The sequence below is a fragment of the Mytilus californianus genome, unplaced genomic scaffold (assembly GCF_021869535.1).
Source record: "Mytilus californianus isolate M0D057914Y unplaced genomic scaffold, xbMytCali1.0.p SCAF_3, whole genome shotgun sequence".
Taxonomy (NCBI): domain Eukaryota; kingdom Metazoa; phylum Mollusca; class Bivalvia; order Mytilida; family Mytilidae; genus Mytilus; species Mytilus californianus.
Window position 1 is genome coordinate 33,714,739 of NW_026262679.1, and position 144,179 is coordinate 33,858,917.

At 32.3% G+C, this 144,179-nt stretch overlaps 2 protein-coding genes and 2 long non-coding RNA genes across 6 annotated transcripts; all 4 read left to right on the forward strand.

Annotated features, from left to right (window-relative positions):
- The first annotated feature begins 3,781 nt into the window (after positions 1-3,781).
- LOC127734425 (uncharacterized) lies at positions 3,782-77,847 on the forward strand. 2 transcript variants are annotated; one of them, XM_052244271.1, is made up of 22 exons: positions 3,782-3,808; positions 7,698-7,947; positions 11,786-11,927; positions 17,144-17,322; positions 18,424-18,550; positions 19,422-19,581; positions 23,467-23,630; positions 29,867-29,993; positions 31,294-31,521; positions 33,817-33,964; positions 35,649-35,712; positions 36,947-37,023; positions 38,114-38,294; positions 40,103-40,534; positions 43,498-43,614; positions 48,421-48,544; positions 55,428-55,536; positions 58,094-58,220; positions 64,185-64,276; positions 65,697-66,102; positions 73,621-73,706; positions 74,720-77,847. In XM_052244271.1, the coding sequence occupies exons 2-22, from the start codon at positions 7,840-7,842 to the stop codon at positions 75,848-75,850; spliced, it is 4,329 nt and encodes a 1,442-aa protein (XP_052100231.1). In that variant the 5' UTR covers positions 3,782-3,808; positions 7,698-7,839; the 3' UTR covers positions 75,851-77,847. The 2 variants fall into 2 exon arrangements, with proteins under 2 accessions (XP_052100231.1, XP_052100230.1); XM_052244270.1 differs by lacking the exon at positions 3,782-3,808 and having other exon boundaries at positions 7,224-7,947.
- LOC127734426 (uncharacterized) lies at positions 54,270-55,085 on the forward strand. 2 transcript variants are annotated; one of them, XR_007997596.1, is made up of 2 exons: positions 54,270-54,299; positions 54,634-55,085. It is a non-coding gene; the product is annotated as an uncharacterized LOC127734426 (long non-coding RNA). The 2 variants fall into 2 exon arrangements; XR_007997595.1 differs by lacking the exon at positions 54,270-54,299 and adding an exon at positions 54,372-54,465.
- Positions 77,848-95,707: 17,860 nt separating the features above from the next.
- On the forward strand, positions 95,708-102,295 carry LOC127734427 (uncharacterized). Its single transcript, XR_007997597.1, has 3 exons — positions 95,708-96,150; positions 98,214-98,267; positions 102,230-102,295. It is a non-coding gene; the product is annotated as an uncharacterized LOC127734427 (long non-coding RNA).
- Positions 102,296-109,231: 6,936 nt separating this feature from the next.
- On the forward strand, positions 109,232-126,078 carry LOC127734428 (baculoviral IAP repeat-containing protein 3-like). The gene is made up of 8 exons (XM_052244273.1): positions 109,232-109,293; positions 111,089-111,587; positions 116,589-116,897; positions 121,553-121,595; positions 122,285-122,395; positions 122,980-123,069; positions 123,653-123,844; positions 124,826-126,078. The coding sequence occupies exons 2-8, from the start codon at positions 111,120-111,122 to the stop codon at positions 125,032-125,034; spliced, it is 1,422 nt and encodes a 473-aa protein (XP_052100233.1). The 5' UTR covers positions 109,232-109,293; positions 111,089-111,119; the 3' UTR covers positions 125,035-126,078.
- Positions 126,079-144,179: the final 18,101 nt, after the last annotated feature.

Genomic DNA, 144,179 nt, shown 5'->3' on the forward strand with positions numbered 1-144,179 from the left:
TCTAAGACTAAAATATCAATCAATACACATCCAACATCCAATGGATTTAGTGTAAAGACGTCATTAACAGTCAAATATCACTCTGATTTTTCTCTAGAAATTTTTTTCGCTCAAATTTCTGTGTTTTCAACCATATAGGGTTAGGGTTAGGGTTAGGGTTAGGGTTAGCCACCGCATGCGATCCAAAATTTACTGTATACGTGAAGTTGTAAACATGTTTTCCGTTTGATTGGGTAAAAAATATCTGCAATTGTTTTCAAATATAATGTTGCATATTCTCAACAATTGTACGTTTTTTGGTGCAGTTGTTCCTTACTCCCGCAACGAGCGATGCTCTTAATTTGTTTACGGCTTCGATGTTGATTGCATGCAATGGTCTAACATTCAGGGACATTCGGGGAAATGTTAACATTCTCAGCATGTCGCCGGGTTTAGTACAAAATAAGATAATTCATATCGCATAAATGGTGCATGTCATCGTCCTGATATTCATGTGATATTTGCCACTGAACGTTTAGCATATACCCATCTATTTGAAGCTGTTGATATTTTGATTTATATATATCAAAGTATTTTTTTAAAACTACTAATACCATGAGAAACATTGAGATAATTATACATTATTTTTCTAGTGGTTTCAGAGAAACAAATATTTATGGGCGACTGCAACGAAAACTTATATGGTGAGGGTTTTGTCAATTGTTAAAGGCCGTACGGTGACCTATTGAATTACTTGTACATCCACGCCATTCGAACTCTGATAGATAGTTTTTACAATCATACCAATATCATAAATACAGCTTATATGAATATCAGAAATATTTCAGGTGACCAAATGCAAATTATAACAGTACATTTAAAATAAGATCGAAGGCATACCTGCAAGTTATAAATACTTAAAAGGATTGTCAATGATTTGTTTACTACTGTAACCGCTAACTGGGGCCATAGCATTTGTATCTGATCGACACATAACATTGTGATATTATCTCAGTGATGTAGGACATTCGTCATTTCCTATTCATACAAATAAATAAAAAAAAAAAACACCAATACGACCAACATTATTATAAATCCATTGGATGTTAGATGTGTACGGATTGATAATTTAGTCTTAGATGCATGATTTTTTTTATTAGTTGTTAGTGGCTTTGAACTAGCTGTCAGTAACTGCGAGTACTTTCAGATCTGTACTCAGTGTCTTTTTGGTGTTTGGATGTACAAGTACCCGGCCACGTCCACTTGTGTTTGTAGTATTTGCATATTTTTATCCATCTGATGAGTTAAGCCTCTTTCAACTGATTTTTATAGTTCGTTCTTAGTTGTACTGTTACACCACTGTCCCAGGTTAGGGGAGGGTTGGGATCCCGCTAACATGTTTAACCCCGCCACATTCTGTATGTATGTGCCTGTTCCAAGTCAGGAGGTTGTCGTTTGTTTATGTGTTACATATTTGTTATTCGTTCATTTTTTGTACATAAATTAGGCCGTTAGTTTTCTCGTTTGAATTGTTTTACATTGTCATTTCGAGGCCTTTTATAGCTGACTGTGCGGTATGGGCTTTGCTCATTGTTGAAGGCCGTACGGTGACCTATAGTTGTTAATTTCTGTGTCATTTGGTCTCTTGTGGAGAGTTGTCTCATTGGCAATCATACCACATCTTCTTTTTTATATTATGGATTGGAATAGTTTAAAATAAATGTTTGAAAAATCGAATGCAAATATAGGCATGGATCTATTTGATATACATTTGCAATGCCGTAACGGAACATATTACATTTGAAATGATCAGACTCACCTCTGCATGCTTTTCTCTATACTCTCATTTAAATATAAAACCTTTTGTACATAATTTTAAACCACCGTAAAGGAGCACTAGCTAGATGAGCACGCATGTATTCAACACGTGGTTCACTCATTAAAAAGAATGCACTGGTTACGATTACCCGCAAAAAGTAACAATAAGAAATAATTATTGTTACTTCCGAGACTTATTGCCGAAATGTATTTCTGGACAGAGACCCGGCCGACTTCATATACGGAAATTGCAGCTAACAATAATATCATTTTTAATTGTAACCTGCAGTTATTGTTATCCGCAAAATATATTCAGACAGGCACAGATCTAAAGAGTGTTTGGTTTGCGAGCAATATGTGAAATGAATTTAAACAATTAAATTATGATGTAAAAACACTTTTACATTGGTTAAACTTCCAGATGCATTGACCTATATGCCGTTCACTTTTGCCAAACGGAGTCGACCGATTGTTCAATGACTTCATTTACGCAGATTGATCTCGGATTAACCGGTGTAACTCATTCATTAAAAAAACCTGAGATTGGTGTATCAAGAATGGAACTGCTTATTGTCCGGTATAGACGTGCATATACCGTGCGAGTGGTACCACCTGAAGTGTGTTGGCCTCAAAATTTTACCTAAGGCTAAATACTGGATATGCAGGAAGTGCCACCAAAATAAATAGCTTAAAGAATTGTAAATATGTATAAATGTGCTTTCAATGTATCATACTTTGATCCATATTTTTTTTATTCAGTCATATCAATTTGTTCAGATATCACAAACTAGTCAAAACATTTACCAAATTTTATCATCGGTACAAGGACATCATTCGTAAATATAAATCAACATGCAGACATCTTATACGTTCACGTATTTCACATCCAATATTGTATGGTAATGTTCTTTACAAAGCACAAAAATGTCGGCATTCACCTCAAAAGCTAACCAAACCGTTAAACAGACTTATTCGGAAAGGATATAGTTACGATACTGTTGTCAAGTCATTAAGGATTGCATATTTTGGTATTAATATTGATTCACTCATAGGGTCTTTGCATCGGAAATACACACATTTATTCTAAAACCAGTTGTTGGCATGATACGGGTTATGTTCTTCTCATATATTTTATGATGGTATGATACTAAAACCCTAACGGGAGGGATTGTACTTGATTTTCATATCATCAGTGATGAAGACATAATCTTTCAATCAGTTTAATTGAGGTTTGGAGCTGGCATGTCAGTAACTGCTAGTAGTCCTTTGTTCATTTATATATTATTGTCATTTTGCTTAGTTTCTTTTGTTGCCTATTCTGACATCGGACTCGGACTTCTTTTAAACTGAGTTTTACTGTGCGTATTGCTATGTGTTTCTTTAATCTACATTGGCTAGAGGTATCGGGGGAGGGTTGAGATCTCACAAACATGTTTAACCCCGCCGCATTTTTGCGCCTGTCCCAAGTCAGGAGCCTCTGGCCTTTGTTAGTCTTGTATATATGTTTTTTTAATTTTAGTTCATTTATATGTTTTGGAGTTAAGTGTGACGTCCATTTTCACTGAACTAGTACACAATTTTATTTAGGGGCGGCAGCTGAGGACCACCTCCGGGCGCGGGATTTTCTCGCTGTGTTGAAGACCCATTGGTGGCCTTCGGCTGTTGTCTGCTCTTTGGTCGGGTTGTTGTCTCTTTGACATATTCCCCATTTCCATTCTCTATTTTATGTAAAACAATTACACTATATACGGGACAATGACAAGAAGACAGTATACAAAGTATCCCGATGCTACACACGTACAGAAAAGACATAATTTGTTTGTAAATGTAAAATTTTACAGGTAACAATCATGATAAAAATAACTACAGGTAACAATCATGATAAAAATAACTACAGGTAACAATAAAAAATAAAATTATTGTAACCTGCAATTTCCGTACGATATCGGGTTCCTGTCCGGAGACACATTTCGGCAATTTAATAGTCCAGGAAGTAAATTATTTCTTATAGGTAAGCTGGTCCTCGACTGACTACTACATTTTGTTCATAGACTATGAACAAAGACATTATTCTTATTCAGATAAGTTAGTACATTATTATGTCTCCGATTTAAATTATTTATGTATAATATCAGAGACATATAATGCATATTGTATTATATGTCTCTGATAATATGTACCCGCTATAAATTTTGAATAACTAAATTTTATTTATTGATGTAAACACAAATAAACCTTATACGGACTTATTAGTTTATTCTTATACTAATCTGTACCGAATCGTCGATGCATTGTTAAATGTTCATTATTTATACCATTTGTCACCGTGGTGTTCCTAGCAAATGGAGGAATATACAGGACTACATACAGAACGTTTCCGGTTTGTATCGAATATTAGTATTTTATGATCAGCCGCATCAACCAGAGAGAACTGATCAGAACTGAACTCGAAGTTATAAAATCACATGTAAATTACCTCTATCCTTTAGTTTTACTACTTCACCTTCAAGCAAAATCATTTCGTTCAAAAAAGATACATGGAAAAGAATTGAAAGTGTTTTCTAATGCTTTTTTGACTGATATATGGGTGAAAAAAGAATCGGTAGGATGGAGAAATTTCCCGCCAAAATTATTGGTCCAGCGGTGTTCAGGTTTGTCTGTCCTCGGGAGTAAATTTTGCGAGATAAATGTGGCCAAATTTGTTAATTCCTTCTGATGAAAACATTAATTTTGTTATCAGAACCCTATATATATTGAGGTAACATTGAAATGCAGCAATTTGCTTGAAGACAAAGTCAAAGGTTCTGAAAGTGAAACTGAAATCCTTGTACAAATTTACGAACATCACCATCCTGGGATTCTAAATTTCGCGGATTTGGGATTCTCTGGGATTTACATCGTACGTAATGAATTCCCAAATTTTTAAATCCATGGCATTTAACTTTTAAGATAAAATTGTTCAAATTATCACAAAGATATTTTATACCCATATCTAATATTCGACCTTTTCAACAACTCTCGACACCGACTAATGACACCTACAGTTATAATACAGGTAAAATTAAGGGGTTGTCTCAAAATTAAAAATCATTCATGAATTGTATTGCGTTTACACCTGCAATTTGTTGATTTTACACTAAAGACTAAAGAACATATTTCCAACAAATATGAATTACAAATGTATAAGGATCTCTTGTGTATAACATTCTAATTACATGTATTTAAACGACATTTTACTTTAGATTTTTTAATGTTCAAGTAAATAATTACTGCAATCATGTCACATCGTAATCTGCCTTTTTTCCTCTTAAATTTTAGGATTATGTGAGAATTTATAGATAAACGAGTCAGTCAACGCAGATTGTTCCACATGCCAATAACGATTACTTCGTTTTTGTAATGCTAACAGTGCATTCATTAAGACCCAGTACCCGGTACTTTTACCCACCTACGGAAGCGTCTGGTACCGGCAGAAAAAATAAAAATAAAAAAAAAAATGTGTAAAATTCTTTTGAAGATCGTTCAAATCTAATTTCTTTCTTTCCTTGATAATCTCCGTTCTACGCCGTTCATGTGTATGTTTATAGGTGTCTTCGTCGAGGTCCGCGTTAAAGTATAGATCTATCTTCTGCCAATTTAGGCACACCTCCAAAGTAGGAGAAGTGATAATTATAAACCATGTGTCTGAATCTGTATCGTAAGAGCGTTTTAAAATGCGACGATTTAGCAGTATATTTTCAAGCAGCAAATTGTTGATGAATTTAAACAACAACAGCAATATTATGTCTAATAAAAGGAAAGCAGCTTGTATCACAGATTATTTTATGAATAAAAGGTTTAATAAAGGTGAACATTCTATGAAATTCAGAAAATCGTTAATCGTATCAAATCAGTGATTTCCCGTTGGACGTTGTCACTGATCTCTGTTTCTCGATATGTGTTCTATGTTGTGATTGAAATTTTTAGTGTAAGACTTCGTGAAACAATTAATATCTGACGAGATTTAAGACTTCTAAAATAAAAAAAAAAGACAGCTCTGAAGAAGTGAAAAAAACATTTTTACTTACTATAGTCAAGAATCCTATGATTAATTTGCCAACACACCCCCCCCCCCCCCCCCCCTTTTTCACAATCACACAAACAATTGACACAGTTATGATTATAACAAAGCAATAAAAAAAAGTTACAACAAGTTTTATTATCATTTTTTTTTAATAAATTATAATATACTATGTAACTTATGAAATTTCATTCACAAAATTGAACCCCAAATGCAAAACATTTAATAAAAGTATAAAAACAAACAAAACATTTTAACAACATTTCACATGAAACCCCTGCATTATAGGTCATACCATGGAAGTATTATATTGACAATATAATACTTCCATGGTCATACATATTTTATAACTGATTACAAAATAATTATAAGCAATGTATTTTCAGATGATTACTCTAGAAAAAAAACAATTCAATGTTAACTTACCCAAAATTGAAGCAAATATTACAGACTTTACCCTATTTTTTTAAGTAAAAAATTATTGCTGAAATCCCTAAAATCCAGGAGCTTTCGGGGGGCTTTCCCCAGACCCCTCGCCATTTGGGTTTGGTTCCCCCTATAATCTCAAAGGCACCTCAAGTCTAAAAAAATAATGAAACCCCTGGGTACACCAAAAAATGTCATGTTGAATAGTTGTCTCATTGGCAATCAAAATAATCATATGCGATCAATAATATTTTTTTAAATTTTACTTTTGAGACGACCCCTCATATCTCATCTGTCGTAGTCGTTCTCTACTGTAGGTGTAGACAATAGTTGAAAAGGTCTAATAATAGACAATATTTATTAGCACAAACACATTTACATTAAACGGTTTAGGCATGATTATAAAGTATAGACATAAACAGACAATTGTACTGGTACGGTACCAGTTACCATGGTTACCATCAGAAATTCACAATTTTTGAACACATTATTTTCCGTTTGGACATTTTTTTGTAACATACATGTATAAGAATTTTGAAAAAAATAAAAGTCTAGTATGAAAATAGTCTTGAATTATGCAATTTTACTGAAAGGAAACTTAAGTGTTTGCTTAAATTTTTCCCAATTGATTTGATTGTAGTCCCAAAACTGGTCGCCGTACAAGATACTGGGAAACTCTAGAATATAATATCAAGGATTTGTATAGTAAGACTTTGTCTGACTGAATTATTTAGGAAATTCAGAAAAAAAAATGAGGTTAATGTAGTAGTAAGATATGATGAGTCCTTTGGAATGGTAAACATTTTCTGTTTTTCAAATTGAATTTTCAATAAAAATTGGACCTTTTAAGAATAAAGTAGGACCTTTCTGTATTTTTGGTCAAAGGTCCTTAAAAAATGATGTCATGCCCCCGCAAGCACATCTTCCCATAACACTTCCCATAACGTGTTAAAAAAGTGAAAACTCAGCTTTTTTTTATGGTCTTAATCTGATCTGATCAATCAAAACGAAGTTTCTAAAAATTATATGAAAGTTATTGTGTGCAGTTAAAAGCAGTATGCCATATTTACGAAAAGTCTCTGTTATTGCTAAAAATGCCAGGTGACGGTAACTAGTCATCAACCAGTACAGTAAAAAAAAAAAGAGGGTGACAGTGGCTTTCAAATGAGAATTAATATAAATTTATATGAAAATAAATGACTACAAATATTAGAGTAAGCTTAAACATGTCCATTGATTGTGTTTGAGTAAGCATGAACATTTAAGATTGGTACCGTAGGGAGACTGGGAACATAACCACATTTTTTGGCCTTGTCATACATCATGTACATGTGTAAGTTTAAATTTAAGGTTGTAAAGATTAATGTAAGTTTAAGAGTAATATTTTAAAGCCTTTATCTTTGCCTCATTTCAGCGAAGAAAAACATCATGTAAATATAATGTAAGAAATCAGCAGTTGATGGTTCCAGTTGCCTCAATAGTTCTTAAGATTTGGTGTTCAGATATTTAAACTTAATGGATACATACAAGGCTGGTTTGATGGTATCTCAAGAATAATGGTATCTTCCTTATACAGCTTGGCGATACATAAAGTGGGGCAGTATGTTGGATGTGCCTCCTTAGAAACTGTCAACCCACCGTTTGATGAACAGACACTTAAGCTGGTAGATATAAATAATTTTTTTTTAGTTTATTTCAAATGTAATCAAATTCATAGTTTTTATACTGTAAATGCGAGATTCTCAAGAAGGAATAATTTATTTGCTTTATTTAAATTGCCATGAAAAGCTTCCCTATGAGAACATGTACAATATCTGCTTTAAAGAATAAGAAAAAAATCAGCAACTAGTAAGGATGATATGACAGTGCAAAAATCATCACTTTATATTAAGATGCAAAATGATATACTCGATTGGTCGTACTTTAAATTACATGGATTAAGTGGGCAGTCACTTCCTATGTGACTATACTTTATAAAATTATACCCATGCTCAGAAGCTGAGTAAATACTGTTAACCAACTTATTTTCAGGAATTTTTTGTTTCAAGTTTGCTTTTTACCTCATTCAAGCCAACTTCATGGTGATTACTTCTTTTCGGTAAATGGACAGAAAGTCACAGGACAGAAAGTCACAAATTTGATAGGACTAAAAGTTACAAATAATTTGTTTAAAATTGTTTGAATTTATAAGAAAAAAATTTCTTGAAATAAATTTTTTTTTATTCATGTTTATTACATATTTTCATTTAACAGTTAAGGAAGTTGTTCATAAGCCTTGATGAATGAAGATTTATCAAGTTTTGAACATGCAAAATATATATTTCATGACACCATAAAGCCATTTAAGTACCAAGCCACTTTGACAAACTGTTTTCTTAACAATTATATTATCATTATTGAATTTTTATAATAAATAATGTTTACAAAGTTGCTATACATAATAATTCAAAAAAATACAATACATGTTCCAGGGGGGGGGGGGGTGGTGGTTGTAGCGTTAGCTAACTTCTTAAAAGCTTTATATTTTAGAAGCTAGAAGACCTGGATGCTTCATACTTTGTATATAGATGCCTTATGTTAATAAGTTTCCGTCTGTCATATGTCCATTGCCCATTGCCCTTGACCTCATTTTCATTGTTCAGTGACTACTTGAAAAAAAAGTCAACATTTTTTGTAATGTTAATTCCTTTCTTATTAGGAGTAATAGGATAACTATATTTAGTATGTGCGTACCTTGCAAGGTCCTCATGCCCGTCAGACAATTTTCATTTGACCTCGACCTCATTTCATGGATCAGTGAACAAGGTTAAGTTTTCGTGGTCAAGTCCATAGATCAGATACTATAAGCAGTAGGTCTACTATATTTGGTATATGGAATGATTGTAAGGTGTACATGTCCAACTGGTAGGTGTCATCTGACCTTGACCTCATTTTCATGGTTTAGTGGTCAAAGTTAAGTTTTTGAGTTTTGGTCTTTTTTTCTAATACTATATGCAATAGGTCAACTATAAATGGTGTATGAAAATATTTTATGATGTACATGTCAGTCTCACAGGTTTTATTTGACCTTGACCTCATTTTCATGGTTCATTTCTCAGTGTTAAGTTTTTGTGTTTTGGTCTGTTTTTCTTCAACTATAAGCAATAGATCAACTATATTTGATGTATGGAAGGATTTTAAGGTGTATATGTCTGTCTGGCAGGTATCATCTGACCTTGACATCATTTTCATGGTTCATTGGTCAATGTTAAGTTTTCATGGTTAAGTTTGTTTCTTAGATACTATAAGCAATAGGTCAACTATATTTAATGCCTAAATTGATTGTAAGGTGTACATGTCTGTCTGGCATGGTTCATCTGACCTTGACCTCATTTTCATGGTTCATTGGTCAATGTTAAGTTTTCTTGTTTAAGACTATTTCTTAGAAACAATAAGCAATAGGTCAACTATGTTTGGTTTATTGAATGATTGTAAGGTGTACATGTATTTCTCGTTTGGTTTATCTGACCTTGACCTAATTTTCTTGGATCATGTTAAGTTTATGTGTTACTTGTAGTAAAGCTTTGTGTTTAGGACTATCAACATAAAATCAATGGTTAGTAAAGAAGGCGAGACATTTCAGCGTGTGCACTCTTGTCTTTATCTATTTATATAAGGTAAGACACAAGTGAAACAAATTAGCGATGATTTATATTTGTTTCAGACCATATGAGTATTTGGACCATACTCATGGGTATTTAAACGTGCATTAGGTATCACCCTCCGAGGTGCCATAAATTAACAGTTTCTATAAATGTGACTAATTTAATCAAGAGGTAATCATTGTGAAATTTATATTTTATTAAAAGAATTTTACTTGGTCATTATCAAGTTTTTCTTGCGAAACACTATACATAGACTTCGACTTTGGAATATAACTTCAAGAAATATCTAAATGAACTGTTAAACAAGAAGTCAACGGTTAGACACAGACACTTGGGGCATTGCATCTTTTTTGTGTGTGTGTTTTAATTTGTTTTTAGTCAATTTAAATTTCTTAGATATTTGATAATAATAATGATAATGTTTATTCAGGTAATGGCAATATATACAAATACATAATAAGTTTTAGAAACTTAGTTAAATACAACCTTAAAATATATATAGCAATGCTTGTGACTTTTAAATTATTTTTAGTTATTTTATGTGTGCAGGCTTTTGTTCACACGTTTTTACAATCACAGTAGATTATACTTGCTGTCCCTATATTTGTATATGCGTATGGTCCAAATACTCATATGATCCAGAACATGTTCATGTTATTATGCCCCCGCCGTAGCGGAGGGGGCATTAAGTTTTACCCTTGTCTGTCTGTACATCCGTTCGTGTGTACACCTGTACGTCAGTACGTCCCGAAATTGGTTTCTGTTCTCTAACTTTAGTTTGCCTTATTCAAATGTTATGAAACTTATACATAATGCTTATTACCACAAAACACAGATCAATAGATATAAGAAGATGTGGTATGAGTGCCAATGAGACAACTCTCCATACAAGTCAAAATTTATAAAAGTAAACCATTATAGGTCACAGTATGGTCTTCAACACGGAGCCTTGGCTCACACTGAACAGTAAGCTATAAAGGGCCCCAAAAATTACTAGTGTAAAACCATTCAAACTGGAAAACCAAATTTGAATTAGGGTGGTGTCACTTTTACCTTTCTAGAGTTATGCCCCTTTACAAATGGAAAAATTGCTGAATTTATCGTTTCCGTTCTCTAACTTAAGTTTGCCTTAACCAAATGTAATGAATCTCATACACAATGCTTATTACCACAAAACACAGGTCAGTTTGAATTTTACTGGCGTCGCTTTTACCCTTCTAGAGTTGTGCCCCTTTACAAATGGAAAAAAAATCAGAATTTTTCGTTTCCGTTCTCTAGCTTAAGTTTGCCTTAACCAAATATTATGAAACTTATACACAATGCTTATTACCACAAAACTCAGATCAAGTACCAATTTGGGTAGCGTCACTTTTACCGTTCTTAAATTATGCAAGCTGGGGCATCATCATGGGACACATTTCCCATTTATTTTTTTAATTGCAAAAGCCACTGAGAAATAATTTGCTTACTAAAATAAGTTAGTTTTCAGTGTTACTAAATAATAGTTTTCAGTGTTACGAAATAATCCATGCTGCTTTGGAGTTTTTTTTACATATTACTTAGCTCATGGATAGTTGGGTATAATATTGAGATCTGGTGGACAGTAGTAAATAAAAAAAAGAAAAATTGTTAAAGAACAAACAACTAAAAATCCAAAGGAATGAAATACAAAATCAATCCAGATACACAATATGACCATGTTTGAAAACATTGATGTACAACAAAGCATTGAGAAAAAAAAGCATAATCTGGACAAGGGTCTGCAAGGGGTCAGTAGGAAAAAACTTATATGGATTCTAAAATTATTGGATTAAATGTCTTCGATTGTTTCAGTGATTGTTGATTTTCTTATTTAAAGTTAGCGAGTGAAGCATTTCCCAAAGATGAGGAACATGTAAAGTTACTTACCGAACTTGTCAGTAGCAAAAACTGTAATTCAGAATGGGAAAAAGGTGAATCCTTTTTTCAGAAAGGACATGTACAAAACATCAGACAAGTAGGTAAGTAATGTAGAAATACTGATTTTTATATTTTATAATCTTTTTAGCTCGCTCAGTTTGGGGTTCTATTGCTAATACCTTGGCTTATTTTAACCATACTTTTACTGAAATATCAAGTCATTTATAAGCAGATTAAAAATGTACAGAAGACCTGAATACCAAGCAATATTGATGCAATAAGATAAACAAAATGGAAAAGTAAAACACATAACTATCATGTCAAACCCATTGTCAGGTAAACAATTTCAATCTGTTAGGTCTGATGAAAGTTTTGTTTTTAAATCCGAAACGAACAGTGCCAAAGTTGACATGTGAATAATTCGATACACTCTGGTTTCTACCTCTACAAAGTGAAGATGTAAAAACCCGAATGGATCGAACTTATTTGATTAAACTGATGGCCCAACATGTCCAATGCTAATTAACAAGTGATAATAGTTTGATAGAACAATCAACAGGTGATCGAATATTAGTTACTCGATACAGCTTCTGTTTATGGCACATGCCAAGGATGATTAAAGGTAAATACCGGCATTAATAGAAAAGTGGAATGTTGTCAAAGCATCTTCATCGATCGGAAGGTTTTGATGCGGAAAAAACATTTAATGAACTTTCAACTCAGCAATGAAATACTATTTCACACTCCAATGCAGACATTAAAGGACCTTCAGCATGATAGAGAAGCAGACGTCGTAGGAAGGTGTCACAGAAAAAAAAATTAAAATAGCCTTTCAAGACGTCATAATTATTTGGATTACCTCCTCAGTGTTTAGATTATCAACCCCACAAACTGTTACAAGAATCAGGATTACTTTGGCAGGTTGGGGAGGATCCTCATAAATGGGTTAAGCCATTTTCAACTGATTTTGATAGTTTGTTCTTATGTTGTGCTGTAACGTCATTGTCCCAGGTTAGGGGAGGGTTGAGCGCTCACAAACACATTAAACCCCGCCACATTCTTTATGTGCCTGTCCCTAGTCAGGAGCCTGTAGTTCAGTGGTTATCATTGGTTCATGTCGGTCATACTTGTTTTTCGTAAATTGATTTCTTTTAAATCAGACCGTTAGTTATCTCAATTGAATTGTTTCATATTTTTCATGTCAGGGCCTTTTATAGCCGACTATACAGTATTGGTTTTTATACGACCGCAAAAAGTGCGGTCGTATATTGGTTTCACGTTGTTGTCCGCAACGTCCGAAGACATTTGGTTTCCGGACAATAACTATAGTATTAGTAAATAGAAATCTATGAAATTTAAACACAAGGTTTATAACCACAAAAGGAAGGGTGGGATAGATTTTGGGGGTTATGGTCCCAACAGTATAGGAATTAGGGGCCAAAAAGGGGCCCAAATAAGCATTTTTCTAGTTTCCAGACAATAACTTGAGGAACATTGTATGGATCTCTCTGAAATTATACCACAAGTTTCCATACCTCAAAGGGATGGTTAGGATTGGCTTTGGGGTGTTATTGCTCAAACCGTTTAGGAATTAGGGGCAAAAAAGTGAGAAAAACATGGGTGTCCTGGTGAATGGACAATTACTTAAGTACAATGTTGTGTTTGAATTACCTCCCTTACACTGCTTTTGAATTATGTATAAAGAAATGTTGCATTGTCTTGAGGTGATTAGCTGTCAATTTATTTTTAGAAGTTACTATTTTAATAATTTTAAAAATGCTGATTAAGGTATATTTATTTTAGCCATGATTATGTATGTCATTTTCTATTTTAAGACTTTTATGATGTATTTAAATGGGTTATTATGGTTGCAAACTCCATTGGAAATTTGAATTGAGATTATGACCATATCTTGAGGGAAAGAATTTTTTTTGGAAAAAAGGGGAAGGTTAAAAAAAAATGGGGGGGGGGGGGGGGGGGGGGGGGGGGGGTAAAAAAAATTGGTGGTGGGGGTGGGGACAATTTTTTCTCCTCAAGATTTCAGAAATCAAAATGAAAATTTCTACGAATATTTTTTTTTGAAAAAAAAGGAGGGGGGGGGGGGGTAAACAAATTTTTTGGGGGGAGGTCAATTCGCAACAGCATACTGTTTTGCAGAAAAGAAAAAAAAAAGGGGGGGCAAATTTTTTTTGGGGGGGGGGGGTCAATTTGCAACAGCAGCATAGTGTATTGCACTAAAGCAAAAAATTGAATATAAATTCAAATCATATAACCAATTCTTAAGTTCTTTGACTACAGTTATTCTGTGTGAGAAAACTATTACGTGTCAAATATTGAATTATAATCCAAATTCAGACCTGTATCAAGCGCAAATATTGCCACAACTGTTCAGTGTTGGACCTTTGCGGTCGTATCCAGCTGCGCTCGGCGAAGCAATTTATTCTTTTGGTTGAAGGCCGTACGGTTGCCTATAATTACTTACATCCACTCCATTTGAACTTTTGTGGATAGTTGTCTCATTGGCAATCATACCACATCTCCTTATTTTTATGTTACATACATGTAACAAAAATATGGTAGTATCAGGCTTGCTCAGAGTTGGACATAGACAATCACAAACAATAATTGGTGACCTAGCATGGTCATTTCTCTGAGTCATACTTAGAATTATTTACTTTTTTGTTCAGAAGAAATTTTTGAAGAATAACGATTTTCTGGGAAAGAGTGGACACTTAGAGATGCATGAATATAATTCAATGTTTTTGAGATAAATTCACACCAAGCCATCATGATGAACTGGAATGCTGTTTTTTTTTTAAACTCGAGATGTGAATAACCACAAATGGTGAAAATCAAAATTGACCCTAAATATTCAATGGCACTTTATTGAATATAAACAAAAAGTCAATCCTAAGGTGCTCTGTAGACGGTAAAATTTTGAATAAAAAGATATTTGTGAATAATTCTTATATGATTTGCATATTAGGGAATACGTTGATATGATTGGCCGAGAGGACTTCCGGTAGTTCTTGACGTTGTTTATTTTTCGATAGACGACGTTGACTGCACTTTTTTTTGTAACCAATGTAAACAAGATGGCGACGATAATAACACAATCCGGCTCGACGTTTAAAATATTTATTTTCACCTCGCGTTAATCGTTAAATTAAATAATAAACACAAAACATTCATTTGAATGATATTATGATTTTTTGTAGTTTATTTTTTATCAGATAGCAAATTTCATGGTGTACATACTTTTGATTTAACAAATAAATATACTCATGCGCCAGACTGATTCAATGACATAATTATACAATTTACGTGTGAAAGAGGTTATGAGTGTGGAAAAATAAATTAGTTGTCTCCAATTTAAAGAATTATAAGGATTAAACGCCTTTTTAAAGGAATTTATTGGTGTATAAACTGGACCAAGTCGCTCACAAACATATCATAAAAGTCCTTCGGACTTTTATTTGTTTGTGAGTGAATTGGTCGAGTTTATACACCAATAGATTCCTTTAAAAAGGCATTTAATCCTATAATAAATATACTCATACAATAATATGTTCTTTTGAAATGCAATGTAGAATTATCATTTCAATACCAAAAGAATTGAAAAATGTCTAAATATCTGATGTTTTTAGCCTTTCCTGAAAAGTAATATGTTTGATTATAATCAGTCTGAGCTATAAAATCATAAATCCTGTAGGTAACTGCCTTTTCAATGCATTCACGCTTTGATTCAGCATCCAATCAAATCATGTAAAGAATGTGTAAACTATGAAATATTCATGAATAGTCATGAAAATTCTATGTTCTAACCAGTTTTTCAATTTTATTCAATAACCTTATTGTTAACATTTCTAGACTTAGGCTGTGTTCTCACAAAACGTTTACAATAAATTGCATGCTCTCATCTGTGTACCAATCTTAATAATCTGGGTGTACATGATAATTGTTTACACGTGATAACTAGATTGTATGGTTGGTGTTTGCTTAACGTTAAGTGGCGAGTAAATGTGAAGTTATTTAAATCTATTATCTTACACAGAAATAGTTGAAATAATTATTCTTTATCGGGAATTGAAGGAGTTGGGCACCAACCAAATATTTCTTAAAAAATTGTTTGTTTTCATTGAAAATTCAGAGGAGGAATAAATTCATTGAGTTTCAGTAAAATTTCTTGTTCCTGTATGTTATGAAAAAAAATGTATTTGATTTTTGATAAAAAGACTGACAAGAATGAGCAATTGCAAAATGTTGATTTTTATAGGTCTGTTTGATTTCATGTCATAGATTTAAAAAAAAATGGAAATCATTGTTTTATTTCGATGTGAATAGTTTTTTGTCACCTAAATGGTTTTTATCTGGTGGCTTCCTTGTTTCTCTTTTTAATGTTGACATTCTTTTCTATTTGATAAATGAACAGGCTTACCACATGCGTGTAAACCCATCTCCTGCTAAGGGTCAAATTGAAGGTTGCATGAATACAGATTCAAATTAGGTTGAACCTGCAGGCCAATAATACATTAGCGATGTTTTGTTTTTGAAAAAATTGAATCAAGCTGACTGTAAATAGCAAAATATTATTTCAATATCCTGCTTTGATGAATGATAGAAAAAATAAAAAATAGTATTTTATGTTTTTTTCTAAATCGTAGCTAATGCCCTTTTAAGGTAGTTACCGGTAACAATGAACCTTCTGTCACATCAACTTGAGATTTAGTATACATGGTCATGGTGAACTTTTAAAACTATATGACTTTTAATTTTAGCATTTTGACCCTGATTTCACACCTAAATGGTTATTGGCATAGAATAGTGCCAGCCTGACATATTCTTGTTTGACGAAATGTTGTTAACATTATCCATTCTAAATTCATAATTTTGTTCCTCTTTGGGATTATGGTTGGTAGCTGTGCAACCACCATCAAATATTGCCATTATTACCTAAATGAACCAATTTGACAAAAAAACTAAAATATCAAACCAAGGATTGATTGATATAAAACTTTTGTTAAATGAGACTTTTGTGATCCATTTTCAGTTTTGTGTGTAATGACATAGACCACCTCTAAATATAGGCCTTGCTAGTACTAGAAATTTAAATTTGATGTAAATTGAATTAAAAAATTCTGAAAAATCACATGAAGTAATAAATGTTGCCAAACTTCAGTTAAATAAATAGTGTATACTTGATTAATTTGAATGCTACATTCTTTTAATGGGGTGGTTAAAAGTCATAAGTTTCAAATTGAATTCCATGAAAAAATAGAGAAGAAATTATCTTGTTCTTTTATTACTCTGATTGTAGGTTTCATGATCGGTGCCTCTGTCAAAAGTAACTATGATCACAATCAAGCCATTGCAAAAGTGGTCTTGACATTTGAAAGGCATCGAATAACATCTACTAAGTGTTCAATCTGCAAGGAAATGATTTGGTGTCGACACATTGTGGCTGTAATCCTCAAAAGAATTAAAAGTCCAGAAAAAGTGAGTATATTTAAATTTTGATATTTTCAGCTCACTTGATGTAAATTTTACTGATATACAATGTTTTGGCTGAATACATTAGAACCATAGCTATAAACAGAAAGCACCACTGCTAGAATGATAGGACCGTGTTTTGAAAATATAGGGCTGTTGGACTCCAGTGATTAAACATTTAGGATAAGCTGTCAAATAAGAAAAAATTTGGATTAAAAAATAATTTGTATATCAGCAAAGATAAATTTCTATATGGGAAATTTATGACAGGTGAGAAATTGCTCCTTGGAACCTCTAGTTAGTATGTTAGATGTGTGAGAATACAAGACAGAGAATTGTAAGTCATGATTGTCTTGTTTATGAGTTGTTACAATAAGTTTCTTTAAGTCATATGATACTTCAAATTTTACAAAAATGTTGAATATGTTTTATATTCTTGAATGGCTATGTTTTACTGTGAAACATGAGTACTTCAACTTTTTCTTGAAAAGAAAATCCTTAAATTTGTTTATTTTACTCTTAACTCACAGACAGCTTTTCAATATGCAGTGATTTTAACCATGACCTTTCATTAAAAAATTTGCAACCACAAACACAAGTGCAAGGGAAAAACCCTGATAAAAGAAAAGGTACACAGGTGGAAGAAAGATAGTATTAATCGGTTCTAGCAGACAAATTTCAATAAAACAAATCAATTAAACACTGTTATGACAAAGTTTAATTAACAAATGGGAATGCAAGAAAAATATAAAAAAGACTAATTTATATCACTCTATCATCTCACTTATTTTTCATGTGCTCCATGATTTTGTATGGATTGTTTATCACAACATGCAGAAGGAAACAAGTGGTAAACCTTTGTAACACAACCCGACAGTTATTAAGCAGCTAACATTTTCAATAAAAAATCACAGAATGAAATATTTTTGCAGATGATTAGATGTCATGGATTCATTATAAATTTAAAGAAATAAACGTGCACAGAGGACTTGATTAAGTATATATGCATGCATTGGTTCAATAATTTCTTAAACATCATAATTACCAGATACACATTTTTTATAGCTTTAAGTGTACCAGATTGCTAATTATGATAATATTTTGTAGGTACCAGTACATGCTCCTCTGACAGATACACTTCTGACACTAACAAGAGAACAGCTTCAAAAACTGTTACAATATGCCATAAACCAAAGTCCAGGGGATATATTGTGCCAGATATTTGAGCATATTGGTAAGCTAAAGATGAATAAATAATGTGTTATTTACTTCTACAAAAGAAAATTTGTAGGAAAATAGATTTTGGATGTATTGCTTTGTGTTTTTATGGACATCTAGTCAACCATGAAGGATAAATTATCGTAAACTTACAAACAAATCTTTGCTTCAACCATCCCTTTGATATCATGTGCAATCTTCAAACCTTGGTGGGGCCAAGGTGGCCGAGAGGTCTAAGTAGTTCAACTATTGTTCCACTAGCCTGTCAACACTCTATTAAAACACAAAAAATCAATCAATCAAAACTTGGTCAAATATTCCAGTGGACATATTTACTAAAACTTAAACATAGAGATTTGAAAAAAAATATACCCTAAAATGGTCACCTGATTTTGGTATAATCATATGGTAATGAACAACTTTAATGATCACAGCTGATGTCTCAAGCTGCTATCAGATATAGATACAACCCTTGAGAAAATTTTTACAAACAAAACATATTTGGAAGAATACCATGAATACAGTCAATGACGTTGTTACCAATTGTCATGACAATTATAAGTAAATGGAAAAATTTTATATTATGGGTGGTCGAGGACAAAAAAAGCTGCCCATTCATTTATGAACAACTGTATTGCCATGAATTTTGTTATATTCATATTACTGATGAGTTGCATATTGAATTTGATTTTGCATAATTTCTTCAAATTGATCACAATTATATCTGACTGTATTTTTCTTTCTGCATGTTAGGAATTTGATTATACATGAAGTTGTATGTCGTTTAAAATCTCTGGTGTCATTATTTAAAGTCTTCTTAGTTATATGAAAAATCAAGGATTATGTGATGAAGATGCTTGATGCTAGCTTTTATTTTTATCTTGCAGATAAAATTAAGAATCCTAGATCTCTGATTAGCCGTATTCAAGGATATCCCGATCCGACTCTTGGAATAGGGGAAGATGAACAAAATACTGATCAATTACTACTAAAAGAAATAAGAAGGAACTTAGATAATGATTTACTTTATACTGACAACTATGAAAGGTATGTGAAATATTCGCTGGTTTCTTGATATTCATTGTAAAAAATATTTTGAAAACATATCAAGAAAACATACATGATGGTCTGAATTTTATTATAGGCCTGTTGAAATAGTATAAATATGGTATTTCATCGGTCTGTTATAAGCACATTTCTCAAGAACTGAAATTTGACTTGAATAATCCTTATAAATCGTAAAAATGGAACTTGGTTAAAATTATGAAATTTAAAGAGATGAATTAGTTTATTGGTGATTCTTGATTTCCATTGACAAAACTAGGGAGACAGATTTTGCTGATTATTTAATATATGAAGTTGAGCACTTCAGTTTGTGAAAGAGATCATTAAATGTGAACAAGTATGTTTGTTGCAGTCAATTTGGTGTTGAGATGCATCCTGGGGAATATAGCAACCCCCTGTCATAAAGGAAATTTTTCTGACCTATATTTTATGCTTCATTAGCTTTAACTTGTGCTAAGTTACCTACCTTCACATAATTTGGTATATAGATGTATCTTGGCAAGTATAATATCCTCACAAACAGTGAGTTACTCTGTCCTAAATATATATTAATTCATTTTCTTAAGTTTTTGTCAGATTTTTATGAAATTTACATCAACAATGTGTCAGACTAGTTCTAAAAATAGATCAGCCATTTTTGTCAGAGTTGTGCTACTTGGTCGGAAATGAAAATTATTAGGAAAATTGCCTTGTAAGTGATCTCATTCCTATAATTCTTTATCAGCAATTCCTTTGGCGAGTTAAAATCAGTGCATTCAACTTTTTCTAAAGGTGTTATTTCCCTTTGAAATGTAAGTTATATTAAAAATTACATTGTAATCTCACTTACTTCCACACTTCTACATTTCCTGACACATTTTACTGAATTTAATGTCTAAAGAATAAATAAGAACTGTCTTTCAAGATTTCTTAAATCAGCTATTTTTACAGAACTAATGCCCATAGCAAATGGAAATTATATAGAATATTGTGAGTGCTCTCCTGCCTTTATTTCATAAAATGAAAGTATTGTCTATTATCTTGTAAACCGTCATAGATAGATAAAATCTGACCAAGCAGAAATATTCAGAATTTTGAATGTCAAGATCTACATATACCTTTCATTGAAACAAAAACTGTCTGACAGATGGCTCCTTTTAAGAGTTATTGCCCTTAAAATAAATGACAATTATCATAACTTTTTTTTGTGTTTCTATATGACTGCAAAAAATTTGGGTTCGTGTTTTGCAATCATGTCGTCGTCATTGTCATCGGAAGACATTTTGTTTCCGGACAATAACTTTAGTATAAGTGAATGGATCTCTATGAAATTTAACCACAAGATTCAATATCACAAAAGGAAGGTTGGGATTGATTTTGGGGGTTATGTATGGTCCCAACTGTTTAGGAATTAGGGGCCAAAAAAGGCATTTTTCTAGTTTCCGGACAATAATTGATCAGCAGGACAAGATCTACAAATAATTCAATATGGCCTAAATCTATCATCAACATTTTATAGGAGTTATGGCCCTTAAAAAGACTCTTTTACCCATTATTGTGTCTTTTTGATTGAAACTATAGTAGATAGAGAAAAATTTTTATGGCAAAAGTGAACAAGATAAACTATTTAAGCAACATGGCTGAAATTGTCAGTGACATATCACTTCATGCCCTTGAATGAAGATTTTTGTCTTGCCCAAAACGAAACTGGCAGTATTCGAGACACAGTAGGGATTCAATTTTACTTTTGGCAATGGAAAGTCCAGGACCTTTTACCAAAAAGACTGAAAGGTCCTCCTTTTTTCTGAAAAAGTCCAATTTTATTTGTACTTGAAAATTAAATTTATGAAAACAGAAAATGTTTACCTTTGCAAACAGAATTAAGAAAGGAAAATGGGAATGTGTCAAAGTCAGACTACAACCCGACCAAAGAGCCCAAGGCCACAATTGGTCTTCAATGCAGTGAGAAAATCCAGCACTCGTAGGGGGGCTACAGTTGGCCCCTAAACAATAATGTATACTAGTTCAGCAAAATGGATGCCACACTAAACTCCAAACATAAATGTACCAAAATTAAAAAACACACAAGATTAACAAAGGCTTGAGCCAAAAGATTATGTCTTCATCACATGAAATCCAAGCACAATAAAGCACTCATCGTGTCTTACAGTTTATACTAGCATCTAAAAGCCAAAAGGAACCATGCATGCAATTATGTTTTGGCAAAGTAGGTAACTAAACTAGGTCTGTTCTTTGTTTGATTAAATGTGTTTTTTTGCTTTGTGAAATGAGAATTTACTGCTTTCCATATTGTATGTTTAATATTAACGTGTAAATAATTAATGCATTTCACTCAGTTAAGATATCATTTTGTAACATAAACACCTTGAACTGTACCATTTTAATTGTTCTGGTTTCAATTGCTGTTTTAGAACACACTGGCCTAATTTTGTGTCAGATAACAGCTTTTTACATTTAAAAAGTATTTTGTCATGATTCAAACATGTGCTTTTTTTACCAAGTAATATGCATGCGTAAATTGTTTTCATCAGGAGATGAGACACTAAATCGGTAAATGCAAAATGATTTCATGCTAAATTAAACGATTGCAACTATTATCTGTTGTATTCAAACACTTTTAAAGTTAATAAAATTAAAAATTCAGTGATTTCTTGTCATTTTGATAAACAGAACAAATTCCGGAAATGAATCCGGAATTACTCGTACTTTAGTATTGTCGTGAAACTTCTGATTTTAATTTTGTCTTAAATATCGAAAACAGCGTTAGCGATGTCTTAGAAATTTACCATTTTGAGTCATTAAAATCATTTCAAATTTAGACTGTTGCATTCCACAAACTGTTTTTGAACGTTTTGATAAAAACGGTAAGCAAATTAATGAAGTAAATGCGATGAAACAGTAAATACAAGTTCGTTGATGCTATGAATCTGATGTGATTAATTTAAGCAATTTGAAAAAAGGGCCACAACTTTTAAGACATCTCAAAATGACCGAAATTGGGTGAAAACATTTCAGGATCCTTGGTCTGGAAGATATCGTCTGACCTTGTCCTCATTTTCATGGGTAAGTTTTTGTGTTTTGGTCTTTTTCAATTACAATAGCAATAGGTCAGCTATATTCGGTGTGTGGAATAATTGTAAGGTGCAGATGTCTGTCTGACAGGATTTATCTGACCTTGACCTCATTGTCGTGGATTTTAAAAAATGTTGTTTTAATGTAGTAAAACCTTACTCTTTGAGTCTTTCAACATAAAATCAATAGTCAGTATAGCAGGCAAGACATTTCCGTGTGTGCACTCTTGTTAACCATTTTCTGTTATTTTTATGTAAACTATAGCAGATTCAGAGAAAGTGCAAGAAGCAAAAATGATCAACAGGACAAGATCAACAAATCTATTAACAGAACCAAAAATGTTTGTTGAATCCTTATAGTATTTTTGTTTGCAGAAACTGTAGTAGATTGAGAGAAACTGTATATGGCAAAATTGACCAGCAGGACAAGATCTACTATGAAGTCAAGACGCTCCAAATTGTCAGTTGATTCTTTATAAGAGTTATTACCCTTGAAAGATGAATTTTAACTATTTTGTGTTTCTTTTGTAAACCATAGATGGAGAGAAACTGTAAAAAGGTAAAATTATCAGCTGGACACAAAACTACAACTCAGTTAACATGCCTTAAATGGTCAGTTTACTCCTTTTAGGAGTTATTGCCCTTGAAGGATGATTTTACAATTATTTGGCATTTTTTTGGTGGAAACTATTTGAAATATCCTCATTGCATGATATCACTTTATGCAAATTGACAGGTGATCATGAGCGATACAGGCTCCTTCGAGCTTTTAGTTATGTATGCAATATATTTGCAGTAAGTTGCAGAGTAACAGCTTGTCAGATCAAGTCCAATTTATGGCCTCAGAAAATCACTCTTTAAAAGAAAAAAACTTGAAAACAGCAATCTCCTTGTTACGAATTAAAGATGTCGACATGGCAGGAAGGATTCTTATACAGATAGCCCAGGCCTTGTTTGAAGGTATGTTTTAGAATAGAAAGTTACTTAAGGTTATTCATGATATTGACAATTTAGTTTACAAATTTTTTTTTTGAAAATTGCAAAGCTAAGGATGGGGAAAACGAGTTATTCTTTTGTCGGATATTGTTAATCCTTCTCACTATTTAATTTTCGTTACATTATTTAAAACAACAAATCAGAAATTCCACAAATTTTGTACCAATCTTCATTTGAACATACCCATCCATTGCTCATCAACTTCCTATTAACTGAAAACATTTTGTGTACTTATATATTCTTACACATAATGACCATGTATGTAATTTTTGTCACATTCTTCTCAGGATCTACAAATCAAAGCTTCTTGAACTTTGGTATCAGGCTTTATATCATATATAATTGAGGGGTATAATTAATCACTTCTAGTTCATCTTGTAATTCAGTCTACCATGAGAGCCTCTATACCATCATTCTTCATCCTTTGCCATTTGGTAGGCATTAACTTGAGAAAACTATAAGATTAAGAGATAAGTGTTTTAGCAATGCATTACTGTTAATCTTTGATTTCTATTTATTATGCCCAGCCTATGATAGTAGTGACCATTATGTTTTCTGGTCTGTATATCCATCTGTTTGTCATGTATATATTAGGGTTAAATTTTAGAGAAAGTACCTTACCATGAAGATGTTGTAAGATCAACTTTAAAGTTAGTTAACATGTATATTGTGACATCAACTATTTTTATTAAATGACAAATTATAATTTTGACCACTATTTCACGGTTCAGTGACCATGGAAAGATTTGAAATCAGTACATTCGCAGGTAAAAGTTCTTGTTTACGGTAGTTTACTATAATGTTTTGGTCACATCTACTAAATTTTACAGTTAACCTTATGCAAAAGAATATGAATACATCTGTTAACCTATTTCAGGTTGAAAAAATCTCTTCGGAAAGTCTGGAACTGTTTGAAAATGAGTTCTTATAAGAACCCTTCAAAACAGACCAAAATTCATCTTTTATTTCGCATTTGAATGTTCCAAAATCAATCAAAGTCTTATACATATACATGTATACGTGCACTTGCACAAGGTCTATTTCTATCCAACGCAGCTCATATGTTGTGAGTCATTCCTTTGTTTTTCCTATGAATCAGTGCAGATGTATGGTATATGTTATTGAGGAAGCATTTCAACCACTCAATGAAGAATACATTTCTGTTATCTAAATAATTATATATAAACCAGGGGTATGAACATTTTCTCAAATGACTTTGGTCATTTTTGGTGGACTTGAAAAGTGAGGGCCGAAAAAGATTCAAACTGATAAATTCATAACAGAGGTCATGGCATAGATAATCCTGAATCAGTTGTTGTATAGTGATAATTAGCAATTGTTAGCCTGATATCAGGGGTGGGGGGTATTAAATGGTGTAATAATGAGTGACTGTGTTATTACATAATAAGCATGGCAATCAGTGTAATATTGATTGACTGTATTATTACATGAACAGCATGGCAATCAGGATTAAGTGACTGTTGACCAAAAATTACAATCTCTTACAAGAGGATGTTGAAAGTGTCCAATCTTGACCATGTTGATATATTTTCATATTCAATCAAACTTAATTTTGGAATATCATTTTAGTCATTTCAATTTAGAATCACATGTGACTTGTAAATATGACTGTTTCCTGATCCTTTGTATATACAGTCACTACAAACCAGTAAAAGTCTGAAATGGCCTATATTTGTACTCGACTGTACTAATTTTTACTCAACCAGTCTGAATTGGTCTGAAATTTACTTGATAATACTCGACTGTAGTCTGAACCATACTTAACAGTCTGAACTTGTACTCGACCAGTACTTAACCATTTTATTTTCGTCTGAACCATGCTCGACCTAGTCTGAACCATGCTCGACCTAGTCTGAACCATACTCGACCTAGTCTGAACCATACTCAACTAAGTCTTAACCAACCTAGACCTAATTTTTGTATCTATCTATTGTATTTCATCAATTTAGGAACTGTTTTTAACAGCTATTTCCCCTGGCTAGAAATTTGAACAACAATTTGAAATTTAAAATGTATTCAATATGGCATTGAAACCAAAATTTCACAATAAACATAATATAAATTCAACACCATATTTATCAACACTTAAAATAAAAATAAAACAAGCTGATCAAATAATCTCAAAACTGAATTGTGACTAATATTTTCAATGTTATTCAAATTTTTTTGAATGTTTCAGATATATTTTATGGTTACTGGACAATTTTCACCATTTACTTAAGCCTTGTATAGATTTATGGTGTCAGTTGAGTTTAGTTAATAATGCAGCGAACATTTTTTTTATTAAAATATATTTGAAATAGTATAAGCAACTTAATAAATTTTAAAAATCACACCTTTGATTTGTAAAACCAAGAATTTAATATAATCATGATAATAGAACTTCCATAGCAATCCTTGATAACCATTTAAAAAAGGAAATGTGTTCCAAAGTTGCAGAAAAAATTTATTTCAATTAAATTTAAATAACTTTTGTTAAAATTAAAGACATGGCATACAAGAAGCACTTTAATAAGGTTTATTTACCTCAGTACATGTGTGTTTTACAGGTAAAAAGAAAGCCCTTTTTTCTTAAACTTGTGTATTACTTATCTAGTGAATTCAAAAGGCCTTGCGATTTAAGTTTTACAGGATGTTGCAATTTTTAATGAATGTTAATTAGAAATTAACCTATAGTTGTACAATGTAACCTATGGGAATGCAACAAGAGTATAAATCTCAATAACCGAAAATTATACCATAGCTATCTATGGTATAATTTTCACAATTATACCATGGTTTTGTTGTATTTGGTATTCGAAAAGAAAAAAAGAAAGATAGCAAGGCCTATCCGAGGCCGCCTGAATTTTTTGAGATAGGAACAACAGAGTCAGTGTGGGGCCACTAAGCTAAACTGCCCGCTTTACACCAGCCGATATAAATGAATGCCTAGGGTGGGAATCGAACCCACATACACCAACTCCGTTGTCCTATATTTTTAAATGAACGAAAATTCGATTCAAGAACAAAGTTTAAAAAAAAAGTATACATAAATATATTATTGTATTATACTTGAAAATATAATTCGATTTTCGGTTATTGAGATTTATAATTGGGTTGTAGTATCTTAGGCTCAACTGTATAGCTACATGTAAAGGTTGAAATTTGCCGTGGCGGCTTTTTTAAGGGGGAGGGAGGGGGAAGGCATGCCCCTTTCAAGAATGGTAAATGCATAGATATTTCGTATTATTACTCCAAACGTTGGATGGCTAGACCCCACCTCCTTTTCAAAATCCTGGATCCGTATCCGATTTTATATACATCTTAATTTAACTATTTGCTTAAGTAATAACTATAATGTTGGGCTGTTAAGAATAGAAAGCGTCTGGTAACTCTAAATAAAGGTGAACTTTTTGTTTAAATTATCTATAGTCTACATGTGATTTTTAATGATCTTTAATCGTGATCATTTTGAAATCCGTTTTAATTAAATTAAATTAAATGTACAATTTGGGATTCTGGTACAAATTAAAACATGGAATAATTCATCCAAACTCTCAGAAAGATTCTTGTGAATTAAATTTCCACAGAATTATAAATTAATACCAAAAACTTCAAAACATTTCAAATATCTTGATAACATAAAAAAAAACTAACCCTTTGCAGTTCAACTTTAAATCTGGGGTCCAGAAATCTTTCAAACTATATCTTGCGTCCATATGGAGAACATATAATTCCTTCAACAGTTTTTAGTCTGTAACGTTACCTGTCACCAATGTAGATGTGCATCCATCGCTGTCGAAAAATCCTGTCCAACTGATTTTCCCGCTGTTTCAGAAGCCCGTGCGTATTTTAGAAAGTAGGCGGAGCTTAATGTGTAAGGTCCTAAAAGGGTAATTTGACCGATTCTTATCAAAATTACTTTTGAAGTTAATAAACAAAAATATATGAAATACACATTTTTAAACAACAAGATATGCAATAGGTTAAAACAGATATTTCATATATTTTGGTTAGTTTTGTGGTGTTTCGTAAATTATACCATAGTTTTTTGTTGAAACCCCTCGGCAACCTCACTCGACTTCGTCTCGTGAGGTTATTGCCGGGGGTTTCAACAAAAGCTATGGTATAATTTACGAAACACCACAAAACTATTCAAAAGATATGAAATATCTATAACTTAATACTCTCTGACCAGGTGTGATCTTTTTAATGAGTTTGCCCGAAGCAGGAGGTATTACTTTAAATTTCTCCACTAATCAGAAGAAAATTTTATCTATTTCTTTAATTTTTTTATCCCTTTTTGATATATATTATATATGATATATCCCAAATTATAATAAGAATAGATATATTTCTAATATTAGTTAAACAATTTCAGTGATTTTTTGGCTGTTGTTACCTCATTAAATAGATAATTATATAACTATTGTATGTAACCATGAAACCTATATAGTTTTTCTTTAGGAATTTAGGAAAATTAAGTTAAAAAAAAAAAAAAAAACACATGCCAAACAAGAAGCACCTTAATAAGGTTTTATTACCCTCAGTAAAGGTGTGGTTTTTAGTTAAAAGAAAATCTTTTTTTTTAACAAAACTCTAAAACTTTTAAATTAATATAATTAAATTATTATATAAGATAATTCAATTTAACTATCTATTTGATAAATCTGAGAATCATGTAAGGATGTAAAAATATGTTTTTATATATATCTTTATTTTATTGTGGCTGTTGTCATGTCAGAAAAAAAGAAATTAATTTTAACAGCTAAAATTAAAAAAAAGTATAGGTTTTTTGGTCAAGTATGGTTCAGACTGGTCAAGCATTGTTCAGACCTTTGGTCGAGTATGGTTTAGACTGAAAAAATTGGTCGAGTACAGGTCGAGAATGGGTTAAAACTGTTTCAGACTGGTCGAGTAATAGTTCAGACTATTTTCAATGGCAAAGATAAGGGTCAAGTACAAATCAGTACGGTCGAGTATGGTTAAGACTGGGGTCGAGTAATGTCGAGTAAAATTCAGACCAATTCAGACTGGTCGAGTAAAAATCAGTACAGTCGAGTACAGATATAGGCCATTTCAGACTTTTACTGGTTTGTAGTGAGTCGAACCTCGTTGTGTTGAAGTCGAAGGGACCGGACCAAAGTATTCGACTCATCCGAGATTCAACTCATCCGAGGTCGAATGTATCGTCATAAATTTGGACTGCATGAAATACTGTATGAGATTTGTGTAAACTAGATATACTTTGAACAGTGTGCCGTTTTTCAATATGACCCTTTATGATTTTGTATTCAATCTCCATATTTTTTTGTCCTTCACAATTAAAAACACAAGTACAGATACAAATCATGAACAAATAGAATCAATAGTCTACACAAATATTTACAAAGGTCAGTCACTATAAATTATGAAATCACTCATGGAGCGAAATAAGTTCTGAACGGTCTCTGATGCGATCGTCTGCTTTACATTAAATTATTATGAATTTATCCTAATGTCTTAATCCTTTTATTTATTGTTATTAATGAGTTTTAATTCTAACGATTCATTAAATCATGGCTTTGGTCATTTAAATTCGTTTTGTTTTTATGTCAGGTGAAATATGTTCAACACACTAATGTTCCGCTTGAACGATCAACAAAGGTGTTAATTACCGGTCACAATAAGCATGTCATTTTAACTGTTATACAAACAAGTATGTTTACTCAGCTTTAATCTCTTTTGAAAATGATTAGGTTACATAAGAAATACATCTGATTTGAATATTTATCATTAGGTCTCCATTTTTCGAAAATTCATACTTTCGAACTTCGAGACAACGGGGTCAATTTACATTGATATTACATCGACGGGACTATAACATTTACTCGACTTAACTGAGTATTCGAATCAACCGAGTTCCACTCATCAGAGGTAATTATGAATTAATCAAATGGGAATTTTACCGGGACAGAGAAATAACTTCGACTCATCCAAGTTTTCGACACAACCGAGTTCGACACAACGTCAATGAGGTTCGACTGTACATACATATTGTTTTTTTTTTATCTTGTATACATATGCCATGATAAATTAAGTTTTCTTTACGCCTTTTATAAACCAGGTGTTCAAAGTTTAAATTTTAATTGTAATTTTAATGTTCTATTTGCTACATGTATGAAATGAAAACATTTCTGTGATAATAGTGTATATTTCAGGTCCAAGACTTAGCCCGTCATCAATGTCATTTAGGTTAGATGTTGAAAGATGGTTTAGCCTGTTTGTGTCTTCATTTGAAGGACAGATTCGACATGACATACTCACTGTTGCACTGGATATTAACAAGTAAGCCTTTAACATCTTTGAATTCTAATTTGGTCTAATTTGAAAACAATTTTTTTTATTCTTTGCCAAAATTTAGTTAATATATTACACTTTTTTGTTTCAGATATGATAGAAAACGTTTTGGTCACAGAGCTTTTTTTCAAGCTACACATTGTGCAAAATTCTTAGATTTTGTAGAGATAATATATGAACAAGGAATTACTTGAATCTGGAATAATTTTGAATTCTGGAAAATTGTTAAGAAATGTAGGATGAAACTTAACCCAATTTAGGAGGGTTAGCCATGCATGGCTAAGGGGGTTAGTTAGTTAGTTCATACTGAACTATTAGTGAAAGTAACCTGAACCCTAGCCATGCGTGCATGGCTAACCCTATTTAGTTGGGTTAGTTTAATTATACATTTCAAATCAATTTTCCAGAATTCAAAATTATTCCAGATTCAAATAATTCTTTGTTTATGGATAAAACCACTTTTGCATGAATAGAAAGAAAATTTTAACAAGAGAGTAAACAATAGAATGTTCAAATATTTCAAAGGGTCAACTTTCAAAAGTCTGTAAGAATTGACCAACAATATTTTTAATTTTTGTACTTAACATTTCAGTTATTGAAAAAAATGCTATCTTGCAAAATGTCAAAATTATTTTTCCGGCTTTTTTGTTGGAGTAGGAAAATTGATTCTTCACTATTTCCTGTAGAACAATAGTAGAATCTGATAGATAAATGACGAGTCCTTCTGGATATCTTACATATGATATATTTATAAAAAGCTACAATTTAAAAAAAAATAGTTGGAAGTCTTGGAAGAATTTGTAAATTTAAGAGATAGAAAATTGTGATCTATTATGAAACACATACATTGTATTATTAGCATAAGAAATAAGTTAGAAATGTATATGAATAAAGTTGAAACATATTAATTCTTTTTTGGATCTGTCAGACACCTTCTTTCTGTTTTCTGATACTTTGAATTACGAGTGGGGGTATACTGAGCATGAAAAGGCGTGTGCAGCCTCTTGTTCCTATTATAGAACCTATTACCTGTGCTTGTTTATTTGTACTAGTATAACCATGAGCTTATTTATTTGTACGAGTATAATCAGGGTCTCCATATTTAAGTGTTATGCTTGGACAGTTTGATTCAGCATGCCTTATATTTGTATGTTTGATTGAATCATTCTTTATATATGTATGTTTGATTTAAAAACTGGAAGGGAAAGACAGATGATGATTGAACCCTGTCTTTTTTTTAGGGAAACTTTGTGTTTGTTTTCATTGCATTTTATTGATTTTATTTTAGAAGATCATCTAATGCTGATGGAAGTGTGATTCAGAAGTTTATATTTAAAGACCAGCAAACTACCATGAGAAGTGTTTCTTTGAAGACAGCTGGTAATTTCAATCCTAGAGATTATTTAGGAGAAAACAAGAAAGCACCTTTTTATGAGCCAGTGTTAGCATGCCTTTTGCAAAACACACCTGCAAATTTAGAAAATCTATACAGTCAGAAAGTGCCTTTATCACAAAGGTATGTTTAGCATTTTAGATATATCAAATGTAGTAAGGGATATAAACAAACATTGAACTGTGTGTCTCGGCTGGGATTGCTACGGTCAGTTTAAAAGTGAAATGTTCATTGACAAAAAGTCCATATATCAGTAAAATACAGAAAAATTAAACCTTTTTCTTCAAATTCTATTTTTTTGATCTTGAAGAAGCTTATTTCCAAGTTTCATAACATTCCATGAAGGTTTAACAAAATAACTGATGTCTAAAAAAAATGTAACCCAGAATGTAAATAATTGATATTAAACTGCAAGTCCACACATGTCAGTAATATACGGAAAAATAAGAAAAATACATTAAATTTTTATTCAGACATTATCTCTTAAACATTAAAGAGCTTCTGTCACAGTTTGATTAAATTCTATGAAGGTTTGGCAATGTAAATTGATGTCTAAAAACTTTTAACCCCAGACAGTAACTAAATATAGACTGCAAAAAAAACAGTAACATACAAAAACAAATATTTTCAAAATTTTACTTTGAATACTGCTTTAAAAAAAAATTCAGTCCAAATTTCATAAAATTCCATGCAGATTTGACAAAGTTATTGATGTCTGAAAAGCTAGACTTTATATTAATGTTAACAATGTAAAAAACTAAGTCCATTTATTATTAACCCTTAGACTGCTGCATTCATTTCTATTGTACTTTTGTGTATTGCTGAATAAAATTTTAATCACTGATGAAATAAACATGTTTACTTATAATTGCAATATCTTTGTAAATATTGAATATTCATCAATAAAAGTTATATAAAAAAGTATTGTAATATTCTGTATTTTTTATTTATTTTATTTTTGTGTGAGTCTCTGGTCATTTATTACCTGTACAGGTGCAAATAGAGGTAAACAAAGGTAAATTTATTTTTTTCATGTTTTATTAACACGAATCCATCAATGTAAAAACTTTTCAAAAGTATCCATGACTTCAGAATTGAACCAATATTGTTAAAAATCTCTTTTAAGAACTAGTTCCATTGCGATTATCAAAAGAAAAAAGTTTCTTCTCGGACCAACGTTTTTTTTATGCAACTATTTTCCGGTATTTTCCTTCCGACTTTCGACTTTTACTTCCATGTACAAATATGTTTTAACAACAAGTTCATTGATATAACTTTCGTCAATAAATAATCTTGACAAACATAATGTTTGAATCTATCGATGTCAGTGATCAATATTGATTCACAGTTGAAAGGCGCAATGATAAACATCGCAAATCCTGTTTCATGTCATCCATTTCGAACATCGTCTAGGGAATCCCTGTGGTTCCCGCTTTAAAAGTCTTCTGTTCGCAGTTTTGCTAGAATATTTCTATTTCCATCTATTATATCTTCTGATTCTAGTCCAAATTATTTAAGTTGGCCGCCGCTGTTACATCGTTATCATTGAAATACTTCTGAACGTGTTGGCCATCACTCCAAACAATTTCCGCCATTTTGTTATTTTTCATCTAAATTTTTCACTTTCGGTTTCTTCGCTTATACCTGATTTAAAGTCAAGAGAAACTCGAAAGTATGCCGAATTTTAACCAATCAGAATCCATACAAGTCTGAACTGCCGCAATCTCATGAATATTGACTCCGCCCATTCCATGGTAACTGTGTAAACAAATGAGATACGGAAAACAACGATAGTCGCGCGTAGCAGTAGCGGACTGCTTTATCGGAACGACAATAGTCGCGCGTAGCAGTCTAAGGGTTAAAATATGGCAAAAAAATTTAAAATATTTTCAAATCTTTACTCTGGATATCGTCTTTTGATCATAATAAACTTCTGTTCAATTAATATAAAATTTTCTAGAAGGTTTGACAAAGTTATTGATATCTACAAAAAACTTCCAACCACAACCAAACCTAAATGTTGCCACCAACACTGCTGAAATGTGAGATTGCTATGTCTTGCTTCCTCGTCAAAATGCCACAGGCTTGAAGGACTGAAAGGTTTATTGAGCTATTTTGAAAATATAATAAATTGTGTGGGTCGCATTTAGCTTATTTTTAATTTATAGGTAGAGCAAAACTAACGTACTGTGGATTCAATATTATTTGTGGGATATCAACTGAGGTACACATTTTCTATAGGCTTGAATGGATACTTTGGCAAAACCATGAAATCAAATATAAACAAAAATGCAGTATTACCTGAATCCACGAAAATTGGTATCCACGAAAATAAATGAATCCATGGTATATTGTCAGTGAATGATGAAGGCAGTATTGAATTGCAGACTTATTTATTTGAACTATCTCCAATTGTAGCCCATATGAAGAACCGTTGGATGTGATGCTTTTTCGCTTTGAGAAGTTAATACAGATTGACCAGTTTATGAAGGATCCTTCAGTAAAAACCAAGACATGTTTATTAGGGGCAGTGATCCTGAGAAAATTAATCAAAATTTCCACACAGGTAAAATAATTTTATTTTCAGATTGAATTTAAAATATTTGTTAATGACACCTAGCTATTCATCTCCATATTATGGTAAATAACATACTGAATATTCCAATGACATCAAACATGAGGTAGATCATGGCTTCCATAAAAGTCATATTTTCCGGTCGTGACTTATAGAATTTATTCTTGACTTGCTGGTGTACTGCTTAAGCAGTCATCAAATTTAGATTTGCCACTTTAATATATTTCAGAGAAAAAAAAATAGGAGTAATTACTATAAAATAAGCCCTAATTGAATACCCCCTCACCAAAGTAATTATTACTTTGAAGATAAGTTGGTTGATTGACAGCTAAGATTTACCTGTTAGCCTAACAGGGAAACTATAAAGTATTGGAAATCAATCAATCTTTTTGAAATTGTTAACCACAACTTATCTGATAAAAAAATTCTACATAAGTACAAGTCCGCACATGTGTGAAATTTTATTGTGCATCCAAATACTTTCAATATGATAATAAATGTATTGTTAGATAATTCATACCATGTATCTTATGTTCATTTCAAGTACTGTGGATTCATAATTATTGGTGAGATACCATTTTTCGTGGAATTAGTGGTTATAGGTAAACCACTAATTTAAAAGTTTAACAATCCACAAAATTGGTACCCACAAAACTCAATGAATCCACAGTTTTTACTTGAAGAAATAACGTGGAGAGAATGACTTAAACTCGCTGCTTGACAAAAATACATGGATGTTAGTTTTTGTCTCGCCTGCTACGAATGTCCCAGAAAACTAGACATAGTTGCTGCTTATTAGACGGCTGAGGATGCATCAACAATTGTTAAGTTTTCTGCTAAAGTCAGTTTTATAGGAACTATTTGTGATAGATCAATGATATTTTGTATAAAGTTGCATTACTATCAGTACATATCAGTTTGAAGACTTTATGAGGCCCTTCCCCCTAGGTCAAGGTCCAGTGACTTTCAATTAATAAGCAATTTTCAATGTTAAGTTTTCTGCTTAAGTTAGTTTGATAGTATACCACTTGTGATAGATAAATGATATTTTCTATGAAGTTGTAATACTATCAGTTTGACGACTATTTCAAGGCCCTTCCGCCTAGTACATGGTCAAGCAACTTTAAATTGATTAGCAATGTTGCTGTCCATCAGATTGTCTTATTTCGAATTTTCTGCCAACAGACAAGACATATCTGTCTATTCTGTCTTTGTTCTGATCTTTACTGCTGTCAAGTCAACATCCGGTTTTAGAAAACATTGTGTATTGAAACCAAAGTAAAAATCTTTCAGTGTGTTATTGGGATAAAAAAGAGTTAAGCTCAAATGTAAATCTGCTGATGGTCAAACAACGCACTGTCAGTTGACAGAACTATTAAAGTACAAACTTTATATCAGTTCACAGAATCCATATTGAAAGTACTCATGTTTTCATGTCAGTTATTGTCTGAATGTCCTTGATTCCCCAATGTTTGATTGCCTTAATTTATAAAGTCTAAAGAGATTAAAAATGGATTCGATATTTTTTTTTTTTTGAAAGCCCTGCAGTAGATGCAATTGAATATTTTATAAGAATTGATGTTACTTTAATGTTGCCATGGAATTGTAGGATTAGACTGGTAGATTGGTTGTTGATAGTTTTTAATGATTTATAAGATATTCCTTTCTTTTTCAGTTTTCTAATGTTGGTAGTAGTAAAAATGAAATAGAGGAAAAAGAATCCAACACAGACTGCATAGGTATACATCTAAATTCCCTAACACTATCAATTTTGTTTATATAATCCCCTGCAAACAATGTTTTGGTGATATATAAAAATAACCCAGTCCGTTCGTCTGCATGTCTGTCTGATATTGATGAAACTTTACATAGTTGTAGAACACTTCTTGTGGATGTGTTTAAAGGAAAATACAATCCCAGTCAAACATGTTAAAGGTGAGATAATCATATTTATTTACTTTAATACTAATAATATTGTGGCTCATGAGTATCTTTTTTTGAGTTTGTCAACAGTTCTAGTTTCTGGTTGACTTGATTAAAATTTTTATGCCTCCGCCGTAGCAACAGAGGCATTAAGTGTTACCTTGACTGTCCCTCTGTCCCATTTTTCGTTTCCTCATTCTAACTTAAGTTTGCCTCGTGCAAATTTTTATGAAACTCATACACAATGCTAAAAATCAAAACTTGCAGACAGAGTTTGAATTTGGGCAGCGAGTCATTTACTGTTCAAGAGTTATGCCCCTTTATAACTTGGTAAATTGCTAATTTTTTCGTTTCCACACTCTAACTTAAATTTTACTCATCCACATTTTATGAAACTTGTATACACAATGCTAAGAACCAAAACTAGCAGACAGACTTTGAATTTGGGCAGTGAGTCATTTACTGATCTTGAGTTATGCCCTTTAATAACATGGAAAATTGCAATTTTTTTTGTTTCCACACTCTAATTTAAGTTTGTCTCATCCAAATTTGATGAAACTCTCACAATGCTAAGAAGCACAACATGCAGACAGAGTTTAACTTTGGGTTTTGAGTCATTTACCGTTCTAGAGTTATGTCCCTTTTCAACTTGGAAAGTTGCAAAGCTTGAGCTGGGGCATTCATGTCCTCAGACACATTCTTCTTTTATTTTTTAAATGTTTCTGCTAACCATTAAATACTTGATTAAATATCTATGTTGAAACTTGAACAAAAGCTATGCAGGAAAAAAGAATTATAATTGCACTCTTGAAAGAATATTCTAGAAATCAAACTCCTTGTTACTGGCCAATATCAAGGAAAATCTCAAACAATATCATATGAACCTAACTTATCATTGTAACAATAGGTGATTGACTGAAATGTATCTGTCTTTGAATGGACAATTAAAGTGATGGGTCAAGCCAGATTGTTTGAATGCTGAATCCTGATCAGATATAGATGAATACAATATTTTTAGCATTTGTCAAGTTTTCACATTATTTGTTACAGATGTAGATATTTCTGACATGTTACCAGATGTTGAGGATATTCCAGATGAAATCATAGAAGTCTATAAACAATCAGAGGTTAGTCAGAAATATCCAAATCGGTAATATTTGATTTTGACATCTTGTATGTTTCAATCTTATCATTAACATGTAATTTGAGAAAAAACTCAAGTTTGCCTTCTAAATCAAGATTCCTTTAAGACATTGTAAATGTATGTTGATTTCATGAAGGAAAAGTCCTTGTCTACAATGCAACTGAGATCTAATTAACAATATTTGTATTAACTGGAAGCAATATCCCATGAAAAAGAAAGTTTTTAGGAAAAAATGAAGGCATATATAAGAATATCAGAATCCCATTGACAAAAATTATTTTTGCATCACATGAAACCTTCCAAAATTATCTTACTCCAGCTCGTATAACCATTGTGTAGTTCGAAATTGAGCCCAATGCTAGAGCTATTAATTAATTTTCCTCGAGAATATGCAACACACTATTTAATAGTTTTAAGTGGCTACACTATAGATAGAATACAACCAAAAAAAATTGATATGTAGAAGGTATATGGAATAACTCATTATTTCTATGTGTACAAGCAAGTTTTTGTGGTAAAACTTTTGTATGACTGGAACCTACATAACCTATTTTATCTGGTTCAACATTTCTCAGTACTAAAATAATGTCCTGCTTTAAATTGAAATGTTTGACCAGTTGACATATACGAAACAACACTTTTTTTATGCAAAAATATTTGGTAACAAATAGTTGAGTTTTAGTGCTAATTAAACGAGAGAAGGTTAATGGTTGTGATTGCTCCAATCTAACCAAAGTTTAAAACATTTTAGCAAAGAAGACACTTAAATGTGCAATAATCATTTTCAGAGCTCAATACAAGCCTTTACCAGACGATCAGAAATAATAATTGGCCACTGTAATAATGAATTTCCCTATTAAATTAATACATTTACCGGTATGTCATGTATGTCATTAGATAAAACTGTTAGTGATATATATCTCCTAAAAAGATTTCCCTTTTTTCAGAGAGCTAAAAATATTACAGGAATTATACTTTACTTGGAGTTATTCTGTGATGGCAGTTGCAGATCAAATAGATATTTAAAAAAAAAATCTTTATAAATATGCTAAAGAAGAATTATTTTAATTTAGGTGCCAGAATTTCCAGACATGGACAAATGGGTTCAGATGAATTTAAAAGAATATTTGATGAATCTACTTCATGCTTACAACTGTCAACAGAAAAAAATCAATTGTAACGACCAAATATGTAAACAATTGAAGTCTCTCCTGACACATATGCAATCCTGCACAGACGGAAGATTATGTAAAAGTATTTGTTGTTTTTTTATAAATTTGTTACACAAATCAAAACAGTAGCTTTAAACAATAATTCATAAAAAAAATATGTCTATATTGTTAATTTTTTTTAAATGAAGCATTTCAGATTGTTGTGCCATAAAAGAATGTGTTTTTCTTGTTGATAATCAGAATGATAATTTCCATATTTTATAATCTTTACAATAACTTAGAGAGAAAAAGTATATTGTTTATATGCCCAGGGTTTTAGCTAGGATTTTGAGGGCTTTAGTCACTTTTGCAAGAGATGTAAATCAACCTTATTTTGGGTAACAGCAAGGGACCCAGGACGTATATTACTAGCTATACATCTTTGAAGGACTTAGGCATGCTAAGCAGTTATTGCATGATTTGACTGATGTGGTGCTTAAATATGCAGATTAGAACAAGGATCAGGAAATCTAGTTCACAATTTCACTTCAGTTATTTTTAGGAGACATTTCTGATCTACAACAGTTTGGTTCTTTTTTTTTAAAACCAGGAATTACAGCATTAATGAACTTATAACGACTATTTTACTGAATAATCATTATTCCTGTTAAAACTTTTAATTCAATATTTGAAATTCATTTCATAAACTTGGAACCAAGGATTTGTACAAATCCTTGTTGGAACGATTCTAATGACTGTATATTGTAAATTTATCAAGAATAGATCATGTTTACTTTTGATTTTTCAACCAAATACAAACGGAAAGTGACAAGAGGATAATAAATTCAGATTGAATCCGGATTCATTTATGGATTAGTTCGTGTTTAACAAAAGGCAGGAAATTATCATTTTTAATTAATTTGCGTAATAAGAAATATATTTGTCTCTCTCATTAAATTTGATACTAAATGATTTCGTATTTCACGTTTGAGTGTCTAGTTTATAAGAATACCTTGAATATATGTGTAGAAGTAAAGAAACGCGTTTGACTTGTGAAAATATTTCTGAATGTTTTGATTAAAGTTCTATCTTTTTAATTGAAATTGTTGAAAGTTTTTGATGAAAAGTTATATATATATAAAAATATGACGAGAGTAGGTTCATATGACAAAACTACAACAAAATGAACTGCAAATTGTGATTGTTTGAGAAATATTGAAATTAAAATGTGAACTGTTCTTGGGAAAACAATTATGGTTAAATGACCAAACTACGATAAAGGAACTGCAAATTGTGGTTGTTTGAGTAATATTGAAATTGAAATGCCGACTGACCGATTTTACTGGGAAAAACAATTATGATGGTCAGTTATGAGGTTTATGAATTAATGGATTAGTGACCCATCGGATAAGCGGATTACCTGTAATCACAACTTTGTAAACATTAATTAGCTGAGGGTCATAAACTTGTCAGAAACATGAAAATAGGTAGAATTATAGTATTTTCATGTGAAAATATTTTTACACTTTCCAAATTTAAGTGATGAAATTGATTTGAAATACTTTCATCATTTTGAAAACTGTTTCGAAAATGAGGGGCGCTAACTAAATCACTGATATGCCCCACCTATGATAGTTCAAGGGTATTATACTTTCTGGTCTTTGTGTCCATCTGTCTATTGGTCATCTGTTTGTCCATCCACCAAGTATCATTTTAAATTTTTTGGTTACAGTTAGTTTTCCATGAAACTTTGGTCACATCAACTTGAAACTTAGTTTACATGTTCATTTTGAGTTTACTTTTTAAAATAAATGACAATTCTGACCTGATTTCAGTGTTCACAGAACATGGACAAAGGATAGTTCAAGTGTGGCGTGGTGTCCCATTAACTCATATTCTTGTTTTTTTCAGACAAAGAATGCTTTAGGAGTAGGCTAATGTTACAACACTGGAACAGTTGTAACAGAGTTGAGTGTTTAGTATGTTCTCCATTAAAAACAAAAGTCGTGATGGCAAGTGTGATGAACTTTGGTCATGCGAAGTGTGACATGTGTAAATTGATAAGAAAGAATTACTGCCATTATACATGTACTCTTCCATGTTTGATGTGTGCTGCTGGGAAGACTATAACAGTTAAAGAAAAAGATGGCAGCTTCTGCTTGCATTTCATACGTCAGCTCAGTGGTGAAGATTGTTCTGGCCACACATGTAGATACTGTCATCACATGAAGAATACTGAGTCGGGAACAAATTCCAAGTCAACAACATGCTTAACAATTTGTGACAAACCAAACTCCTGTCGACTTTGTTCCAATGAATCGTCACTAAATAAAATAACATTAGGTAAGGGCTATTCCATTAAGAAGGATGTGGAATGGTAGGAAGGTCATTTTTATACCCCTGTCTGTCTTTGATTTGTCTGTTTGTCTACTCGTCTGTTTGTCCATTCCGCTTTGTGTCAGGCGCATATGTTTTGTAGGATTGAACTTATGTTGGCCAAACATGGTATGCTGATAAATCATGGGATGGGTATTTTGTCTTCTATCAAAATCAGGTAACTCTGACCTTGACTTTGACCCCTATGATAGTAAAACATTGTCGGATATGTGTTCATTGCATACCTATTGTACTGTAGAACTTAGAGATTGACTTGTTTGTATGATATTTGACCTTGAAATGTTCTGCTGGAGAAAAAGTCCACTAATTTTAAACACAGATGTAGAATAAAATATGAAGTATATAAAGTTTGGTCCACCCTTATTATACTGTCATAAATTTTTAAATGAGTTAGGTAAAACCTAATGGAAATACTGGAAATTCAGAAACTGAAATCACATTTATTAAGACTCACATTTGGGACGGTCATCAGGGATTCGCAATTTTAAATGGATGCATTTATATCTGAATTTCAGTATACAAACCTTAGACTTTGTTCCTGAGTATAGTTCTGTCAGATTGACCTATCAGTAACGATGTGTTAACCTAATACAAAGGCAATGGTTATATAAAATGAATGACTGAAAGCTTAATATTTCAAAATGTCATTTTCTCAAAACTGAATTACACAGCAACAACTACAAAGGATGTACAAGGGGTGTGGGTATTAGTCATGCTATGCGGACAGCTCTAGTCATATTTGAACATGGGTCATTGGTAATTTTTGATTGTATGCAAACTTAATGTATGGTTGTGGGTGTATTTTGGAAGATCCTTCCTACGCTCCAACATCAATTTTGATTAAGCAATCCTAAGGATAAAAATGATGTAAGCTATTGATATTTTATTTTTGGACTAATTATTGACAAACATTTGAGATTTATTGTTCAGATAACTCAAATTTACGCAGACAAGTAATGCTATCTAAATTAAGAATAAGATTTTTATACGCCCGTCAATTTTTGACGGGACGTATTATGGTATACAAATGTCCTCTGTCCCTCCGTCTGTCCGTCTGTCTGTCTGGCGTAAACATGTCGCACCGTAACTTGAGAATGACTTATCCAAATTTCATGAAACTTAACATAGTTGTTTCTTATGATGGTCAAACGATCTGTATACTTTTTGGTGAAAATAAGATTAAAACTTTTTGAGTTACAGGACTTAGTTACTAAAACAGGTGTGTGTTTTTTTATACGCCCGTTTACGGGACGTATTATGGTATACCGTTGTCCGTCTGTCCGTCCGTCCGTCCGTCCGTCTGTCCGTCCGTCTGTCCGTCGTCAACATGTCGGACATTAACTCAAAAATGCTTTAACCAATTTGCATAAAACTTTGGTGAATTGTTTATATCTATTGACGTGAGCTCCCTTTCGTTTTTTATAAAATTTAGATTTTACGTTTCCGAGTTATGGGGTTTTATTCATTAAAAAAAGGGGGATTTTCCAGTTTTCAGACAATAAGTCAAGAATGCTTTCACCAACTTGCAAGAAATTGTGATGAATTGTTTATATCTATTGACATGAGCTCCCTTTCCATTTTTATAAATTTTAAATTTTACGTTTCTGAGTTACAGGGTTTATTCATAAAAAAAGGGGGGATTTTCCAGTTTTTGGACAAAAACTCCAAAATTCTTTCAGCAATTCGTATGAAACTTTGGTGAATTGTTTGTATGTATTGATGTAAGCTCCCTTTAGAATTTTGTAAATTTTACATTTTACATTTCTGAGTTATGGGGTTTTATTCATTAAAAAAAGGGGTGATTTTCCAGTTTTCGGACAATAACTCAAAAATGCTGTCACCAATTCTCATGAAGCTTTGGTGAATTGTTTATATCTATTGATGTAAGCTCCCTTTTTATTTCCATAAATATGACATTGAGAATTAATTGAACTTTATTTGTTTATAGTCTGACAACAGATTTACTAAGTATTGGGGACTATTGCACAACAGCAAGAAATCTTTAATTGAATATAAATTCAATTCATATAACCAATTTTAAGTTCTTTGACTACATTTATTCAGAAACCTATAATATGTCAAATATTTAATTACAATCCAAATTCAGACCTGAATCAAGCTTGAATATTGTGTCCATTTTTGCCCCAACTGTTCAGGGTTGGACCTCTGCGGGCGTATCTAGCTGCGCTCAGCGAAGCAGTTTATTTCACATGTCACGCCGTATCTCAAAAACAATTTAGGATTATTGCTTAAAACTTTACACACTTCTTAGTTATATTAATATTAAGATCTGTATACTTTTTGGTGATGATTCAAAATTTTATTTTAGAGATATTGAGTATTTTGTTAAAAAAGGGGGAGGGGTTTTTCACATGTCGCGCCGTATCTCAAAAACGATATATGATTATTGCTTAAAATTTTACACACTTCTTATTTATATTAATCTTAAAATCTGTATACTTTTTGGTTTTGATTCAAAATTTTATTTTTGAGAGGTTGATTTTTTTTTTTTTTAAAGGGGGGTTTTCGCATGTCGCGCCGTATCTCAAAAAAGATTTATGATTATTGCTTAAAATTTTACACACTTCTTAGTTTTATTAATCTAAAGATCTGTATACTTTTTGGTTTTGATTCAAAATTTTATTTTAGAGATATTGAGTTTTTTGTAAAAAAAAAAAGGGGGTTTTCGCATGTCACGCCGTATGTCAGAAACTATTTATGCTTATTGCATAAAAATTCACACACAAGACGACGGGCGTATCATGCGCTCATGGCGCAGCTGTTTATTGTTATGTGGAACCCATCCTTTTGCAATTTTCTCAAAAATATTTTTTTTAATTTACAGTAGTAATTATTGAACATTTTGCATGCTTTTAAACGATTAAATAATACCCACATTTGTTTTACAGACACGGAGATAGTGACAGAATTTATGGTGAAAAAGGACCAAACTTATGGGTCTGCATACAGGGTTTTGGGACTACAAGGTTTTGGCAAGGGCATCCAATCAGATTACAAAGCCAAAGGTAAAACTTTGTACTGTAGTAATTATACCCCACGCAATGAGTTGCGGAGGGTATAATGTTTTTGACCCGTCCGTCTGTCCGTCAGTCCGTCTGTCCGTCCGTCCGTCCGTCAGTCCGTCAGTCCTGTTTCTTGTCATCGCAACTCCTCTCAAACCACACAACAGAATTTCACGAAACCTTTTTAGATAATAAGGACATACTATGTAGTTGTGCATATCGACAGGAAATTACGATTCTATTTTTCTTCTAGGAGTTACGCCCCTTTGAACTTATTTACTTTAATGTACTACTGCAACAGTTTGTCATCGCAACTCCTCTCAAACCACACAACAGAATTTCATGAAACCTTTTCAGATAATAAGGACATACAACGTAGATGTGCATATCGACAGGAAATAACGATTCAGTTTTTTTTCCAGGAGTTACACCCTTTGAACTTATTTGCCAAATATACTACTGCAACCTTTTGTCATCGCAACTCCTCTCAAACCACACAACAGAATTTCATGAAACCTTTTCAGATGATAAGGACATACTACGTAGATGTGCATATCGACAAAAAATTACGATTCAATTTTTTTTCCAGGAGTTATGCCCCTTTGAACTTATTTGCCAAATATACTACTGCAACCTTTTGTCATCGCAACTCCTCTCAAACCACACAACAGAATTTCATGAAACCTTTTTAGATAATAAGGACATACTATGTAGTTGTGTATATCGACAGGAAATTACGATTCATTTTTTTTTCTTAGTGTTATGCCCCTTTGAACTTATTTGCTTCAATGTACTTTTGCAACAGTTTGTCATCACAACTCCTCTGAAACCACACAACAGAATTTCATGAAACTTTGTAGATAATAAGGACATACTATGTAGATTTGCATATTGACAGGAAATTATGATTCAATTTTTAGCTCACCTGGCCCGAAGGGCCAAGTGAGCTTTTCTCATCACTTGGCGTCCGTCGTCCATCGTCATCTGGCGGCGTCGTCCGTCGTCGTCGGCGTAAACTTTTTACATTTTGAACTTCTTCTAGAGAACCACTAAATGGAATGAAACCAAACATGGCATGAATGTTTCTTATGAGGTGCTGACCAAGTGTTATTACTTTGTAGCCGATCTATCATCCAAGATGGCCGCCAGCGGGGCACTTAGTTTAACATAGGACCCTATGGGAAATGCATACAAATGACTTCTTTTAGAGAACAACTGAATGGAATGAAACCAAACATGGCATGAATGTTCCTTATGAGGTGCTGACCAAGTGTTGTTACTTTGTAGCCGATCCATCATCCAAGATGGCCGCCAGCGGGGAACTTATTTTAACATAGGACCCTATGGGAAATACATACAAATGTCTTCTTTTAGAGAACCACTGAATGGAATGAAACCAAACATGGCATGAATGTTCCTTATGAGGTGCTGACCAAGTGTTGTTACTTTGTAGCCTATCCATCATCCAAGATGGCCGCTAGCGGGGGACTTAGTTTAACATAGGACCCTATGGGAAATACATAAAAATGTCTTCTTTTAGAGAACCAATAAATGGAATGGAACCAAACATGGCATGAATGTTCCTTATGAGATGCTGACCAAGTGTTGTTACTTTGCAGTCGGTCCATCATCCAAGATGGCCCCCAGCGGGGGACTTAGTTTAACATAGGACCCTATGGGAAATACATACAAATGTCTTCTTTTAGATAACCACAGAATGGAATGAAACCAAACATGGCATGAATGTTCCTTATGAGGTGCTGACCAAGTGTTGTTACTATTAAGCGGATCCATAATCCAAGATGGCCGCCAGCGGGGAACTTAGTTTAACATAGGACCCTATGGGAAATACATACAAATGTCTTCTTTTAGAGAACCACTGAATGGAATGAAACCAAACATGGCATGAATGTTCCTTATGAGGTGCTGACCAAATGTTTTTACTTTGCAGTCGGTCCATCATCCAAGATGGCCGACAGCAGGGGACTTAGTTTAACATAGGACCCTATGGGAAATACATACAAATGTCTTCTTTTAGAGAACCACTGAATGGAATGAAACAAAACATGGCATGAATGTTCCTTATAAGGTGCTGACCAAGTGTTGTAACTTTGCAGTCAGTCCATCATCCAAGATGGCTGCCAGCGGGGGACTTAGTTTAACATAGGACCCTACGGGAAATACATACAAATGTCTTCTCTTAGAGAACCAGTGAATGGAATGAAACCAAACATGGCATGAATGTTCCTTATAAGGTGCTGACCAAGTGTTGTTACTTTGCAGCCGATCCATCATCCAAGATGGCCGCCAGCGGGGGACTTAGTTTAACATAGGACCCTATGGGAAATACATACAAATGTCTTCTTTTAGAGAACCACTGAATGGAATGAAACCAAACATGGCATGAATGTTCCTTATGAGGTGCTGACCATGTGTTGCTACTTTGTTACTGATTTACTGTTCAAGATGGCCACCAGGATATTTCATTAAATAACGGGACCAATATTAATCCAAATTTGGCCTCAATCATTATTATTTGGGTATCTGTTATGATTTTTATCTATCTTTACATGATTTCTAAAACCAAAGTAGAGTCAGGTGAGCGACACAGGCTCTTGAGAGCCTCTAGTTTTTTCTTATACAATTTTTTTTTCTTACAGTTATTTTATTTCTCCAATGACAATGTGGGGACGTGGGGTATGTGAGCGCGCTCACTAAGATTCTTTATTAGTTCTTTTAACATAGACGTTAATGAATATAATATAGTTTAAGATAGGATTAACCACATTTTGCCTCCTGAGACTAAGTCGTTGACGCAAGACTATAGCATGCCGTTTCCAGTGTTTGCAATTTCAGTTATTGTTTAATTGGTGATTAGGTTAGTTTAAGGGAAGTAATTGTAAGTCCATGATATTTGGTATACAGTATAATTACAAATTACATTTCCTTGGAGATAAATTTGCGATGGTTGATTGACTTTTTATATGACCGCAAAAAAATTTTGCGGTTGTATATTGGTATGACTTTGGAGTCGTCATCGTCGTCCGAAGACACATTGGTTTTCGCACTCTAACTTTAGTTTAAGTGAATGGATCTCTATGAAATTTTACCATAAGGTTCAATACCACAAAAGGAAGTTGGGATTGATTTTGGGGGTTATGGTACCAACAGTTAAGGAATAAGGGGCCAAAAATAAGCATTTTTGTAACTTCCAAACATAACTTGTGTGTTAGTGTATGGATCTCTCTGACATTGTACCACAAGGTTCCATATCACAAAGGGAAGGCTGGGATTGATTTTGGGGGTAATTGCCTCAACATATTAGGAATTAGGGGCCAAAAAAGGGGCAAAAAACAAGCATTTTTCTAGTTTCATGACAATAACTTAAGTGTAAGTGTATGGATCTTTCTGAAATTGTACTACAAGGTTCCATATCACAAAGGGAAAGCTGGAATTGAGTTTGGGGGTAATTGCCCAAAACATTTAGGAATAAGGGGCCAAAAGTAAGCATTTTTCTAGTTTCCAGACAATAACTTGTGTTCAAGTGTATGGATCTCTCTGAAATAGTACTGCAAGGTACCATACCACAAAGGGAAGGCTGGGATTGATTTTTGGGGTAATCGCCTAAAAATTTTAGGAATTGGGGCCAAAAAGGGGCAAAAAACAAGCATTTTTCTAGTTTCAGGACAATAACTTGTGTGTAAGTGTATGGATTTTATGAAATTGTACTACAAGGTTCCATATCACAAAGGGAAAGCTGGGTTTGAGTTTGGGGGTAATTGCCCTAAACGTTTAGGAATTTGGGGCCAAAAAGGGGCCTAAAAACAAGCATTTTTCTAGTTTCCAGACAATAACTTGTGTTCAAGTGTATGGATCTCTCTGAAATTGTACTGCAAGGTACCATACCACAAAGGGAAGGCTGGGATTGAGTTTGGGGGTGATGAATCATAAGGGGGTTCAAAAATGTGGGGGAGGGATTTTTTTTTCCTTTTTTTTTCTTTAAAATTTTCCATTTTAAATTGGTTATTTCTGATTTATATATAAAAGCAAATAATAATGATATGGTTTGAATAGGTAAATTAAAAAATTTTAAGTTCTTAGACCTCATTCATTCTGTGTATGAAACCTATGCTGTGTCAAATATTTAATCACAATCCAAATTCAGTGCTGTATCAAGCTTGAATGTTGTGTCCATACTTGCCCCAACTGTTCAGGGTTCGACCTCTGCGGTCGTATCAAGCTGCGCCCAGTGGAGCATTTTATTTGTATTGAATACGACCTCATCTAAAAGACTTTGACATTTTTGCATTCAATTTGTTTACCATGACATGTCATTGATGACTTTCAAAGGTCAAATGAGACTCCTTTTCCTCAATGGCCTCATAGATAAGTGGTATCTCTTTAAAACATTTATAACTCTTAACTTTTTTCACCAAAAATATTGTCCTATTAAATTTCCTTAAGAAGCATACAATAAACAACTGATGACTGAAGCAGAACTATAACTTCAAACTGTGTGTTGATTTAAAAGTTTCACTAAACAAATGAAATTGTGACCGTTAGATAAAATGTACGTTTACCACAAGGTGATATTGATTCAAGTTTTTACATGCACTTCAACTGCATTTGTAATCACCTGCATGTATTTCAACAAAAAATTATACATACCAGGAAATTCTTAATAAGCACACAGGGAAAAAACTATATAAACAGTATTTTGTCTATATTGAAAATTTTAGTCTTTCTTTTTTTAAATGACAAAATTTTTATCTGGTCTAATGATATATTTTTATATATTAATATTTTCAGAGACTAGTAAAAGTCAGTCACCATGTAGGGCTGGTGGGAGGAATAAAAAGTTAAAGGTAGACAATGCTACTGGTTGGAAAGATGAAGTAACTTTTGGTTTTAGGAATCACTTTATTGGTAAAATGTAAGTTTGTTGCAACTAAACCCATGCAAATGTAAACCAGGTTTACTGTAAACCCATGCAAATGTAAACGAGGTTTACTGTAAACCCATGCAAATGTAAACCAAGGGTCCGGAAACGGTCATATATGCCAGTCATGTCCCAAGATGAAATTATTTGTCCTAAATGAGTAATTGGGATTTAGGATAAATTTAATTTTTTTAAAGAAGTAATTTCGGTCATTTCATTGACTCAATATTTGAAATCGGATTTCTTAGTCGCCATTTTGCACTGTCTTGTGTAAGTTGTGATCACTTGTTTTTGTTTATAATCCCTTTCCTGTAATAAAACTGCCACTCCAGTAGTTTGATAATCCTGAGGGCCCTCCTAATATCTATATCAATGCCTCCGGGAAACATTGGCTAATGATCGCTAATCACTTTTTACCTGTGGTTTTAATTCACACCTGAAGTGATCACAAGCCCAGTATAATATCTTAACAAAAATTGAAATTCCCTGACAAGTGTACTCATTATTTAATTACTTTTCAGCAAAGACAATCATCAAATCTGATTTAAAAATTAAACCTAAATTTACGGAGAAAAAAGTATTTTTTTCATGTGCTTTATTTACTTATAATACGCATGCGTGAAATTGTCTTCAGTAAATTTATATTTAATCGTAAAATCAAATGCAATTTGATTTCATGCTGAATTATACGAGTGCAACTATTGTCTGTTACATTCAAACACTTTTAAAGGTAATAAAATAAAAAAGCCATAAAGAGTCGTGGATTTCCTGTCAATTTGATAAACAAAACAAATCCCGGAAATGAATCCGGAATTATTCGTACTTTAACTTTACCGCAAACTTCCGGTTTTAACTTTTGTCAAATCAAAAGAAACGTAAGCAATGTCCGAGAGATTTACCATTTTGAGTCATTAAAATCATTTCAATTTTAAACTATTGCCTTCCCTAAACTGTTCTTCATGGTAATGGTAAGACATTTCCTTAGTAAATGCGAAGAAACAACAATACAAGTTCGTTGATGCTATGAATTTAGTCAAGTTGACATCGACAATTTGGAAAGGGGCATCAACTTTTCAATCATCTCAAAATGACCGAAATTGTGTGGAAAAATTTCTGAATCCTTGCTCTAAACCCATGCAAATGTAAACCATGTTTACTTGCAAGAAGTCAGTTCTATTCTTAATTCTATCAAGAGCTGTTCCTAAAGACATAAGGTGTTGAAACCAAACTTTCTGAGGAGGAACAATGGTAATATAAGGTATGGTCAATAAAAAAAGTTGTTCTACCTGAGTAATATTGATTTGAGTACCTTAAGATTGTTTTATTTATTCATTAATTTTTAAAATGAAGTAACACGTTGTAAGAAAATTGTTTTTCACATGAAAGAATTCGGTTATAGATTTATGTAAGAATCAAATTTATGTCCATCCTCAAATCTGTGTCTTTAATCAAATCTATGTTGTAGCTTGTATTGGGTCATAGATGTCTCAAATCCATGCCCTTTCACCAAGTACGTTTGAAATACATGTGAATGCAACTTTTTGTTTCATATGTATGTTCAGCTCAAAATGTTTTACTTATCATTTTAAGCTCACCTGGCCTGAAAGGCCAAGTGAGCTTTTCTCATCACTTGGCGTCCGTCGTCATTGTCGTCTGTTAACTTTTACAAAAATCTTCTGCTCTGAAACTACTGAACTAAATTTAACCAAACTTGGCCACAGTCATTATTGGGGTATCTAGTTAAAAAAGTGTGACTGACGACCCCACCTGCCAAACAACATGGCGGCCATAGCTAAAAATAGAACATAGGGGTAAAATGCAATTTTTGGCTTATATCTCTGAAACTAAAGCATTTAGAGTAAATCTGACATGGGGTAAAAATGTTCAACAGGTTTAGATCTATCTGCCCTGAAATTTTCAGACGAATCAGACAACCTGTTGTCGGGTTGCTGCCCCTGAATTAGTAATTTTAAGGAAATTTTGCAGTTTTTGGTTATTATCTTGAATATTATTATAGATAGAGAAAAACTGTTAGCAGCAATAATGTTTAGCAAAGTAAGATCTACAAATAAGTCAACATGACCAAAATTGTCAATTGACCCCTTAAGGAGTTATTGCCCTTTATAGTCAATTTTTAACAATTTTTCGTAAATTTTTGTAATCTTTTACAAAAATCTTCTCTGAAACTACATAGCCAAATTCAACCAAACTTGGCCACAATCATCATTAGGGAATCTAGTTTAAAAAGTGTGTCTGATGACCCCACCTCCCAACCAACATGGCCGCCATGACTAAAAATAGAACATCAGGGGTAAAAATGTTCAACAGGTTTAGATCTATCTGCCCTGAAATTTTCAGACGAATCAGACAATTTGTTGTTGGGTTGCTGTCCCTGAATTGGTAATTTTAACTAAATTTTGCAGTTTTTGATTATTATCTTGAATATGATAATAGATAGAGAAAAACTGTATATAGCAATAATGTTCAGCAAAGTAAGATCTACAAATAAGTCAACATGACCAAAATTGTCAATTGACCCCTTAAGGAGTTATTGTCCTTTAAAGTCAATTTTTCACAATTTTTCTTTAATTTTTTGTAATCTTGGTTGGGTTAGCTGAGGTCAGGGGAACGAACCCCTGCCAAAATTTTTTGTTGAGGCCTTTAATAAATAAAATTTCATTTGTTTGGTATTGCCGCCCGACCCACTGAAAAAATTTTATGTGCGCTTCAGAAATTTATATTTTTTTTATTTAAAAAAAAATCGAAATTGTGCTGGAATTTGATCGTATCGGCCGAGTTTGTTCCTGGCTTTACTTATTTCAAATCACGATCTTAAAAGCACTTGCCTTACACTGTATTGGGAGCAAACATTTAAATGACATGGAATAGAAAAAGTCTGCCAAAAGTAATGTCAAATACGCCGGCAGGGGGAATCATCTCCCTATGCTACAATGCATTGGTCAAGGGAGATGGATTTTATCAAAAAATCAAATTTTCAGCTATTCTTTGAAAGAAACATTCTGAGAGACCTTGTAGAGGACTCAAATTTTATCTTTTGTAAAGCAGAAACAGTTGATGTCTGCTTGACTTTGTCGCTTCATGAGATAAAGCTTTTCACCGGGACATCACAGAACAAATATGCGTGGCTCTTACATTTGTTGAATTTATTAAATATTTGAAATTTATCATTGACAAATTTTCCCTTGAACCAGAGAACAAAGTATCTACTATAGTCAGAACCACAATGATGCATTCAAGATAATTATGGCTGAAAGCACCAAAGCTAAAAGACCAAAATGCTCCCAGATTTACAGGTTTATAGTAGTTTTGTACCAGTAGATGCTAGCCTGGTACAAAACATACATATTTTAAAGACTAGCATCTTGTGTCAATTGAAGTTCTTCCCCCTTTTCTTGCCTTTCTTCTTAACATGAATAAGATAATTCTTAAAACATAAAAGATACTGACAGAAACATATTTATAAATATATCTAGTGTACTAGTGATGAATAAAATCCCCTCCTTTTCCACAATTCTAAGGGCTCATTAATTTATCTGTATTCATGTAATGCATGTCCAGATTTCTGTTAATCAAACAAGCATAATTTATTTATCTGCAAAAATTGTCTATCCTGCTGCATATTTCTATTTTGAATTTATCATACGTTTTAAACCTAGACCTGAAAAACCTTACAATTGGATAATATTAGTATAAACACCATGTCTATTTGTGCCAACCTTCCAAATTTTTAATATTTTGCTATCCTAATTTGGTACAGATCCTTTTAAATATCCTCAAAACTTATCAGGGGCAGTAGGCGTGTTTGTATGGTAGTTTGTCACACCTGACATGTATGATTACTAGCCTCTAGGTGTTGGTTTGAGCCCTAGTTGGGCAGTTGCAAAATTAAGGTTTGATTTTCATGTCATATGTGATAAGGTTAGTCGGTTTCCTCTGGCAGGTTGGCACTTTCCTTCAAGTACTACAGTTTAGTACGCCAACACATAGGCGGATCCAGGGGGGGCCCGAGCCCCCCCCTTTTTCGTGGGAAAAATTGGGTTGATTATATAGGGAATCGCTGAAGCGTGACTGGAGCCCCCCCCCCCCTTAGGTCAGTCAGCGGGCCCCCTTTCAAAAAGTTCTGGATCCGCCACTGCACTAACAAAACTGACTGCCATGAAATTACCCATATGGTGTAGAAAGTGATGTTTATAAAACCAAAGCAAACAATCAAAGTTTTAAATCATTGTCTATTTGAACAAGGAGCTGTAGTGGTTGAGCCATTTAAAATATGGTAATTTTACCAAACTGTGACCACAACTTCAAGATGTGACATCTGCAGGTCTCTGTTCAATGGGCAGTCCCACAATTAAAGTTCAATTTTCACGTCATACATTTTATATGGTTAATTTGTCGGTTTACTGCCTCAGTCTGTTTTTTTTCTGGGTACTTTGGTTAACTCTGCCAATAAAACTGACTGTCTTACATGAAATTATCCATATGATGTAGAATGTGACATTGACGGTTGACCCCTTTCAAAGAAACCATCAGCATGTACACACAACAATGCTGCAATGCTTTAGACATCATTGATCTAGAGACTTCATGATTTACATGTATAAAGCTTTTAAATATAAAAAAAAATAATTTCCCTACCTTCCTACCCACCTGCTGATAGTGTGGGTCGGCAATGCCAAACAATCAATTTTTTAAGGGTGGCCTGAAGGGTGTTCCAAAAAAACATTTTAAGGCATTTTCAGCATTATACAGGCCTTGGTGGATTCAATTAAGCTTCATTTTTAAACTTTAAACACTTTGAAAACCATAATTGTTAGGAATATAGCATTAGAAATATTATTGTTGCATTGTATAATATATCAATTTTATTTAAAAAGATAACAGGTGAGTGACACAGGCTCCTCGGAGCCTCTAGTTTTTACTGAATTTGTTGGACTTAATATTGTTTGCTTAACCAGTAATGGTTAAAGGTTTGCTTACTTATGAAAATAAGTTCATAACTTGTAAAAGATTTGAGTTTGTGCAAAAGTTTTAAAATAAAAAATTTGTTAACTCGAAAAATAATGTCTGATAGACCTTTAAAAATAAATATTTATACTTCAAGGATTTAAGAATAAAATTATCTCTCATTTAGAACAGCAATTGTAACTAACACATGGTGACCAATTTGTATATTGTCTCGCCTTGACGGAGTCAAAAAGCGAGACATAGATATGCTGTCGGCTGCGACGGCGGTGTCAACAATGTATTAGTTTGTGATTAGGTCTAGTTCATGGTGAACCACTAGTGGTAGGTCAGTGATATTTGGTCTGGAGTTGTATTAGCATTGGCACATCTCATTACCATGGAGATTGTTTGGCCCCGCCCCCTCAGTCAAGTTCTACTGACTTTGAAACTTTGCTTAGTTTACTAACCCGAATAATTCATTCTTTATATTCCACTGCTCTACGATGGCTACATTAACGCCTGAAGGCCTTGTCAATAAAAAATCATCAAATAATCATTCGGAATTAGCTCGGGATTTACCCATCTCGATAACATTGAGCTATTAGCTGATTGGCTCTCTCTCACAGAGAGCACCAATCAAAATCCTGGATTCGTGACGTGTTTTTATTGTATAAAGAATTCAGGCCCTCGCGAGTGGGAGAGTCGATCACGGGGAGGGACTGAATTATTCGGGTTACTTAGTTTACATGTATTAGGTCAGTTTATGGGGAACCACTAGTGGTAGGTCAATGATATTTGGTATGCAGTTGTATTAGCATTGGCTTATCTCATTACCATGGAGATTATTTGGCCCCGCCCCCTCAGTCAAGGTCTATTGACTTTGAAACTTTGCTTAGATTTCATGTATTAGTTTGTGATTGGGTCAGTTTATGGGGAACCACTAGTGGTAGGTCAATGATATTTGGTATGCAGTTGTATAGGCATTGGCATATCTCATTTCCATGGAGATTATTTGGCCCCGCCCCCTCATTCATGGTCTATTGACTTTGAAACTTTTGCTTAGTTTTCATGTAGTAAGTTTGTGATTAGGTCAGTTTAAGGGGAACTGTTAGTGGTAGGTCAATGATAATTGGTATGCAGTTGTATAAGCATTAGCACATCTTATTTCCATGGGGAATATTTGGTCCTTACCCCTCAGTCATGGTCTATTGACTTTGAAACTTTTACTTAGTTTACATGTATTAGTTTGTGATTAGGTCAGTTTAAGATGAACCACTAATGTTAAGTCAATGATATTGGAAGTTTCATTTCCATGGAGATTATATAACCCCCACCCCCTAATTATGGTTCATTGACTTTGAAACTTTTACATAGTTTACAAGTTAATGTTTGTGTTTAGGTTTGTTTAAAGGGAACAACTTATGAAAAGTCAATGGTATTTGGTTTGCAGTTGTATTAGCATTGGCACATCTCATTTCCATGGAGATTGTTTAGCCCTGTACCTTCAGTCATGGTTCATTGACTTTGAATATTTGCATAACTTACATGTTAAAGTATTGCTATTTTAATTTCAACATTTGCATTATCAAAATAACAAATAGGCGAGACATATCTCTGTGTTAACAGTTTATGAAATGAAAGTTTTGAACAGCATTTTTTCCCAAATGTTCAAACCAATTATACAGCTCAGGTTTTATACTATGAATAAATACTTTGTTTTTAATCATTACCATTAAGTATGGGTAACTTTTCCCCTATTTTCAGTGTACAGACATTATTACCAGTATTGTCACAGACAGGTATGATAGTGATTAATGTACCTTTTCCCCTATTTTCAGTGTACAGGCATTGTTACCAGTATGGTCACAGACAGGTATGATAGTGTTTAATGTACCTTTTCTCCTATTTTCAGTGTGCAGGCATTATTACCAGTCTCGTCACAGACACGTATGATAGTGATGAATGTTACAGCGTACTGTACAAGAATAGAACATGAAATATTCCAGCAATCTAGTAGTCAGGTAAGATAATATGGAAGGAGAAATTTATTAATGGGGAATTAGCTACGAATTAGACTACAAATTGAAATATGATTTTGTTTCAAACATTCATAAAAGCAGAATATAGAAATAATATTTAGCTATTGGCAGTAAGGTTGGTTCTACTTCTTTAAGATAAGCTAAAAACTTTGAAGCTGAAGGACGCCTCCAGGTGCGGGAATTTCTCGCTGCATTGAAGACCCATTGGTGGCCTTCGGCTGTTGTCTGATCTATGGTCGGGTTGTTGTCTCTTTGACACATTCCCCATTTCCATTCTCAATTTTATTATGACTTATTGGCTTGCAAGTCAAATAATTCAACTCCATTAAAAAGAAAAGAATGTCAACATTGAAAAGTGAAACAAGGGAGATATCAGATAAACCATTTTGTTGAATGATCCCGCCCACAAAAAAATCATTATACAGATAAAACGATGATATACCGTAGATACTCGCCTAATAGTCGATCCTACTATAAGTCGGGGTCCCTTTTCAGCTCCAAATTCTAAGGATTTAGTCTTGACCCTCGTATAAGTCGGACAAAATTTGGGCATTTTTTTTTTCAGCTGACAGTAACTGAACGCCGGTAAAACCAATGCAAATCCAGGAATAATATTCATTTCTGCATTAATGTTTGTTTGGTTTGAATTTAGTTGATGCTCATCATGATAATTTATATTGCTGTTAATAATAAAGATGTATTCATTTCTCTTGTTTTGTTCACTGTTCAAATGTCAGATTAGCCATGTGTTGTTTACGTAATGCATCAATGATTTTGTAGGGTATGACTAACAACCTATTGTTTGAGAAAAGCGAATATAAACCAATATGAACCTGAAAAATTTAAAGTCAATCAACACTTGATGAAAATATTTTTCACAGCATACATAACTCGGTGTTAAATGAGCATGAACACTTCATAATTCTTATTATATTGTGATGATTAAAGGATTAAAAAAATTAAGTGAAGCTAATCAATATATTAAAATAACTAACTCCAACTCATTAGTGTCATCTGTTTACCTATCACTGATAGTTTTCACACCTTTAGTGAATACAACTCTTTGTCTCTTAATTGGGGTTATCAATGGATTATATTGGCTTGTCAATCAATTTTGTAATTTTTGTTTACCTGAGACACTATAATGAATAATATTTTGATTTTGGGAATGAATCTTAAAATTATTTTTTGATTATTATATGATTTATAAGCATTGAATTGATATCATGATATCACAATAATGACACAATAACTCCGCTGAAAACATCCTTTCGTCTATTAGTTGGCCCCCCTCTCTGGATTATGAATTTTACTCCCAATTTTCCGACTAATAAGCGAGTAGGAACGGTACATATAAATTCGATCTATAACATAAAACCAAACTGACTTCGAAAATTTGTCATTTTATTATAGCACATGCTTGTTTGTTTATTTATATTTATACTTATGTTTATATCAAATTATATGACTGTCAGCAGTCTTCAGGGGTAATCTTGATGGATAATTATAGTGTATTTGTTCTAGAATATGCAAGAAATGCTAATACATTATAACGAGTCCATGTTCATTTGCAATTTGAATATACTTTTTAGTATGTTGTAAATCAAATATGAGAATTTGGATCAAAGCGGTGAATATGAATTTGACAGCTAATGCCCCTTTAATGCAAAAATGAACACAGTGCTGAATTTGATAATTAATCATTCCTTAATTAAGGTTAAGTTTTATTTTTAGGAAAATGAATGATTAAAAGACATTTTTTACTTTTTAGCTCACCTGACCCAAATGGTCAAATAAGCTGTTCTCATCACCTGGCATCTTTCTTCTGTCATTGTCCTCACCTTTATTGGGGGTAATCTTTTACAAACCTTTTATCATTTAATTCTACTGGGCCAATTAGAAACAAAGTTGACCACAATTAGCATTGGTTATCTAGTTTAAAAATATGTTCGTTGATCAAACTTCCCAACCAACATGGCAGTCATGGCTAAAAATAGAACATAGGTGTAAAATGCAAGTTTTGTCTATAATTTTGTAAACTGCTGTTTCACAAGAGAAAATCAGACAGGGGGAGAAATGTTCAGATGAGTATAATGATTCCACAGGATGACAAGATAGGGTTCTGACCTAGATTGAAGGGTTCACTAAATAGGAAAATGTGATAATGGTAGCAGGACATGGTGACCTATAGACAGACATTCTTATTTCACATGTACAGTAACTTGTAATGTCTTTTTTACCAAATAATATATTAATCATAACATTGAAGACATTTAGCACACTTTTTATCAATCCTTTCCATAACCATTTAGAATATTTTCAAGAATATATTGACAATTGAACAGTGAAGAATCAGGTGGCAAGATTTGCTGAAATATAAGCTCTATTTAAATTTGGTTGTGTCTGACTTAAACAGTTATGGAACTTTGTTCATTAAAAAATGGGATTAAAACTCATCACTGCTTTAGAAAGGATTATGAGATATTTTTACACAATATCATCATGATGTTGGTTGATCCAAATTTTGTGATTTTTACAGGAAGAATACCTTCATTTACTCTTAGATAGATTGTATAAAATCAAAGCAGACATAGAACAACCACTCTTAGATGCAGTGTGTAAGACAGACAGTGAAGGAAATTCTAAAGAATCATTGCAACAAACAGGTATTTAATTTTAACTTTTGAGTCATTATTAAGGCCAGGATTTTTTAATTGGTTGTTTTATGGAACTTTATTGTGAGAAGTTTGGGTCAGTCAGTTAGTTTGTCAATATTTAAACCAGAAATGTACAATTGTTATCATGCATGCCTGCAATAGAAATAAATTCTGAGAGTAACGAAAAGAGATGATGCCATAGATCATGTGATAGGCTTTTGCTTATGGGATAAAACCCAAAGAAAGTGAGATTTGTTTATCCTCAAACACATCATTACCAGCAATAAAGTTGTCAAAGCTAGATGCAAAATAATTATCAACTAATTGCAAACCAATGTATTTAAATTGATATTCAAATATGAAGTGTGATAAAATTTTCGATATATATGCATTTAGCGCAGATCCACAGATGTACATATTTATAGCTGTTACAGTTTACCCCCATGTAAATCCACATGTTTCATAACCTATATAAACACTATATTACTAGGCCCTTTAGGCCAACATTGTTGAATTTTCTGTTTTACAAACCCACTGACTGTATTTTTAGCTCACCTGGCCCAAAGGGCCAAGTGAGCTTTTCTCATCACTTGGCGTCTGTCATCGTCGTCCGTCGTCGTTAACTTTTACAAAAATCTTCTCCTCTGAAACTACTTGGCCAAATTAAACCAAAGTTGGCCACAATCATCATTGGGGTATCTAAGATGGCCGCCATGGCTAAAAATAGAACATAGGGGTAAAATGTAGATTTTGGCTTATATCTCTGAAACCAAAGCATTTAGAGCAAATCTGACATGGGGTAAAATTGTTTATCAGGTCAAGATCTATCTGCCCTGAAATTTTCAGATGAATCGGACAACCCGTTGTTGGGTTGCTGCCCCTGAATTGGTAATTTTAAGGAAATTTTGCCATTTTTGGTTATTATCTTGAATATTATTATAGATAGAGATAAACTGTAAACAGCAATAATGTTCAGCAAAGAAAGATCTACTATTAAGTCAACTTGACCAAAATGGTCAGTTGACCCCTTAAGGAGTTATTGCCCTTTATAGTCAATTTTTAACCATTTTTCGTAAATATTTGTAATCTTTTCCAAAAATCTTCTCCTCTGAAACTACTAAGACAAATTTAACCAAACTTGTCCACAATCATCATTAGGGTATTTAGTGTCCGTTGACCCCGCCCGCGAACCAAGATGGCCGACATGGCTAAAAAATAGTACATAGGGTAAAATGCAGTTTTTGGCTCATATCTCTGAAACCAAAGCATTTAGAGCAAATCTGACAGGATAAAATTGTTCATTACGTCCAGATCTATCTGCCCTGAAATTTTCAGACCAATCGGGCAACACGTTGTTGGGTTGCTGCCCCTGAATTGGTAATTTAAGAAAATTTTGCAGCTTTTGATTATAATCTTGGAATATTATTATAGATAGAGATAAACTGTAAACAGCAATAATGTACAGCAAAGTAAGATCTACAAATAAGTCAACATGACCAAAATTGTCAATTGACCCCTTAAGGAGTTATTGCCCTTTATAGTCAATTTTTTACAATTTTCATAAATTTTGTAAATTTTTGTAAATTTTTACAAAATATTTTCCACTGTAACTACTGGGCCAAGTTTATTATAGATAGAGATAATTGTAAGCAGCAAGAATGTTCAGTAAAGTAAGATCTACAAACACATCACCATCACCAAAACACAATTTTGTCATGAATCCATCTGTGTCCTTTGTTTAATATGCACATATACCAAGGTGAGCGACACAGGCTCTTTAGAGCCTCTAGTTCTTGATAATTGAAATAAAAATAAAAGAGGTTGCTGTTATATTTTTAGCTCACCTGGCCCGAAGGGCGTCAGTCGTCCGTGGTCGTTAACTTTTTACATTTTGAACTACTTCTAGAGAACCACTGAATGGAATGAAACCAAACATGGCATGAATATTCCTTATGAGGTGCTGACCAAGTGTTGTTACTTTGAAGCCGATCCATCATCCAAGATGGCCGCCAGAGAGGGGGACTTAGTTTAACATAGGACCCTATGGGAAATACATACAAATGTCTTCTTTTAGAGAACCACTGAATGGAATGAAACCAAACATGGCATGAATGTTCCTTATGAGGTGCTGACCGAGTGTTGTTACTATGAAGCCGAACCATAATCCAAGATGGCCGCCAGCAGGGGACTTAGTTTAACATAGGACCCTATGGGAAATACATACAAATGTCTTCTTTTGGCCCGAGAACACAGTTATTTCGTAGTGCATTTCTTTTAGAGAATAAATTCAAATTAAAAAAATCGCACCTGCTCTATCTCAAAAAGATTTTTACAGTGTAGTGTACTACTATTGATACAAATAATATCAAAATTATAGAAACTTCTACCAGCTCTAACTCAAAATATTGACAATTCTGTGTTAAGGGGGGCTACAATTCAGTTTGACAGCTTCAGACATTCTAATTTTTGACCTTTTTTAACTGGACCAAATCACTACTTAACATAAAGATTCAGCACCCAATTTTTTTTAACATGTAATTTCATCCCCTTACTTAATATTTCATGCATAAAATATCAAGAAATAAATTGGGAAAGTGTATCAAAAAAAAATGCAAGTTATACACTGTTCACACTAGGGACTATATTTGTAGACAACGAAAACCAAAGGACGATAACTGTGTCCTTGGACCTAATAGGATAGAAAGACTTGACCAATTTCAATAAAACTTTGCATGACCTAAGCTTAGGAAATTATAAGATAGTTGGCCAAGTTTCATGGCCATAGGATATATATTATAGAAACTAGGGCCATTTTAGTATTGAAATTTGGATGTTTATTTTTGACGTTTAAATCAAATATTTTCAACTGTCAAGATTTTGGCCTAAAAAATTTAAATATTGCAAAAATTTGCTTTTTAAATACTCTTGAATATAGTATAATAAGTATTTAAAGCAACGGAACACTCATTTGATTTATCAGATTTATTACAGTTATTCAAAAGTCAAATTTATATGAGCCTGTGCCTGAAAATAGAGATTTTCGAATTAAGGGAAGCCTTACATAAACATGCATTTTTTTCAACCAATTTGAAGTTTTTGAAGTTTTTTAACCATACATTATTCTTCCATATATATTAAATGTACTTTAAATGTAAAGAAAAGTTACAAAAAGCATACCACATGAGTATAAAATGGTCTTAGGCCATGTAAGACTGAGAATTATATAGAGTCGATTTAGGCCGTAGCCCATATTTACATATAAAAATGCACACAGAGGCTATAAGAAATGGAAATTTGTTACTTTTTGCTCATTTCTATGCTAAGATGTCATGATACAAGAAGTCTAATTGCAAAAGGACTCTTGAATTCAACTTTTTTTTGCAGACAGTATGGTCTGATGACCAGTTTTTCACTTTTCAATGGAAAACTTGCATGTAGTTTTAGTCTCAATTGGCATATATTTGAACCACTTACTATCCTAAAGAAGAAAAATATGGTAGCATATGAAATGAATAGGGTGTACTGATCATTGTAAAGTGTTTTTTTAACAGATTTAGTGAAATATTTGTGATGGACTACAGATTTTATGTACAAAGCTCTTCACATTTCACATACATCAAACAGGCCGTTTAACCAGGGACATAAATACAAATATTCTGCACATTTTTTCTGTGATAATCTACTTTTCTCTAGATTCAGAGTTCACAAATGGTTAATTAAATTTCATTTAAGAATAGAAACACAAATATCAGAAACATAAAAAGCTGTCAGATAGAAAGTCAGCATGGCTCTTAGGCATAAAATGGAAACTGCTTTAAAATGCTTATTTTAGCCGTATAATGCCAAAATGGGACATTTTAACAGAATTTCTGTCAAACAAAGATGTAAATCCTTTACTTTTATTGAGTTTGACAAATTGAAACCAGCAAACCATTCAGGAAAGTTGCCAAAGTACAGAATCTACATTTACGGAATTCATCTCTTAGGCCCGAGAACACAGTTATTTCGTAGTGCATTTCTTTTAGAGAATAAATTCAAATTAAAAAAATCGCACCTGCTCTATCTCAAAAAGATTTTTACAGTGTAGTGTACTACTATTGATACAAATAATATCAAAATTATAGAAACTTCTACCAGCTCTAACTCAAAATATTGACAATTCTGTGTTAAGGGGGGCTACAATTCAGTTTGACAGCTTCAGACATTCTAATTTTTGACCTTTTTTAACTGGACCAAATCACTACTTAACATAAAGATTCAGCACCCAATTTTTTTTAACATGTAATTTCACCCCTTACTTAATATTTCATGCATAAAATATCAAGAAATAAATTGGGAAAGTGTATCAAAAAAAAATGCAAGTTATACACTGTTCACACTAGGGACTATATTTGTAGACAACGAAAACCAAAGGACGATAACTGTGTCCTTGGACCTTTTAGAGAACCACTGAATGGAATGAAACCAAACATGACATGAATGTTCCTTATGAGGTGCTGACCAAGTGTTGGTACTATGAAGCGGATCCATAATCCAAGATGGCCGCCAGCGGGGGACTTAGTTTAATATAGGACCCTATGGGAAATACATACAAATGTCTTCTTTTAGAGAACCACTGAATGGAATGAAACCAAACATGGCATGAATGTTCCTTATGAGGTGCTGACCAAGTGTTGTTACTATGAAGCGGATCCATAATCCAAGATGGCCGCCAGCGAGGACTAAGTTTAACATAGGACCCTATGGGAAATACATACAAATGTCTTCTTTTAGAGAACCACTGAATGGAATGAAACCAAACATGACATGAATGTTCCTTATGAGGTGCTGACCAAGTGTTGTTACTTTGAAGCTGATCCATCATCCAAGATGGCCACCAGCGGGGGGACTTAGTTTAATAAAGGACCCTATGGGAAATACATACAAATGTCTTCTTTTAGAGAACCACTGAATATAATGAAACCAAACATGACATGAATGTTCCTTATGAGGTGCTGACCAAGTGTTGTTACTTTGAAGCTGATCCATCATCCAAGATGGCCGCCAGCGGGGGACTTAGTTTAACATAGGACCCTATGGGAAATACATACAAATGTCTTCTTTTAGAGAACCACATACTGAATGGATTGAAACCAAACATGGCATGAATGTTCCTTATGAGGTGCTGACCAAGTTTTGTTACTTTGAAGCTGATCCTTCATCCATGATGGCCGCCAATGGGGGGACTTCTTTTAACATAAGACCCTATGGGAAATACATACAAATGCTTCTTCTACATGTTCTAGAGGTGCACTGAATGGAATGAAACCAAACATGGCATAAATGTTTCTTATGAGGTGCTGATGAAGTGTTGCTACTTTGTTGCCGATTTACTGGTCAAGATGGCCACCAGGATTTTTTATTAAATTACAGGACCAATATTAAACCAAATTTGGTCTCACTCATTATTAGGGTATCTGTTATGATTTTAATCTATTTTTACATGATTTCCAAAACCAAAGTAGAATCAGGTGAGCAACACAGGCTCTTGAGAGCCTCTAGTTATTTTTGTTTTTGTAGATCACTGAAATTTTGCTGTTGTGAAAATAAAACATCAACACTTGACCACGTTCTCCTTGTAGGAAACCAAATCTAGTTTCTAATTTTTTCTCAGTGGTATGTTTGCTTTTGAGAAATGTGCCATGTACCAATCAAAAAGATGTAAGCATGGCTACTCACAGGGTCTCGTTTAGTGGATCAGATGAGGTTTTACTTTCAAACGGCAGTCGCTATACTATTTAAAATACCAACTAATGAGCCACTTTTGGCTTTTTAAATAAAATAGCAACTGCCATTGACAGTCAAACCTCGTCTGACCCACTAAACAAGCAGTATTGATGCATTGAGTTTTGATATTACGATTATTTTCTACAATCCATAATAAAGTTAAATAAAAAGATTGACTAAATGTGTTTACACTATTTGTTCTTTAAGATGTTGATGGACCAAAGGCAAAGAAAAGAAGGACATTACCAGATACCAGTGATGAAGAAATAGAAGAAGTTAACTATGAAGGACTTACTGAGGTACTAAGAAGAAAGCATTGATTACAAAAATAGTCTCCTCTTTTCAAAAATATCTAAGTTTAGTTGATAAATAACATTAGTCAAATAACTTATTGCTAACAATCCTGTTTTGTTTGTTGTTTGTTACCTTCTTCAAAAAATCTTATCTGAATCCACTTGACTTATTTAAACTAAAAATTAGTTCCAGGTTTTGTCCGATGATCCAACTTGAAATTTGTCAAAATAGAAAAATTGTGAAAAGGACAATAATAGGTTTCACAATAACAGGGAAATACATGTATGATTCCCAATTGTGTTGGATAATCCCTCATACTATATCAACATGAGTTCAATTCGTAACAAGATTGTAGGAGTAAAATCTTTAACATAACCTTGAGAAAAACAGGTAATTAATGCAAAGCTGTAAAGGTAATGATGCATTTATAATTCCTTCAAACAATTATGATATTTCCCAATCACCACCAAATATTTTTGCCACGGTTATGAAAAATTTCACCTAAAAAACAACAACAAAATTAAAAAAAAAAATCCTTTTAAGGTCCAAATACTACCAAATATTTGGAATATAGCCCAAGTTTGACCAAGCATCAGGTACATAAAACCAATGACCATAAAATTACTGTATATGTTCTAAGCTGTAGACAGCTTGCTTGCTTGCTTAATCCTGTTGCCCCTTGGTGGAGCATAGACCACTTACGATATTCCTCCACCTTGTTCTGTTTCTTGCTAGCCTCTCCAGAATGTGCCACTTGTACCCTTCTTTCTCCATCTCGGCTGCAATGTTTCTTCTCCAGGTGTATCTTGGTCTGCCCCTGCCAGGCTTTCCTTGTGGGTTCCACTGTACGGCTTGCCTTGCCTTTAGATACCAGGTAATATTAATCTTAAAAATCAGTGGAAGTTTAAGTAACAATTAGTTATGCCCTTTGTACTTCCTTTTCAATCTTGGTGTACTCTGGATTCATTTTCGTGGATTGATGAAAAATTGTATTTTCATAGATTTTTTGTCAGTCTGCATACATGCATGCTATATGTACATAAATTAGGCCATTTGTTTTCTCGTTTGAATTGTTTTACATTTGTCATTTCGGGGCCTTTTATAGCTGACTATGTGGTATGGGCTTTGCTCATTGTTGAAGGCCATACCGCGACCTATAGTTGTTAATTTCTGTGTCATTTGGTCTCTTGTGGAGAGTTGTCTCATTACCACATCTTCTTTTTTATATCTATAGAACATTTGTTATTCAACGAAGATTGACATTCACGGTTCACCTATACCCACAAGTAATAAGGAATCCAGAGTATTGGTCTTATCTTTGAATCATAGCTATCTCCTTTATTTTTTATTAACCATGAATACAGGTAATAGAAAATTATGAATTAATAAAAAAAAATGTCTATTTGAATGTCATTTGTTATTCAGAATCAGCTGAAGTACTGTCAACTCTATGTATCAACAAGAGTGCTGCAGACAGAATATATTCTCAATATGAACATCATGATTCAGGTGATTGTCTTCAGTGGTGCTTTCCAAGCATTTGAACTATCCAACATGTTTGACTCAAGGACCATCGGAGAAAGCAGTGACAATTTAAAGAAAGAACTTGCATCAAAGTTTTTACCGAAATACCAAAACCAAACCATATTCCAAGCATTATCCTGCTTATACAGCTATGGTCTACAGCTATGTTATGGCATACCCTTAACCTTTACCACATTCCTGGTAACTTATGGTGGACTCTCAAAAGAAGATAAAGCATTGCTAGCCATTCAGGCTTTGACAGAATGTGACCGCCCTTTAACAGATACTGAGACTGAAGAATTCAGTGGTAGGTTAATAGGAAAACATTCATATGCCTATCAACTTACTTGGTCTTGTCCTTTCTTTTAGCTCACCATTCCAAAGGAACTCGGAGCTTTTGCCATCACTTGGCTTCCGTCGTCGTTGTTGTTTGTCTGGTGTAAACTATTTCAAACATCTTCTCCTCTGAAACTACTGAACCAATTCCAACCAAACTTAAGCTGAACGATGCTTAGGGTATCTAGAATAAAGTTTGTGTTTTATTTACTGTTTCGTCAAATAACATGGCCGTCATGGCTAAAAATAGAACATAGGGGTAAAATGCAGTTTTTGGCTTATATCTCAAAAACCAAAGCATTTAGAGCAAATCTGACATGGGGTTAAAGTGTTCATTAGGTGAAGTTCTATCAGCCCTGAAATTTTCAGTTGAATCTGATAACCCATTATTGGGTTGCTGCCACTACATTGGTACTTTTAAGGAAATTTTGCAGTTTTTGGTTATTATCTTGAATATTATTAATGATAAAGATAAACTGTGAACAGCAAAAATGTTCAGCAAGGTAAGATCTACACATAAGTTCCATATGATCAAAATTGTCAATTGACCCCTTAAGGAGTAATTGCCCTTTAAGGACAATTTTACACAATTTGTTTATCATGTTTTCTAACTTTAAAAAATCTTCTTCTCTAAACTACGGAACCAATTCCAACCAAACTTAATAAGCTGAATGATTCTATTTAAGGGTATCTAGAATAAAGTTTGTGTTTTATTTTCTGTTTCGTAAAAAAATATGGCCGCCATGGCTAAAAATAGAACTTAGGGGTAAAATGCAATTTTTGGCTTATATCTCAAAAACCAAAGCATTTAGAGCAAATCTGATGGAGGTTAAAATGTTTAGTAGGCCAAGCTCTGTCAGCCCTGAAATTTTCAGATGAATCTAACAACCAATTGTTTGATTGCTGCCACTTAATTGGTAATTTTAAGGAAATTTTGCAGATTTTGGCTATTATCTTGAATATTATTAATGGTAAAGATAAACTGTAAACAGCAAAAATGTTCAGCAAAGTAAGATCTACAAATAAGTTCGTTTGACCAAAATTGTCAATTGTCCCTTAAGGAGTTATTGCCCTTTAAAATCAATTTTTCACAATTTGTTCATTTAGTTTGCTTACTATTAAAAATCTTCTCCTTTGAAACTGCTGAATCAATTTCAGCCAAACTTGGGCTGAATGAGTTTCAGAGTATCTAGTATAAATTTTGTATTTTATTTTCTTGTACGTCAAGAAGCATAGCCACTATGGCTAAAATGAAACATAGGGGTAAAATGCATTTCTTTGATTTTGAAGAAAATATGACAGATACAAAGAATATTTCAATGGAAGTTTTAAGCCATTTATTAATTTATATTGAAAAGCAAAAATAATCATTGATGAAAGATTTAAGCAAAAAATTACAGGTGAGCGATTCAGGCTCTTGAGAGCCTCTCGTTTATTTAAGCCCACCTGGCCCAAAGGGCCAAGTGAGCTTTTCTCATCACTTGGTGTCCGTTGTCCGTCATCATCTTCCATTAACTTATACAAAAATCTTCTCCTCTGAAACTACTGGGCCAAATTTAATCAAACTTGGCCACAATCATCATTTGGGTATCTTGTTTAAAAAATGTGTCTGATGACCTCGCCTCCCAACCAAGATGGCTGACATGGCTAAAAATAGAACATAGCAGTATAATGCAAGTTTTGTCTATTATTTTTAAAACCGTTATTAATAGAGAAAATCTGACAGGAGCAGAAATGTTCAGAATGTTGAGCTCTACCAATTGTCCATATACATTAAAACTGTCAAACAACTTCTTACAGGAGTTATTGCACTTAAATGACAAATTTTACCATTTTTTTATTTTTGCCTATTAACTTGAAAACTATAATTGATAGAGAGAAACTTTAATTGCAAAAATGATCAGCAAGACAAGTTCTACAAATAGGTCTGCAAGGTCGAATTTGTCAGCCGACTCCTTATTAGAGTTATTGCCCATTGATGATTATTTTTACCAATTTTATGCGCTTCTAGCTTACATCTTAAAAATTATAATAGATACATAGAAACTTAAATAAGCAAAAATGATCAGCAAGACAAGATCTACAATATACAGGAAATCGTAGGACAACTTCTTATTGGAATTAGTGCCCTTTAATGACGATTTTTACCATTTTTTGGGGCGTTTTGCCTTACATGATCAAAATTATAGTAGCTTACATAGATAAATAGACACTTTAAATCACAAAAATTATCAGCAAGGTAAGATCAAGCTAACAAGTCAAATTTTGCCGATATGTATTAGACTGTCACTCTGTATAGGAGTGATTGCCCTTTAATGAGGATTTTTTTTTACCCTCTTTTGTGGTTAGAGCAAAAAATAAAGAAGATAGAGAGAATCTAAACAGACTAAATGATCAGTAATACAAGATCAACAAAACAGAGTTTTTTGTCATGAATTATATTCTCATCTACAATGTTGGAGAGTGTCCTTTGTTGAATATGCACACAGACCAAGGTGAGCGACACTCTAGTTTATGTTGATTTCTATTAGAAGAGTTATCTCAGTTTATGATTGTTAGGATATATGTTAGCTTGCTTAATAAGGTTCTTCATGATATAGGTATTAATTGCAAATGGATAAGTGGTGATGCAGGCTTCTTTTGTTGTTTTCATGTCTGGAACTTTTTTGTCCTTTGACGTAGACTTTGATATTTGGCAGAAGGGTGCAGCACCTCAAGAAGATGAGATTTTCAAGGTCAGATGATTTTTAGCTCACCTGACCCACAGGTTCGTTAACTTTTACCAAATCCTTCTCCTTTTAGTGTCTTCTCATCATTAGGTTATCTAGTTTATAAAATGTGTCTAAGGACACCCCCTCTTTTATCTTGAAAACTATAATAGATAGATAGACACCTTAAATAGCAAAAATGATCAGAAAGATAAGATCTACAAATAAGTCAACAGGGCTGAATTCGTCAGTCGACTCCTTATTGAGGTCTTGCTTTTTAATGACAATTTTTACCAATTTTTGTCATTTTTGCCTATTATCTTGCAAACTATAAAATACAGATAGACACTTTAAATAGCAAAAATTTGCAACAAATTAGACAAGATCTACAAACAAATTAAATTTTGAAGAAATTGTTAGTAGACTCTTCATAGGAGTGATTGCCCTCAAATAACGATTTTTTTACCCTTTTCTATGTTTTGGTCAAAAACTAAGAAAGAAAGAGAGAAACTGTTAACAGTTCAACAATACAATATCAACAAAAAACAAATTTTTGTTATCAATTCTATTCTAGTCCACAATGTTGGAGAGTCCATTGTTGAAGATGCACATATACCTAGGTGAGCGACAAAGGATCTTTAGAGCTTCTAGTTTTGTTTCCCAATCAAAATCGAATATATTCTTGCTTGCCATGGCAAGATCCTTTTCAGAGCATCTGAGGGTTTACCCAGGGATCACATGCCACCCCATATATAATGAAATGTAAAATATCAAAAATGGTTCAGGCTGACACCGTTAAACCATATAATCTTAATTGCCTTGATATGAACTTTCTAGTTGACCATAAGTTTGTCCATCGGTCCCTCCTTCCCATATAGAGAACCTGGTTTATCCTGCTAACTCTTACAGTTTTCAATCTATATCATTTAGATTCTGTTGGGTGTTAGTACATATACTAAAGGTGTGCATATTATAAGGATTTTGATTTTCTCTACATTTCCACAAATGACAGGTCTTGGAAACACTAATTTTTTGCTTATATAAGTCATGCAGGGTATTTGGTTTGTCTGGCTAATTTCTCCTACAGTTTTCAAGGTAAAACTTTTATAAATGTAAATTGTTAGTACAAATAATATGTGTGCAGATTATCAGGATTTTTATTTTCTGCAAAATTTTCTGCTTATAACAGAATATATACCCTTTTTAGTTATGAATGCAGCTATGGTCTTTGTCTAGTCTTTCCTGAGTGACTTTTAGAGATGAAGGAGAGACACTAGTTACGTCCACTTAAACAGTTCCAACTAGTTATGATTTTTTTATACGCCCATTTCAAGATGTATTATGGTATACTGTTGTCCTTCTGTCTGTCGTCAATACTTCGGACAATAACTCAAGACTACACGAATGAATTTTATTTTTACAGGACATTCGGTCTGGTAAACAACCTAGCTTTACCACACCGAATGAAATTTTACCAGACCAATTTTTTTTTACATCTAATTGTATATTATCCGACAAAATACAACATACTTATGACTTGTTGTGCGCTACTCCTCTCCAAAATGCACAAAAACAAAATCATGTGACAAGAGTGTATATTTTGATGAAAGTTGTGCACAATTGTTTGAATGCATTTCAGTGATAAAGAAAAGTAATATCACATTTTATTGGATTTTGACATGAAAATTATTTGTGAACTAAAAATAATTTAGAGTTTCTGTATAAAATATTTTCTGTTTCTTCTTTCTTTTTCATATATCTTTTGGTTTTCAATTCTAGTGTTGATATTTCATAGCTGTATTTTGTGACCTGCTTGGATTTTTTTTTTATTTATTTATTGTATTTGATCGGCAAACCCGGAATTAGCCTTATCCGTTCCCAAAATCTGATCCGGTATTGTCTACATTTCCAGTTGATGGAAGCCATTGTTGTTTTTGTCAGTCAGATATGTTTTTTCCCGGATTTACACATTACTTGTTGGCGATTTTCGGCATAAAGCTAGCGGTTGAACAAAATAAACATCGCTGTCATGAATAATAAAGATGAAAATGAATTTTGAGATCGTTTGGGAATTTTGCTAGAATGCTAGAAAAATCCATGAAAAAAAAAACAACACCGGACATTCGTACCGGAATTCAACAAAATTTCAGCAGACCGATCCATTATTCACTGGATTTGTCTGATGGTCTGACGAATTTCGTGTAGTCTGATAACTCAAAAACACTTTCACCGATTTTCATAAAACTAATGAATTGTTATATATATCTATTGACGTAAAGCCCCCTATTGATTTTTATATATTTTAGATTTTATGTTTCCGAGTTATAAGATTTTATTCTTAAAAGATGGGTGATTTTCCAATTTTCTGACTATAAAACTTTACTACAAAATTACTTCGAACAATTTTCATGAAACTTTGGTAAATTGTTCATAAATATATTGACATAATTTTCCTTTTTTCTTTTTTTTTTTAAATTTCTGATTTTACGTTTTGGAGTATTGGGAGATTATTCCTAAAAAAGGAGGGATTTTCCAGTTTTCAGACAATAACTCAAAAACACTTTGAGCAGTTTTCATGAAACTTTGGTGGCTTGTATATATCTATTGAAATGAGCTTCCTTTTGGTTTTTTTTATAAATTTTGGATATGACATTGCGGAGGTATATAACTTTATTTGTTGCAAAAATGGTTGAAAACTATCCATTTCCACACAAGGTTATAGAATTTTATTCCTTCTTATTTTGTGTCAATGGGTACCACAGTGTGTGCATGTTGTTTTTCAATTTGAGCAGTGCACAGTATTTCTAGTTGATCATATAAATTCATTTAAAGCATAAAGACGGGCATATCATACGCTGATGGCGCAACTCTTTATTAGCTCACCGGGGCCCGAAGGGCCCCATGTGAGCTTATGCCATCACTTGGCGTCCGTCGTCATCGTCTGTTGTCATAAACTATTTAAAAAATCTTCTCCTCTGAAACTACTGGGCCAAATACCTTCAAACTTTAACTAAATGTTCCTTAGGGTATCTAGTTTATAAATTGTATCCTAAGTTTTGATCCATCGACAAACATGGCCGCCATGGCTAAAAATAGAACATAGGGGTCAAATGCAGTTTTTTGCTTATATCTCAAAAACTAAAGCTTTTAGAGCAAATCTGACATAGGTAAAATTGTTCAATTGGACAAGATCTATCAGCCCTGAAATTTTCAGACGAATCGAACAACTCATTGTTGGGTTGCTGCCACTAAATTGGTAGTTTTAAGGAAATTTTGCAGTTTTTGGTTCTTATCTTGAATATTATTATAGATAGATATAAACTGTAAACAGCAATAATGTTCAGCAAAGTAAGATCTACAAAAAAGTTTCAAAATTGTCAATTGACCCCTTAAGGAGTTATTGCCCTTTAAAGACAATTTTACACAATTTGTTCATCAAGTTTGCTAACATTTAAAAAACTTCTCCGCTGAAACTACTGGGCCAAATACAGTCAAACTTCATCTAAATGTTCCTTAGGATATCTAGTTTATAAATTATATTCGAAGTTTTAATCAATCGACAAACATGGCCGCCATGGCTAAAAATAGAACATAGGGGTCAAATGCAGTTTTTGGCTTATATCTCCAAAACTAAAGCTTTTAGAGCAAATCTGACATAGGTAAAATTGTTCAATTGGTCAAGATCTATCAGCCCTGAAATTTTCAGACAAATCGAATAACCCATTGTTGGGTTGCTGCCACTAAATTGGTAGTTTTGAGGAAATTTTGCAGTTTTTTGTTATTATCTTGAATATTATTATAGATAGATATAAACTGTAAAAAGCAATAATGTTCAGCAAAGTAAGATCTACAGAAAAGTTTATATGACCAAATTTTTCAATTGACCCCTTAAGGAGTTATTGCCCTTTAAATACAATTTTACGCAATGTGTTCATCAAGTTTGCTAACATTTAAAAATCTTCTCTTCTGAAACTATTGTGCCTAATACTTCTAAACTTTGAATGAATGTTCCTTTAGGAATCTAGTTTATGAATTGTATCCGAAATTTTGATCCATCAACAAACATGGCCGCCATGGCTAAAAATAGAACATAGGGGTGAAATGCAGTTTTTGGCTTATATCTCAGAAACTAAAGCATTTAGAGCAAATCTGACAAGGGGTAAAAATGTTCCAAAGGTCAAGATCTATCAGCCCTGAAATTTTCAGACACACTGAACAACCCATTGTTGTGTTGCTGCCACTAAATTGGTTGTTTTAAGGAAATTTTTGCAGTTTTTGGTTCTTATCTTGAATATTATTGAAGATAAAGATAAACTGTAAACAGCAAACATGTTCAGCAAAGTAAGATCTACAAAAAAGTTTATATGACCACTTTAGGAGTTATTGCCCTTTAAGGACAATTTTACACAAGTTGTTTTATGTTTTTTAACTTTAAAAATCTTCTCAAATGAATCTAGTATAAATTTTGTACTTCATTTCCTTGTACGTCAAGAAACATAGACACTATGGCTAAAATGGAACATATGGGTAAAAAGCAAAAATAATCATTGATGAAGGATTTAAGCAAAAAAAATAACAGGTGAGCGATTCAGGCTCTTGAGAGCCTCTTGTTAAATTAAGGTACCCATACCTGACTGAATATTAAAAGAAAGTTTTTAAAAGTCTGAAGTTTTCCAATACTTCATAATCATATAATTAATTTTGCATTTACCCAGGTCTTTTTAGCAGTCACATGGTCATTCCTTAACTGTGTCTGAATCCCTCTCTTCTTTATATATCAGGTAATGCTACAGAACATTATGGTAAACTGATGAAGGTTTTATTCCCACCGGAATATAACAGATTTCATACAGAACTAGCAGAACAGGTACATACTTTCATAATACTGTCAACATTTATTTTTCATTGCATTCATGATTTTGTAGTCACTGCATGTTTTCCCCCCTGTCATTAGAGGAGAGACCAAGTCTAGTAAAGACCACCAATATGAAACACATGGAATCACATGAAGGGCATCTAGATTGTATCATTAGTAGCTCCAACATTTTTCAATAAATGCACATAATTCAATTGAAGATGTATATCTCTTATTCTGGACAGATTTTGATATGTTTATACTCTGCTTCCAAAGGATGGGGGTAAACTTTTTTTCACCTGTCCTTCTTTCCTTCAATCAGACCGTAACATTTTGGTCCCATTTTTCTGGGGAACTACAAATCAGATCTTCATGAAATTTGATTTCAAGCTTCATGTAAGCATTCTTTACTTTGTGATGCATTCATTGCATTCATCACTCATCCACTTCTTATTAAGGACTGTTCCAGAAAATACGCTGTTCCCATGAGGACGGCACTTTTTTTTTACCCCACCTACCCATGGAACTTTATTCAATTTTGGAGAACCAACTATGTAATTTGACTTATGTAAAGACCAACAACTCATGGAATTAAAAAAGATATTGATTACCCGCCACTCATAGATTATTTCATCAACACATAAAATGCAGAAATGTGGGTCAGATTATTTACTTGACTCATAAAATTTGATATGATTTTATATCAATAAATCATGTTTATTCATCTCAATATTTGTGATTTTTATTCTTGCTGTATAGAATACATTCATATATTGCATATAGGTTAGGCAACCAAAGTTTATCATGCTCCCATAGAAGGGATGATTTTGCTCAATATACAATTGCCCTGAAAAACCTTCAACAGCATGGCTGGAACATTGTAGTATGTCCATGAGTATTAATCATAAAAAAAAGAAACTCAAGCAGTATTTTCCTTCTTTTATAAATTAATTAATTTTTTTATAAATAAAGGACATGTTTAAAAAAAAAAACAAAACATATAAAGTAAATTTTTATTATTTCAGTTCTTAGTGCACCTTGAAACAGTGAAGGACAAGGCTTTTGTAACAGCAGCTGTAGAGCATTTTATGGACCACTTTAATCGATTTCCAGCGGCACACCATAGAACTATTCTACTTGATTTGGTAATAAAGTTTATGAAAGAAAAATGGATTTCTCGCTCTGATAAATATTATCACAGTTATGCCGCCAAAATGTACCAAATGCTGAAAAGACTGTTAGATTCTAGTAGTGGGTTTGCTGAAACAATAACTGTTCTGCTCTTGAAAAACTGGTCATGTGTATGTAAATACTTTATGCCAAAAGTCATTAAAGATATTTTAAAAGATATAGAGAAAGTTGTGGAGAGTGATGTTTTTAAAGATTCTGATCAGCTTCTTAAACTTGTTGAAACTTATCTGTTGGAAGAATGTGTTCATGACATGGAATGCGGGACATTGATTAAGATCTTTTACAAAGATGAGAAAATATTTGCATCTAGAGTACTTGGAAAGATCAGGGACAACAAAGACAAGTACACACAAGCATTGTTAATGAAGCTGAGCAAATATGCAAAGGCTATATCAACAAGTCCCCCCTTTTCAGAACCGTCTTCAGCTAGCAACTCTTTACAGCTGATGGCATTAGAAGCTTGTTCAAAGAAATGTAGGGCCTGCAAGGTAGTAGGTTCATCCATAGAAAGTAGGCTTCAACTTTATGAACCTACAGAAAAGGAATTGAAATACTTTGTATTCTTTTTTGAGGTTATAGGATCCTCAGTGAATAACAATTTGATGAGTACAATTGAATTCTTACAAGTTTTAGATAAGTTGAAGATTATTTTTATTTCATCTTATGGTGTTATGATGGAATTTATTAATTTGGTAAAGAAATATGAGGTTCAGGAGAAAGTAATAAAATTGCTTGAAGATACCATCGTAGAATGCTGCCGTGAAAGGTTTATTGAAGAAGTTCGCAAAAGTAATTATAGCAAACACGGTATATTAGTTGACAATTTGATAGAAGCCTGTCGTTTATGTGTAGACAACGTAACCAATGGGAAGTTACGATTTCAAGAGCGTGTTGTCAATCATTTGTTGGAAAAATTCAAAACAAAAGAAAAAACCTGTGAGAAAATAAAAGCACAATTCTCGTAAAGATAAACTTGGCCTGATTATGATGTAGGATATAGGTTTGGCAAGTATGTCATGTGGGCGTCATAGTATGGAATGTTACATATGAAATGTTGAATAGAGTCTCATTGAATTTTTCATCCATGGATTGGATAATTGTTGGACTGTTATATAAATAGAAAGTTTTGTGTAGCATAGTACTAATGTAACACCATCTATATTTTCTTTGGAGAAAGTAACTGTAAATTCAGTAGTTTTTATTTTGGTCATTTATTATTGATAATTTTATAAACTCCTAAATATGAGTTTAAATAATGTGAATTATGAAATGCTGCATTTGAATAATGTGATTAGGATTATAAATGTGAGTTGATTAATATGATATCAATTCTATCTACACACTAAAAAAAACCCAAATATTATGGAAGATGATATGATTAAAAGCCCAATGAATCTTTGTTTCTATTTTACATGCTGCATAGTCCGAGCTGTAATCTTGATGATGGATTGTTTGCCACTGCTACACAAGTAATGTGTTGTAATATTTTTGCCAATGTTTGCCCACCCTTCATCTTCATACAGGTTACATGCATTGGTAGCCTAAATGCTTTTACAAACTGGAACCTTTTTATTTTGTGGAATATGTGTACATATGCTAAAGATGTTCTTTTGTCCATATTTCATTTTGTTTTTTTTTCACAGAAGAATGGGAAGATCTGCATGTTGTCCAGATTTTTGAAATATTTTTTAAAAGAATTATGGGTTGGTAAGCCTAAATTTTCATGGAAAGTTTGCATGTACAGCACATGCTTTAGATTTTCTATAATTGCTCCTACTGTTTTTCTTCACGCTCATATCTTTCCATTTTCCAGAGTTTTTACATATAACAAAGATTTGTATAATAAGCCACTTATAATTTTCACCAGATGGAATTTATACTTCTAAACTCTTCTTGCAGAATTTGAGTCAGAAATTTTTTTATTCAGTAGGCTCCCTGTACACATATGACTGATATGAGATGTGCATATTTTTAGGATTACCATTTTGAAAATTTTTCTTAAAATCAAAGGTTATTGAACTCTGTCATTGTTCACTGTATCGCTAAACAGTACATGGTTTATAATGTTAAATCATTCATTTAAGTGTTACTATTCTTCGTTAATATTACAAACATGTATTGGGGGCTTGGGTGGTGTTGAATACCATCATACATGCACTTGAGACAACAATTTTTGATAAGAATTAAACATCCCTGTAACAAAAAAAGCACTGTTTATGCATTTTGCTCATTAATGTGCTGGACCTATTTTTTTGTCTAGCTTTTTATATAGAACTGCACCTTTCCCTCCATTTCTCTTCTTTTAGCTTAAAGTGAATAATGATTGCTGTTGTTTTTCATTTGTTTGTTGGTGTGTTTCTTTGTTTTTAAGTTTTTAATTTTTTTTTCATTCAATTTTGGCCATATTGTAAACTAAACTAGTGACCTGATTTAAATGAACATTTCGAAATCTAGTTTTTAAGGTGTAATACCACCAAATCATAGTACGTCACATCCGGTTGCATACGAAAATAGGTCGAAAAAAAATATTCCCTTGAATTTGACAGTTGTAGGTAATTGATCCTACATTTCATTGCAGTAAAACATTTCTGGGTCATAAACATATATCTTGGGTATTTAAAAGCACCATTATTATTTTATTTGGGGTTTCTATAGAATATTTTGGAAACTTGAGGTTACATGGTTACTAAAGCTTGTACACAGGTTAAAAAAGGGGGAAAATTTGATTGGTTAACTTCCAGTGATGGTTATTTTCTTATATGCAATGAAATGTTATGTGAAATTTTTTCTATAGTACTGGACAGGATAAAACTTTACTCATGCCAAGTATTTCTTTATTTGAAACAAAGATAAATTCTGCACAATTTTTTGAAAAGTGCAAATTTAACAAAGACTAATAGGGGAAAATCAATGGTGGTATTACACCTAATATGGGAAGCTGTACATGCACCTTTGACCTTGTGAGTACTCTCATGTGTTAAAATTTCTGGCTATTTAATTTAAATATTACAAATAATGAAATATTCTGAGTGGATTGAGTCTCCAAAACACATTTTATGAGAAAATTTCCTTGAAATAGGACTTTACCATCAATATTAGTTGACAGAACAAGCCATACTTAGAGCTTTGGGGAGCTTTTTCTCCTTATTTCTTATATTCTGCTATACTAGAAATTTTTTCCTAAGAAATACTTTAATAAATATATAGTTTTAAGGAATTGAAATTATTTTTAAAGCAGTAACAACAAATTATTCACCAAAAGAGAAGCTTTTTATGTCCCTCTCTGGAACGCGGCGTAAATTTAAGTTTTACGTAAGGACTTATCGAAACCTCCTTGGAGACAGTAAACTTTTATACGGATAGTTCGTTCAGCTTGAATACTTCAATTAATCATTTATTATAACATTTCTATCATAAATGAGTGAAAGTTACCCTAAAATTTTTATTTATTGGCCTAAAAAGTAGAAATTTTGAGGAAATGAGAGGTATAAATGGACCAAAAGAGACCTTATAAGGAAGACAAAGAGGTCCATTAGTAGTATTTATCATCCTAAAGTCATCTTTTGTATCATATTCAACTGTTTGTAGGCAGATGAGATAAATATTTGATCATTTATTGGTCCACACTATATTCTATCATGATGCGGCTTGGTTTGGATTTTTCGAAGAAATTTTGCTCGAATCGCTGTAGATGTCATCTTACATTATACTAGATTTTTCTCAAACTATTGAACTGATTATGACAAAACTTGACAGGAATGCTTGAAATAACCAGTATTACAAAGGAAAAAAGTCACATTCAGTTTATTTAACAAAAAAGTCTTCTTTAGGTGTAATACCACCAAATCATAGTACGTCACATCCGGTTGCATACGGAAATAGGTCGAAAAAAAATATTCCCTTGAATTTGACAGTTGTAGGTAATTGATCTTACATTTCATTGCAGTAAAACATTTCTGGGTCATAAACATATATCTTGGGTATTTAAAAGCACCATTATTATTTTATTTGGGGTTTCTATAGAATATTTTGGAAACTTGAGGTTACATGGTTACTAAAGCTTGTACACAGGTTAAAAAAGGGGGAAAATTTGATTGGTTAACTTCCAGTGATGGTTATTTTCTTATATGCAATGAAATGTTATGTGAAATTTTTTCTATAGTACTGGACAGGATAAAACTTTACTCATGCCAAGTATTTCTTTATTTGAAACAAAGATAAATTCTGCACAATTTTTTGAAAAGTGCAAATTTAACAAAGACTAATAGGGGAAAATCAATGGTGGTATTACACCTTAATGGCATTGAATAACTTTTTTTAATTGTATTTCAAAGATTTAACCTTTAAAATGATTTATGGAATTTTCTATTTCATAAAATGGACTTGCATGCAAATTTATTAAATGTTTCTTCCTAGATGTTTTTGTGCACCTCCCATTACCCTCGTTTTTGATCAGAAAGAGTATTGGGATTTCATTTGCAATGGCAAAAGACAGACATTGTCATATCTATCAACTGTAAATAAGGGGACCAGTGAATAAATTAGTACACTGAGGTAGCAGGTTTAGTTTGGGTTGTTTTTTTGTTTGTTTTGTTCGATATGTAATATCTTAGATATGCTTTGTACATAGTGATAATGACCACAATATGACGAGTGTTGATCTAAGAAATATGACAAATATGTGTTGTATGGGATAACCAAAATTTTCAATGATGATGGTCATATTCAAATTAAATTTACTTTGAAGATTATTAGAATTGTGTAGCTCATTTTTATCATACAATCAGATTTCAAGATTATTGTCGCTAAACAGCAAGAAAATTATCTATGCAGGCAAGTTACTGAACTATGCAAAGACTTTAATATGAGTTATTTGTGTATTAATTAAGAAAGGATTTTACATGTAACTTATTTGTTATATTGATTGTTTAAAATCAGTTTTGTTCCACATTGTATGTTAATTATTATATCTTGTTATGTTGAAGCTTCATTTTCATATTGGAAAATAATCTTACCTTTGATTTTGAGAAGGTCTGTTAAAATATTAATGTATATTGTAATTTCTTTGAAAAAAAACGTAATTTATGAAAAGTTTGTTTTTATACGCCCGTTTACCATACGTATTATGGTATACAGTTGTCCGTCCGTCCGTTGTCAACATGTCGGACAATAACTCAAAAACACTTTCACCAATTTGCAAGAAACTTTGGTGAATTGTTTATATCTATTGACATGAGCTCCCTTTCTATTTTTATTAATTCTAGATTTTATGTTTCCGAGTTATGGGGTTTTATTCATTAAAAAAAGGGGGATTTTCCAGTTTTTGGACAATGGGGTTTTTATTCATTAAAAAAAGGGGGATTTTCCAGTTTTTGGACAACAACACAAAAATGCTTTCAGCAGTTTTCATGAAAGTATGGTGAATTGTTTATATCTATTGACATAAGCTCACTTTCGATTTTTATAAATTTTAGAATTAATGTTTCCGAGTTATTGGATTTTATTCATAAAAAGGGAGTGATTTTCCAGTTTTCGTACAATATCTTTAAAGTGCTTTGAGCAGTTTTCATGAAACTTTGTTGACTGGTTTATATCTATTAAGCTAACCTCCCTTTAGTGTTTCATAAATTTCTGAAATGACATTGATAAGTTATTGAACTTTATTCTTTAAAAAAGCGACGGAGTATCATGCGCTCATGGCGCAGCTGTTTTTTTTTGTTTATGCTGTTTCAAAATATCTTAAAGAGTCTACGGATAATTATACTCCTTAGCATAAAATTGTCCATATTGGAGTTATGAGCTTATGAGGTATTCTATAAGTCTGATATAATTTGTCCCTAAATTAGAACACTTCACAGTAAAAATCTTATTGAGATAGAGCAGGTATGATTTTTTTTTTTTAATTGCTTTTAATGTCTTAAGAAATACACTACAAAATTACTGTTCTTGGGCCACTCATAAAACATCAAAAAGAATAGAATTAAAAAAAACTTAAAAGATGTTTTGGAAACTTTTTGTCCTGTAAAGTAATTAGTGTACAATATGTATAAATGTACATTTTTTTTCTCTCGATTTGAGGGCTCTTCCATTAAAATGAATGTGGAAGGGTTAGAAGTGGCTTTATGGGCATGGGTTATGGATCCATTATGGTTGTACATCCATTTGTTGTATTCAATATTACTTGTAGAAAGTTTATTGGTTGTGAAAGGTGGTAGGGGTACCTGAAGAATCTTTATTCTCCCACATTGATTTTGCTGGGATGACCCTGAATTTTTAAAAAGAATCAAGAACAGAATATGGTCAAAACATGAACGACATTTTCAAGGTTGTAAGTAAATACTGCTGTTTTATGCTTAGTTGATTGTATATAAATCTAGTTTATTGTTTTAAAGGATTTTAAAAGCAAGTTAATTGGTTTAAAAGATGTTATAAGAGTGAAATTGTGATGTACATGTTTATTAATTGAGAAATGTTTGTTTTTGATGATATTGTTTACTTTATCAATGCTTTATAATTATGTTTTAGTTTTATCAGGTTTATCTTGATTTTGGTAGCTGTTGATATTTTTTATGCTGTCTGAACAGAATTTTTATGTTTTAAAGGTGTTGTAATGATGTAGAGAGTAGTTTTCATTTGTATCCATTTCCACACTCTAACTTAACTTTGCCGCAATTAAATCTTCTTAAAACTTATACTCAATGCTTATTACTACCAAACAAAGATCAAGCTCAAATTTGGGTAGGGCCACTTTCACTGTATCGAGTTGTGTCCCTTTATGAATGGTAAAATTGCTGAATTTGCAGTATCTTTACAAGAGCATGGACACATTATTCTTGTATTGATTATCATATCATAATTGGTCTATCTTCTCTATCTAGAATTAGATGTTTTGCTAACTATTTTCACCTTCCCTCTATTCACATCCTTGAATAACTGAATGAGAAAGAGCATATATAAAATATTAACCCTTTCTGTTCTTCATTCTGAAAATTGAGGGAAAGTATTTGAACAAATGATAAAAGGAGGCACTGAAAGCAGGTGAAGAGATGTGATCTTGATTCAATATATTAAACTTTCTTTTATTGTATATAGTCCCATGTTTTTAAGAAATAGAATTTATTACATAATAAGTTTATCCTTGTAGTTTAGAAAGCACTAATTTTCATTTTTGTCCAACACCTTGTGCCTCAATTTACCCATTGTGTTCAAAAACCAATACAGATTGGTGTCAATAAAACTACAATCATGGTATTTCTAGTAATTAATAAACAATGTTATTTTTAACCTATGATATTTTCTTTTTTTTTGCCAGCATATGATAGAAGAGGGGAATAAGGTTTCTGGTCTTTTGCTTCCATTAGTCAGTCTGTTTAAAGTTATGGAGTCAAGTAGTAATGGGTGCCATTAGAGGACTTTTCAGGCCTAGCCTGGGATCCTGGCTCACTGGTCGAAAAGCAGAGCCAGGCGAAATACAACGACATGGTTTCGTCAATTGGATGTTAGAATGATGCATCTTGGGATAGCCTCATTTCTTGACACATGGCGGGAAATATTTATGTTGTCACGAATTTATTGAAAATTATTTTTCATTTCATATGAAATGCAAATTTCGAAAAATTTAGCATACATAATTCAAACGTTATTGATTAACATCGTAAATAAACTGTTAATTAACGATCCGATCGATATATTTCTTGTTTATAGAACATGCACATGCACAGTAATTCAGTCCTGTTCAGCGCTGATAGTTGGTCACATGGATTGTATTATGCCTGGCCCGATCGACGAAATATTAGATTGGGTCAGGTTGCCAGGCTATTTTCAGGTCCTTTTATACTAGTAGCTTAATATGTGGTACAGATTTTGCTCATTAATAAAGGCTGTACAGGGACCGGACCTTAATTTGCTAACTGCTACATCATTAAGTCTCTGGTGCAGAGTTGTCTTATTGGCAATCACACCACATCTTGTTATTTTTATATTTTTAGCTCACCTGACCTGAAAGGTCAAGTGAGCTTTTCTCATCACTTTGCGTCCGTCGTCCGTAAACTTTTACAAAAATCTTCTCCTCTGAAACTACTGGGCCAAATTTAACCAAACTTGGCCACAATCATCATTGGGGTATCTAGTTTTAAAAATGTGTGGCGTGACCCGGTCAACCAACCAAGATGGCCGCCACGGCTAAAAATAGAACATAGGGGTAAAATGCAGTTTTTAGCTTATAACTCAAAAACCAAAGCATTAAGAGCAAATCTGACATGGGGTAAAATTGTTCATCAGGTCAAGATCTATCTGCCCTGAAATTTTCAGATGAATCGGACTTGCTGCCCCTGAATTGGTAATTTTAAGGAAATTTTGCTGTTTTTGGTTATTATCTTGAATATTATTATAGATAGAGATAAACTGTAAACAGCAATAATGTTCAGCAAAGTAAGATTTACAAATAAGTAAATATAACCGAAATGGTCAGTTGACCCCTTTAGGAGTAATTGCCCTTTATAGTCAATTTTTAACCATTTTTCGTAAATCTTAGTCATCTTTTACAAAAATCTTCTCCTCTGAAACAACTGGGCCAAATTAAACCAAACTTGGCCACAATCATCATTTGGTTATCTAGTTTAAAAAATGTGTGGCGTGACCCGGCCAACCAACCAAGATGGCCGCCACAGCTAAAAATAAAACATAGGGGTAAAATGCAGTTTTTGGCTTGTAACTCAAAAACCAAAGCATTTAGAGCAAATCTGACATGAAGTAAAATTGTTTATCAGGTCAAGATCTATCTGCCCTGAAATTTTCAGATGAATCGAACAACCTGTTGTTGGGTTGCTGCCCCTGAATTGGTAATTTTAAGGAAATTTTGCTGTTTTTGGTTATTATCTTGAATATTATTATAGATAGAGATAAACTGTAAACAGCAATAATGTTCAGCAAAGTAAGATTAACAAATAAGTCAACATGACTGAAATGGTCAGTTGACCCCTTTAGGAGTAATTGCCCTTTATAGTCAATTTTTAACCATTTTTCGTAAATCTTAGTCATCTTTTACAAAATTCTTCTCCTCTGAAACAACTGGGCCAAATTAAACCAAACTTGGCCACAATCATCATTTGGTTATCTAGTTTAAAAAATGTGTGGCTCGACCTGGTCAACCAACCAAGATGGCTGACACGGCTAAAAATAGAACATAGGGGTAAAATTCAGTTTTTGGCTTTTAATTCAAAAACCAAAGCATTTAAAGCAAATCTGACATGAAGTAAAATTGTTTATCAGGTCAAGATCTATCTGCCCTGAAATTTTCAGATGAATCGGACAACCCGTTGTTGGGTTGCTGCCCCTGAATTGGTAATTTTAAGGTAATTTTGCTGTTTTTGGTTATTATCTTGAATATTATTATAGATAGAGATAAACTGTAAAAAACAATAAATGTCGGCAAAGTAAGATCTACAAATAAGTCAACATGATCGAAATTGTCAGTTGACCCCTTTAGGAGTTATTGCCCTTTATAGTCAATTTTTAACCATTTTTTCGTAAATCTTAGTAATCTTTTACAAAAATCTTCTCCTCTGAAACTACTGGGCCAAGTTAATTATAGATAGAGATAATTGTAAGCAGGAAAAATGTTCAGTAAATTAAGATGTACAAACACATCACCATCACCAAAACACAATTTTGTCATGAATCTATCTGCGTCCTTTGTTTAATATTCACATAGACCAAGGTGAGCGACACAGGCTCTTTAGAGCCTCTAGTTAATATTGCTTACCCATCCAAAGCACTGACTCGACTTGAGTTTTTGAGGGAGTTTTTGTTGCCTTATCCTTAGTTTTATGTAAAGAGTTTTGGGGACTGGGTCTTTTCATCCTTTATGTTTATGCTAATGTTATCTGTTTTTTCTCAACTTATGTTTTTTTTGCCCTCTTTGTATTTTCATAATGACTGGTTTTATGCAAAATATAACTGTTTTGATTTTTATTAAAACTGGGCTTTTTAGCGATAATTTACTTTGTTGGTTAATAATGATGATGACAAAATTTTAAAATATAATGTTTATATCAAATGTTACTGCTTTAGTATACTGCAATGTTCTGTTGCACATATAGTATTTATGATAGTATTCATCTGAGTATCTGATAAGCCAGGGTCTCCTTTCACGGTCTTACACCAACAGAGAGTGTATTTCTCGATAATAGCCGATGATAGTGGCACTGTGTCATCTTGTTCTGTTTTGTTGGACAAATGTTTTTTTTTGTACCCCGCGTAACGCGGGGGACCTGGAAATACTGGGCATCCATGTGTCCCTCCGTATGGTCTTGTTAGCGCTCTCACAGGTACAATTCTTGCCAGATTTTTATAAAACTTATACTATAGGTTAATATCAGCAATATCTCGGACAAGTTCTATAATGGTGGCCGATCGATTTTTATACGACCGCAAAAATTAAAAATTTTTTGGTCGTATATTGGTATGACGTTGGCGTCGTCGTCGGCGTCGTCCGGCGTCGTCCGAAGACACATTGGTTTTCGCACTCTAACTTTAGTTTAAGTGAATGGATCTCCATGAAATTTCACCATAAGGTTCAATACCACGAAAGGAAGGTTGGGATTGATTTTGGGGGTTATGGTACCAACAGTTAAGGAATTAGGGGCCAAAAAGGGGCCAAAAATAAGTATTTTTGTAACTTTCAGACAATAACTTGTGTGTAAGTGTATGGATCTCTCTGACATTGTACCACAAGGTTCCATATCACAAAGGGAAGGCTGTAATTGATTTTGGGGGTAATTGCCTCAAAATTTTAGGAATTAGGGGCCAAAAAAGGGGCAATAAACAAGCATTTTTCTAGTTTCATGACAATAACTTGTGTGTAAGTGTTTGGATATTTCTGAAATTGTACTACAAGGTACCATATCACAAAGGGAAAGCTGGAATTGAGTTTGGGGGTAATTGCCCGAAACGTTTAGGAATTGGGGGCCAAAAAGGGGCCAAAAATAAGCATTTTTCTAGTTTCCAGACAATAACTTGTGTTCAAGTGTATGGATCTCTCTGAAATTGTACTGCAAGGTACCATACCACAAAGGGAAGGCTGGGATTGAGTTTGGGGGTGATGAATCATAAGGGGGTTCAAAAAATTTGGGGGGGGGGGGGATTTTTTTTTTTTTTTTTTTTCTTTTTTTCCTTTTTTTTTTCTTTTAAAATTTTCCATTTTAAGTTGGTTATTTCTGATTTATATTTAAAAGCAAATAATAATGATATGGTAGGAGATACACACCAAACAGGATGTGTGAATTATTATATAATAAGTATTGTGCAATAGCAAGAAATTTTCAATTGCACAGTATTGCACAATAGCAAGAAATCTTCAATTGCACAGTATTGCGCAATAGCAAGAAATCTTCAATTGCACAGTATTGCGCAATAGCAAGAAATATCCAATAGCACAATATTGCGCAATAGCAAAAAATTGTCAATTGTACAGTATTGCGCAATAGCAAGAAATATTCAATTGCACAGTATTGTGCAAAAGAAGATACTTCGTATAAATTGCTTATTTCTTGATCAATTTCAATGGGGTTTTATTCTTGAATTCTTGGGGTTCTTTAATATGCTGAATCTAACCGTGTATTAAGTTTTTGGATTTTGGGCCCCGTTTTTAAATTGGTCCACATTGAGGTCCAAAGGGTCCAAAATTTAACTTTGTTTGATTTCATCAAAAATTGAATTCTTGGGGTTCTTTGATATGCTGAATCTAAACATGTGTTTAGATTTTTGATTATGGGCCCAGTTTTCAAGTTGGTCCAAGTTGGGTCCAAAATTAAACTTTGTTTGATTTCAACAAAAATTGAATATATGGGGTTCTTTGATATGCTGAATCTAAACATGTATTTAGATTTTAGATTTTTGGCCCAGTTTTCAAGTTGGTCCAAATTGGGGTCCAAAATTAAACTTTGTTTGATTTCAACAAAAATTGAATATATGGGGTTCTTTGATATGCTGAATCTTACCATGTATTTAGATTTTTTATTTGTGGGCCCGCTATCAAATTGGTTCATATTGAGGTCAAAAGGGTCCAAAATTAAACTTTGTTTGATTTCATCAAAAATTGAATTATTGGGGTTCTTTGATATGCCAAATCTAACCGTGTTTTTAGATTTTTAATTTTGGGTCCCGTTTTTTAAATTTGTCTACATTAAGGTCCAAAGGGTCCAAAATTAAACTTAGTTTGATTTTAACAAAAATTGAATTCTTTGGGTACTTTGATATGCTGAATCTAAACATGTGTTTAGATTTTTGATTATGGGACCAGTTTTCAAGTTGGTCCAAGTTGGGGTCCAAAATTAAACTTTGTTTGATTTCAACAAAAATTGAATATATGGGGTTCTTTGATATGCTGAATCTAACCATGTATTTTGATTTTGGACATTGGACCATAATAGGTAAATTAAAAAAATTGAAGTTCTTAGACCACATTCTTTCTGTGTCAGAAACCTATGCTGTGTCAAATATTTAATCACAATCCAAATTCAGAGCTGTATCAAGCTTGAATGTTGTGTCCATACTTGCCCCAACTGTTCAGGGTTTGACCTCTGCGGTCGTATCAAGCTGCGCCCAGCGAAGCATTTTATTTTAAAAGAGTTATGCCCCTTGGAAATATTAAATTTATGAAAAATGGCCTCGTTAGCACTCTCGTGGGTACAATTCTTGCCAGATTTTTATAAAACTTATACTATAGGTTAATATCAGCAATATCTTGGACAAGTTCTATAATGGTGGACGATTGACTTTTTTAAAAAGAGTTATGCCCCTTGGAAATATAAAATATGTGCAACATGGGGGACATTGGAACTTGGTTCTTTTATTCCAACAGCTTTAGAAACCGCTAAAATTACCTTGGTGAAAAAAAAAGATCTATTTTAAATTTTCGTTTGAGTTTAGTTGTGAGACTTAAAATTTAAGGGGCAAAAAGGCATTTTTTGTTAGTCTTTTGCAAAAAATGTTTTTATCGCCATACTACTGTGTAATTTTATAAATATCTTGTTACTGGTTAGTGCTACTTCCTTTCCACTTTTATATGATTTCAGACATGTTGTTCTTGAGTTACAGAACTTAAATTTGTTAGCTGAAATGGACCGTCAATATTTTTATTATATTTGATGTTCCAGACTTGGATTAAATTAAATGATTTAGAGCATGTTTAATGATGACTCAATTTGTTATTAAATGCCTACAAAATAATCTATACAATATTTGACAAGACAAACTATTCAATTCAAAATTACATGACTTAAAAGTAGTGTTTGGTATATAAATAGAAAGTAGTGCTAGGTGTATAAATCTATCTATCCAACCGACATTTATGGACATAGGAAGACAACTCCAATTCAAATTATATTCCCTAAATTTGTTCATTTCTCAAAACAATGCATTTCTCAGTGCAAAATGAAAGCAATCTTAACCCTTCTATGCTGACAAATGCTTTCATTTTCTGTTTTTACTGATGATGGACTTGATTTAATTACAATACGTAAATAAATGAGATGTGGGGTATACATCAATGAGACAACAACCCACAGAAAATAATTTAAAAGACATCATAACATAGTCTTCAAAAAAAAAAAATATATCAAGTTCTAAATTATCCAGAGTCTATAAAAGTTATCAATGAATATAACTGAAAAAAAATTTGACACAACATAAAATTAACATAAGTTAACTTTTACGCTGACAGCATAAGTCAAATGCCTAACACTCTAATTCATGGAACCCTTTACCAGTGTTAAGATAGTATCAGTCTTTTATTGTTACATCCCTACATCAATATTTTGCTCAGTCCCTCTGAAATTTTTGTAAGCTCAAGGCTTACGACTGTTAGTATAAACAATATTTTATTTAGAAAACAAGTAAATAAACTCAAACAGCAATACAATGCAGGGATTGGAATACAAGTGACAAGTCCCTTATACAAATTCCTCTCCTATGAGCTTTGAACTAAACTTATTTGCATCAACACAATGAGAGGAAAACTTATCAGCAATTTCACAATAGGAGGGCAGACTTTACAAACATACTTCTTGTAAGACAACCAAACATAAAAAAAATGTCAAATGGACAATGAATCATTTTTAATTTTAGTTTCTTGTGTATAATTTGGAGTTTAGTATGACGTCCATTATCACTGAACTAGTATACATATTTGTTTAGAGGCCAGCTGAAGGACGCCTCTGGGTTCGGGAGTTTCTCGCTGCATTGAAGACCCATTGGTGGCCTTCGGCTGTTGTCTGCTCTATGGTCGGGTTGTTGTCTCTTTGACACATTCCCCATTTCCATTCTCAATTTTAATGAAGAGACTGTAATATAACAGCAGCTGGACATAGTGTGAAGCTATTGCAACTTGCAGGTGATATTTTACAATGTAAATGTGCAAAACAAAACTATAAAGATCTTTAATGAGAACATGTCCCAGGTCAAGGCCACACAAATGTGATAACTCTTAACATTATTTAGTGCCGCTGTGCTATTTGCGCAGTCAAATTGCATTGACTGTATAATCATTTGTGATATACAGTCACTGACCATATATCTCCTTGTTTATGACGTTGACAATGCGTTTCCATAGAGTTTTATTTATGACGTCATTAAAAGTACAGGTTCACAGAATTTTTAGGTTGTTTGCTCCAAATTCAAAAATGATGGTTTTTACCCTAAATATTTCATTTGGAACAGTTGAAGGAGTTGCAGTATATAGAGAATAATCATAAATTGTCTCGAAATATAAATTTTATTTGTAGAATAGAAATGCTCGGCAAATCCTCGCTTTCTACCTGTTTTTAAGCCTTGTACAAGTAAAATTTATATTTCGAGACAATGTATGGTTATTCTATATGTAAAAAAGGTTTTATTGATGATAATGTTTCTAAAGCAGGAAGTGGAGTTCTTCCTCTGTCCAAAATTTCTATCCGAAACTGCTCCTGAACCGCTTGACATAATTTTATAAAAAAGAAATCACAGAATCAATTCTCACAAGAATAATTTTTGGGGTATACTTTGGGATGACGTGGATGCTGTCATATCTGCACATTTTCTGTCTAAAGTACACATTTGTATCCACTTCTCCTAAATATCTAATATTATTTAATAAGACTTTCTCAGAATCTTTTTCATATAATACCATTGTGCACTTCCTATTTTGATTTTTGGTTTGATTTGTTTTCAGGGTTTCCCTTACTAAAGCAAGGATGATACCATTGCTTTATTTAAGGGTACCCATTTTGTATCCAAACTCCACCTGAACCCTTTATTAAAATTTATTATTGCAATTTGTGAAAAAATTTTAATCATGATGTTGTTTTTAATCTTAAAGGAAATATATTAGAATGTGAAAATGATATCAAGCTACTGGGAATGACACTAGATTATAGGTTAAATTTAGATAAATATATATATATCTGAGATTTGTAAGAAAGCCTCTCGTCAACTTAATGTTTGTAAACATATTGGTAGATATAGACTTGGATGTTTAACAAGTTATGTTTCTTTTCTTTTGTCTAATCTTAATTATTGCCCAGTCACCTGGCATTTTTGTAGTGAAAAAAGCACAGTTAGATGGAAAAATCCAATAGAGAGTCTCGAGGTTTGTATATGAGGATTATAATAGCATGTGATCTTTAACATAAGTCAAAACTTCCATCTCTTAGAGTTCTTTCTCTAATGCTTGTAGTTTAAAGGTTTGGTTGACTTGCTTGCTTTGTTTGTATAAATGTTTGCTCAACCATTGTAATTTAGATTGACATTGGCAATCAAAAGATAGGCGGGGCTTCAGCTTGTATACATTATACTCTGCATTATACTTAACATCCAATAACATTCAAGTGCAATTTATACAAGCTGAAGCCCCGCCTATCTATTGATTGCAAATGTCAATCATAATTACAATGCTTGAGCAAACATTTTAAAACAACGCAAGCAAGTCAACCAAACCTTTAAACTACAAGCATTAGAAAAAGAGCTCTAAAGTAAGAAGATTACAAGCAATAGCTATAGAAACTTTTAAAGTTATAAACTTAAAAGAGTCCATCATATTTACATGATTTCATTAATATTAAAAATCATAGATATTCCTTTAGATATAGAAATACAGTTGAACAGCCCTAGGTTAGAACTTCAAGCTATGGCATCAATTCTTTTCGCTACAGTGTGAGCTGCAAAAATTTGGAATGAACTACCCCCGAGTTTTAGAGAAAACAATTTTAACCAATTTCTAAACTTACTGTTACCTGGAATGGTAGTTCATGCCAAATGCAATGCCTGCATATAATTAATGCTTTAATTTATTGTGCTTTTCGACTTAATGTGCTATAACTGCTTATGTGTTTTAAACGGCTTTATATGCTTTTAATAATGATTGCTTACTGCACTTTTGATATTTCTGTACAGTATAAAATAATTTTCAATTTTATGTGCTTTATATTGTCAGACATATAGAGGAAAATTTGGGTTAAAACAGCTTCTGTTGTAGTATGGGTCAAATTGATATTTCAAAGTCAGGAAAAATCAGGTGAAGTCAAGAAAAATGTATAGCTATCGTCCAGACAATAAGTAGATCAACCCAGACAAGGAAGTTGAGAACATCATCAGAATCTAGTTGCTGAACGTTTACCAACAACGACAACTACAAACATATTGACATACAGGTATATTACTTCAATTTATAATATGTAAATTATTCTGAATTAAAAACTTTTACAACTTAAGTCATCCATGATGTTATTTATTGCTAGTGTCCATCTTTTAATTCATAAAGTTACAATAGATATCCTGTTTCAATAAGAATATTTTCATGTTCGGTAATCATTGTTGCAAACAGTGAAGGCAGATCAATAATTTAACATATTTTTAAGATGTTTTTTTTTACTTGTTTTTCATTTTTCTTTTTTTAAATGTGATAACATCAGAACTTAGTACATATTACATTGAAACATGATACTTTTACTATATCAACTGTCGTGTAAATGATATTGCTTTAGGTATAAAATGCACATGCACTACTCATACGCAATATTTCTATACGGCTAAAAATTCTATTTGCTAAATTAAAAGAAACTATATGATCACAAATCACTTCTTTTTTGAAGATGATTACGGTAATTTGATTCCATGTAATAGTTATACAAAAGATACAAATCAAATATAGACCTTTCCCATACATGCATACACTACAAAAGTCTAAAAGTCTGAAAAGACCAGTTTTTGTCTTAATTTGCATGAACTTTTACTCGACATTCTCCAAAAGTATGACTTGTGTCTTAATTTTTCTTGACAAATTCTCATTTATATTAAATTTGTATGAAATTTACTCGACATATTCTCGACATTCTGAATATGGTCTTAAAATTTCTTGACAAATTCTTGACATTTGAATACTGTCTTGAAATTTCTCGACATATTCTCGACATTCTTATTTTTTCTCAGTATTGCTTGACATATTCTGAACATTTTGAATGGTGTCTTAAATTTACTTGACAGTTCTGAGTTTTACAAATCATGACCAATATTCATGATATAACTTTAATCTTTATTTCTCTTTATATGATATACTGTTGTTTCAAGTTACACTTCTTTACAACAAAAATAAAAGTTGGGCATGTAAAATAATTGAAAATTTGGGTATATAAATATTTTTACAAATGCAAATATGGCTATGAAATCTAAAGTTTAAAATAATTCAAATGTGGGTGTGTTGATATAAAACAATTTCAATGTCGGTTTTTAAATAATTACAAATTTTGATTCCTAAATCTTATAAATTAAATGATTCAAACCAATCATACTGTAAACATATTTCATTCTACATTCATAATATTCATAATTATTATACCAAAATGTGGTTTATATAAATAGCAAATTATGATGATATACAAATCATTCATTTAACAGAAGAAAAATTTGTGTAATGTCATCTGTTGGAATATATTAAGTATTACACATGGACAGGATGTTCCCCATAAAATTAAGGTATTCCACACCCCAGAGTACACACAACTGTCAAATAGAAGTTATTGCTTTACCTGTAATCAGCCATACAACTTATCAGTTGACTGACCATGCCACTACAAAAGTTTGTTGATAGATGAAAATGAAAATCATCATTTTGATGAAAAAAAATTGAATTGAAATGGATTTTCTTCATCAAAATTATGAAGTTAATTATTTTAACATAAAAACAAATTGAATAATTCCCAAAGATTAAAAGAAAATTATTATCTACTCCAGGAATAATAAAAAAAATGTATTTATAATGGGTTCCATCAATGATTTCTATAGAAATCATCGGTCTTATGAAATGGTTCTCAAACAGACATGCATAATATAGATCTAAACATTTTTTCCTTTCAGGAAGGAGTTATCACAAATATTTATTTTTGATAAAAAAAATTATAAAATTCAACACTCAAATTTGAATAAAAAATGTTTTTGGGTTGTTCTAAAAAATGAATAAGGTTTTTGAATCAAGATGGGAACAAATTCTTTGACCTTAACGAAAACCCCCCCCCCCCCCCCCCCCCCCCGCCCTCTTTTTTTAGCCACACAAACCCAAAAGATGAATTGTGGGGTCCAAAAGAGATACAAGACCCCTATTTTAGTCAAGCAAATTTGACTGGCAGTTTTGCGAACGGCAAAAATCTAAATGTTGTTTGTCAAGGTAAACGGACAGAAAGTCACAGGACAAAAAGTCACAGGACATAAAGTCACAAATTTGATAGGACAAAAAGTTTGTCAATACCTTCGACTTATATTCCTAGTGAAAACAATTACTTAAATGTTTAATAAAAATAAATCAAAATTAAATTAAATTACATGGGGGATTATTCAGGGTATTCCAACTTAGTTGCACCAAAAGGGTATCTTACTATACCAAATTAATCCTTGATTCTTCAAAGTTTAGTTTAGCCATAATAAAAAGGAGTATATAACAGCAATATAATGTCATAAACAGTGCAGAATAAGTCTGTTCACATTTCAGGCGAAATTTATACTGTTGAGATAGTGTCAAGACATATTTAAGACTGTCAAGAATGTGTCGAGACATATTCAGACATTATTTAGAATGTCAAGAATATGTCGAGACATATTCAGACATTATTAAGAATGTCAAGAATATGTCAAGACAGATCGAGACAAATTTAAGACAGTCAAGAATTGGTCGAGACTAATCCAGACTCTTATCAGATGATACAGGAAGTGTCGAGAAATTTTAAGACAATGTTCATACTGTCAAGACACTTGTCAAGAAAAATCAAGAACCTTATTAGACAAATTCATACTATGTCAAGAATTTTTAAAAATTATTTAGACAAATTAAGAATGTCGAGTAAAAATTCATGCAAATTCAGACAAAAACTGGTCTTTTCAGACTTTTTGACTTTTGTAGTGATAGGATAATTGTGCAGTGTACTGTAAACAAAGTAATAAATCTATATATTAACTAGGCTGTATATTCATTTTGTAGAAGAAGAAGATGTTTTATTTCCATTTAATGGGAACACAAAGAGTATATATAATTTGATATATGTGGTTATCCTGATCCACTTCTACAACAATTATTAATGGAACATTATTTGCGATATATATTCTTACTTACTTCACGTCCAGTGACAAATCTTTCATGCATATTAAGAACTTGAACAAGTTATCAGTGAAATGCAAAAGGTAGATTCTAGATGCAAGGTCTACTGTAGTATTGGACTCTTGATATCTTATATGTATGCTTCATGTAATGACAAGAAATTATATGAATCTGGAATAATTTTGAGTTCTGGAAAGAAATGTATGATCAATTCAATTCAAAGTTTTATTAAAGTCTCATCTCTCAACAAGTACAATCAATATTTATAAATTGTAAAATAATACTAAATGAAATGAAAGCAATTCTTTCAGAACTATAAGAGACTATTAAAATGCATAGATATACTACATTAAACAATATGAAATAATAAACTATTTACAATATATAAAATTTCTACGTCTTCTTAAAATCAAATAACAGGTTTTGGCACACACAGGTATCATATTTACATCTGAGAATAAAAACACTAACTTTTGGTTGTCATCTAAAGTATTAAAATTTTCATTCAAAGTTTCAGCAACATAATATAAACAATATTTTCGTATCTCCCAGTTTCAATCCTCAGTGGGGCAACACCACATCTAAATTTGGCGAAAGCAGTTTTGTGACTGAAAAGCAAAGCTATTTTACAGTATTCTTCAGGTTCAAAATTTTCTGTAAACAATTTGTAAGTTCGTAGCTTATTGGTGCCACTACCCGATATAGATTTATCAGAATGTAAAAAAGGGCTCCAATTATCAACATGTTTATAATTGTGTAATTTTGACATAAAATGTTTTACAACATAATTAGTATCCATATTTTCCTGACACAGTAAATGACTTAAATTCAGTTCACAGAAGGTTTTCCTCACTAAAAAGTTCAAGTTTTTAACACTTAGTCATGTATACTAACATTTGTTCTATAAATAAAGCTTTTGAACTTTGAACTTGAACTTGTATTATAACCACTTAAGTTTACAAAACCCCATATCAGGGCTGTCAATCAAAAGGAGAAGAGTGTGCCTTAGGTTTTTAAAACAAACAAATTAAAAAGATAATTGATTTTGCGTTGTCACATAGCTATTGTTTTGTTTTATAGTGTGTGTAATTATTTTAATGCTAGATTAACCCCATCAGAGAGTAGTTCCGGTTTACACTATACTTCAGTTTACTATAAACATATTTATAATAGTATATATTTCACGTCATGATCACTCATCAGCCAATCAGAGAGTAGTTCCAGTTTACACCATGCAACAGTTTACTATAAGAACAGTATGGCCGTAGAGTTATAACTTGTTTTTTTAAATGCTGGAAGTATCTTTAACCAGAAGGATTTTGATAATTGTATAAAGAAATGTCAAATATTGTAGATTCATGGATTATACATTGACAAGTAAAACATTTGACATTCAGTGAATTTTTATCTTCATACATCTACCTGAACAGTACAACTTGAATTTTACTATTATGATCTATATTTAGTGAGAAAAAAGTGATTTAAGTCTAAAGATATTAGGTTAAAAAAGTAACATCTTTTTACAGCTGAAGTGCCAATAGAGGTTGAGGATGATTTTTTTACAGTACTAACAGTATTATTTGCTATCCTGGGACTATCTGTAGCATTTTTTGATAATTCAGCTAACCTGATATTAAAAACAACTGGGTAAGTATATTGATTACAAAATTTTGAAACTGCTTCAAGTCTGAATGTTAGATATATGGGTTACGCTGAATAGCTTTACATACAAAATTGATGCTTTATTTCAGGATTTCCCTTACTCAAGCAAGGACTAGACCATTGCTTTATTTCAGGAAATAGGATTTTCCGATTTGAAATGTTTTTGGGGTCATTTGGCAGAATGGGCACATCTAAATGCTAAGATGGAGATAAGGTCAATGAACATTAAATGTGCTATGTGCAGATTTTGTAAAATTTTGCATACGACTTTGGCTTGTTGAACTAAACTGAAAATCGAAAAAATAATGCATTTATCTCTTTTATTCTCTGAAATTCTGAATTCTTTCAAAATATATAAGGATTTGTATAGAAAGCACATAAAATCGACAAAATCTACATTTTACAGCTTATAAAGCAGTGACATTACGCTTATTTAGACGTTTTGTGGTGTTTCTCCTAGAACACCACTTTGAATGAAGTATACTGTGAAAACGAAGTCGGTGACCCTATTATTATTTTACATCATTAAAACAGAAATTTATGTATCAACAACATATAACTTTTTGAAGAAAAAACCCTATAATTTACAGGGTTAAAGGTAACAAAGACTTATGAATAATTTCAGATAAACTACCCTTCTGGAGCAGCTCCTGATATCACTCATTGTATATATTAGTCCTAGATTACAAATGAAATCCAGTTACAAGTATAGTTTATATTACAAAATAAATGATGGGAAATGATTTCCTAATATTCCTGTTATAAATCTGATTTTTGTCGAGCCTTCGACTTTTGTCGAAAAAGCGAGACATAGCGATCCTACATTCCGTCGGCGTCGTCGTTGGCGTCCACAAATATTCACTCTGTGGTTAAAAGTTTTTGAAATTTTAATAACTTTCTTAAACTATCCTGGATTTCTACCAAACTTGGAAAGAAGCTTGTTTATGATCATAAGATAGTATCCAGAAGTAAATTTTGTAAAAAAAAAAATTCCATTTTTTCCGTATTTTACTTATAAATTGACTTAGTTTTTCTGCCACTTAACATTACATTCACTCTGTGGTTAAAGTTTTTTTAAATTTTAACAACTTTCTTAAACTATCCTGGATTTGTACCAAACTTGGACAGAAGCTTGTTTATGATTAAAAGCTAGTATCTAGAAGGAAATTTTGTTAAAATTTTGTTCCATTTTTTCCGTATTTTACTTAAAAATGGACTTAGTTTTTCTTCCAGTTAACATTACATACAGTCTGCAGTTTAAGTTTTTAAAACATTTATTATATTCATAAACTATCCTGGATTTTTACCAAAATTGGACAGAAGCTACTTACAATCAAAAGATAGTATAGAGAGGAATATTTTTATTAATTTTTTTCCTCATTTTTGTTGAGCCGGCGATTAACAGCAAAAGTAGGCGAGACACTGGGTTCCGCGGAACCCTTACGAATTTTTCATGTATGGAGAGTGCTACCCTCTCTGCACATCAAAAACACTTGCAACAACTTTGAGGGTTCCACAAAGTGGCCTTTTGCAAGGCTAATTGTCTGCCCCTATCCAACATCCCCTCATTTCCCAGTGAATAGAAATTTATGCACTTCATCCTAGTTGAACAACTTAACAGAACCTACCTATTGGATTTAATGTTAATTTGTTCTCCTTTTGATGATACATCAGTCAGTACTATTCAGTCATTATATTTTATTTATATTTCATTATTAAAAGGCCATAAAGGTCTCAAATCAAGATTATGACATTAACACACAACTATCTATAAAGTAATTAAATGTATGTATAAAATTGTCTACATTTCTTAAATATTTGTTGTTAGATAAAGTTATTGTTTTGTCAATATTTAAGGTTTTTAATAAGTTTTAACTCCTAGGTAAATAAAGAGATGTCAAATGGTTTAAAGAGATACTCATCTGTTTGTATAACACCTATTTGATATGTGATTAAAATCATGTGCAGATTTATTATTTATTTATTGATTTATTTAATTTTTCCCATTTAAGTGGGCTTTTTATAATAAAGTTTCATCTTCTTTGTAGAAAAAAACTATTCCAATCTGCTGAGCTTAGATCTCAGGATAAGTTTTTGAACAGGTAAGTCATCACATTATATTATAGAAAAAAAAACAGGAAAAAGATACCAAGGGGACATTCAAAACTCATTAGTCAAAGATAAACTGACTATGTCACTGCCAAAATAGAATGACAATGAAAAGACAAACTAGTTTACAAAGCACTACATGAAAAATGAAGACTAAGCAACATGAACCCTACAAAAAACTCCGGTGATTCCAGGTGCTGCTCTGGAAGGGTGGATTATCTGAAATTATTCATAAGTTACATGTGTTAATAAAAATGTAAGGTTATGATGAAAGTCAGCTTCATTAGAAAAATTCTAGCAAACAGTACTAGCTGAAAATAATTATTGATGCAATAAGAGGAATATCGCCAAATAAACAGGGAAGTTTGTTATGTCGAAATTTAAAATCCTCACTTTTATCCTTTATTATCAATATAGAAGTTATTATAAGTATAGATTCTTCCTCCCCAGTCTATTGATTAATGATTTTTAGCGATTCAAGATAGGTTAAAAATTTGAAAAATTGAAAATTTAACTATCGAAACTGAATAAATATTGTTTTCAACAGGGTAAAGTGGTAGAGTCTGTTTCCCTAACGATTTAAAGGAAAATTCAAAGTGCAATGGTCTTTAAAGATATGGTGGTAAATTATATACAACAAATTTAATTAATATGACTTAAGTTGTGATCAAAATTTGTCAAACTGATCAGAACTGGTTTAAATGTTTAAAGAATCTGTTTTAAAGAAATTATCTGCCCAAAGTTAACAATGTTTTATAATAAAACTAGTACAGTAGATAGTGGATTTATTGGTTTTAATGTTAATCACATTTGTAGTGCTTTTTCATACTGTCACACCCACTAGGTAGAATAAACTTAAGTTAACCCAAGCTAATCATCACCATGCATGGAAAGTCAAGTAGATTGACTTACACAATAGGATCAAAATTTGAACAGGTGGTTTGTCATCTTATAAGTGAATCTGAGTATAAATATTTTACACAAATACACAATTAAATAATGCAATACATGTATAATTTGAAACTTTGTACCGTAACCAAATATTTCAAACGGCTACTGCAAATAGTTTATGACTGTAATGATTTATATGATTCATTTTTGAGATTTGTGAGAAGCAATGATCGATTTTAATGGTAAGTGAATCTACTATTAAAATCCTTTTGAAGAGTAATGGTAAAATTCCAGTAAAGTTTAATTTCCAGTAAAATCCTTTGTAAGATCAAGGGTTTGTGTGTTGATTCTCCCAAAACTTGTCTATCGATCTTTACATGACAGGTTATATATGTCTTTACTACCTCAGGTACATGTAATTGTTAAAAATTTCTAATGTGTATAAATTATGTTATTCAAGTTGTTTTTTCACCAATATTTTTATTATAACTGCATATGAAGAGGTGTGATAAGGGTCCTTTTGGCTTAAAAAATGTAGCATTACAAAAAGAGGTGGTTTTTGTCGAGCCTGCGACTTAAGCTAACTTCTTAAAAGCTTTATATTTTAGAAGCTAGAAGACCTGGATGCTTCATACTTTGTATATAGATGCCTTATGTTACGAAGTTTCCATCTGTCATATGTCCATTGTCCTTGACCTCATTTTCATTATTTAGTGACTACTTGAAAAAAAAGTCAACATTTTTTGTAATGTTAATTTCTTTCTTATTATGAGTAATAGGATAATATAGTTAGTATGTGCGTACCTTGCAAGATCCTCATGTCCGTCAGACAATTTTCATTTGACCTCGACCTCATTTCATGGATCAGTGAGCAAGGTTAAGTTTTCGTGGTCAAGTCCATATATCAGATACTATAAGCAGTACCGGTAGGTCTACTATATTTGGTATATGGAATGATTGTAAGGTGTACATGTCCAACTGGTAGGTGTCATCTGACCTTGACCTCATTTTCATGGTTCAGAGGTCAAAGTTATGTATTTGAGTTTTGGTCTTTTTTTCTAATACTATATGCAATAGGACAACTATATTTGGTGTATGGAAATATTTTATGATGTACATGTCAGTCTGGCAGGTTTTATTTGACCTTGACCCCATTTTCATGGTTCATTTCTCAGTGTTAAGTTTTTCTGTTTTGGTCTGTTTTTCTTCAACTTTAAGCAATAGATCAACTATATTTGTTGTATGGAAGGATTGTAAGGTGTAAATGTCTGTCTGGCAGGTATCATCTGACCTTCACCTCATTTTCATGGTTCATTGGTCAATGTTAAGTTTTCTTGGTTAAGACTGTTTCTTAGAAACTATAAGCAATAGGTCAACTATGTTTGGTTTATTGAATGATTGTAAGGTGTACATGTATTTCTCGTTTGGATTATCTGACCATGACCTCATTTTCTTGGATCATGTTAAGTTTATGTGTTACTTGTAGTAAAGTTTTATATTTAGGACTATCAACATAAAATCAATGGTTAGTAAAGAAGGCGAGACATTTCAGCGTGTGCACTGTTGTTGCTTAGATATATAACATATGAACATGATGAATAATATCTGAAAGTTGACATTAGAAAGATAGCTGAAGTTAGATTGTCTTCAAAAATGACAAAAATAGCGTAATTGACACATTTGTGAGTTGGAAATATTGAACTAATTACATAATAAGGTGATGCAAACATGGTGGTTTTATTATGGGGAGGGGGTAATATTTTATTATGGCAAAATATTTTCACTTTTGTACACAATTATCCCCCCCCCCCCCTTCCAATAGTATCTAATTGTTGTCCCTTACAGTCTCTTAGATAAAAAAACACAATACAAATCAATTATCAGTGTCATATTATTAATGTCATGGTCTTCTAAAAAAACCATTTTGGTTTTGGTCCTGTACATGTAAGATAAATCATTATGAAAAGTAAACATGGTAATCTGTTTTGTGGATAACACAAGACTTGTTGAATTGATTTTTTATTGTGTATTTACTGAGTGCTTACCTGTAGCAGAAATGTGACTGAAGCAAATACCTTGCATATTGGTTAAAATTAAGAACATACAACAAAATCCCTCCTTAGTAAAATTGCACAGCGAACTAAAAGATGGCCTCTATAATTTGGAAAGCAAGGTCAAAATCTGCTTGCTAATTTTAACACAGATAATGGTTGAATGCCATTCAAAAAGAAAAACCAAATGAATCAGAAAACAACACTCCAAACAGGTTTCCTGAAATCTCATCATAAAATTGAATTGAAATTGGTAGTATAAGTTGGAGGCCATTTTGTTTAAGAATTGTCAGACCATTGGAAGAAAGAATTATTTAAAATATCACAACTGTTACCTTTGACATTGATAAATTAAATGGAAGATCTTTTCTGAGTTTATATATATATAATTGTTCAGTGTTTTAGTTCTATTAGTGACATGACAATAAACAGGAGGATGAGAAATACTGCTAATTTGTTTCTTTATGAGAAACATTATATTTACAGATAAGATGCTGAACATGATCAAATTTTGTTTTGATATTATGCTTTAAAATTTGGTAGTTAAGTAACACATTGTGTTAATGGAAGGTTATGAATAAAGTTAGAATACACAAAATATTCTAGCAAACTGCACAAATTTACATGCCATGGATGCAACAAGAGGAACATCACCATCTTAATAGGAAAGTTAGAACTAAATGCTTTTTTGTCCTTAATGATACCCCCATACACCCCCTTTTCCCCCATACTGTTGATTATGGTATTTATCCATTCACTCAAGATAGTTTAATTTAAAAAAAATAGATAAATATTGTTTTTCAACAGTAGTAAAGTGGAAGAATGTTTTTCTGTAATGATTAAAAGGAAAATGCAATGTGTAATCTTCCGTAATATAATGATATGATGGGAAAATTTACATGTGACAAATTGAGTCAACTGGTCATAACTGTATACACTTATAAAGAATATAACTTTAAATAAAGAATTTATTGATTTTTAAGCTGTTATGTTGCATCCACTTTAATTTGTAGAATAAACTAGTCCAAGATGAAGTGCATTTAAAGTCAAGTTGATTTATTTAGACACCACCATCAGGTAAGTTTTAACTATCTTTTTAGTGTATCTGAATAATTGTTGAAAATTTGATATTTTTTTTAATTTAGATAAAACACATTTAGTCATTTAATCTATATCCTTTTTACAATTTGAAACTAAGTAATCAAATAATTCAAAAGGTTACTGCAAATAGTTTATGAAGTGGGGTGACTGCCATGTTTTTTGATAATGTGTGAAAATCAAGAATTTTAATGGTAAACAATCCTATTAAAATCCTTCTGAAGAATAAATAGAAAAATGCAAGTTAAGTTTAGTTTCCAGTAAAATCGTTTTGTAAGACAAAGGGTTGATCATCTGTAAGTCTATTGATATCTACATGACCAGTCACCTTTGTCTATACATTTTTATGCCCCCGCCATAGCGGAGGGGGCATTAAGTTTTAGCCTTGTCCGTCTGTACGTCCGTACGTCCATACGTTCAAAAATTGGTTTCCGTTCTCTAACTGTAGTGTGCCTCAACCAAGTATTATGAAACTTATACACAATGCTTATTACCACAAAACACAGATTGAGTTTGAATTTTGGTGGCGTCACTTTTACCGTTCTAGAGTTGTGCCCCTTTACAAATGGAAAAATTGCTGAATTTTTCGTTTCCGTTATCTAACTTAAGTTTGCCTCAACCAAATGTTATGAAACTTATACACAATGCTTATTATCACAAAACTCAGATCAAGTACAAATTTGGGTAGCGTCACTTTTACCGTTCTTAAGTTATGTCCCTTTATAATGTTATATGCAAGCGGGGGCATCTTTGTCCTATGGACACATTCCCCATTTATTTTAGGATAGGTACATGTACATGTAAATTGTTTTAAATTTCTTGTGTGTATAAATTGTGTTATTCAACTTATTTTATCACTAATATTTTTATTATAAGACCCCGTTCACAAGACATATCAAATGAAATATAGGACCATCCAGGGTCATCACCATTCTTGCCTTTTGACTAGATTAAAACATTTTGAAAATGGTTTAGATATCCACCCCTTCAACCATAGATTTTCTAGTTTTCATATTAAGTTGAAATGAATGAAAGATAAGAAAAATCCCCTGTGGGAATCCCCAATCCTTGCCATTTTGAGACTTATAATATCTTAAAGAGCATTGAGATCCCCACCTATAAACTGTATAGTTTCTTGTTTGAAATGGCAAGATGAGTTCAATGATATAGTTTATAGGCTGAGTCTCTAGGGGTCATTCGATCTGGATTGATAAACAAACTTGAGATCAGCAAATTACGTCTTGTTGTCTAAATATGTGATGAATTCTTAGCAGATGGCATTTAAATTTAGGGGTTGGAATGTGGGCATGGAAGATTTTGCCAAAAATTATTTTCCCATTTTGTTGTTAAAAAATAGTGTTATTCTGGTTCTAAAAAAAAACAAAATTATTCCCTTTGATTAAACTCCAATGATCTCTAAAAGCTGTATGTTTGAAACTAAGTAATTTATTTCTTTAAAACATTTTTGATAGGAAAAAGGTAGAATTAAATAGCTTTGTAGCCTGTAATAGATGTGTTTAAACCTACTTAGTACATCGGATAAGAGGTTACTTTAACACCCATGTAAAAGAATTTTGAAGATCACTTTATGAGGATTAGACACTATAAAGTACTTGTGGTTTAATATTGTATGGTAATTTTACTGTCAATAGACAAAAAACGAAAATTATAAAAGAAAGGTCATATGTTTTAAAGAGATAAAAGATTTAAACACCTGTTTATCATAGTGGAATTTATAATGGGTAAAGTGAACCAACACCCTGAAGATTTCGACGCGTGGTAGTGGTAAAGTTTTAATGGAATTTAGTTAATATTTTACAAGTCTTCTACTCAATGAGATTGCATTAATTATCATTTTTAACTAAAAGACATTGACATTGCTTCAAGGGAGTTGATATCTATTATTATAAACTGAGGTTTACTTCTGTCCTTAAAAATCAACCCCATCCCATGAAGTTTTGTTACAAAAGGTTGCCACAGTAAAAGTCAATTGTCAGTGTCATGGCCTTTTTGGTTTTTATCCAGTACACAGAAATTGCATGTAGTAGTTAAATCCAATTTTTGTTTGTGGTAACTTGATGAATTATATTGATTTAATAATATTATCTGTTTGACTGTATTTACTTAAGTGATTACCTGTGGAGGAAATGTCAGTGAAGCTTATGTTTAAAGACTACATTGAATAAGATGAATTGTGTGTATTGTAACAGGTTATAATAAGGAGAGAGAGTTGACAGCTGGTTGAAATACCAGAGTCCTGTTGGTAAGTTTTTTTTATTTTAGGGAGACAAACTTTCTAGTGCTGGCTATAATGATTACTAAATTCACCTTGTCCATCGGTTAGTCCAACAAATATTTTCCTCAAATTTTTTTAATGTACTTCGAATACTTTAAATTTTTGTCTGACACAAAGAAATGTATTGAATTAATTAAAAAAATTTCGTCCCATACTTATACAGTACTATCTACTACTGAACCTGAATAATGATGTTGTAAGTCTAGACGCCTACTTCTGTTTACCAATACTTTCAACTAGGAATGGAGTATTAGCACGACAAGATGAGCATTCTTATTTTTATGCCCTTATGTCCCCACAATAGCGGAGGGGGCATTAAGTGTTACCCTTGTCTGTTCCTCCACCAATAAATACAGGCTGTCACCATAGAGCCAATAGTGCTGAAAGTGGCGTTTATCACCAAACAATGCTCATTTAATTTTGACCTTAAATGGATTTAGTTATTCTTTAAGGCCCTTTGATCCTAAAGCTCTTTGCCTGTGTAGGTAGTTATGTATCCTTAGGCTTTCATTTTTTTTTTTGGGGGGGGGGGGGTCCTGATAAAAGTTTTATCCAGGAAAGGGCTTCAGATGCAACAAATTTATGATTTGTTCTTTTCATTTATCTTGTGAAAATTCTGTTAATAAAAATTTGCTTTGGAAAAGTTCAGATTAATTCTAATATTTTTCAATTGTATCCTTTTTCATTTAGGATACAATTGCAAAGTATAACACTACTAAAATTAAAATATATCTTACGATAGTGTCAGTGTAACAATTTAAAAAAAAATCTTTTTTCGAAAAAAGCGTTGTGGCAATCATCCAAATCATGTATGGTCAAATTATGAAAATATGATCTTTAATATCTTAATCATAATGTCAATAATCAGACTATACCAGATTTTAAGATGTTATCTTTTTTTATGGTTCAGTGGTTATCTGTAGAGGAAACTGAGACTTTAAAGGTGTTTGAAAGATTAATCTCATTGAAGGTGAATTAATATTTGTATTATTACACATAATTTAAGTATAGGTTTGACATTTTGAAAATCACTGTCTTTCTTGGTACAGCTATTTCTTTACTCAAGTCAATTATTTTATGGACCATTTATTTTAAAAAAAGGATGTGGAGTGTTAACATCCTCTGAAAATATTTTCAAATGAAGGTGAGATTTTCAGAATGCATATTATATTCTTTTTTAATTTGAATGGGTCCTTCTATTATTTGTGTTTTTTTGGGTGTACATTTCATGTCATGTTTTTCTTGAAAGTCCAAAATTACAAGACATTTGCTTCTTCCCATAGAAAATAAATAGTTGTTGCCTTAGTCAAAGTAGCAAAAGCTGTTATGATTATAAAAAGTTTGACCAAAACTAAAGTTACAATAATGATACAAACTAACTCCTTTTGGATTATGACAGTATAGATAATGAAATTAATACCCACTAATTTGGGTGGGTGGTCATCTCCAACGGTTTTGGTGCAATAACTTAGAACTGTTTAACCAATCCTTTTCAATTTTTACATCACAAAATAGAGGTCTAATTTGACATTGACCAGGGGCGTAGCTACCTTCGTAATGAAGTGGAATCACAAACTAAAGGGCGAGGGGTTTGGGGGCTGCCCAAGACCCCCAGTAGGTCCAGGGCAAAGCTCTGGTAGGGGGGCCAGGGGGGCCAGGGGGGCAAAGCCCCCAGAAAATCCGCATATATAGCGTTTCAAAACAATCACAACCGTAATAAAACTTGCATATTTTTGTTGTGGTTTTTTGGTCAACTATTTGTTTAACTTCTAGTCGAATGAAGACTAAACATTGCCGTTTGCCTTTTTTGTACGCCATGAGAGCTTTTAAAATCACGGATGTTTGTTCCATATGCTAGTACTTGTATTGAGCAAAGAAGATGGATAAAAAACAAAAAAAAACATAAACACAATACTATATGTGGAATTTGTTAGCATAAACATCTTTGGATACCAAATACTTGGTGGAGACATTCTCCAATATTTTGCTGAACATATGTATTTTGATGTTTAAAAATTCTGTGGGTAAACTCTACAAGAGAGAGATAGGAATTTCTTATTTTACGCAGTTAGGAATTCTCGAAGTTGAAATTAAGGAACTTTTTCAGAGAGAATGGTACTTTGATCACGATCTTTTCATGATCTGCGTTTGTTAATTATCCAGCTAATTAACAAATACATATGCATTCGACAAATTGTATTGCAATATCTAGATGATAACAGTGAAGAGACGTGTATTAAAAGTTTGGTGTTTCGTTTGAACAAGAATCCACAGTTTAGTGTCCGACTTGGACAGAAAATTCATTATAAAATTGAATGACCAAATAGTTCAGTATACAAGATGTTTTTTTGTAAAATAAATAAAAAAACGTAATACATGTACTGGAAATGTGTACTTTTTTTTTATAATAACAGCAGTTCCAACTTCTCGTCTATTAGTTTACGGAAACTATTGATTGATTGAATGGTTATTAATGTCCAGTAGCAAATATTACATGCACACCAGGACGAGAATACGTTGACGTGATGTGAAAATGAAGTATTCGTGTTGTCAAGACCTACATACTTGTTCAATTTTTGAACTAGTTCACAAGGTAACAGTCGTTATTCCCGGATCGATACAAGTTGAAGAGTCTTCGTTCTAGTAAGATGTGTGCTTTTGGGCGAAGCGGAAAATAATAATTTTCAAGTTTTTTTGTTAACCCTAAAGGGATTATATGTTGTTTTTTGCACTCAAGGCTAGTATACATTATGGTGGTGGTACCGACAATTATGTAGCTGTTTTTCTAAACAATGTCCATAAGATAAAAAGTTCCACTATGTTTACACCAGTTGTATGTATTTATCGTACACATACATGTCTTTCTTACGGGACTACAGCTGCATGTTTATTCCTTTTGCTTTTATTCTTTATGTAGTTTTTAAAAGTTAAAAACAGTACAGATTTCCAGTACATACATAGAAAGACCAATTCCTATAAGTTAACTTTGTCCCCCCCTCTCTCTCTCTCTCTCTCTCTCTCCTCTTTTTTTTTTTTTGGTGAAAACGACGTGGATGCACGTGCTGTCATGCTTCCGGGTAGCTACGCCCCTGTTGACCATTTTAGCTTTTGCCATTCAAGAGTTAAAATCCTTGATTGATTGCACTTTATGCTGTTCCTGTATTATAACTTGAGACAGCTTCAACTCCTTGAACTAATCTGGAATAATACATGAAGGGACTTAAAACTTCTAGTTGTATTCAATGATAACTTGATTAACTACTTATTTACTTTGATAAGTATTTCTTTCTGATTTTTTTTTATTGCTGATCAGATGAAAAAACTGTTAACATGGCATATATTATTTGGAAGTTGTATGTAAGAAATCAGGCTCCATTAGCCTCTCATTCAGTTCATTTTGTCTTTTTCCTCAATTGTGATTTTCTTATTACTAAAACATATTATTTTGGTTAGTATTAAGTCACAAACACTTTGAAAGTTAAAAAGGAAAAACAGTGTTTTGTTTATACATTATTTTTTCATCTTATAGACTTGGAAAAGGAAAACATATTTGTAACCTTTAATATGGTATAATTTTAAACTGGTTTAGATAACAGAGCTGTAGATATATATACATATTTGAGGGTCATACTAGTTTAAGAACATACCTTTCTTATTTAGATATACAAAGTGAGTTAGGGTCATAAGATTTGAATGTATGGAGGATAAAAAAAATCATGCTTGGCATTATCACGAGTATGGATAGAATGCCTGTCTACAAAATAACATTTAGTTGATGTAGTGGGGGGAGGTAGTATTTAGTAATTTTTTCTTACAGTACTTATAAATATGAAATTCTAAATATGCAGCAGTCAAAGACCAGTTATAGTTTTTTATGCCCCCTCCATAGTGGAGGGGGCATAAAATTTTACCCTTGTCCGTCTGTATGTACGTACGTCCCAAAGTTGGTTTCCATTCTCTAACTTAAGTTTGCCTTAACCAAATGTTATGAAACTTATACACAATGCTTATTACCACAAAATACAGATCAAGTTTGAATTTTGGTGGTGTCACTTTTACTGTTCTAGAGTTATGCCCTTTACAAATGGAAAAATTGCTGAATTATTCGTTTCCGTTCTCTAACTTTAGTTTGCCTCAACCAAATTTTATGAAACATATACACAATACTTATTACCACAAAACTCAGATCAAGTACAAATTTGGGTAGCGTCACTTTTACTGTTCTTCAGTTATGTCCCTTTATAACTTTATATGATATGCAAGCAGAGGCATCATCTGTGTCCCATGGACACATTCCCCATTTATTTCTTTAATATTCTGTAATAAAAAGCCATTTGGGAATACCATTAATGTGTAAAAAGGATTGCTAAAAATGATTGTTTAAGCACAAAGTCGCAGTCTTTTAATCCTTTGATCCATCAAAAGACAAAAAAAAGTTATATTTTTGAATGTACTATCTATTAAATTTTTTAAACTTAAATGAATAGGATCTTTTTGTTTAGATATTTATTAAACCTTTAATAAGTATAATAAAAAAATGTTATTCACAAAAGTCAGATATTTAATAAATTTCCTTTATCTACTTGAATTGTATTTTGAGTAGTTAAGTGCGCATGTCTGCTGGGTTGGCACATTACCAGAAGTTACTTGTCGGGGGACTATAGCGGTCTTCAGTATGACCTGGTAAGTTGCCTGGTTTGTCTCTAAACTGATTTATTTTTTCAAATATTTTCTGAAAAATTTCTATATATGTGAATGTCATCCTTGTTAAAACTTTTTTCTTATATGGGTAAAAGGATATATACAGATAAAATAAAACTAAACTTGACCTATTTATTGATGTTCACGTGTTTGTATTTGTTTTTGTTTTTGTCTTTTTTATGTTTTGTTTTTGTTTATATGATATCATACAGCATACTATATATCTGATTTAAAACAAAACATGACTGTGCAACACATCCTCCCCCGTAACATGGATTTTTTGTCAGTAAAGGACTGATTATCAAATCATACTCATGATCTAAAAGAAGATCTAAGTATTTTGTTATTTTAAACAACCTTGAGATTAATACACTTGTTTAGGAATTAGCATATTTAATGTGAATCCTGCTAAAGCAAGGCATGAATAGTTTTCAAGTCAGAATGTCCCTTTGCACTGGTGTCAGTTCATCAGTTTTGCTTTTGGTTATCATATAAGTTTAAATTATATGAAATTTATTCCATATCAACTATCAGCGGAAACATCATTATTTATATTATTTAATATTTATGTCAACAAAATGGTGTGACCAAAATTTTATGGTTGAATGATCATGATTAAGGAGCCTGTTCAATGATATTGATTCAGTGTGCATGTCAAACTGAATAACCTCTATCAGGTATGCCAGTGGAGCAACTAAAGAAACCAAATACAAATGTTACAAAAAAAGATTTCACAAAGAGAAAAATAAAAATATGGCCTGAACAGAACAACCAAAACACTTGAACATCAACTTTTATAAATGACATCCATTCCACAAGTTCATTTTATCATCTTCAGTGATATGATTTTCACAATAAAAAAAAAATCAGCAACAAATTGTTTATTCTCAAATACATGTACATGTATACAACTTTTCCATTGCATTAAAAACAAGTAGTATTTTCATTTAGCCTTAGTGAAAACCTAAACGGATGTCATTTATAAAACCGAATAGTAGATTTAGAGAAACTGAAATTCACCTAGTAAAGACTGAACTGATGAGGATAATATAAACTTGTGGAATAAAAAATCATGGAAGTTAGTTGGGAGGAAAATGTCACATCAACATGAACCAACATCTTTAAATGCACAAATATGTTGAATAATTAAAATGTATGTAAAAATAATGGTTGGACTTCAATTTCCTATTTGTGTAATCATAATAAAGATATTGAGAGTCATTTGATATAAAGAAATTAGAGTGATGACAAAATAATATTAAACTTTTTGGTAAGACCTAACAAAATAATTCCCACGTTTCTGCTAACAGGATGAAAAAAATAGTGTAGGTAGGTAGGCAAATACTTTTATTTTCCAAAATGTTTCAACTGAATTAACAAGGGAAACCAAGTGACTTAGATAGTGATTTATCAAAAATGACAAAAAAAAATTTTGGGTAGGCCCTAAAATAAGTGTTGGAAGGGTTAGCAGTAAAACAAGTACTATTTTTATTTAGCCTTAGTGAAAACCTTGAACCGATGTCATATTTGGAGGGTTTTGTACTAAGGGTAAAGGGTCACACTTATATATGTTACCGGCATTTTCTGAATTTAGACATTTAAAAAATATACTTTTAATTTCTACGACTTGTATATTATGTGATCACAGCATTATTGTGATCAGTTTTAAATTTTATGTAAATCATTGATTTAATTGTTTCCTAATATTGGACAAACTGTAACAAAATATTGTATAATTTTTTATGAGCCATATATAATTTTAGACACATTATTTCAGGTGCTGAAGATAAACTTTATATGGAATAAGGATGAGCTCCTTTCACTATTCACAAGTGGAGTTTAATCAACGCCTTTCCATGGGTATGACAATTGATAGATGTTACGAACTGGAAAATGCTCGCTTTTTTTCCTTCTCAAAATGTCCTCCAAATTTTCTTCCGAACTTCAGTTACATAAAACTGGCAGCAGCTGGATTTTATTTTGACGGTGGACAGTGTAAATGTTTTAAATGTGGTATTATTTGGACAGACAATCACAGCAATAGGGATCTAATGGAAGTCCACAGACAAATATCTCCAACCTGTCATTTTGTATGTAGTGGAATCGTGGAAATCAGGTCTGCAAATGTTAACTGTCCTTCTATTGGGATTAGAAGGTCTCCAAATGTGGAAATTCAAGATGAACCAAGAAGTGAGGAAACAAGAACGAAGGGGAGGCCTAGTACACCATTCAGAAGTAGTAGTTTATTGGATACTGGTTATAGTTCATTGGCATTGGTAAGTTGCTTAATATGTGTAGCCCTTCCAAATGGCCAGTGTGCCAACACTTGGAATTGTTATTCGTTTAGATTTTGAAACCTCTTTACCTCTGAAACAGATTGACCAGTTGGGAGTAAACTTGGTCTAGAAAAAAAGATAAATAAAAAATCATACTTCATAATTTGTTTGTAAATTACCCTTAGAAATACATTTTTTTTTCGAACGGTATCAGTTATATAATAAAAAAAACAAAGGATATGGGGTATCCATCCATGAAACAAAATCTGTACATGAACGGCAAAATCACACAAAAGCATAGCTACAGTACTTTTATTGCTGTTCTTCATCTCAAAGTCACTATGAAGCCTCAACATGGAAAAGCAAAGAAAAACTCGCACCTCTGACACTGCAAGTTCAAGATGGCCCCTAGCACCGGTTAGAGGGGAAATCTTTGCAAATATGGGTGACCTATTAATTGTGAAAATGGATTTTAACTTATTTTCAAATATATGTATCTCTTTATGAAATATGTTTAACAAGATCAGTGAAGATTATTTTAAATAGATCTTAGTATACCTATGTATATATGACATCCCTATGTAACAGTTTTTGTCTCGCCTCAAAGAAGTTGCAAAGAAGGTGTGCATTTTTCGTCGGCATAACCAATATATTACAATTTTAGTTACTCTGTAATCTCTGTAAACTATATGGCAGACCAGTCACCTTTCACAAGCATTTAACTGTAGAAATTTAGATCATTGGTAATAATAGCGTGATGTCACATTAACATGACCTAATCTTATTTTTTATTGTATGAATTTAAGTTAAAATACTGCTAATCACTTTTGATATTAACTCCAAATAAATTAACTGTATTAAGCTGTTCTTTACAATCACTGTGCTTCAATGTATCTTCTCTCATTAATTTGTCCAATACCTTTTGTATCAATGTTTTTTTTCTAAATTTTTGTCCACACTATTATCCAAGAAGGCCAGCCATCCAAAGTACAATCCTCTCTTCTTGTGGTTATAGTGATTTATCTCTATTATATTTTGCAATGTGTTTTGTGATTCGATCATTGAGAGATCTTTCTGATCCTCCTACATATACATAGTGGTCACTTGGTAAGGACAACAAACATAATACACGAAAAATTTGCAAATTTTAATTAATTTATCCATATTATAAAAAAAATCTAAAATAAACAGTTTACAGGGCATAGGGTCGATAATATGTAGCTTCGTTTTGTGTGTATTTTAGTCTAGATGCCATCTAATTAACTGTTGAGTTGACCTCCTGAAAACCACTGATGCCCATATAAGGGATATAAACATAAATAAAGACATAAATAGATAGCGCAACTCGTGCAATTGGATTCTTCTAGGTCTATTTAATTTCATTTATAGATTAAAAATATATGTTAATCATCATTTTTACCTGTATAACGATGATTTTTTTGAGGATCAAATCAGTCAATTAAATGAATTACCTTTGTTTACTTTCAATGTTGACATTCTTTTCCTTTAAATAATCAAACATGCACACAATTCATGCGTTATCCAACTCTATCTAAGGGGTTAAATTGAAGTTCACATGAATACGGATTCAATGAGGTCGAATTATTCACTTGCAAGTGAATAATTCATCATCAATATTTATTTGCATATTAGTCCCCTACCGACGAAGTCGAAGGGGACTTTAGGTTTGCACTCCGTCCGTCTGTCCGTCTGTCCATCTGTCCGTCTGTCCATCCGTCAGTCTGGCAAATCAGCTTTCCACACTTTTTTTCTTCATTCTTGAAGATATTGATTTAATATTTGGTATATAGTTTTATCATGACAAGTTATAGATCAAGTTCGAATTTTGTTCCGGTCTGATGATTTAGTCCAGAGTTATGGACCATAACTCTAGACCATATCTTATGTTAGAGTACTATGTTAAACCATATTTCTGTACAAAGGGAGATAACTCATTTTTTAAAAGACATTCTTTGTTAAATTATTTGAAGAATTTTTCGGCAGGTTTGTTTGTTATTTAGTATAAACTAATTTTCTGAATGCTATATCTATAAAAAAAATTATGAAGAGAAATCCTTTAATCATGTTAATTAGATAATAATCTATTTTTATTAATGTATATATTTCAATACATTACATTGTGTAGACAAAAGTAGTTGACATTTTATAGATAAGTTACAAATCTATATTAGTTTGTGACAAATGAAAGAAAAAAATATTTGGAACTATTAATTATATTTGATTATAATTTGAAAATAGATATACACTGTATTACATCATATCTAATTTCAGAGAACTATTAATCATATCTAATGTTTTTTATGCCCCCGCCGTAGCGGAGGGGGCATTAAGTTCGTACGTACGTCCCAAAATTGGTTTCCGTTCTCTTACTTTAGTTTTCCTCAACTAAATGATATGAAACATATACACAATGCTTGTTATCACAAAACACAGATCAAGTTTGAATTTTGGTGGCGTCACTTCTACTGTTCTAGAGTTATGCCCCTTTACAAATGGAAAGTTGCTGGATTTATCGTTTCCATTCTCTTACTTTAGTTTGCCTCAACCAAATGTTATGAAACTTATACACAATGCTTATTACCACAAAACGCAGATCAAGTTTGAATTTTGGTGGCGTCACCTTTACCGTTCTAGAGTTATGCCCCTTTACAAATGGAAAAATTGCTGAATTTTTCGTTTCCGTTCTCTAACTTTAGTTTGCCTCAACCAAATGTTATGAAACTTATACACAATGCTTATTACCACAAAACACAGATCAAGTTTGAATTTTGGTGGCATCACTTTAACCGTTCTAGAGTTATGCCCCTTTAGAAATGGAAAAATTGCAAAATTTTTATTTTCTTCTAAATATCAAGTAATTTTTAAAATTGGAGTTATCTTCCTTTGTCCATGATTATAGTTGAATCAACTACAATCAATGTTTTTTATAATGCAATGTTTAATTTTGACTTCCACTGATAAAACACAGATCAAGTTGAATTTGGGTAGTGTCACTTTAACCATTATTGAGTTATGCCCCTTTATAAATCGAAAGATTGCAAAATTTTTAGTTTCCATTCTGTAACTTAAGTTTGCCCCAACCAAACATTATGAAAACTATACACAATATTCATTACCACAAAACTATGATCAAGTACAAATTTTTTGTTTCCGTTTTCTAACTTTAGTTTGCCTCAACCAAATGTTATGAAACTTATACACAATGCTTATTACTACATAATACAGATTAAGTACGAAATTTGGTGGCAACACTTTTACCATTCTTGAGTTATGTCCCTTTATATACATAAAAATTGCTGAATTTTTTGTTTCCGTTCTCTAACTTTAGTTTGTCTCAACCAAATGTTATAAAACTTATACACAACTGTTCTAGAGTTATTCGTGTTTACAAATAGAAAAATTGCTGAATTTTTAGTTTCTGTTCTCTACTTAAGTTAGCCAAAACCAAATGTTATGAGACTTGCACACAATGCTTATTACCACAAAACTCAGATCAAGTTCAAATTTGGGTAGCGTCACTTTTACCGTTCTTCAGTTATGTCCCTTTATAACTATATGATATGCAAGCGGGGGCATCATCTGTGTCCACATGTGGACACTATCCACATTTTTTCACTCATATAATCAGTTTTCCACACTGTTTTTAGTCGTGCTTGAAGATATTGACATGATATTTACTTTTTGTTTACACCATGACAAGTTATAGAACAAGTTAGCATTTTGTTCCAGTAAAATGAATATTACCTGGTAGGGGACTATGTATTGCCATGCAATACTCTCAGAATGCTTGTTTTGATAAAATTAGACAATACTGGCGGCATAAAGCGAATTATTATTTCACTATTCCACTTTCATTAATGATTAAACAAAAAAAATCATTTTTTATAATTTTTTTATATCTCGTAGCTAGTGCCCCTTTAAGTGTATGGATCTCTATGAAATTTAATCAAAAGGTTCAATACCACAAAAGGAAGTTTTGGATTGTTTTTGGGGGTGATGGTCCCAACTGTTTAGGAATTAGGGGTTAAAAAGGGGACCAAAACAAGCATTTTTCTTTATTCAGGACAATAACTTGTGTATAAGTATTTTGATTGCTCTGAAATTGTACCACAAGGTTCAATACCAGAAGTAGAAGGTTGGGATTCATTTTGGGGGTATTTGCCCAAACGGTTCAGGAATTATATATTAGGGGCCAAAAAGGGTCTAAAACAAGCATTTTTATAGTTTTCAGACAATAACTTGTGTTTAAGTGTATTTTGAGTCTCTTAAATTGTACCACATTTTACAAAAAGAAAATTTCTTCAAATGTTGTTTTTTTGGTAAGGGGGGGTTAAAATTTTTAAAAAATGGGGGGGGGGGTAAAAAAACCTTTTTTTTTGGGGGGGGGGCAATTTTTTTTACCTTAAGATTTAAGATTTAAGAAATTAAAAAGAAAATTTCTTCAAGGGTAAACAAAAATTTTTTTGGGGGAGGGGGGAATTTTTTTTCCTCAAGATTTAAGAAATTGTCAATTTTCCAAAGAAAATATTTTGCTAATTCTTTGTATATAGTATGAAAACAGATTTACTAAGTATTGCGTAACAGCACAGTGTATTGCACAAAAGCAAGAAATCTTCAATTGAATATAAATTCAAATCATATAATCAATTTCAAGTTCTTTGACTACATTTATTCTGTGTCAGAAACCTACAATGTGTCAAATATTTAATTACAATAGAAATTCAGACCTGTATCAAGCGCGAATATTGTGTTCATTTTTGCCCCAACTGTTCAGGGTTGGACCTCTGCGCTCGGCAAAGCAGTTTATATACAGGGGCATGGGTCTTTCTCCCCCCCCTTTTAAAACATACACACAGCAAAGAGGAAAAGATGAATGGTTGGCACTGAAGACGGCTAAGAAAAATATACCTTGATGATGTAGTTTTCAAGATATGATTCTAAATGTATAGTAATGTCCAATGTTTTTTTTCTAAATTGTAGTCCACACCAATCCAAGAACAAGGACAGCCATCCAATATACAATCCTCTCAGCAATGTAGCAATGCAGAAGAAGGTCATAATGATTTTATATATTCAGACTATAATGCAAGACTCTCATCTTTTGGCAATTGGCCAAAAACACAGACCCCAGTAGAGTTAGCAAGTGCAGGTTTCTTCTATACAGGTACAGATGATGTGGTGGAGTGCTTCTCTTGTGGAGTACGCCTGGTACAATGGGAGCCACATGAGAATCCATGGATGGAGCATAAAAAGCACAGCCCTGATTGCAAATTTGTTGAGACAAAAATGGTAAATAGTACATCATAGTTCTCTTTTTTTTTTTAACAAAATCAATAAGAAATAAGGTTATCTTTTGACTATTGGTCAAAAACAATGGCCTGAGTAGGTTGAGCATCTGAGCAGTTATCTTCTACACAGGCCTAGGTAAAATTGGTTACCCAGATGCTTGAATTTTACAAATCAGTAATCATAATGCGTTTGGATAATCAAGACCACTACAGAGGTAAATAGTACATAATAGTTCTCGTGATAAATAAATCACAACACATTAATAAGAGAAAAGGTTAACAACAATGAGTAGTAGTAGTGAATAATTTAGATTAAGAAATAATTCTTTCATGCCATGCTGGATGATCATTTTAACATGGGTAGGCATTAAATTTGTCAATATCTTTATACAGGTCTAAAACGTTGACAAACATAATGCCTATCCATGTTAAAATGTGCTTAGAACATGGCATGATAGAATTATTTCGATTCTTATAGAAAAGTTTAAGACTTTTGTATTTCGAAGCGGGCCTATTATGCATGTTCGAAAGCCAGCCATTATGATTTAATGCAGTCAAAACAATATAGAAAATCAACCGTTTCAAGGTCTAAAAAGAACAGATACATGTAAACTTACTTTAAGAATGATTTTATTTAATTTCCTTGCTAAATACACCAACACAAATGTCCATTTTGTTCTCAGGTGTTGTTCAAAATATAACTGACATTGCAATTTCAATTGTTACGTTAATCACGTGCGACCCATGTTCTATTGCAATAAGAACATGGTTTTGTTTCCAAAGTGAAAAAAGAACATTCCAGAATCCCCTGTAATAATTGAGATTAATTAACCCACCTGAAATGAAAACATTGGTGACAACTCTAATAAAATTTGAAAGTTGTATGAATGAATATTAAACTATGTAGAATATATTTTAGTAATAAAGGTATCTGATCAAATGAAAGGTGAAGGACTTGCGATCCTTGTAGAACTCATAATGACTGATAATTTTGAATGATACAAAAATGTATGAATGAATTCTAAAAGGGCATATATTGCATGTTTCTCAGATATGAAGTAGCTGGTTTGGTGTAACAAATGTTCTGGTAACCAGTATGGTCTGATGTATAAATAACAGTATATTGATCACGCTCCCCATATAATGCTTGGAAGTGAACAATTTAACGTGGATAGGAACGAGGGCCAAGAATAAGTGGTGTGCTTCTTATTAAAATTTTAGTACACAAACTGGCACACATAAGAGAATAAATACACCATAAATTTAAAAATATATTTTGTTTGGTGTACTGTTGTTTGTTTGTTTCGTTTTTTTTTTCCATGGCATTGCCAGTTTGTTTTCGACTTATGAGTTCAAATATCCCTATGGTAGCTTTCGCCTCTCTTTGGAAAATTTGTGAACACAAAAACATATATTAGTATATATATATATATATATACAAGTCTAAATTGAAAACAACGTTCAAACCTGTGATTGCGTTGGATAAAAACCGCAATTTTTATACGTGTGCATGCAAAACAAATTTCTTGGTAGAGTGGTCTAAATACAGCACAAACAACATTTTCCAAAAGACCAAAAAGAGTGAAAAAGTATATTTTAACAAAACGCATTTGACTAGCAGGTCGAACAACGGATGTTCTTAAACCCTGCTGACTGTCATGGCGATTGCCAAAAAACGGATCACCAGATGTAAAAATGGATCTTAATTTATTAATTAAATACCAAACAGAAAACAATAAACTTGCGGAAAAGATGGTATACCGCAAACATGAGGTGCAAAAATTTGTACACCATATCCGGATTTCGACAATTAATGTCTCTTCAGTGATGTTAGGAATCGAAACGGTATTTGGAAGGCCATATAATATACCTCAGTTTGGGATTGACTCTTAAATTTTGAAGAGTCAAAATAGGATGAACGGATCATATAAACCCGAAGGCAAATATAATACAAGCCCAAACGAAAAAATATAAACAAGTCTAAATTGAAAACATCGTTCAAACCTATGATTGCGTTGGATAAAAACCGCAATTTTTATACGTGTGCATGCAAAACAAATTTCTTGGTAGAGTGGTCTAAATACAGCACAAACAACATTTTCCAAAAGACCAAAAAGAGTGAAAAAGTATATTTTAACAAAACGCATATATATATATATATATATATATATATATAAGGAAAGAAAGAACCTAAAGTCGAATTATTAAATATTTTTTTTATAAATAGACTCATTCTTTTGAAGGAACTAATATAAAAATAAGAAGATGGGGGTATGATTGCCAATGAGACAACTATCCACCAAAGTTCAAATGAAGTGGATGTACCAATTATAGGCAGCTGTACAGCCTTCAACAATGAGAAAAACCTAATACAGTATGGGTGGCTCTAAAAGGCCCCGACATGGAAATAATGAAACAATTCAATTGAGAAAATTAACGGCCTAGTGTATATCAAACAATTTACGAAAAAAAAATATGACAGACAACCAACAACAACCACTCTTAACTTGGGACAGGCACATAAAAAATGTGGCGGGGTTAAACATGTTAATGAGCGCTCAACCCTCCTCTATCCTGGGACAGTAGTGTAACAGCACAACATAAGAAACTATAAAAACCAGTTGAATAGTGCTTAACTCAGCAGATAAATACAAAGCAGAAAAATTTTGATATTTCTTTTTAGCTCACCTGGCCCGAAGTTCCAAGTGAGCTTTTCTCATCACTTGGCGTCCGGCGTCGTCGTCTGTCTTCGTCGTTAACTTTTTACATTTTGAACTTCTTCTAGAGAACCACTGAATGAAATTAAACCAAACATAGCATGAATGTTCCTTATGAGGTGCTGACCAAGTGTTGTTACTTTGTAGCGGATCCATCATCCAAGATGGCCGCCAGCGGGGGACTTAGTTTAACATAGAACCCTATGGGAAATACATACATACAAATGTCTTCTTTTTGAGAACCACTGAATGGAATGAAACCAAACATGACATGAATGTTCCTTATGAGGTGCTGACCAAGTGTTGTTACTTTGTAGCGGATCCATCATCCAAGATGGCCGCCAGCGGGGGACTTAGTTTTACATAGGACCCTATGGGAAATACATACAAATGTCTTCTTTTAGAGAACCACTGAATGGAATGAAACCAAACATGGCATGAATGTTCCTTATGAGGTGCTGACCAAGTGTTGTTACTTTGAAGCTGATCCATTATCCAAGATGGCCGCCAGCGGGGGACTTAGTTTAACATAGAACCCTATGGGAAATACATACAAATGTCTTCTTTTAGAGAACCACTGAATGGAATGAAACCAAACATGGTATGAATGTTCCTTATGAGGTGCTGACCAAGTGTTGTTACTATGAAGCCGATCCATAATCCAAGATGGCAGCCAGCAGGGGACTTAGTTTAACATTGGACCCTATGGGAATTACATACAAATGTCTTCTTTTAGAGAACCATTGAATGGAATGAAACCAAACATGGCATGCATGTTCCTTTTGAGGTGCTGACCAAGTGTTGTTACTTTGAAGCTGATCCTTCATCCATGATGGCCACCAGATGGGGACAATGTTTAACAAAGGACCCTATGGACAATACATACAAATGTCTTCTTTTAGAGAACCACATACTGAATGGATTGAAACCAAACATGGCATGAATGTTCCTTATGAGGTGCTGACTAAGTTTTGTTACTTTGAAGCTGATCCTTCATCCATGATGGCCGCCAATGGGGGGACTTCCTTTAACATAAGACCCTATGGGAAATACATACAAATGCTTCTTCTAGAGGTGCACTGAATGGAATGAAACCAAAACATGGCATAAATGTTTCTTATGAGGTACTGATGAAGTGTTGCTACTTTGTTGCCGATTTACTGTTCAAGATGGCCACCAGGATTTTTTATTAAATTACAGGACCAATATTAAACCAAATTTGGCCTTACTCATTATTAGGGTATCTGTTATGATTTTAATCTATTTTTACATGATTTCCAAAACCAAAATAGAATCAGGTAAGCGACACAGGCTCTTGAGAGCCTCTAGTTTTTTTTGGCATTGCCACATCAAGAAGACATGGAAGAAATAAAATATTAGTAAACATTATCATTTATTATTCCCTTTCGTTATCAAGAGCTTGCTTTCAGTACCTGCAAGCATTCATGTTGTGGGTGTCATCTCATGTTATTTGTGTTGAGGTGTTTCCTTAGTTCATTGGAAGCAATCAGTATATTTACTATGTGTTGAAGATTTTTTTTTCATTTCATTTCTGACCACACATATAGTGGGCTGATTTGGATCCAAGAAAACTAATTTAACCTATCTCATGATATATTTGTGTGTGCATTCAAAGTCAAATCATTTGATGTTATGCTCTCTTATGTTTTGGGTATCAACTTTGACATGGTGAACAGGAATGGAATCTTAAACTAATTGTTCAAACAGTATATGATTTAATTGGGATCCCATATCAACTCATGATCATTCCTTGCACTTATTGAAATTTTAAAACACAGCTTGTGTGTTAAAAGAAGTACTTCCTTAGCTCAACCGCTTACCACTGGCTAAGTATCTACTACTGAAGTGAAGCAATCCTGTCACATAGTATTTATCTCAAAGTTTAATACATGAATTAGTTTATTCAATTATATTTCAGCCACTTCTTCTTAAGCAGCCATCACCAGTACCTAAAAAACTTGGTAAGCTTTGTATTATATTCACTTATATACAGTTTGTAATAAACTTATCTAAACAAACTCAAGTTTGACATGTGAAATATTGGCTCTTTTCTGGGTGTTCCAGATGCACAACTCTGGAACAACCAATAAAAAAATTTAAATCTAAAAGTTATGAAAAGCACCAATGCAAAAAAGAGCACCATTAAAGACACAAAAATACAAGAACACCTTTATGTTTATAAATTTGATGAGAAATATTTTTACTGGTAAGGGGACAACTATTTTAATCTCTTGCTATCCATGCTGATTTTTTTTGCAACTTTACCATGTAAAAATTTATTTCCACTTTTTTACACAATTGTTTCTTCCATATTTTGTTGCAAAATATTCATTTTCATCCTGTCTTATGAAAGGTTATTTATTTTTAGCTCTTACCAGGCCAGGTTATTCATTTTGAAAACCCTTCTGGTTTGAAAAGTCCTGCATAATGTGGGTCATTGTTAGAAACAAATCGTCTCTGTTGAAAGGTGAAAAAAAAAAACACATGTGGCTACAGGGATTATTTAGGAATCATTGAAATTTTAAGAAAAACCTTTAAATAAATGAATCTTAGGCTGATCTTAGGGTTGATATGGAAAATGTCATGCAATAATATATGTGTTCCTTTGTGACCCTATAATGTACTGAATATGTATTTGCTTATATTTAAGAAGGTGCTGTAGCATATCCAGATGAGATGCTTACAGATTTAGATATAGACTTGACAAACACAAGTGGATCAACAAACATTATTTCAGGAGGAAATACTCATCCATACCTTGGTAAATATAAGTTTCGAATCTTTCATAAAATAGTATTCATTGATGGAAGTCATCTATGGTTAAAAATGATTGGTAGTATTGATATTTTGTTTCAGATGCATTATACATTTACCCATAAATTTGGCCTAAATTATCCTATAAACTTGGCTAAGTACATTGTGAAGCATGTAGCCTGACAGCAAAGCTGAAGAAATACGTAGGAATTATTTCTGTCATCTTTCCCCATTGTCTTCATCTGCATCACAACTAATATTTTTTGCATCTTCTTGAAAATATCTTGTCAGAATTTATCCAAACTTACAAAGATTCTTATACAACAAAAGAAGTTTGCACATTCAGTATCAATATCAAAATCTTAACTTGGGTCATTTCTGTCTATATCAGTGTTTGTTTATCTATCCACAATTCCTTGAAAATGCTTGACCAAATTTATTTTCTAGATACTTCTGGTAACAATACTACATATGATTGTACTGATGAGTACAAGTATTTGTTTTTAAACAATTGGAAACCTCTGGGGTGGACAGTCTTTTTTTGTTCATAGTAAAAGAATCACTTGTCACCTAACTCTAATTTCTTTACAGTATCTACAGCTACAAGAGCAGTTTTGGAAATAGCCGCTGGCCCAAACAAAAAAAAGCATGTGGAAAAAATTCTGGATGCGCTTTGTTCTGGTAGATATACATAAATCTTATTTTGAATTATATATATTTTTACTTTGAAAGATAGGTGGTTATTTTCTTTTTAAACATTTTTTTCAAATGAAGACAATTTTGAATTCCATCCATCAAATTGAAGATTATATTTAAACTCAAAGAGAATTTTAAAATGTGTTATGTGAGGAGGAAGAGTGGAGCTCCCCTCAACATTTAGTTGGAAAAAACCTGGTAAAGGTGAAAATGTCAAAATAAATGTTATAACATCACAAACTCATAATAAATACTGTTTAAAATGGCATTTCCATTCCATTCTCAATTTTATGTTTAAAATGGCATGCTAACATGTTAATGTATGTTTCTTTGAAACTTGGATATAATAGTGTTGCTAGTGATTGACATTCATCCATAATCTCCGGTTATTAATAGAAAATAAAGCAACAAAGCAAGCATGTTATAAATCATGAGTGTTTGTTTTTAACAAGTATTTAGCAAGTAAAAGGGAGATAATCAACATTTTATTTGCTAAGGCTGTGATTTCATTTTATAAATTAGAATTGTACCATATATATATAATAGCATTTGATATTATATTCTGCAGAATATGACATACATGTAGAATCAAAAAACGAACCCAATGCAGTGCAGATATATGGAGTTTTGATGATTATGGAAGAGTATGAAGAGGAATTGAAAAAGCGTGATAAGAAGATTGAAAAGCGTGACATGGAGATTGAAAAGCGTGACATGGAGATTGAAAATCTTGAAAGAAAACAGCTTGCATTAAACTATGGTACTACCTTTTTTTTTTTTAGCAACCGAATGTTTTGGCATGCTATGAATGACAACTTCCTTCGTATGTTTTTCACCAATTTGTCCTTGCAACAGAGTTTAATAATTCAGGGTATGTCCAGGAGTTTTAAATCACTTTGATATATCCTCATTTTTATGCCCCACCTACGATAGTAGAGGGTCATTATGTTTTTCCGTCTGTGCATCTGTTCATTCATTCGTCCGCCCATTTGTCCGCCCCGCTTCAGGTTAAAGTTTTTGGTCAAGGTAGTTTATGATGAAGTTGAAGTCCAATCAATTTGAAACTTAGTACACATGTTCCCTTTGATATGATCTTTCTAATTTTAATTCCAAATTAGAGTTTTGACCCCAATTTCAAGGTCCACTGAACATAGAAAGTGATAGTGCGAGTGGGGCATCCGTGTACTATGGACACATTCTTGTTTTTAAATGCTGTTCAAGGAAACCTCATACTCCTTAAACCCAAAATTGAATTGTTCAAGAAATCTTTTATGTATTCTTGACCATCCTGTGGAACAATTTGCCTTTATCGTTACAATAAATTACAAATGTTAATTCTTTCAAATGCAAAATAACAGATCATATCTTGATGCTAACTATAATGATAAAGTTTATAACAACTGCAAAAAATGTTATGAAAAAATAAACATGATGAAATAATAATATTTAATATTTTTTTGGGGTTGATTTCAATAAACGATCAAATAATGCATTGACCTTGATGTCACTTGAATAAAATTGTTAAATTATGTCTCCAATATTCTAAGAGATACAGAAAGAACTGTCAATTCAAATGGAAATTGCATTCTGAGAAAAACCGAAATTGGTATCAGTATTCCCTGAAATCCAAGGTTAGCAATTCATGCTCCTTGGAACCTATAGTTTCACTTACATTTTATCTATTTATGATCAGGATTCATAGTATCATTTGTCTTAAAATGGTTGCTTTGATATATTTCAGAATTAGAAGACGTAAAATCAAGGAATACACAGATATGTGGTATATGCTGTGCAGAAGTCAGAAATATGGTGTTTTTTCCATGTGGCCATGTCTTTTGTTGTGAACAATGTGCAATGAGACTTCAGCAAAATTCACCACAAAATCAAAGAGCATCATGTCCAACATGTAGACGTCAAATAGAAAGATCTTCTAAAATTTACTGGTCATAATTGTTATTACTGTGCTGATATTATTAATTTGTTTTTTATTGTTGATAATGTTATTTACATTGTTACTTTTGTTGAAAATAAGTCCCCACATTTAAATGAAAATGTTAAGAAAGAGAATATTTTTGACTTCATAAATTATTAAATCCCATTGTGCAATTTAGGAATGATAAATGTTTTATAACAAATGGACAACTGTTGATAGCATCAGTGTGTTGTCATAACACAGTATGAATTAGTCAGTCAAACACTAGTCCAAATGGTCCTGTATTTTGATTGAGATGTGTGTAATAGTTTCAACAAACGAAGTCGATAATTGACTAAATGGTCCTATTCATTTCAAATAAAAATAAAAAATTCAACACTGTCAGCTGTCACACATGTGACACAATACTCACGAATTAAACATATTTTGCTTAAGCTCTCATGCAAATGTTCAAACTCTCAAATTTTTCAGAAACTTAAAAAAAAACAACAGAAATCTCCAATGAAGTTGATTAAACTCATGAATTGGTTTCATATGTTTTGACTCAATATTGAATATTATCAGCTACTCCAAGCTAAGTTTGTTAGCAGTGTGTTGGTGACATTCATTACTTTTGTATACTGTATAAAAGATTTTATTTCTCAACCTTATGGTAAGATAAAATATCGTTTTCCCTTAATGAAACGAAATGTAATAAGGTATTTGGCTTCTTTTGCCAAATATTTTAAAAAATTTACCAATTAAGAGTGATGCATCTTAGCTTCGAAAATATGGCAGGCTTGTTAGGTAAGAATCTTTACATTGGTGTCGTTAATATCTGTATTGCATGAAAAGGTGGAATCTGTTTTTCTAATGGTATTTTTTTCAACGATATGAAGTCAAATCCAATGAACTGAAAAAATGTTTATTTCTATTTGATGTCGATAGACATGGTCACACTTTTTCACGACATTACAATATCAAAATCTAGAGGAGAGCAAATATTGTATTTGACCAATAAAGAACTAGGGTTAAATGAATCACATGTTTATTATGAAAAAAAATAAATAAAAATCAACCAGTCAGTGGAATTAAACTTAGATCAGAATTAAGAGAAATGCTTTCCATCATACAACTTGTGAACTGCCAGAATAAACTACTGTCATTGCAAGGGCCATTAAAAAATGATTTGCCATAACAAACATTACCCAACAAAGAATGGGACACTTAAAAAATAACAGATATATTCCTAACTTTGTGTAGGCTGATTCCTCTTCATGACCTTTTATGCATATACTTGTAAACGTAATAAAACAAACCCCGCCAACCCTATGCATATCCCCAGTCAAGGTCACAAACTCCACAAGTTGAATCAGATTAACGGCCAAGATAGAATAAGGAGTGAATTACATTTGTACATATTTTTTGATTGGCAAAAAGAATTAAAAGGCAAGATTTTCTCTACATGCCTAGCTCATCAGAGAAAGGCAACTGATACTAGAGGTACATTCAAACTCATAAGTCGAAAATAAACTGACAGAAACGCCATGGTTAAAAAAGAAAATGACCATCAGACAAACAAAGGTACATAAAACACATCATAGAAAACTAAAGACTGACCAACATGAACCCCACCAAAAATTGGGTATTCCTAACTTTGTATAGGCAATTTCCTCTTCATGACCTTTTAGGCATATACTTGTAAACTTAATATAATAAACCCCTGCCACCCCTATATCAGGACTCAAAATAAAATGATCATAACTATTGGTAATCCTGAAACTTAAAATTCTTGAAAGATACTTTGATCTGTAAAAAAATCCAGAGTATTCTAGTTGTTGTTTAGATGACTACGCCTGCATTGAGGTTCATTGTAATAAAGACCTAGGGAATTACTGGTTCAATATTTCTCTTTATTCTGTACAGCAAACATGCCATGACTAAAACCCGAACAGCTCGTGTTTATGGTATTTTGATAACTTTTTTATGTGATTTAATAGTTATGTTTGTATAGTTCCATACTTTTTTTCCAGCAAAAGGGAGAGGGCTTAATACATAACAGGAGTTTAAAATTCAAGACAATAGAAAATAATTCCTTCTTAAACAAAAGGCAACATAGGTTGGATGCCTATTAGACTATTTTTTCGAATTTTGGTATTTTACTATTTGTGGAAATAAGCTTTATTGGTTGGAAAATGTATCGGCAATACGTGATTAGAGACATATATTATGTGTTTCTGACGTGATCTTCAAAAATGACTAAAACTTTTGGATAACTCTTTCTAAGAGTTATTGCCCTTAAATGGCTGTTTGACTCTTTTTTTTTTAAATGTATGCCTTTTATCTTGAATATAAATAGATAGAAACTGTAAACAGCAAAACATTATCAGCAATTCAAGTTAAATTATTGACGGGTGAAAGATTCAGGCTCTTTCGATGTTAAGAGCCTTTTAATTGTAAACATAATGTGAATTACATCCTTTTTAGTCTCTTTTACGTAGCAATTTCCCTATATTTATAAAGGGTGTATACTTGGTCACATTCATTTGAGATATCATTCATCAATTCATTCTGTTGTAAAAAGAATTTGTATTGTAGTCTTAATACTATACAAAATCCTTGCGTAGCGTATCCACGATTTTCAAACTCCAGAAAAAGTTCAAATCGCTCTATCAAAACATTTCATAACGAGTTCCTGAACTGTAAATTGTAAGAGCAAGTTGATTGTTTGTTGGCTTTGACGCTACCGTTCTGAAATTCTTGTTTGTATCATGGCGACCAGTTTTTACTGGCGGAGGACGCCGGAGTAAAAAGAAATAATAACAGAACTTCTATATGGAAACTGGCAATCCAGTCACAAAGTCTATGGAAAGTATCAGCTGTTATATATTGTAAAGTGTTCTTTTCGTTGTGTACAATATAAAATAAATATGTTTATATTACTTATGAGTTAATAAAAAAACCCAACATAATGCTGTTGTAAACTCGAAATGTACACATTAAGCTAACTGCTATATTTTTTTTATGAGATTGAAAGAGTATTTTTGAACAAACATAGTTTACACGTTTAAATATTGCCATTTAGATTCAACATTTGCATCATATTATCAATTATATTACAAAAAGACGAGACATATTTCTGTGTCAACAGTTAATATATTTATTTTAAGTTTCGGTTTCACGTCTTACAAAAATGACGTCTATTTACATTTTTCATCATAGTCACAAGAAAGAACCTGGTCTCATTGGAAACAAAACGATCAATTCATTGGAAAAAAACCCACATTCCAAACAGGTATCTTCACCAACCGTTACAAGGCCAAATCTTAATTAATAAATAATCCAATTCACAATGTTTAGAAGAAATTTAATACTATTTCAGTGTATTGCCATGTATATGAGGTAGATGCACATTCCCTGATTATCAGGTCGATTTTATATTATATTATCGTAGATCAAAAACTGCATTTTCATTGTCTCTACAGTATAACCAAATTACTCAAGTTGGCTTAAAACAGTTATATTTAAAAAAAAAATGAAAGGTCGGTTACCACACATCATTTACCAACCCCAATTTAAAGTCGGACTGTTTAAAAAGAATATCACAATTTACATTATATATGGCCAAAGTTTACACAGACATCTTGTTTAGGAAAGGCAAATTATTAACTTTGGTTGAAACCACACCCAATAAAGTTAACAACTTTGTTCTCAGTTTAAGAATCAAGTATTTTGGTGATGACCGTTAAAGAAAACTTTCTGTTCTTTACAAAGTATAATTTGTTTTTCCTAAAAGATATGTCTGTATATATACGTTGGCCATACATTAAGTTATACAAGTTGGAACATTTTTTTTTCAAACTTCTTTAAAATGAGGTTTGTAAAAGAGAGGCGAAGAGACATTCAAACTCTTAAGCGGCGAAAAAAAAACTGACAATGTCATGGCTAAAAAAGAAAAAGACCAACAAACAATTAGACAAACAGACAAACAACAGTACACAAAACACAACAAAGAAAACTAAAGACTGAGCAACACGAACCCCACCAAAAACTGGGGATGATCTCAAGTGCTCCGAAAGGGTGAGCAGATCATGCTCTACATGTGGCACCCGTCGTGTTTCTCATTGTAAATGATAGTTTGGTAATGAATCTAATTGTGTTGCTTTTCCTCGAGTTGTTAAATTATTATTATATATATGAGACAGATGTCATACTAGGCATCTAAAAAAATTAATCTGGGAAAAAAAATACATTTTTCTTTACTTTTACATTCCGCTATGTCCATTTTTGTACTAGTAATAAATATTTGTTTTTGTAATTTTATTGGGGGGTTTGAAAGCGTTAACGTTGACCAAAGCATATTGTATGCAGCGCAATTGTTGTAAACCAAACTAAAATACGGATTCTTATGAAACATACATGTACTGTAGTTATTTAGGAATACACAATAAATGTCAGAATTAAACTTAACGTTAAAAGAGACGACTCATTTTGTTTTCGTCGAAACTTTCTGTGTTTATACAGTAATTTATATTAACATCTTAATCTAGAATATTGAATATATTATATCTGGGATTCTAGGATATAGGGCTGCTACATGAAATTATGAGTGAAGCGAAGAGTTCATATTTACATTAAAATTATGTCTTTATGAAAAAGAAGATGTGGTATGATTGCCTTCAAAAATTAGCAAAGCCCATACCGCATAGTCAGCTACAAGAGGCCCCGAAATGACAAATGTCATAGGGTTTCAACTCCAAGGTTTTCGTAAATGTCATAGGGTTTCAACTCCAAGGTTTTCGTGCAAACAAATTTAATAAACGATTATTCAGTTCGGATGCTTTTTGGTTTTCACTTTACATAGGACTTTATCTCTGATCTTATTTCTTTGTGCACAATTCTCGGAATCTACGTATTTCACCTTTATCAATGTTAGGAAAACCTGTTTCGGACGATTCCATATACCGTTCTATTGTAGGTTTTTTTTTTAATTCAGAGCCGAGTTAATGCATATTATTTAGAGTTGTTTGCGAGAATAAATCATTTTTCTGATAAAAGGACTAAATTCAAAACCATTATGTATATAGTTGACATTTATATTTTATTTTACTGTGTAAATTGATCCGAATGTGAACGACAACATTGACCTAAAAATCTTTTTGGTTTATCCCGTTTAAAACATGGCATTTGCGCGGGAAATTCTTCCATTGACCGTAGTTACTTTGTTTCTGGATTGTTTTACTGTGATCTAATTTATTAAAGGAGAAAAATCTTTCCTTGAACTTGGTGTGCTTTTCTGGTATAAATGTCGACTTTTTAATTAATTTATTGAAAATCTGATTTTTTTTAAATCAAATTGGAAAATGTCATGCCATAGATAATTAAACAAGGACTTCTCTTCTTTACTACACGAACCAACGTTATTTAAAATGACACCGAAATGACTTTGCTCTCCAATAGATTCAGTACAGTAATTTTTTGACAAAATTATAGTAAGATTATCAATAAAGCTAATTAACGTTATATCAGTATATCCGCATGCAGCTAGCATTCTTCAGCATACAGTATTAAGATTTCATTAGGAGTATAAGCTTATTAAGCTGAATATGATATGAAGTCTGTCAGGTTGAGATTGTCTGGCATTGGTTGTGAGATTCTGTTAGAATGTTGAAATCCTCTGTCGTACAAAATTTTCACCTAGCTAAACTTACTAAATGTCAATCTGATGTAATAATAATGTTGTCAAATGGTTTTCACCAGGTGAAGCTGTATGAATAATAGGTAGACTTCAATGAAAAAAAAGTTTGAAGCAAATTTCAGTCTAGAAAAACACTACAAGCAATATACCACAAAGACTACATATATCCATGAGACAGCAACTCAACAACAAAAATGTAAAAGTATTTAAAGAGGGTAAATATAAAGTCTTCAACAAAAGACAGGTGTCTATACAATATGCCAAGCTGTAAATCGATAAAAAGATATTGTGGTAACTTTATGTATTCAAGGAATGTTAATAAATATTGAGTTTTCTAATTATGGTCTACAATGTTAGAGAGTGTCGATTGTGCCAATTGCACATGATCGGCACTTAAACACTCTCTAACATTGTAGACCATAATTCATGACAAAAATCTCTCTGTTTACAATTTGTTTCTATTTTCTACATTTTCCCCAAAAACACAAAAATCTTAAACAACTGTCATTTAAGGCCAAAACATCCTGTAAGAAGATAACTGACAATTTCTTCTAAGTATTCTGACCTATTTGCAGATCTTGTCTCGCTGATCATATTTGCTTTTTAAAGTTTTGAATCATCTAATAAAGTTTTCTAGATAATAGATAAGAAAAAAAAATCGAAAAACTGTCATTTAAGGGCAATTACTCCTATAACGAGTCGACTGGCGATTTTGACCAAATTGACATTTTTATAGATCTTGTCTTGCTGAATTGTTTTTAAGTTGTTTTCTTCCTATTCAAAAAACGTAACAATTGTCTCTAAAGGGCAATAACTCCAGAAATGATTCGATTGACGATTTATGCTATGTTGACTTACTTGTTTATGTACAAATAGAAATACATCTAACAAAAACACAGAGTGGACACGGACGGGTACTTGTACATCCCAACAACAAAAAGACACTACGTACAGATATGAGAGTACTAGCTTTGAATGTTAAATGGTCTATATCGCAACTATGTTCACCTTTAGTTAACATCACTGTCGCAGATGACATCATAAATGTTCAGTTTGCTGTAGTCACCACCCTCTCTCCTTTTCTCCGTATTAATTATCTCTCGATTGTTTGTTTTACTTTCAAAAGCATTAGAGTTAGACTTGCCTACTCTCCAGAACATTCGAATTGACTCTTGATTTCATGTGAGACTCGAGTATATCAGTTGTTCTGTGTAGTGTGTTCTAGACTGTTTTTCTAGAACATTCGATTTGACTCTTGATTTCATGTGAGACTCGAGTATATCAGTTGTTCTGTGTAGTGTGTTTTAGACTGTTTTTCTTCTCGCCATTTTTCATTTCATTTGTTTGTTTTTACTAGTGATTTTTTTTATTGGCCCCTCCCTTGGTTTCTTCTTACTTTTATTGTCAATCAAAGTTTAAAATGAACATACTACGCCAACATTTTGCAAGTTTCAATTAAGGGCAAACAAGATATTCTGATATATTATCAAAGAACTGACCATTAACCTTTCTTCAAGAGCATTGATCTCCCCTTTTTTGATAAACACCCATGGAAAAGATGAAAAGTTGGTGCTGAAGATTGTTTAAGAGTAATATACCTTCATGATGTAACAGTCTCCGGGACAAGTTTGCAATTCCGCTGAGTGCAAAAGTTGTCACCTTAATTCTTGGAGTTAGTGTCAAAATGAAGATGATAACTTGGTTGGTATTGGTTCCCTGATATTTGTTCTAAATTTTTGTGGCTCTAGCACCACTGTTGAAGAAGTTATGCGCCTTTTTCAACAATTTCCTCAGAGGAAAAGTAGTTTTCCTCGAGGGAATTCAAATTTCTCTAAATGGAAAAAGATTTTTCCTCAAGGGAAATTGTTTCTTCCTCAAGGGAAAAAGATTTCCTTTAGGAAATTTTCTGGTTAAATATTTCCTTTGAGGAAATCTATTTCCTCTGATGAAATTTGCGGCTTCATATTTTCCTTTGAGGAAATACTTTTTCCTGTGAGGAAATTTTGTCAACTACAATTTCCTTTGAGGTAAATTTTGACAAACATTTTTCCTTGAGGGAAAATTCAAGACATTAATTTTCTTCTAAGGAAAACATTATTCTCCAAATTTCCTCTATGGAAATTCTGTACATCAAATTTCCCCTAAGGAAATGTTTTCCCCTATTTTTTCTCTAGTGAAATTTCATAACAGTACAAACAGTATGAACATAATTTTTCCTAGACTGAATAATTGATACAAAAGATAATTAAAACTTTAATAAAACTTTCACTGATGAGTAAAATGACATACAAAAACAATAGTATGGCTGTTTAAGACAATACAATAATAAGCAAAACGCTATGAATATCATACCATTTGTGATGTTATTAATACTTTGCTCATATTTGCAGATTAAATAAAATAAACACTTTTCATGTTAATTTAACTTTTCTTCTGTTTCAGCTGCTGTGTACAATTATTCAATCCCCTACATAACAGTTCAGTGCATAAATAATTCCATCCACCAGAAATCTTCCTTCAATTGGTAGAGAATACATTTTTGCAATTTGTTCTTCAAACATCTTCCTCTGTATATTTGATATGACGGAGCGATGTACATGAATGGATAAAGCAGGTGTTTACTTCGACAATAAAATACTATTTTTTTCTACATTTCTCCCTAATCATTCAGTGAATATGTAGGTTGTTGCATTTACACAATTGTGTTCTTGTGCATCTATGATAGTACTCCATTTTGTTTATAGCTTTGAATGTTTTACGGTCTATATCGCAACTATGTTCACCTTTAATTAATATCCCTGTCGCAGATGACATCATAAATGTTCAGTTTGCTGTAGTCACCACCCTCTCTCCTTTTCTCCGTATGAATTATGTCTCGATTGTTTGTTTTACTTTCAAAAGCATTAAAGTTAGACTTGCCTACTCTCTAGAACATTCGAATTGACTCTTGATTTCATGTGAGACTCGAGTATATCAGTTGTTCTGTGTAGTGTATTCTAGACTGTTTTTCTTCTCGCCATTTTCATTTCATTTGTTTGTTTTTGCTAGTGATTTTTTTATTGGCCCCTCCCTTGGTTTCTTCTTACTTTTATTGTCAATCAAAGTTTAAAATGAACATACTACGCCAACATTTTGCAAGTTTCAATCAAGGGCATACAAGATATTCTTAAATGCATTATCAAGGAACTGACCATTAACCTTTCTACAAGAGCATTGATCTCCCCTTATTTGATAAACACCCATGGAAAAGATGAATAGTTGGTGCTGAAGATTGTTTAAGAAGAATGTACCTTCATGATGTACTCTTTTAAGATATGAAATGACAAAATGATTCCGAATATAAATTATTGATTTTTGTTGTTTTTTCAAAGTTTTAGTCCAGTCCAATCCAAGAAAAGGGGCTGCCATCAAATATACAAATGTCTCTGGAATGTAGAAATGCAAAAGAAAGTCATAATGATTTGACATCCTTTACAGATTTTAGACGCTTATTTTTTGACAATTAGCCAAACACACATGCCCAGATAGATTTAGCAAGAGCAGGGATCTTCAACACAGGCAAATAGTACATTATAGTTCTCTTTGAATAAAAAAAAAAACATGACACATTAAAAAGAAAAACGTTACAACAATAAGTGGTGGTAGTGAATAATTTAAATCCTTGAACATTATAAAATGAAACTTTTTTTTTCATATAAAGGAATAGGAAACGCAATGAAAATATTGATGCAGCCCAATAATTGAAATATGTTGAATGAGCTAATTAATGATCGACTTTGGTGAAATCAACTAATTATATTCAAATTGCCCAAGACCGTCTCTGTGTTATATTTGTGGCGTTCTCAGATCTTTTGCGGACATTTTAAACGGTTATTCGGGTATTATTATTTCTCCATTTAGCACTCACCATTAAGGCATAAGAGTTCAGATTGATCGACGTAGAGTGGAATTTTATTGAATTCCTAATTTTCCAAAGAGTCCATTTAGAATATATGATAATTATGTTTAAAAAATTATCATATTTTAGTATTCCCGTGTTTTTGCCTAACAGAATGTCCTTTTCAACAAGAGGATTATTTATTCCTATGTTTGATCTGATAAGTATTTCTTGGAGATTTTTTAAAATTAACTGTGATGTACTACAACTGAAAAATAAGTGTTGCAGGGTTTCTATATTGTTGTCATTGTGACAAATGTGGCATTTTCCATTTGATATCTTCATTTTTTTTAATCTTTCTTCAGTATATAAAATATTGTGAATGGATCTCCATTGAAATTCTTTTACATTATTTTCAATTGTCAGCTGTTTTAATCCCGACCATATATTTTCCCAAAGTATATTGTTTCCAAATATTTCCTCCCACTTAATTTGACATTTTGGAGATACATCTTTATTTAAAGCCGTACGAATATATTTGAGTTTTAACTTTGATGGTTTGATTGTTTGGTTGCTTAAGTTAATGATCTCAAGGTCATTTGATATCTTTAATTTCCTTTCATAATACAAACTCTGGTTTCCGCAAGATTTCAAAATTTGCACGAAATCTTTAGGAATTGCCTGTTTAATTTTTGAAAATTCGGAAATACAATTTCTCCGATCAATCAGCTTCCTATAAATTTCATTACAGCTAATAAAATCTGTAGTTTCTGGATTCCAAATGTCCTCAATAGTTGTGATATCGCTTTTTAAAAAAGAAGAGTAAAACAATGATTTATTTTTGAATAGAATAGAAGAGTTTCCAAATATCCTCGTATTTAAAATATCACTTTTATTTGAAGGTGTATCAATATTTTGAATGAATCCTGACCACGTATTTATAATTTTCTGATAAACTTGTGGTAATTGGTTCATATCTAAACCATTTAAACTTGAACATTTACATACAAAAAAGGCATCATTATATTTTTCATCAAATTTCCGAAGCCAATACTTACCGATCGCATTCCAGCTTTCTAATGGCTCCTGCATTAAACGATATAAAAGTTTTATGTTTTTACTTTTTATAAACATATCTATACTTACCATACCCATCCCCCCTTTTACTTCATTCAAACAGCAGACATTTCTATCTACCTGATTCACTTTTCCGTCCCATATAAAGTTCCAAATTATATTATTTAGCTCTTTAGTATATTTATCCGGAATTCCTCGATTTTCGATCTCGTAAGAACAGAGAGAAAGTATCATATTTTTTACTATAAGTGTTTTACCTGTAAATGTAAGTTTCCTACTTTTCCACGTGTATACAATTTTTAACTTTATCTATTATTTTTCTCCAAATATCATCGTCATCTATTTCATAACCATGACACACCCCTAATGTTTCAACATTGCCTGTGATCCATTTTATTTTATCAAATTTAAATCGTTTTCTTTTAGAAGCCCCTAAAAGTAACCCTTTGTTTTGTCATAGTTTATTATAGAACCCGAAGCTTTTTCGTATAAGGACAAAATTTTAAAAGTATTTTCTACCGCTTTTTCATCTTTATTAAATACCTGGGTATCATCTGCAAACATACATAATTTAGTTTCTATAAAGTTCCCTCCCTCTCCTGGTAATTTTAATCCTTCTATTTCAATGTTACCCCTAATCGCACATGCCATGGGTTCAGCCTGTATGATATACAAGAGAGGCGCTATTGGACACCCTTGCCTAGCGGAGCGAGTAATCGAAAAGTATCTTGATACAAATCCATTGGTTTTAATACACGAAGTAGCATTGTATAATAGCATTTTTATCCATGCTCTAAATTTCCCGCCAAATTCAAATTTCTCCAGTACAATATCTATCCATTCCCATTCAACCCTATCGAACGCTTTTTGTTGATCCAAAAATAATATAATTCCTTCTTCATCTTCGTTGTCAATATATGCTATAATGTCCTGAATCATTCGGTTAGCCTCGCTTATATTTATACCTTTAACAAACCCTTTCTGATCGCTATGAATAATTTTAGGTAATACTAGCTTAAGTCTTTCAGCAAGAATCTTTGCAATAATTTTATAATCACAATTTAGTAGAGTTAGTGGTCTCCAATTTTTTATATTTTCCCTTTCTCCTCCTTTATGTAGTAAGGTTAAGACCCCCTTATGTTGAGAGTTACTCATTATAGTATCATTAAAGATTTCTTGTAGTAAACTAAAGAAATCGTCTTTTATTACGTCCCAATATAAAATATAAAATTCTGATATTATACCATCTTCGCCAGGTGATTTGATCTGTTTAAGTAATTTTAGTACCTTTTCTATTTCACAGATATTTATATCTCTATCTAACATTTATTTATCTTCCTTACTTACCTTATCTATTATAAACTGACAAAGTTTTTCGCCCGCTGTTTTGTCCCAGCCTTCCGTGGCAAAAAGTTTAGTATAAAATTTTACTTGTTCATTCAAGATAGAATCAATGTCACATTTATACTCACCGTTTTCTGTTTTTACACGTTGCCATAATTTGATCTGCCCATTTTCTTTTCTAAATTAAAAAAGTATTTGGTCGACTTCTTCCCATCTTCGGCCCATTTAGTCCGTGATCTAATTTTTGCGGAGACTGTTTTATTAGTATAATATTCCTTAATTTTATTTTCTATTTCTAAAATTTTTCCACATGATTTATTTGATTCGTTCAATTGAAGTTTCAATTTTTCAAGCTCTTTTTCTAAAGCAATGACATTTTTTTGTTTTGATAAACGGTTTAGTTTTTGACTAATTTCCATGGTCAAAAATTTAATCTTTGATTTTGTTACATCCCACCACTCTTGAATGCTATTGAATCGATTCTTACTTTTAACCCAATTTTCCCAAAACGTTTTAAATGCATTTGAAAATTCATCTGTCTTAATTGTATTTAGATTCATGATCCACATTCCCGGTCCTCTTTCAATATCATCTAATTTTATTTTTGAAGTAACTATGTCATGATCACTAAATGGAAATGTGGTTATACGCGTGTTTAAAATTTTGCAGCTAAGAGATTTCGTACAAAAAATATAATCTATTCGTGATTTTGAATTACCTCTTTGAAAACTATACCGTCTATTTGTTGGAAATTTAGATCGCCATATATCATTTTTGCTGTTAAAGGTCAAACTGACGTCTAGGTAATCAGACTCAAAATATGCTTTAACTGTTATAAGACAAATTTTATATGACAAAGATTTCCTACAAAGTTTACTTTCCATACCTTAATATGTATCTTACCTTAATTGATGTATCCTTATCTTGAATAAATGAATAGCGAGCAATATATGGGGAAGCAGAAGGCTTCGATAAAGAAGGTGTCAAAATATATTGCTCTGTTCCCGGAAAGAATTTTTAATAGCGGCCAATTGTTAGCTTACTTTGTCAAAAGTGCCAGTGTTAGATTTATTTTTAGCACTCGGCATCTTGAATCTGTCTGTTGTCATGATCTTTCAGATGATTTTTGTTTCGCCTCGAGGAAGTAGAAAATTCGAGACTAAGGCTTGCTAATTCTGGCGGCGTTGTCACAGCAATGAATAAGTTTGTAATTAGTCAAGTTTTAGGGGAACTACTAGTGGTACGTCACTGATATTTTGTATGCAGTTGTATTAGCATCGGTACATCTCATTTCAATGACAATTATTTGACCCGACCCCTCAGTCATGGTCTTTTGACTTTGAAACTAGTTTACATGTATTAGTTTGTGAAGAGGTCAGTTTAAGGGAAACCGCTAGAAGTAGGTCAATGATTCTTTGTGTGCAGATGATTTAGCGTTGGTACACCTCATTTTCATTGAGATAGTATGCCCATTCCCCTCAGTCTAAGTCTATATACTTTGAATGCTTTGTTATTATTGTTAAATTTGTGATTAGGTCAGTTAAGATGAACTCCTAATGTTGAGTCAATGATATTTGATATGCAGTTGTATTAGCATTGTCAATTCTCATTTCCTAGGAGACAAAAAAAAAATAAAAGTAAAATGAAAACAATTGTCCAATATCATGAAGATCATAATAGATAGGAGATGATGCCCTTGAATGAAGATATTTGACAAATTTGAACAAATAAGTCAAAATTCAGAAAACTCTAATAGATATCTAGATAAAAGGTATTATCAACAAATAAAACAACAGAAGATCTACAAAACGGTCAGATAAATCTTAGTAAATTACTGTTTTAATGCTTCGCCTACAATAGTATAGGTGAGTTTTGTTTATCGGTCTGTCCGCTATCAAGATAAAGTTTTAGTTTAGGGTAGTTTGCGGTCACATTATCTTGCAACTTAGTACACATTTAAAAAAAAACAAGATGTGGAAAATTTGCTAATGGGATGACTATCCAACCGCCCAAATGGCATGGATGTTAGAATCTTAAGGTTTTAACGTACTGATTGATTGATTGATTGATTGACTATTGTCCTATTTAGTTGCGGTAATTTTTGTGTGGAGGAAGCCGGAGTACCCGGAGTAAACCACCCAACTTCGGTTGGAAAACTGACAATCCTAGGCAATTAAGATTGGAGTGGAACACACTTGCCACGTGCTGGACTCACAGCCTCAGTGTTGACAGGCTATTGATATACTAGTTCGACTAGTTAGACCATTCGGCCACCAAGGCCCCTTCAACGTACTGCCTTAAACAATGAGCAAAACCCATACCATATAGCAAGGTATTAAAAGCCCTTATATATGTTATTATGAAGTGAATGTATAATATATTTAACAAATTAAGGTTTTGATTTCACGATTCACTGAACATAGAAATGTGATCGGTTAAAATTTTCGTTAAAGGTAGGTTAAAGTTTTAGAGAGGTAATATATCCTAGCAAGATATTATGTCTTATGCACACATTTTCTTATAAATCATTATTCATATTTTTTCAGAGATCTCTGACTTTCTAACTGCTGAACCAGCGCAAACAAAAATTGCCTTGGATGGGTTCTGAGTAATATTTTGTCTAGATTTTACGTTTTGGATTCAACTTCTGTCTTTCAATTAACATGTCTGCCACAACTCAGAATAGAACATACGAGTCCAATGCAAATAGTTGTATATTATCTTGAAAACTAGTTAGTGAAAAACTGACAAGACAAGAAAGGCTCAGTATGCCAGAGTTGTCTTGATTGATTTGTTTTATATTTTTTTTTTATCCCATTTTTTCGAACCCTAGCAATGAAGAAGAGAAAAGGTCAATTAGTAAATTATTACCCTTGAATTTAATTTTTAAAATATATACAATTAATTGAAAATGAATAATTTCTTTCCTGCAAAAAAAAACCCCATATTATTACCAATACTCGTGAAAACAATTATCCGTATGGCTTAATTGTGACAAGTAAGGGATCCAGGTTCCTAATAGCCTCTTGTTACTTGTCTTATTCGTTTGTCATGGCCTCATCAGTGATTTTGTTACTACAATCAATACACACACTTAGTACAAATTTGCAACCAACATAGTCTACTTCTTAACTGGTTTGAAGTTTGACGATCAGGATCATGATTACATATTCCAGATCATAGTCAAAAGTTTAAGAACAAACCTATCCAATCCAAATATACAAAGTTAGGTCTGGATAAAATGATGGATACAAAATCATACTTGGCATTATCACGATTATGAATAGAATATCTGCTTTGCAAAGATGTTATGATTGATATATGTACCATTGATGACTACACGTAAATGAAGTTGAGTGGAAGGGTTTAATTAAGTAATATTTGCTTACAGTACCTGTAAGTTACCAATACAAACGTTTTTCTTCAATGCTCTTTAACAGAAAGGCCATTTATATTAGGAATGTTCTTTGTTTTTGAAAAAGAAAAAGCGTGTAAGCACACAGTCTCAGTCATTGAAACATTTGACTAATTCAAAGTTTTGTCTGATTTGAAGCGACATGTTAAGGATCTTAGAACCAGTAGCAATAAGTTTTGTTTGAAATCATGTTTGTAATGTTCAGTGATTTGAAACTTTTAGTTAAAATCCATGAAAAGTTTAATTAATATATACAATGTAAGTTAGATAGATCTTCACACAAACTAAGCTATTTAATAGGATCATTTAATTTTTTCAAATATTTTATGAAAACTTTAATATATATGAATGTCATTCATGATAATTTTTTTTATCTCATACTGGTAAAATTGTACTTGACCTTTTTATTGATGTTCGCATGTTTTGTTTTTGTATTTGTTTTGTTTTTCATGGATTTCCGTTTATATCATATCATAAAGCATGATTATATGATTGAAGAAGAATCATCACTTTTTTAATCACATCATCGCCCGTAACATGGATTTTTTTTCGTAAACATTCAGTAAAGGACTGATTATCAATTCACTCTCATGATATTAAAAATGATCTGAAGTACTTGTCAATGTAACCTTTAGATTGATACAGGTGTTGAGGAATTATCATATTTTATGCAAATCCTGATAAAGCAGGGCATTTAAGGTTTTAAGTCTGAATGTTGATTTTTACATGTGGTGTGACCGAAATCTTATAGTTGAATGATAATGATTTAGGAGCTTGTGATGAACATTATGAAAGTATGTTATTGATTCAGTGTACGTGGCATATTTTCTCGAATAACTAACCTCTTTCAGGTATGCCCATTGAGGACATTAAGAAACTACGAACAAAAGTAACATAAACAAATATCTTCAGGATAAAAACATAAATAAGGCATAAACAGAACAGCCGAAATTAAGATGTTTAAGATGTCATTTAATAGAAAGAGAGTAAAGTGATGTCAATATAATATAAAACTTTGTAGTAAGACTTAATTAAATAATATCTGCGTTTCCGCTAACATGCTGAAAAAATTAGGGTTTGTACGTAGGCAAACGCTTTTTGTTTTAAGGTTTTGACTGGTTTAAACAGAGAAACGAAACAGTCTGACTTTAATAGGGCTTGTTTAAAAATGAAAAAAACCCATCATTTTTTAGGGTAAGCCCTAAAATTAGGGTAGGTAGGGTTAGCGCGAGTATTTTTTATTAGGCTTAAATGATGACCTTGAGATGTCAAGTTAAAAACTAATGTCAAATTGGGAATGTTTTGTACTAATGTTAAATGGTCACAGTTAGAGATATATAACCATTTTGTTACAATGCTTTTGCTAAACCTAACCAATCCTTAGCATGACATCTTGTTCAATGGACACATATATACTTGTTTACTATCTATGTATTTCCGAGGAAATAAAAAAAAACCATTTTTTATATTTTTACAACAAAAAGTTAAAGGCTACTATATGTATTAACCAGCACAATGACAAGTACTGATTAAAGACAGTATGTAAAGATATCAATGATCATAGTAAACTCAGCATCATTTATTGAGATAGGACGAGTTGTTGTCGATTAAAAGTAAAGTTAAAAACTAATGTCAAATTGGGAATGTTTTGTACTAAAGTTAAGTGGTCATAGTTAGAGATATATAATTATGTTGTAACAATGATTTTGCTAAACCTAACCAATCCTTAGCATGACATCTTATTCAATGGACACATATATACTTGTTTATTATCTATGTATTTCTGAGGAAATAAAAAAAAAAACCAAAACATTTTAAGATTTTTACAATAAAAAGTTAAAGGCTACTATATGTATTAACCAGCACAATGACAAGTACTCATTAAAGACACTATGTAAAGATATCAATGAGCATAGCTATAGTGAACACAACAGCATTTATTGAGATAGGACAAGTTGCTGTCGATTAAAAACATGGATTTCATACGTAATGCTGATGTTTTTGTACATTTTTAATGATACAACCTTGCATCTGAAATCTGGTCTGCTTAATTTGATATAAAACAAACTTTATATTGCAGGTTATTTTCATATATAACTGTATATCAAACTTCTCAGTAGCAGACTCAGGTTTTTCAAAAAGGGAGGGGTCATTGGAAAAAACTCATCAAAGATGCCAGGCTTTGTGTATGCTAGACGCGCGTTTGGTCTACAAAGACTCACCAGTGATGCTCGAATCAAAAAAGTTAAAAGACAAAATAAAGTATGAAGTTGGAGAGCTTAGAGGAAATTTATAGAAATTTGATTCTGTATACACAAAAATGACTCTGAAAATGTGATAGACATAATGAAGATATAAATCTTTAAACCAGATAAAGCAAATACCTTGCATCCATATCCCTAACCAGCATCTGCAACTCTGGTGAGTAAGAAATTATTTACTATAACTTCCCCTCAATTCATCATACAAACAAATGGAGATACAGGTAAATGTCAGTGAGACAGCAGCCCAAAAACTCACGAAAACCAGTTATTTGAAAACTACTATAGGAGAAAGGTTTGATATTTGAATTTATCTAATTTTATCATTCATGTTAATTTTTTTTTATCTCATACTGATAAAATTGAACTTGACCTATTTATTGATGTTTGCATGTTTTTGTATTTGTATTTGTATTTGTTTTGTTTTTCATGGATTTGTTTCGTTTATATCATATCATGTAGCATGGATTTTTTTCGTAGACATTCAGTAAAGGACTGATTATCAAATCACTCTCATGATATCAAAAATGGTCTGATTACTTGTCAATGTAACTTTTAGATTGATACAGGTGTTGAGGAATTATCATATTTTATGCAAATCCTGATAAAGCAGGGCATTTAAGGTTTTTAGTCTGAATGTTGATTTTTACATGTGGTGTGACCGAAATCTTATAGTTGAATGATAATGATGAACATTATGAAAGTATGTTATTGATTCAGTGTACGTAACATATTCTCGAATAACTAACCTCTTTCATGTATTCCCATTGAAGACATCAAGAAACTACGAAAGAAAGTAACATCAATATCTTCTGGATACAACAACAAATAAGGCATAAACAGAACAGCCAAAATTAAGTTGTTTAAGAGTTCATTTAATAGAAAGAGAGTAAAGTGATGTCAATATAATATCAATATTTGTAGTAAGAACTAATCAAATAATATCTGCGTTTCCGCTAACATGTTGAAAAAAGTAGGTTTTGTACGTAGGCAAACGTGTTTTGTTTTGTTTAAAGTCTTTGACTGGTTTAAACAGGGGAATCAGTCTGACTTTAATAGGGCTTGTTAAAAAATGAAAAAAAAACATTTTTAGGGTAAGCCCTAAAATTAGGATAGGTAGGGGTAGCGCGAGTATTTTTTATTAGGCCTAAGTGATGACCTTGAGATGTAAAGGTAAAAACTAATGTCAAATTGGGAATGTTTTGTACAATATAAATCATCATAATAGATCTAAATCATGTGTATTACAACGGAATTTCATCAGAATACAAATTTTAGTACAAGTGTACTGAAAATTCTATACTTTTAAATGACTCATATATTTTGAATAGAGCATGTTTCAGTAAACACAATAATGATTTACATTTATTCATTTTGGGGAAAATTATTGACAATTCGCAGAACTTTTATATAGATATACACTATATAAATTTTTGATATTTTGAATTCGGAAAAAAAGCCAATGTATATTGAAATTAAAAAAAAATAACTGAAATGACAAAGTGAAAATT

What these genes read in the sequence shown, in the direction of transcription:
- LOC127734425 (XM_052244271.1), top strand. Translation starts at nt 7,840, where the DNA reads ATGGTATCTTCCTTATACAGCTTGGCGATACATAAAGTGGGGCAGTAT. An exon ending in ACTAAATAAAATAACATTAG is followed by an intron (nt 40,535 to 43,497) that starts GTAAGGGCTATT and finishes TTTGTTTTACAG; the next exon opens with ACACGGAGATAGTGACAGAA. An exon ending in ATACAGAACTAGCAGAACAG is followed by an intron (nt 73,707 to 74,719) that starts GTACATACTTTC and finishes TTATTATTTCAG; the next exon opens with TTCTTAGTGCACCTTGAAAC.
- LOC127734428 (XM_052244273.1), top strand. Translation starts at nt 111,120, where the DNA reads ATGAGCTCCTTTCACTATTCACAAGTGGAGTTTAATCAACGCCTTTCC. An exon ending in GTTATAGTTCATTGGCATTG is followed by an intron (nt 111,588 to 116,588) that starts GTAAGTTGCTTA and finishes TCTAAATTGTAG; the next exon opens with TCCACACCAATCCAAGAACA. An exon ending in ACAGCTTGCATTAAACTATG is followed by an intron (nt 123,845 to 124,825) that starts GTACTACCTTTT and finishes GATATATTTCAG; the next exon opens with AATTAGAAGACGTAAAATCA.